Source organism: Dryobates pubescens, chromosome 4 (assembly GCF_014839835.1).
Source record: "Dryobates pubescens isolate bDryPub1 chromosome 4, bDryPub1.pri, whole genome shotgun sequence".
NCBI classification, from domain to species: domain Eukaryota; kingdom Metazoa; phylum Chordata; class Aves; order Piciformes; family Picidae; genus Dryobates; species Dryobates pubescens.
The window spans coordinates 34,149,513-34,271,408 of record NC_071615.1 but is presented as its reverse complement, the minus strand read 5'-3'; the positions used below and the strand labels follow the sequence as shown (position 1 = coordinate 34,271,408).

General features: G+C 43.2%; 3 protein-coding genes and 1 non-coding gene across 11 annotated transcripts; 2 read left to right on the top strand and 2 right to left on the bottom strand.

The window, feature by feature from the left end:
• Positions 1–1,109: 1,109 nt before the first annotated feature.
• SGCE (sarcoglycan epsilon) lies at positions 1,110–27,368 on the top strand. Of its 5 annotated transcripts, XM_054161092.1 has the most exons (13): positions 1,110–1,295; positions 8,222–8,326; positions 12,514–12,636; positions 13,590–13,747; positions 15,345–15,417; positions 16,894–17,092; positions 18,035–18,197; positions 20,627–20,838; positions 21,533–21,559; positions 22,238–22,426; positions 23,742–23,785; positions 25,042–25,076; positions 26,441–27,368. In XM_054161092.1, the coding sequence occupies exons 1-13, from the start codon at positions 1,175–1,177 to the stop codon at positions 26,489–26,491; spliced, it is 1,500 nt and encodes a 499-aa protein (XP_054017067.1). In that variant the 5' UTR covers positions 1,110–1,174; the 3' UTR covers positions 26,492–27,368. The 5 variants fall into 5 exon arrangements, with proteins under 5 accessions (XP_054017067.1, XP_054017069.1, XP_054017070.1 ...); XM_054161094.1 differs by lacking the exon at positions 25,042–25,076; XM_054161095.1 differs by lacking the exon at positions 8,222–8,326 and having other exon boundaries at positions 1,111–1,295.
• A 4,013-nt stretch (positions 27,369–31,381) lies between these two features.
• On the bottom strand, positions 31,382–59,367 carry CASD1 (CAS1 domain containing 1). Of its 4 annotated transcripts, XM_054161088.1 has the most exons (18): positions 59,052–59,367; positions 53,380–53,476; positions 52,600–52,720; positions 51,093–51,137; positions 48,759–48,821; positions 47,819–47,863; positions 45,956–46,079; positions 44,117–44,331; positions 41,888–42,313; positions 41,016–41,105; positions 40,335–40,454; positions 38,777–38,933; positions 38,154–38,233; positions 36,441–36,542; positions 34,750–34,890; positions 34,183–34,260; positions 32,965–33,057; positions 31,382–32,276 (listed from the first exon to the last, which is right to left on the bottom strand). In XM_054161088.1, the coding sequence occupies exons 1-18, from the start codon at positions 59,182–59,184 to the stop codon at positions 32,010–32,012; spliced, it is 2,397 nt and encodes a 798-aa protein (XP_054017063.1). In that variant the 5' UTR covers positions 59,185–59,367; the 3' UTR covers positions 31,382–32,009. The 4 variants fall into 4 exon arrangements, with proteins under 4 accessions (XP_054017063.1, XP_054017065.1, XP_054017064.1 ...); XM_054161090.1 differs by lacking the exon at positions 47,819–47,863; XM_054161089.1 differs by lacking the exon at positions 51,093–51,137.
• A 2,999-nt stretch (positions 59,368–62,366) lies between these two features.
• Positions 62,367–62,440, top strand: TRNAN-GUU (transfer RNA asparagine (anticodon GUU)). Its single transcript has one exon. It is a non-coding gene; the product is annotated as a tRNA-Asn (tRNA).
• A 3,097-nt stretch (positions 62,441–65,537) lies between these two features.
• Positions 65,538–106,120, bottom strand: COL1A2 (collagen type I alpha 2 chain). The gene is made up of 52 exons (XM_009907466.2): positions 105,907–106,120; positions 103,800–103,810; positions 103,160–103,177; positions 102,418–102,453; positions 100,760–100,843; positions 99,364–99,420; positions 97,203–97,247; positions 97,056–97,109; positions 96,721–96,774; positions 96,288–96,341; positions 95,750–95,803; positions 95,448–95,501; positions 93,711–93,755; positions 93,400–93,453; positions 93,252–93,296; positions 90,341–90,394; positions 89,260–89,358; positions 89,130–89,174; positions 88,920–89,018; positions 88,414–88,467; positions 88,210–88,317; positions 87,822–87,875; positions 87,617–87,715; positions 86,703–86,756; positions 86,243–86,341; positions 85,437–85,490; positions 84,721–84,774; positions 84,541–84,594; positions 84,387–84,440; positions 83,501–83,545; positions 81,822–81,920; positions 81,061–81,168; positions 79,797–79,850; positions 79,163–79,216; positions 78,533–78,586; positions 78,349–78,402; positions 78,139–78,246; positions 76,619–76,672; positions 76,471–76,524; positions 75,394–75,555; positions 73,850–73,957; positions 73,249–73,356; positions 71,703–71,756; positions 71,492–71,599; positions 71,113–71,166; positions 70,689–70,796; positions 69,996–70,049; positions 69,757–69,864; positions 68,729–68,975; positions 68,027–68,217; positions 67,350–67,592; positions 65,538–66,473 (listed from the first exon to the last, which is right to left on the bottom strand). Exons 1-52 carry the CDS (start codon positions 105,974–105,976, stop codon positions 66,327–66,329), a joined length of 4,092 nt encoding a protein of 1,363 aa, XP_009905768.1. The 5' UTR covers positions 105,977–106,120; the 3' UTR covers positions 65,538–66,326.
• Between the last annotated feature and the right edge of the window lie 15,776 nt (positions 106,121–121,896).

Genomic DNA, 121,896 nt, shown 5'->3' with positions numbered 1-121,896 from the left:
GAGAAAGAGCAGGGCTGCAAGAGTTGAGTACCAAGGTACCACAACTGCTGTCTTCCCTTTCCCATCCTGTACACCAACATTGCCTCGTACCACGACTTTGGTCCTGACATATTTGCAAGGCCTGAGGTAAGAGCAGACAGGCGTGTCACATGCTGTGCCCACATCTCTGCTAAGAGAGGGAAAGAGGAGAGAGGGGAGAGAGAAGGGAGAGGGCAGTTACCAAAAAATACTGGATTCAAACTCCCAAGATCAATTTGAATGTTGAGGGAGCAAAAAGGCATGGACGTGCAGACGGGTTTCCCTGCAGTCTGCACATGCAGAAGAGGTTCTAGTTACAGCATTTCAAACACACCCCAATACATATTCATCACTTTTCTGATACATCTTTAACATATTCATTAGTCTGAATTTCAGAGTTCATGCTAAGCTATGCAAATCTCTTCCACACAGTGCCAGCCTCTGGCAAATCTTGGGGGAGTTCATGAAAAATCCTCCCGATTTCCACCTCCTCTGATATTCCAATGGTCTTGAGTCTCCTCACTAGTTGGCCCAGAGATTCACACACGTTTAGAGGTGTGGACTTGTTAGTGAAAGTCTTAACTGTTTAGAAGACTCTATTCTATTCTTATCTTCAAGAGAAGTTCACACTTCATTACCTTTCCTTCCATGATTCATCATCTCCTTTTCTGAGGCCTACAAAGATGGTCTCTCCAGCTCTGTGTTCTCAACCAACCAGAAGTTAACAACTAATAATGAGGGTTTCTCTGCTGTACTTTAGTCGTTTCATTGACCTATTCTACTTCATATTTATTTGTATATAAATAAATCAAAAAGCCTGTACTTGTTTCATTGCCCTACGCTATTTCAATCTCTTACTTGGAGGAAAGGGAAGGCAAGGCAGCCCCCTGACTCGACCAGAGGACCACAAGCCAGCCTGCCCCTGCCTTCAGGGTCAGCGGGTCCTGCCGCCTCCCCAAGAACAACCGCACCGGCCACCCCAGCTACTCGGCGCTCATCTCCCTGCCCTCAACATGGCGGCCGCCAGCCGGGCGCGGGCGGTTCGTCCCGGCATGCCCCGCGGGGCTGCCTAGAGACAGCCGGCGGGGCGGGGCGGGGAGGATGCTGCCGCGGCCGCCGTGGGGCGAGGCAGCGGCGACACAGCACGGAAGGGAGGATGCGGCGACGGTGGTGGCGGCAACAGCAGCAGGCGGCGGAGGAACGGGGAACCATGCGGTGCTGCGCGGCAGGGCCCTGGCCGCACAGCGGGGGTGCCCTCACCACTCTGCTGCTGACAGGTCGGTCACGGCGGCGTTTCACGGCGGACAAGTGGGTGCGGGCCTCGTTGGCAACCCGCGGACTCCCTGTACCCTCCTGGCGGTACTGCAGCCGCCCCGCCTTTTGCCTCACTGCATGCCCCGCGTCGGTGCGTTATCCGAGCCGTCCCGGTACCTCCCCACCTTCCCCCAACCCGCCTTGGCTCCAGCGGCTTCTTGGCGCGGCGGCGGCGGCCACCCCGAATACGGTGCAGGGGCGGCGACCTGCCTACCCCTCGCCTTCTCCCCGCGGAGGGCACAGCCGCAGCCCGCCCCTCTCCGTGCCTCGGAGCTGAGGGAGCCCGGATGGGGCTGGGGCTGAGGCGGCTGGGCCGGTGGAACAGGCTTCGTGATGTGTCGGGGGGTTGCTGATGGGCCTGCCTGAGAGGCGCTAGCTAGCGGGGCAGCTTCGCTCCTGCGGCCGGCAACGGGCTGCGCGCTTCTCCTTCAACCTGGCAGCCTGTCTCCCAAGGCTGGACTATTTCGACTAAAGGAGTATCTTTGGTATCCTTCCCAGTTTGACTGCTTAATCCAACTGTGTCAGAACTGAGACTGCATTTCCTGCATTGGGAGCCTTAATCCTGCTCCCTAATGCATGTAAAGAATAGCTGTCAAGCAGCAGGCGGGTTTCACACCCGTAAGGTTCTGCACAGTGAAATACTTCAAACAGATAACGCTTCATATCGTACCAGCCACAGGACTGCTTTCATGAGACTGTTGCTAAGCCAAAAGCAAGTTAACAGCAAAAAATGAGAAATAAATCTGTTTCCTCAGGTTATTATTTTGTGATGTGAGAGGTCAGTGGTCTGTCACTGGAAGCTAACAATCTGCTCAATGTCTTCTTGAATAATATCTAGGTACATTTCTAATACTTCTTTATGGCCATTCTTGTCATAGAATATTGACAGCAGAGGTGATGGGACATATTGGATACATGTAAAGATACATTTAGCACCTGAGTTTTGAGTTGTATGTGAGGACAAAAATGTGCATTTGTGCAATGCGAGATGCTGCTCTTTCCTTGTGTGAAATTCTTCCTGCCTTTTCTGCCACCCTCTCCCAAGACCAGTTGTGGGATAGCAACCAAGAAGGAACTGGGACAATCTTAGGATAAGCTTTCAGTATGAACTAAGATATGAAGTTAAAGAAAGCTCAACTGAAACGAGCTTTTAGAAGCTGAATCCACAAGCCTCTCTCAGGCTACACAATAAGGGCAGAGAGCTTAAGGGGTTTTTTAAGTGTTAACTTTCCCACTCCAAATTCAGATATTCTTAAGCTTGATTCAGGTGGATTTCATTACTTAAAACAGCAGAACATACAGTTTAAAACTGATATAAAAAAAGGAAGCATGAACTTAAATTCAGTTAAGCTCTTTCAAGAGGTATCTATTTAAAATACATGCTTCATCAAGGTGGAGTTTTGTAGCATGTTCCTGGTTTGAGTTCAGGTACAACAATACAAGACTGCTTAGAGAAGCTGAATGATGCAAACTGTCCCAGGAGCTCGCCCAAGTTCCTTTCCATCCCCTTAAGCAAAAAAAAAACAACCACAAACCAAACAGAACAACCCACCCCCACCCCATTGTTTTCATTGTAGCATCCTCCTGCTTTCCCTGAGCTTGATATTCCAACTATGATCATGTACAAGGACTTCCAGCCTCATCTGCTGGCTTTGACATGAGCCACAGCCCTGCCTGAAAGTTCCTTCTTTTGAGTCTTGTTCTTAAGCAGACTTCTATGGTACTGAAGTATGACTTAACCTGGGAAAAAAACATCTTACAGACAAAGTAGAATATGAGAAGCAGCATAAAATCTGCAAACAGATTTCTTTGAGTTCTCCTCTGCTAATATTTTTTTTCCCATTTCTCTAGTAGCACTTGATCTACAGAAGAAACTTGACTTCTGCTTTTTGTGCTTCTTAAAGATGTGTGAAACATACTTGCAGGCTTTTTGGAGGAGGCTGGCTGCTGTCAGAAGTGTGGGTTGTCCTCCTCCCTATCCTTTCTGTTGCAAAACATGAACTCAAAATGTTTTAATTTTAAGAGATTGAAGAGTTAAAAGGATGTAAGAGTGATTTCAGAAGTCCTACCTTTGCTCCTGGAGGGCTGATAGGGTACTCAAATTGAAGGTACTGCCTCTCAAACACTAGCTGATGGTAATTTTCTTCACTACTAGAAAAAAATGAGATATTGTGAGAAGTGGTATTTTAGGGTTAAACATTTCTAATACAGACTAGGTAGTTCTTTAGCTTCATAGTAAGCAGACATGGGAGAATTTTGCTAGGTTAAACTAGTAGAGATATTTGCCAGTGAACTGTCCCCATATTCTGCTTGTACAGAGAGAGTGGTCATCAAAATGTTGTTGAGTGACTGTGGCCATTTTCTGGTTGTTGTCCTATATGGCTACCCTTAAAAGAATTCATTGTCAGTGTTGTCCCTGGAGTGCCTGTTTTATCCCAGGGAGTTGTAGAGCAATGGAATCGTATTACCTTCTCCCAATAAAGGGATCAAAATGGGGAAGGAACTCCCTTGCTCTCACTTTGGAAGCTGTAATTTGTCATAAGGCTGTACCACTGCCAGAGAATATTCTCCTGCTCTTCCACAACAAGGCACTTCTCTCTGCTTCCTTTTGTAGGTGCCGAGTAACTTGTACAGTGATACTGTGAGTGCCTGAAAACTAGACCACCCACAAACAAAAAATGTTACTGAAATCAATCTACTGACCAGGGTGGGATGGGATTGTTTACCCTGGTGTGTGCTAGGTGGCCAGGAATGTGCTGGGAACCCCTCTCTGCAGCAGGGCTACTTTAAAACAGCTGTGAAATTGCTAGGATGGGTGTTCAGGAGGCTGAACTTGATCCCTGCACTTAGAGAACCATAGATTCATGGAATTATTGTGGTTGGAAAAGACCTCTAAGATCATCAAGTCCAACTGTCAACTCAATACCACCATGGTCGTTAAACCATGTCCTGAAGTGCTATGTCCACACCTCCAGGGATGCTGATCCCACCACCTCCCAGGGCAGCCTGTTCCAGTGCCTGACAAAATCAGAAAGTAAACTCAGGCTGTCTGAAGACAATCATGACAGATGATCTTTGGCCTTTTCATTCTGTGGCACACCTGCCTCCTGTTCCCAGAAGAGCCACTCTGCTGCTCAGCACAGTCTGCAGAGGGAGGCAGAACATTTCAGGGGTGATGTTTTCCAACTCACACCACAGCATGCCTGCCCTTTTTTTTCAGTTGTAAGGGCAAACAGGTTTTCCTCATGCAGGGCTCCGAATCTCTGCCTTTAAAGATGTTACCTCTCAAGTTCTTGTACTAATCTGACACAGATCAATAAATAAAATCAATTTCCAAATAATAAATGAATAACCAATTACAGGAGGGAAGGTGGTGTAATAGGTAGTGTAGGTTACACAGAGACATCTTAGAGGTCCTGAAGCCAGACAGAAGTCAGTTACAACAGGATTTCATCTTCCAGATGTAACTTGATGTGTAAAGAGAGGATTTTTTTTTTCCCTTTTGCTCATTGATGTTTTTTTTTGCCTGAAGTTCATTAAAGTACTTCAGGAGTTACAGTCGCCAAAGCAAACCCCTTTCTTCCGAAGAGAGGTTGTTTGCAATCACTTTAAGAGGAAAGAATGCCAAGCCTAGACACATCCATTTTGGTACAGCTTTTGAGCTCTTCTTGAGTAGATACTGATACAGCAGTCACTAGCAGTGTAGAGTGCTGTCCTCTGGCAGAGCTCTAGAGGAAAGGAGGGAGTTGCTACTTTTGATTACTTAGGAATTTCAGCAGAGCAGGAAAAAAGAGCCAAGAAACCAAAGAACACACATTAGTTCCCTTCTGATCAGCTGAGCTGCTTTTCAAGCAAGTAACAGAATCAAGAAGTGCTCTAACTTGGGAAGGGTTTTGATGACTATCAGGAAGCGTTTTCAGTGTGGAACAGGGTGTTACTGACTGAGAGGTGAAGGTACAGATTTCAGTGGCTGAGAATTGCAGGGCTGCAGTTAGCATGGCCAGGTTATGCAGGTCCAAAGTATCCATTGTTTTGTTAACAGGGAAGTTATGGTGCTCACTAACTGCCTAGTTGGAAGCTCTGAGATGTGGACTAAGATGGGTTGCTTGGTGGGTCTTTTGCTGTACCTTGGTGCTATCAGTTCCTGGTTGTTTTGCTTGGTGGTTCTCAGCAGCCTATTTGAAATCTCTGCTGTATATTGACTTCTGCTTCCAGCTTAGTATGTGGGAAGGGCTCTGAGCTAGATGGGTTATGTGGTGGAAGACTGAAAGAGCATTTTTGGGGGGCAGAGCTGTGTGGTAAGAGAGTAAGGGGTAGTGAAAGCTGGCCCAAGGTTGTGGCATGAAGGTGATGAGCACCTGCTTAGGTCAGAGTCCCAGGCAGAGCTGTGGGAGGGAGGGGAGATGCTGACTTTAGAGAAGAGGAGCTGTGTGCTGCATTACAAGTGGGAGCGATGGGCTTGAGATCCTACTTCAAAGAAGCAATAAGGAGCATAGGTGGTACTGCAGGATGGTTTGTGGGTGTCAGACTGTAGTAAAGGAATGGGTAAGGGGATGCTGCTCCATGATACTTAGCCACAACACAATCCAAAAAGGACCCATCTTCTCTGTGAAATAGTCTGACATTAAATAGTAATATTAAAATGCTTTACATAAACCCTATGTGAAGCTATTTAAAGGGGAAATAAGTATAAAACAATATCAATATAATTTATATTTATAAACTAAAAAAAGCTTGATTTCATAGAATGGCTCAGGTTTGAAGGGACCTTAAGAGATCTACTCCAACCTCTCTCCCATGGGGAGGGAAATTTAAGGAAAATAAATGTTAATTGAAGAAAAGAGACTAGAAAGCACTGCAGATGTACTTCACCTTGGCATGTTGAGGTCCCAGGCACAGAGCTGTGAGTTACTCCTGCTACAAGACGCACTGCTGGGTGCTCCAGCAAGTGTGGTGGTGTGTAACCATCTGAAGAGCATGACACTATTAACATTTTTCTCAGTGTAAGTACAAGGCTGATTAAATGAATTCTAAAGTGTTTCTTTGATAAAATGCATAGTTTGAATCCCTGTGTTGTGTTGTATAAGGGCTCTCTTGTCATCCTTTAATCTTCCCTCAGCTTTCTTCATGTTGTCACTGTGCTTCTTGAAGGCTCTGTGTAAGTACTAGACACAGTGTTTGAACAGTCATCTGTGTCAAGGACAAAAATGAAATCTCCTTGCTCCTCCTTATCTTGCTATTTGCCCACCACAGAGTAATTTTGGTTGGAAAAGCCATTCTCTAACTCTACCAAGTCCAGGGCTAAACCATCAGCACCACATCTCTGCCTCTTTGAAACACCTCCAGGGATGGGGATTCAGCCAGCTCCCTGAGGAGCCTGTTCCAGTGCCTGACAACCCTCTCAGCATTGCTATAATTTGTTTGCCAGTGTTTGTTTCTTCCTGCAGGCTGATGTCTGTGAACCCAAGTGCTGCTGCCTCTTTGTTTCTAGTATTACTGTTTTTATAAGGAAGTGAAGATGCTAATCTGATAACATCTTTTAACCAGGGTTTGACACAAGTTCTCCCACGAAAACAATTGTAAAAGAAACATGACTTACTGTGACCACTTTGCCCTTCCTGACATCTGAGAGCAATTCCTTCCCTCCACACTTTCAGTTGGCATGTAACTGTACAAACAGCTGATGTGGCTGTTCTTCATCATAAAGGAATAGGAACAAAAGAGCCCAAACTGGGAGTTGAGGAGGAGCTTTCCCAGGGCATTCTGCTGCTGGCAAAATGGAGTTTGTCAGTTCCACAGCTGCCTTTTGTCTCCTGTAAACATTTGTTCCTCACCACATTTAAACCTCACACCTTCAGCTGCAATGATCCAGCTCTTTTCAGGCTGTGTTCTGGCTGCCTGGGATGGAGACAACAACTTTTATTTTCAGAACTGATTATTTGTTATGCCTGCAAGCTAGGAAATCAGTTCCATGTGTCTTTATCTAAGCAAAGCATCTCTATAGAAGCAAAGCCATGCTCTTGGTTGTGTTACTTTCCCTACTTGGCTCAAAATATACTGCACCAGTCAAAGTAACTTCAGCAATGGCTGTGCCCTGTGTATGAGGTTTTGCCAGCGCAAATATATTTACCAAAGAATGCTCTTCATCTTAGAATCACAGAATCAGAGAAATGTTTCAGTTGGAAAAGACTTCTGCTGCCCAGAGAGGTTGTGGAGTCTCCTTCTCTGGAGACATTCAAAACCCACTTGGATGTGTGAGCTATTCCAGGTGATCCTGCTCTGACAGAGGGGTTGGACTTGATGATCTTTCAAGGTCCCTTCCAACCCCTAACATTCTGTGATTGAGTCCAACCATCAACCCAATACCACCGTGGCCATTAAGCCATGATGCAAAGGGCTATGTCTACACATTTCTTGAACACCTCCAGGGATGGTGACTCCACCACCTCCCTGGGCAGCCTGTTCCAATGCCTGACTACTCTTGCAGGAAAAAAAATTCTTCCCAGTATCCAACCTTGGCCTCCCCTGGCACAGTTTTAGGCCATTCCCTCTCATTCTGTCACTTGATACTAGAGAGAATAGACCAAACCCCACCTCACTACATCCTCCTTTGAGGTAGCTTCATTGTGGCTGTTATTTTGTCAGCAGAAGTGTCTGCAAAGGTTCAAGCATTTAGTGTAATGCGTGTCAAAAAGCTAACTGTCAGAAAGGTTTTACGTATTCAAATCAAACACCACCGGTTTTTAAACCTGAGGTTCCTCAACCCCAAAACCTGGTGTAGAAGGCATCTGGTCCCATTTGTTACTTGGTTTCTGGGAGTCTGGTGATCTGACTAATTTCTTTTTTTGTTTGTGTTTTTGTTTTTTTTTGCATGTTTTATTCTCAAAAGCTATGTTGTTAAGCTCTGCTGATGGCAATAATGGAACAGTTAACTGGACGACTAAGCGAGCCCACAGTTATGTTATCAGCAGAATAAAGGCTGTTGAGAAGAATGGTGAGTTTAGGTTGTGAATTTAAATCCCACATTGGTTCAGTCAAGTCTGCTTTTAATATTCCTCTTGCTTTTCCAGCCATGTCCTTATTTTAGGGGTAAGATGCTATTTTCAGGTAAGTGAGCTGGGAAATTTTACATTTCTTCAGTCTTTTAAACATTCACAGACTTGCTTGTCCTTTGTGAGTCTTCCCCAACTGCTCCTGCCTCTGTAGCTTTGCTTGAAGTAATGGCTGTGTTACACCTAATACTGCACTTCTTACCATGGCTGGTGCTTGGAGACACCTCTGCAGTTTGCTTAATAAAATAAATTCTCTGCAGCAATCCAAGAAAGTCTTTTCACTGATGTACATAAAAAGGATTCTTTGGTGTCGTTTCTGTAAATGCACACAGCATATCCGAGCAAGTGTGCACTAGCTGAGAAAAGGCTTTGCTCTGACTGCCCAGCCAGGCAGGCAATCTGCATGGGCCCTCAATCAAGTGATTTCTGAAGTTGTGCTTCATCTTGCTCAAAATCAGTGGGGAGAGAAGCCACTGGAATTTCCCCTAGAAAAACCCTAGATGGATGTTTTTCTGAACATCATCAACATCCAGGCTTCAGCTAACATGGTAAATTGTCTGAAATCTCTGGAAATGGGAATCTTCTGGATCTGATGACAGTCTTGAGGCTGATAGAGTCTTAGCTAAATTCCTGGCAGTGCCCATGTTCAACACCTGCAAGAACAACAACTGGGACGGTTTTGGTATGTGTGTCAAAGAGAGTGATGGGTGTTTTCTAACCTTCAGTTCCTGATTACTTCTTTCCCAATCTCCAGAGCTTTTAACCTTTCCTAGAACCATTTTGGTTGGAAAAGACCTTTAAGGTCATCAAGTCCAAGCATCCTCTAACTCAGGCTAAACCATGTTCCTCAGCATCACACCTCTGCATCTGAAACCTCCAGGAATGAGGATTCAACCCCGTCACTGAGGAGCCAGCTCCAGGCTTTGGGAACCCTTTTGGTCAAGAAATTTTTTTCTAATATCCAACCTGAACCTCCCCTGGTGTAACTTGAGGCCATTTCCTGTCATCCTTTCTGCAGAAATTTATCCTGGGACCTACAGAAATTCCTCCAAAGGATCTGGAAACAAGAAAGAAGAAAACAATGCTGTTGAAGTAGCTGATATGCTGTCTTTTTTTTGCCCCTAGCAGGGATCTGTTGTGATCCTGTGTAGTGAAGATTTTTAATTCTGCATGATCAGTTTTGCAGAAACCTTTCACATTCCATAAGATTTTTATCTACCACAGGGAATCTGCCCAGGCAGTTCACAGTCTGGCAGTCTGGTGTTAGATTAGTAGTATCTGGAGGTTGGTTAAGTGTATTCAGTTTCATCCCTGGATCACCTAAGATAATTACACATTGATCTCCAGCCTCAGGTACTCTTAGCAGAGCAATGGTGGGGTTTAAGAGCTTCTGAAAAGAATAGCATTTCACTGGTTTAATTATTGAAACACAGTGATTGCTGTTGTGGGCTGAAAACTCATCATTTCCTTTCTGATTTGGAAGGAACTTCATACTGGGAGGAGAGGGCTTCTCTAACAAGGGTGGTGAGGACTTGCAGATTCTTCATCTCCATACTTGTGTCCTTTCAGTGTGTTTGTCATTATAAGATAAAATGGGTGGGTGGGTTGCTTTCCTGCTGAGAGGCATTTCTGGGTTTTCAACGAGGTCATTATTTTTTATCTGCATGCAGTCCTTTGTGGTGTGTTTACTTCGCAGAGAAATATCTCATTGCTAGCAGTGGGCAGACATTTAGTGATAGCCATGGATTACCTTAGACAGATGGGGTTGGGTTTTTTCAGTAACTGATGATCTTATCCTTCCTTTCTAAAACTGTTGCTTGTGGAGGAAATACACATTGAATTTCCACTCTTCTTGTTTGAAATGCATTCTCATTCTAGAGTCCAACGGCAGAATTGGAAAAAAGAACATTTCTAGGTATTTTGCACATTTTCAGCCAGCCACCATATTTTTGTCAGCTTCTCTGCTTTATTTAGATTACAAATTACTTTTCCTGCTTTTCTTAAAAATAGTTTAAAGGAAATGAATGAGTTTCCTTGCTCCATTAGCAACTCATTCACAGAAATGAGCACAAAGGCTTTTTGGCTCATCACTTTGCTAATTTTAATTACACAAATAGCAATGTTACTCTACTTAAGGCTACATAATTAAAATTAAAGTAGCTAGTTTATTAACCATACACAATTGTAATAAACTCTCTTAATTTTGGATCTATTTTAATTTTGGTTTCAAGGAAAAATGATTAGACACATACTCAGTTCAGATATTAAAAGCAGCTTCCAAAAGTGGGGATTTGACCAATAATATATCCAGAGCTTGTGACTATTAATTCTGCAATATCAGACTTGAAGAATGGGAAGCAGGTAACTAAATGTAGAGCTCTACATTGTAGCTGTCTGCATCTCCTCTCAGCTTGCCTCTGCAGTCAGTGGAGATCCAGTCTGCGTAGTTAGGAATCTAGGACATGATTCATCTCATTTACAGGAGAAATCAAATTAATCAAGGCCTAGAAGCGTCTGTTTCTTCTCCACTGACTATAAAAGGAGCCTGACTAACTCAGTGGTGGATGTTGTTTCTGTAGGCATCTAAAATTAGGTGAGATAGATTCCACCCAGAGTACGTGGTGCGAGGGATGGAATGTCTGTGATTAATGCCTAATTAGCAGTGGCTTTTTAAGCAGATCTCAAGTAAGAGGGTTGGTGTAATGAGAAGGCTGGAGAAATTACAGCAGGATTACAAAATTACATGAGCTTGATCCGTATTTCAGATGTATTTTGTTTACTGATTGAAGAGCTGAAATTAGCCCTTTTATCTTCTAGGAGGTGTGGGGCTCATTCCTTTGAATTTGTTATGACAACTGTAGTCTCTTTGAGTCACTTTTGTCTCTGACAGTAACCCCTTGCTGCATGGCCCACAGTCTTTGTTCAGAGATGTGATTCCCAGAAGTTTCTTTCAGCTTAGCAAGCAAGGCAGGTAGCTGTGGGGCTCTGTACCTGTGGCTTCTCTTTATTTACCACTCATGTAACCCTCATCTATTGACAATCATTCTCAGCAACGTGATTAATTCTTTCAGGGCACTGAGTTAAAGTTGAATAGTGATGTGGGATGGTAATATGACCTAGAGTGTGTCCTGTTAAGACACCATGAGAAAGACCTTTTATATCAGTATTCTCCATTTACACTTTAATTGTTTTTGCTTGTTGATAAAGTGGCTTCTTACCCATTTAGTGAGTCATAATGATTTTTGCATTAAAATGTATATATATTGTGTCACTGTATAGATAAAGATACACACACACATATAGTACCGTGTCAAATGTGTCATACCTAAAGAGGATTTACTTTAATCAACTAAATTTGTAGTTATGTTAAAAAAACCCAACATATTGCTTTTACATATGCTTGTGGTTCTAATTCAAGTTTCCTGTAGGTTTTTAATTCTGAGTACTGTAAAATACAGCTTCATTTAGTTTGTAGTCAGTGGCTGGCCTTTAATTGCCCTTAACCTTTTGTTTTCTTCTTCAATAATGAGCTCTCTAAGTAGATTTTTAGGTGTCTCTTGTCTCAACCTGCTGGCCCAAGAAAGTCCGGCTTTAAGAACTCAGAAATCCTCAGCTGAAGTGAATTTGCCTTGTCCTGTTCTGCACAGAGTGAAAACTCTGCCATTCCATTCTGTGAGCAATCAATACCGTTGGTTGGTGAAGTTCCTTCTTATTTCTCATCTTTCTTATTTTTATGTAAAATATCAAGAAACCACGATTGTATCCATCCACTGAATAAATTTTTGTTCATGTAATATTACAAATAAACAGCTATAAAATAACAGTAGCCTCCCTTGTTGGTTTTTGGTTTCTTTTACTGCAATAAAAACAGTTTGTGCAACTTCTGAGGTCCTATCAGAGCCAGTTTTACAGTGCTGGAAGGATCCTGTTGGGCAAAGAGAGGCTTTGCTCTGTGTTCTCATCTTAAATCCACTCAACCTTTAAAAACCTTATTAACAGGTCTCTAATACCCCTTGCTTTCCTGCTGCCAGATTGCCCACACTGCTATTGAAATGCATGCTGTTATTATCCAGAGCATGTCTCATTTTTGCCTTTTTCTGTCTCTTTTATCTTTCCTTCTGCTTTTCAGTGTACACAATTCTGTCCAAGGTGCACTCTGATCGGAATGTTTACCCTTCTGCTGGAGTTCTTTTTGTTCATGTTTTGGAGAGAGAGTACTTTAAGGGGGAATTTCCTCCTTACCCAAAGACTGGTATGGGATGCTAACATCTTCCATATTGTATAAAAATCTAACAAAATGTTGAAATGTCTGTCTGCTTTGCATACCTTAGAGTTCAGGATGTAACTTAAAAAGAACACTTTATAGTTTCTATTGAAATGCCTTCAAAAGATATAAAATACATGGTCCTACAAGGTGGAAGTGTTGTGGGTTGTGCAGAGATGCAAAATAATAGTGTGTTGGGAAGAATGAGAAGGCATGACTAACACATCAGAGAGCTGAGATTAGGGAGTACCTTTTCTTCGCTTTCACATCAAATATGAAATGAAGGAAGTTTAATTTTGTCTGTTAAAAATGCCAGTTACCTGATCACTGTTTCAGATGTAGCAGGTATCAGGCTATGTGATGGAGCACTTTGAAAGCAAGGAGTAAAACTGAGACAGCAAATATGAGACTATGTAATGATCATAGAATAATTTGGGTTGGAAGAGACCTTAAAGATCATCTAGTTCCAGTCCCCCTGCCATGGGCAGGGACACCTCCTATTTGACCAGCTTGCTGAAGGCCCCATCCAATCTGCCTTTCCATGATTCTAGGCTTGAAGCCTCCACAACTTCTCTGGGCAACCTATTCCCGAGCCTCACCACCCTCATGGGGAAGAAGTTCTTCCTGAGATGTAATCTCAATCTAGCTTTTTCTAGGTTTGAAATCGTTTATTTAAAACAAATGGATTGAGCATTCTTCCTGTGTTTAGGAACAGCTCAATGTTTAGTAAGGTAGTTTTCTAAGCATGTTTTTTTGGCAAACCTAAAGGATTGAAGACTTCCTGTATTTCTGATAGGGTGAAGGTTAGCAGCAGTGTTTCCTTTTGGACATGTTGAGAAGACCTAACAGGAAGACAGAACAGGATTTTCTACTAGGAATATGAAAATCGAGCTATGTAGTATTCTCTTGTAAATGGTCTAATAGAATGTTTTCTTATCTAGGTGAAATAAGTAATGATCCCATAACATTTAACACCAACCTGATGGGTTACCCAGACAGACCTGGCTGGCTACGCTACATCCAGAGGACACCATACAGTGATGGAGTGCTCTATGGCTCACCAACTGTAGAAAATGTGGGCAAGCCAACTGTCATTGAGGTATTTGCTTTGGAAGGCTCACAAAGATGTATTTTGGCTTAGAGTACAAGGTTCAGAATTGGCAAAAAGCATTGTCTCTTATTTTTTTTTAAACTTAATTACTGTTAAAAAAAGATTTTAGGCAGAGACAAGGACTTGTGACATGAAAATTTTCTCTTAGGTGCCACTGTGTCCTCTGAGAGAAAGGCAAGTCATGTGACATTTCATCTTATGCTTTAAGGTAGAACTAGGGAATAGCAATAACCATTTAAACTGAATGTGCCTTGCTGAAATATCTTTGGATTCCTGCCCTTCATCTTTCTAAGAGGTTTCCTTCCAGTAAATTATAAATACAGTAAATCTATAGAAATATATCAAATCTGTATAAATGATTACATTTACATTATCCATATATAAAAAAGTCGTTCCTCCTCAAGAATGACATCTCTACAGGTTCAGTTATACTGGAGATAATTTCACCCATGCTTCCTTCTGTATCCATGATGCAGTTTTGATGTCAGCAGAACTACTCCCATCTGTAAAATGGTTTATGTGCTGAAGTACTTGCAGACTCAGCTTTCTGAAGAGGAAACTTCTTACTTGAAATTGCCCTTTTTTAAGCTGGCATGTGCCTTCAGATGCTAGGATCTACATCAAGACCTCCATTTAAGTCTGATCCCAAGCCTGTATTTGAACTAAACCTTGCCTAGCATGTAAATTAATTGACTGCAGTCCCCTCTCATCTGTGGCTTTTAAATTAATTCTGTAGCATGTGAGGAGGGCAGATTGCATTTGATCCACTCCCTAGTGCCACCTGAGAGGAGTGATTGCATGTTCCTGCTTTCAGTATAACTTTCATTGTGTTGTTTTGGGGGTGATGACATGGTAAAGTCAATTAATTGGAGGAGAGCTCAGAATGAGAAGAGCCCTGCAGTAGAGCAGGTAATCTTCTTGAGCTCAAGTGCCTCTAAAAGCTGTGCAGAGATGGTTTGTGATGAATATTCAGTACAGAGACGGGTATGCCACTGTCACTTGGGTGGGTGCGCAGGCCGCACTGGCAGCTCTCACTGCTGGAGTGCAGCTGCAGAGTGGGTGCTGTTGTGTTCTGTACAGAGAGCTGGCTTTTCTAGGTATTAATGTTCAAACTACTGTTAAAACAATTCTGTGAAAAAATAACAGTATTGAGGAGTTAAAAATCTCCTCACTTTATTGTCTGTTAGTTTTATAGTGAAATTGTATCAGGGAAGCTTTTCTTTTGCACTGGAAGGAACCTGCAGAAGATACTCAGAGCATTTCTCCTTTTGATTCCAATCTGGACATGCAGCATCTCTGACTTTTCTTTGTTTAATAATCAGTGTCACTATGCTTTGTGGCTCTGTTTGCTGAGAAGCAGCATGGTTATGTACCTATTGCCATTCCTCTGCCCCTCCCTTGTCCCTGAAGTGAATGAACTGAAGTCGGAAATTAGGGAGAAATGTAATCTGTTTCAGATTGTTTCATGAAGGAGACAAGCATTCAAAAGGTGATAAACACTGCTAAATAATCAATTGAATTTCACTGATGTTTCTTTTTTGCATTGTTGCTTTGCAATCAGTTCTTTTGGTTGGTTTGTCTCTAGATCACAGCGTACAACAGGCGGACTTTTGAGACAGCGAGACATAATTTGATCATTAATATCATGTCAGCAGAAGGTATGTACAGAAAATCAGAGAAGCAGCTGCCTTGGAAAAACCCCTTTAAGATCACCATACCCATCCGTTCTCTAACTCTACCAAGGCCCTCAGCACCACCATCTGTGCCTCTTTGAAACACTTCCAGGGATGGGGAGTCAACCACCTCCCTAGGGAGCCTATTCAGGGTTTGAGAACCCTTCCAGTGAAGAAGTTTCTTATATCTAATCTAAACCTCCCCTGGTGCAACTTGAGGCCATTTCCTGTGGCCCTATCACTTGTTACCAGGGAGGAGACCAATATTCACCCAGCTTCAACCTCTTTTCAGGGAGCTGTGGAGAGCCAGGAGGTCTCTCCTCAGCCTCCTTTTCTCCAGAAAGAAAAATAGCTTGTTGTGCTTTGAACTGAATAGGAAAAACATTTTATGGGTTCTTACTGTTTTAAGATTAAAATGTAAACCAGTTGTCTGATGTTCAAGCCACATGCGGGAGCTCAAAGGGGATGTAATGGTTCTCCCTCTTGATTCAATTTCTTTTTAATCTAAATTGCTTATGTCAGCTAAGACTATTATTACTTTATATATATATAAGCTAGCTTACTTTTTCTAGAAATTTTTTTTCCTCTTCAGATGGACATTAGAGGAAAGATTTTACTCTCTTTCTGTGTGTTGTTTAGTTTGCTTAGTTCTGTATGTTCTTTATGCAGAGATCAATTCATAAATTGACAGAATAGTTTGGGTTGGAAGGCAGCAGCTCACAGGCAGGGAGACCTTCCAGTAGGCGTGTTTGCTCAAGGCCTCATCCAGCCTGGCCTTGAACACCTCCAGGGAAGGGGCATCCACAGCCTCCCTGGGCAACCTGTTCCAGTGTCTCACCACCTTCACTGTAAAGAATTTCTTCCTAATCTCCAGTCTAAATTTGCCCTCCTCCAGCTTCAATCCATTCCCTCTCCTCCTGTCACTACAAGCCCTTGTGAAAAGTCCCTCCCTAGCTTTCTTGTAGGCTTCCTTCAGGTACTAGCTGGTTAGTGTGAGGTCTCCCTGGAGCTTTCTCTTCTCCAGGCTGAATAATTGTACAGGCAGATTCAGAAAACAAGAGACGATGCCACACAGGGACATTTCAGCTGAAACCCCCTTGAATATTTTACATCCTCAGAATGAGTTTCTCCTATTTCTATATACACGTAGTCTGGAGTGTTGCAGGTTGCAACCCATTGTCAGTTTAGAGCCCCAAATTAGCACCAGTGTAATTTTATCTGTTTAATGACGGTTTCCAGCTGAGACACTTTTCCTGTAGTCCACTCCTCTATTTCCCAGCCAATGTTTTTCAGCTTTTTCAGTAGGACTGTTGAAACAAACATGAGCACATCAGATTCAAAAGGAGCTAGTTCACATGGAAGGCTTAGAGAGGTGTTTCAGCCTCAGTGGGGTATTGTGTTAGTGACTTCCAACTCTGTTATGGAATCTTTAAGGCAAAACTCCTTTTCCCTCCCAATTAGATTTCCCTTTGCCCTATCAAGCGGAGTTCTTCATCAGGAATATGAATGTAGAAGAAATGCTGGCAAGTGAAGTTCTTGGGGACTTCCTTGGAGCAGTGAAAAACGTGTGGCAGCCAGAGCGCCTGAATGCTATAAACATTACTTCCGCCTTGGACAGGGGAGGGAGAGTTCCACTTCCTATTAATGACATGAAGGAGGGGTAAGCACATCTCTGTCTTTACTCTCTTCTTTCCTTGCTGAAAAGCTTCCTGGTTTTTGGGTGTTCTGGACACTTTTGTATTTTGGAAAATCAGATTTCTGTTAGATCTGAAAAGTTTACTGATGGCCTGAGCCTGTTGTACCATGGGTCTGTCATGGTTGATACCATTTCAAAAGGCAGCACTTTATCTCTATTGATTTTACAATGAAAATTATGGAATGGTTTGGGTTGGAAGGGACCTTAAAGATCATCCGGTTCCAACTCCCTGCCATAGGCAGGGACACCTCCTACTAGACTAGCTTGTTCTAGGCCCCAGCCAACCTGTCTTTGAACACTGCCAGGCTTGCAGCCTCCCCAGCTTCTCTGGGCAAGGTCCCTTCTAAGCCAAACCATTGTCTGGGTTTCTGTCCTGTAATGCTAAATGAAGTGTTTACATTCAGCCTTCAGTATTCTGCCAATTTTGTAGGCAGTGGCATAGCTACAGTGTGGAACCTTTTAAGAGAAGCTGGGGTTTTGTCAGCTTGATGTTAGAATTAGGTCCTTGTGAATGTAGTTTGAAAATATGGGAAGAAAGTCTTTAAAAATTCTGTGCTGAGCAAGACTGAAGATTTCCTTAGGACAGAATTAGACTTTTTACAATTTCTACAAGTAGTCCCAAAAGTGAGCACTGCAAAAGTGAGGAACCAACACTTGGAGCTCTATGACTTCATGTGACAACTCTGATGGTAAGCAAACATGTACACTATGCAGAAAACAGAATACCTTGGAGTAGGGAGCTAGAAAACCAATTTTGATTTGATTCTGTTATTTATATTCTTAAAATACACTACCAAGAAAAAGGATTTTAATCTTTAAAGCAGAGCAGAATCTTACTGTGAGCAGTAAGGTTTGGTGGAGTACATCAGTGGAGAGCTGTCCTGACTGTCACTCATCTCTCCACAGTGTCTATGTTATGGTTGGGGCAGATGTTCCATTCTCTTCCTGCTTACGGGAAGTTGAAAACCCCCAGAACCAGCTGAGGTGCAGTCAAGAGATGGAGCCTGTCATAACCTGTGATAAAAAATTCCGTACTCAGTTCCATATTGACTGGTGCAAAATCTCTCTGGTGAGTTACTTTCTTCTTGCATTAAAATGATGTTTGTAGGAACTCAGTATTTTATGCCAGACATGATTTAGGCCCATTTAGAGTTAATAGTAAGAATTAAATTGTTTGCACTGGACTCCCTTAGGACTGCTCCAGCTGTGACCTTCCCACTCAGCTTGGTGTGCCAGGAGCTTGATCTCACTTCATCTTTGCTGCTGCAGTGCTAAGAAAAAAGTGTGAAATGAGAACCAAGGAAGCTCAGGCAGCTGTAACTGATGTGTCAGGTGCCTGCTGGGTTCACCATGAGCAGGTTTATGGGGAAGGACTTTTGCAGGAGAGAGGAGCCTCGCCTTGCTCCAGTGCTCACTTCTAGCTGTGAAATGTTTTCTGTTAGGGTCCAAGTTGGTCTTGCTTGCTTTTCCTGAATTTGACTTTAAGGTTAACAACTCCTAACTGCTGGCAGCCACATCAAATGCACAAAGATTTTTTTGTGCAGTGCTTTGGGTTTGAGATTCAGCACCCAGGTGAAACCTGGTGTACCTAACACCAAAATTACCATGGGAGTTAACGAGTGGAGAATACTTCAATTCTTTTTTGTCACACTGTCTTGCACTTAAATATATCAATCTGTATGTCTTTGAAGCTCAACAAAGCATTATTTCTAGTGTTCCATGAAAGCCTGTTCATCCATTGCAGAAGTTTTAATGCACCATTTTATGACTTAAAGTGTAAATTATCAAGAAATGACCATCAGCTGCCAGATTTCTCAGTGAACAGTGGCAGGCAAAAGGTCAAGAATGGAGGCAAATGTGATTTATTTTCATTAATGATCTGGAGAGAGTTTGAAAGCCAACACTGGTAAAATTAAAAAGTAATCTCTAACTGGAGATACCAAGGAAATGAAGGCAGGAAATTGAAAAGTCATGTTGGAAAAGCAATTAAATGCAATATCAAAGTCAGCAGCAAAAATAAAAGGTTGTGTTACTTGGAACATGAGATACAGACATTAAAAAATCAGATATAGAATTACTTGTGATCAGGAATGCAGCCTCTGGAGCTTAGTTGAGTGAGGACATAGAAAAAGCCTTCAAACTCAGGCTCTAATCAACTGAATGCACATCTCCAAGACTGGCAGTGTTCAAAGGCAGGTTGAATAGGACCTAGAGGAAGCTGGTTTAGCAGGAGGTGTCTGTGTCCATTGCAGGGGGTAGGAACTACATAATCCTGAAGGTTCCTTCCAACCCAAACTGTACTGTGATTCTATGCTCTCCTGATAGGGTGCAGCTTGCATTGGGTGAGTGGAGGAGGCAGCAGAACCGCTCAGTCCTGAGCAGGCTGGTTCATGCCTCTTGGATTTTATGAGCACTGGATGTGAAGCTCAGTAGGAAGGAGGAAGAAAATTGTAGCTACTTCACTCTCCACCTCTACTACCTCCATACAAGAGAAGGCAGTACTGTTGTTTAGGAAGACTAGTAAGAAATGGATTAATAAATCAAAAAGAAATCACATCAAAGAATGAGTTTGTAATTAAATGTTACTGAATGTTTAATCCAATGATATTGGTGTGAGAGATCCCTAAAATGAATCACAGAATGGTTTGGGTTGGAAAAGACCTTTAAGATCATCCAGTCCAACCATTCTCTATATCTGCTAAGGCTGGGGCTAAACCATGGCCCTCAGCACCACCTTTCTACATCTCTGAAACACTTCTAAGAGATGGGGATTCGGCCACCTCCCTGGGCAACCTGTGCCAGGCTTTGAGAACCCTTGCAGTGAAGACGTTTCTTGTTATCTCCTCTCCTGGTGCAACTCTAGTCCTGTCATTTGTTACTAGGGTCAAGAGACCACCCCCAATCTGGCTCTAGCATCCTTTCAGAGAGTTGTAGAAAGCCAGGAAGTGTCCCCTCAGCCTTCCTTTCTCCACATTAAACAGCCCCAGTTCCCTTGGCTGCTCCTCACCAGAACTGTTCTCCAGACCCTTCACCAGCTTCTTTGCCCTTGTCTGGACCCACTCCAGCACCTTACCTGTAGTGAGGGGCCCAAAACTGAACTCAGTACTCAAGGTGTGGCCTCCACAGGGAGACAAGCACATTCCTGGTCCTGCTGGACACACTATTGCTGATAGAGACCTGGATGCTTTAGCCTTCTTGTCACCTGGACACACACTGGCTCATCTTCAGCCATACATCAATCTGTAAAAGCAGAGTATCTCTGGCAGGCACAGAACAAAGATACTAGAATATCACTTATAGCATTGATCAGAAGTTTTCAATTAAATAGAAGGTTTCATTCTCTTAAACAGGGTTTGGATGAAACTTTAGAAGTTGTCAGATGTGTGCTATGGACTTTGTAGATGTTCCAGCTGGTTACACACTGCCTGCTCTCACATTCTGTTATTGTATTAATTGTCTTTATTTTTTCTTCTTTTTTTTTTTTCTTCTGGGTACCAGGTTGACAACACAAAACAAGTTTCCACCTTTCAGGAAGTGATCCGTGGAGAGGGGATACTACCTGATGGTGGAGAATACAAGCCACCATCTGACACCCTGAAAAGCAGAGACTATTACTCGGATTTCCTAATCACACTGGCAGTGCCCTCGGCAATAGCACTGGTGCTCTTTCTAATCCTTGCCTATATCATGTGCTGCCGACGGGAAGGAGTGTGAGTACCTTCACACACTGATACCTGCAGGGCTGTCTAAGGTGATGATGTTTGTTAGGATAATTCCATTCAGTTCATTAAAAACATTTAAAATGAACCAAAAGCTATCAGCTTCAAATAGTGACCTGTCCCTCATGGAAGCACACGTGGTAACTGCCAGGAGAAGGGATGTAGGGCCTTTAACTGTTGTAGCTGAAAGGGTTAAACACCTCAGCATACACACAAAATGCCCCAAACACTTAAAATGCTAATAAAGGATCGTGGATTCAGGGAAATAATAAGTAATTTCTAAAATGCTACCTTGTCTAAAATAAGCCTGGTTGAGGAAACGACCTGAATTTAGCCTTATTATAAACCACCTAAAAGCAAAGCAGCAAGTAACGCAACTCCTGCCATTTCTTACACCAACTACAGTTCCATTTTGTCACAGAATTTATTTGAGCCAGAAGCTTGCTCTTTAACCTGCATTTCCATCTCTGTGTGTGTGTCTGTGTGCGTGTGTCTCTCATCAGCACACCTTTACGTGCGTCCATCCAGGCCTCACCATAAAGCCAGCTGCAAATGCTGCCAAGTTGGCGTTTGGCAAGAACCTTGTCAGCATTTGTGCATCACCAACTATCCTCACCACCAGATAGATTTAATGTTCCAACTATCAATGCTATTATTTAATTCATAAATTTTGTTTTGTTTTTAGGGAAAAGAGAAACATGCAAACACCAGAGTAAGTGTCTTCTTTCCTGTTATTTTTCTTTTACCATTTAATTTTCATTCTCGGTAGCTTGTCATGCTTCATACATGTGTGTCATAATCTTCTCTCATTCTCTCTAATCCATGGTTTAATTCATCAATGTGAAAGCTGCTTTTAAATCAGTCTTGGCAAGGATAGAAGACCAGAATAAAAAGGGTTTGAAATTAATGACTCTCAATTCAAGATAAAATAGTGCTATTAGAATAAAGACATTAATATCTCATTTAAACTCCTGGTTATTGGACTTTCCAGCCTCTTATCTTAAAGGCAGTGGAGAGGAAAGGAAATATCCTAGAAGGTATCCAGTGCCTGTGCTATGGAGTGGTTTAAAATTAATCTCTGAGCTTTTATGGATCTCCCACAAGAATCAGGAGTTAACCAAACCTTTTAACTGCACCAAATAAATGCACAGGTTTGGGTCCTATGAAAAGTCCTTATCCAGACAGCAAATTCTTAATAGAATAATTACTGCCTTAAAATGAAATAAATCCAGTATTTATTAAATATTTATTAACTTAACTATGTAAAGTTACTGTAGAGTCTGTAGCATGCCTCAGGGTCCTTGTAATTTTTAAGATAAGTAGTACTTGTTCAAGGCTATCCATTCTGATGGACCACTTAAAACATGTATTTAATTTCTTCTTGCCACAGCATCCAGTTGGTCCACCACAGTGCTATACAGAAATCTACCAAAGAGCTCCGTGATATGTCTAAGAACAGAGAGATAGCCTGGCCTCTTTCAACACTCCCTGTGTTCCACCCAGTCACCGGTGAGATCGTGCCTCCCCTTCACACAGACAGCTATGACAACACCAGTATGCCACTGATGCAGACGCAGCAGTAAGTACTCAGATTTTCTCACTGGGTTGCACCACTCAATCCCAGTGCTTGTGTTTATCATGGTGGTGTCAGCAGTGGCTCTAGCTGAGGAGTGCTCTGAGGTCTGCAATTCAATCAGGAATGTAAATGTCAAAAGCAAATGAAATGGCTTGGCAAGGAGGTGACATTTCTGCATGCTTTGGAGCAAACCTGCTGCTGACAGAGGAACTGATTGAACTGCTCTATTTTACACACCCTGCCTCTAAAGCCATGCCTTTGGATTTCTGGTACAAAACTAGCAGTGGGGCTGGGGGTAGTTCCATAGAGAGAATCCAGTCTTTGTCAGTAGTTAGTGGTGTGCCTGTCACAGGTGGGTTATGTCTTGAATGGTGTCACTAAACAGGGACATGTCCAGTTACACAATGAGCCCTCCACCATTTCCACTGCTGCCAGCCTCTCACCAAGACAGAAACTAGAGAAATACTGATTCCTAGTCCCTGATTTATCAGTAACTTAATGACACCATCAGGATAGACTTTCCTGGTGCTTGGACATGGTCTTTGCAAGACGTTTGAGTCTCTGGAGTTGTGCACACCTAAGGCAGTGGTTGCAGAAGTGGCTGCCATTGTTCTTCAGTGCTGTGCTCCAACACAAGCTCCAGCTGGGAGCTCTTCAGCTGGCAGGCCTGCATGGCCCCAGCACTACCCTGGCCCTAATTTACACATGCTTGCCCTGAGCTTTATTCATAATGTAGGTACCTGCTAGAGGAGTATTTTCTTCTCCCTGTCCCAAAGCTGTTCTCCAGAAGGTAGAATTCTGCCTTGTGCAGCCACTGCAGAGTGCTCTGCCCTCTCTTTTACAGTTCCCTCTCCATCCAGAATAGCATTTTCATATGCCTGGGGTAGTAAAAGCTTTCCCCTCACTAGCTAGGGGCTACTGAAACACACTTCAACAGGACACAAAAATGTAACTTTGCCTTGGTGAGTGTACTGGTCCTGTGTGCAAAATAAGCTGGCCTTTCATCATTCCACAGTCAATAATGAAGCTGCAAATACTGTCACCTTTTCTGTGTTCACCACTTATGGAAACCAAACTTTGCATAACATCAAAAACCTGCCATGACTCCTCTGGTCTCTCCCCAAGTGAGCTTTGATCGTAGCTGAGAACTGAAATAACAGGAGCTACCCCTTAGCAGTAATTTCCTTTCACTAACCTGGCTAACCTTTGGACAACTGTCTTTGAATGATGGAAATGGATTATTGCTTCAAAAGAAAAAAAGAAGAGTTACTTGGTATTCAGACTCTTCTAATTCAAGATATTAAATTGTTCTTTGTAGGAACCTGCCACATCAGACCCAGATTCCACAGCAGCAGAGTGCAGGTCAGTACGGAGAAAACATTGTAGCTGTGAAGTGACCAGTGTGGAGCAATCAGTAGTGAAAACACACACAGGCTGTGGGCAGTAGAAACCAATTACCAGTGTAGTGAAGTCTTACGGCATCATCACTTCAGATTTTTGTACATCAGTGGACATTTGGGGCTCAGATTGATTGAACCAGTAGGATAAATGCTGCATTAGGACTCAGCATAAGGCACTGGATTCTAAGCTAAGTTAGAAACAGCCTCCTAGAAAGAATTGTCTGACAACAAGAAGCTACAGGCAGATTCCCCACTGTGGTTGAACTCTTCAGAGTTTCCAAAACTTGCCCACTTCCAGCAATGCTAGCTAAGCTCTGAAGAAGGAGCTCTCTACTGCTGTTACTAAGCATGAAGAGTTGATATTGGGGAACCTGGGGCGAGGCACATCCCCATGCTGCAGGTTTTCCATGCCTTAGTCATCACTTTTAGCTCATTTTCCCTAATCCTGTTGCGGTGACTGAAGCCATGAATGATCCCATCAGAGTATGGGCTAGGACTGATTGTTCCCCATCATAAGAAAGACATAGAAATGTTGGAGTGAGTCCAGAGCAGGGCCACAAAGATCCAAGGGCTGGAGCACCTCTGAGGCAGCTGGAGTTGCTCAGCCTGGAGAAAAGACGACTATGTGGGGACCTTATAGCTGCCTTCCAATGCCTGAAGGGGTCCTGCAGGAAGGTTGAAGGACTTTTCATAAGGGTGTCCAGCAATAGGACAAGGGGGGAATGGTTTTAACCTGAGGGAGAGTAGGTTTAGACTGGACCTTAGAAAGAAGTTCTTCAGTACAAGACTGGTGAGAATCTGGATTGCCCAGAGAGATTGTGGATGCCCCCTCCCTGGAGGTGTTCAAGGCCAGGTTGGATGAGGCCTTGAGCAACCAAGTCTACTTGAGAGGTGTCACTGCCCACAGCAGGGGCGTTGGAGTAGATGATCTCTAAGGTCTGTTCCAACCTAAGCTATTCTGTGATTCTCTCTAGTTAAGTGTCAGGTGTGAGAAAAAGCTGCAGCCACAGCCAAGTGAGAAGGCAAATGCAGAGGCCAAAGTATAATTTGAGTATCCAAAGAGGTGTTGATGCAAAACTAGCCACAGATAGAGACACACAGTGAACATACTATGAGGAACACAGCTCCAGCAGGAAGGCTTGTTTAAGTCAGGGGTTACAGAAGCAACTCTTTTCATTCCAAATCCTTCTTCTTCATTACTGCTTTCGGGGATTAAAGGAGAATTTCGCATGACAACATTTCAAAGATTTGAGGCAAGTATATGATAGATGCTTCTGCCCATGTGTTTTTATGTTGTTATCTGGAAATTCAAAACATTTCTAAACCCCCCAAACCGACTGCAGTTCTGCTGGCTTTGCTGTTGGTGTGCTCTATTGGACCTCTGCTGGAAATGCCAATCAAAGCCTCCAGCACTGGTTTGGGTTGACATTTAGCACAGCTCTTCACGCTCAAAACATCACCCAGTTCTGTTCTTCTGTTATGGCTGTTCTGTTACAAGGATTCCAGTCTGTCTTACGGTAAAAAAAGTGCAAAATCACTAGGTAGCACTGTGAGAAATCTTTAAAGAGGGATGAAGTAGAAGCTAGCATGAATTTGTAGGTTCCAGGTCACACTGAAGAGCTGCCATAAACCCAGATTTTAAAAGTCCTCCTGTGGCCCCTGATTTTGATAGAATACACTTGGCTCTTTGATACCCATCACAGAAAAAAACCTATTTGGCAGAAAACATTCTTTCCTCTTCTCTTAGTTTGCAGTGACACCTTCCTTCATAGCTCAGAAGAGCAGATGACACTGCAAGAGCTTTCATGATGACATGATGGGGGGGTGCCTCTTGCAGTTTATCTTCTAAAGGATATCTACGACTCATGTTGTCAGAAGGTTAGAATTTTAGGAAGTTTTGATTTAACCCCAAATTTAGGTGCTCCTAAGATTATTTTTTTTTTGTCATTATTACCTTTCTTTAGCAACAAAACCACAAACTCAGCAATCAATTTTATCGATCTGGTCACCTAAGCAATGTATAGAACTAACATGCTGAAGGCCAAATAAATTTCTAGAACTAGACATCCATGGTTTGATTTTTTTGCTTTCCTGCAGAGGATTCCAAATAACATAATCAGGATCATTAACTTTCTACCAGTCACCACCATGATAATAAGCTTCTGTAGACCACAGTTAGTAATCTGAAGAGCAGAACACTCTTATGGGGAAGAATTGCTTCCTTAGGTCTCATCGCAATCCAGTTTGCAGAGACACCCTCCACTAGATCAGGTTGCCCAGAGCCACATCCAGTCTGTCCTTAAGAACTTCCAGGGATGGGGCTTCCACCACCTCCCTGGGCAACCTGTAACCTGTCTCCCTTGAAAGTCTGTTAGATCCCAAAGAGAAAGGTAAATTTCTGGCTAAAGCCTTGCTTCTGCCTTCCCAGAAGCCAGCAAGCAAAACGTTCCCATGTGTATTGTTATCTTTTGGTGCCAGCTGTACTTGTGTGTCCCCTGTGTGGCTGTGGTAAAGGACTAATAAAACTGTTCTTGTGCTGTGCTACCCATCAGCAGTTCAACAGTGTCAGGTCATCATTTACCACTGCTGGATGATACCAAATTCTCTCTACTTGCAGGTAAATGGTATTCCTGAGGAGAGAAAGCTAACAGAAGCAATGAATTTGTAATCAGAGAAGGCAGCAAATTGTCTTATTTTCTCATTTGTTGGTTGGTGCATGAATTTTTATTGGTGTCTGTTCTGCATGCCCACAGTATTGAGATGATTTCAGTGCCAGAGAGTGCAATCACTTCATGGAGCTGCTGTACTTTTGTACTTGGGACATTTTGGACAATTTATAAACACTGATAACTTTTTATACTTGGTACATTCAGAAAATAATCTTTCATATACATGTATTAATAAACAGCAAAGTTTATTCTGGTCTGTGGTCTCTCCTGGAGGTTTTAAACAGAGAAATCAACACTTCAAAAAGAAGAAACAGGGTCAAAGGATTTTAACCCTGGAAGTGGTCAAAGGCAGGTTGGCTGGGACCTTGAGCAAGCTGGTCTAGTAGGAGGTGTCCCTGCCAATGGCAGGGGTTTGGAACTAGATGATCTTTAAGGTCCTTTCCAACCCAAACCATTCCATGATTATATTTCAGACTGTTCAATGGGATGATAGAATTGCCTTGTATTTGCTGATGAAAGGCAGCAATGTATAAGCATGAAAACTTGTGCAATATGGTGAGGCTCAGCAATAGCATTCCAGATGCAGTAAGCATTTATTTTGTAGAGATTATCAAAATGAAATGAGCTAAGTTAGCTTTGGGAAAAAGACACAAAGCAAGAAGCAAAATTCTAAACCTATTCCTGCTGAAAATTAGATTTCTGTTCCTCTACCAGATCCTTCACCAACTTGTAAGCAATAAACATTTAAAATCTGTCCATTCTTTCCTCTGATTGTGTTGGAAGAAACTGTTCCAAACCACACTGCAGGCAGAAATTGTCGGCAAGTAAACAAGGGTAGATTGTATTTCTGTGTACATGGCCAACTATTAACTCTTTTTTTGTGATAATCCTGATGTACTTTATTTTTTAAATCCTCCACATTAATTGTCCTATTAGGAGCAAAAGGAGTAGGGGGAGAACTAGCTATCAAAAACCCATGGGTTTGTTTTTTTTTTGCATCTTAAAAAGGAGTTGATTAAATATGTCTTGAGAGGTGGCTGCTTTGAGAGACATTCGGGCAGCTGACAGCTTGATAATAGGAACTTTGTTAGAAGGAACTGAATTTATTTCCTTATTATTTCCTTATTTTTTCAGTAAAGGGTGGTAATGTATTTCCTGATGTGGTTTGGCTAACTTTAAATTACTGTTTCTGATGTTTCTCCAAATCCTCCAGTAGTTCAGTCTATGCTGTAACAGCTCACCCTAACAGAACTTAAGTTTTAAGTAAGATCAGTAAGAACTGGGGTTTTACCTTGAAGCACTCTGCTGTGTGAAGCTGACACTTGTGCTTTAGCTCTGTTCTGCAGTATTTTCTCTTTCAGAAGCTGCATGTTGTTCTTCAGGACATTGCTTTGGAAAGCTGTGCTTTAACATTGCTAAATGCTGCCTGCGTTTCCTTAGCTGAGCTTTCTGAGGTCTCTGCTAAGAGAAATTTGGATAATTTAGGACTTTGAGGCTAAAAAGAAACTGTAAAGTAATAGTAGTAGAGTTTGTAAAAAGACCAAAGTAGTCACTGGCTTTTCTTTCCCTCCCCTCCTCCCCCACTTCCGTCAAAATATCAAATTTGGTTTATGTTAAAGGGCTTTTCCCCAAAGGTATGGAGTGTGTCAGGCTGAGGGGTGATGGCTTCAAACGGGAAGAAGCTGGATTGAGAGGGGACATTAGGAGGAAATTCTCCCCTGTGAGGGTGGTGAGGCACTGGAATAGGTTGCCCAGAGAAGTTGTGGAGGCTTCCAAGCAAGGCAGCTTTCAGAGGCAGGCTGGATGGGGCCTTCAGCAAGCTGGTCTAGTAGGAGGTGTCCCTACCCATGGGACGGCTGGAAGTAGATGACCTTTGAGGTCACTTCCAACCCAAACCATTCCATAATTCTGTAATCTAGTTATGGGAATCATACCAGTGGTTACTTATACTATGAGAAGTAGCTCAAGCTAAATTGAAATGTCTGAGACAGCTGGAATAAAGAACCATTCCTACTCCCTTTTAAAGCAGCACTCTTAACACCTACCTCATCCAAATGGTACCAGGCAAGAGCTTTCAGCACTCAGCCAGCCTCCTGTGAGACCTCTACTTCTGTCCAGCAGCTTGGGTGGTAATCAGAGTACAATCTCCATTTGCTTTCTCCTAATTTTTCTTAGTTTCTCCTTCTGTTTTCAGCTGTATGAGCTGTCAGTGTGCTTTGGAACAGAAATGAATGGAATGGATTTTAAATTACTGATTTCTGCTGCAGCTTAAGACTGGCCTTTGTAAATAGCATTTGGTTTGGATCCTAAGAGGTTCTGACGTGACAATCAACTACCAGTGGAGCTGCTCTCATCTTAATCTGTGTTAATGTTCAAAAGTGCCAACAGATTTAAGGAGATTCCTTAAAGTGTTCTTTACATACAGAAAAAAAATCAGTTTGTACCAGCAGCTGCTCCACTTAACCTTGAAAAGAAGCTGAGGAAGTAGGTGACTTGGGTATTAAGCATACCCAAAGTGTTTTATGGTTGAAAGTTTCATCTACTTGAGGTACGTTTAGTAACAGATGATTTATTTTTACTTATTAAAACCATTATTCTGAAAGCATAGGTTTATAAAGCTGGCTAAAGACACTTAATGGCTACAGATTTATTACTAAAGTGCTGATAGTTAAACCCAGTAAATTCACAACCCCTTTTAATGGCAGTGTGAACTGATGTATTCTGAGACACTTGCAACCAAGTGAACTCAAAAGCACTCCAGCTGACTTTGTAAATACCTGAAATGTAACATCTAATAAACAGCAACACATGAAGTGGTGATGTCACTGCCTGGTTATTTCACTTGATGCCTGAACCTTTTGTTAGAGCTGTTAATGTTTATGGATGGTGATACTGGAGGGTGAGTCCACAAACTCAATGTCGCCAAGAACTGAAGTGGAACAGAGTGTACAGGGTTGGTCTGACTGGGTGAGATGCCCTTGGATGGAGTATTTGAAGTATTTGTACCACATTATGTGTTGCCTTCTCTGTTATCCAAGTAGCTCTGGGCACAGCAACTGTCACTCAGAATCCTTTGTTTAATGAACCTCTTCTATTTAGTGTGGGACTTAAGTGGCTCAATTAAAAGCTAAATCAACCCACACAAATCTCAAAGATGGGTTTCTTGCTGCTCCAGACTGAAGAAAAGCAAAGTTAGTTCCTCTGCTTTCACACAGAGCCCTGCTGCAGTCTTTACAGCTTGTAACCCAGGGAGGGGAAGTATTTGAGCCCTTGGTGTGGGGTTCTACTGAAGTCCCCCGAGCTCCAGGGGTGACTCTGGCTACTGCAGCTGTAATTTCAGACCTGGGACAGTGCATCTACTGCAGAAGAATCTCCTTCTGCATTGCATCTGAAATAATTTGTGATACAAGTGGCTATTTGCCCTTTATTTGAAGTAATAGTATTCAGAATTATCTACCTTGGAAAAGATGCAGTTACTGATCTGTCACTGAAGGAAGGCACAACAGTGAACTGTAGCCCAGCTGGAGTCAAGCAGTGAGTTTTTACTTACTCCCATTACAAAAATAAGCATCCACAGCACGTTTATTTAATGTTTAAATTACTTCATCTTTTCACACAACCTGAAAAGAAAATATATTTATCCCACATACAGTAATAGTAACAAGTGCATTATTTCAACCATGAAAAATAAAATCTTTTAACCAAGTCTGTACAACAGATAAATAAAATTATATCTACAATACTTAAAATTGTGAAGAACAACAGAAAAAAAAATTACCCCTCAAGACTCACAGTTCCCCATTGCTCCTAATACTGGCATAGATGAAGGTTTTGCATCCTGTCCTCCACCACAGTGGTCACCTACACCATTTCCTTTCAGTCATTCCAGAGGTTGGAAGCAACGCATCTAAAGAGCAAACAGCTGAGTGAGTATCTTTCCAACAGCTCCAAAAGCCCTGGCAGACCTAATCATTCACTGCTGAATTTGGGGGAAGGAAAGGGTTTCTTTCTTTCTTTTGTGACATGAAAGACTGGCCATTCTTCTCACATTTGTTCTTGCACTCATTGGTGGCTGCAAGTTTGAATGCAACTTTTTAGCTGGGCTAAGATCAAAACCATGTACATGACAGTACACAGGCTACAAATTAAGATTCCTATTGTTTGTAATCACAGGTAATTGCAAATATGCTTGGAAAACAACACTGTGCTCATGGGTTTTGGCTGCTAACAGGTAATCATGAGAAGAATAGAATGGAAATAAAACTTGAGGTCAAACCCACCTGAAGCACAAACAGCAAAGAAACGACCATAACTTTACTAAGTAAATTAGAGCTTCTCCTTGCCAGCCTGAAGGGCTATTTCTTTACTTTTTGTGCTAAAAGGAAGAGTTAAGAAGATTGAGACTGATTAATAATAATAAAAAAAAAAGTCCCCTCCCAAGCAGTCCAATCTCATTTCTTTGATAGTTCTGAGACCCAGCCATCTGTGCGCAACAGGATGACCACTGAGTCCCTCTTCCTGGTTTCAACAGCTTGACTTGCAGCCTTTCAAATGAAAATATGATTACAGCAGAGAGATTGGCACCAGTTCCTTAATGAGACCTAGTTCAAAGTCACCTACAAACTCAGAGAGAGGTTTGAAGATCACCCTTTCCCCTGTTCTCCCATCTCCTTAAGATCTGATGGAGCTGGAGAGGATGGGATTTCATCTGCCTGGGAAAGGTTGGAGGTCTTCCAGAAATTCTCCATCTCAAAATGAGTCTCTGGAAAGCATTCATCTATTTGTTCTGTATGCAGAGAACTACACCTAGTTACATGAATTAGTGGAAGATTTAGGAAAAGCAAGGAGTTTTTAGGGGGAAAAAAAAAATATATATAAAAAAAAATCACCTCAGAATTCACCATATAATAGCTTAAGTGTCTTAAAAAAAACCCCAAATATTATGTAAACTTGTATGTAATCTTCAATCACTGAACCTGGTGATGACTCTTTGTTTCCAGGTATAAAGGGTTTCAGATAACACTTACTATCTCCACCCAATAGAATCATTTCTAACCACAAACCCCCCAAAATCACCATTTTGTTCAGAAGAATGCCCTGGTTTCCCAGTAAATTCGTGTTTCACATCAGCTGAAGGCGACCACTAAGAAAGGATCACAAGTTTGCTCTGCTTTGTTCCTTGCTGAGCATGATTCCTTTTAGTAACATCCATTCTTCAGGTGGCTGAGCCCAGGTGAAGCTGGCTCCACGGTGTCACTGAACCTGTTCACCGCCTCATGCCATGTAAACAGAAACATCTATCCAGTAGAAAAGACTCATCTCCACATGCAGCTCTGTACAGTGCATTCTTCTTTCTCAGACTACTTGAGAAGGCTATTTCTGCACAAAGGATGTCCGTGTGCACTATATACATTTTCCACACCCTTAATTTAAATGTCTCTTTGCACCTCTGGTGCAGAACTTTTGTTCAGGCAGATGCAATGTAAACCTGAAGAAAGTTGCCAAGAACTTTCCAAGTCAATGCCTTGACTGATCTTGCATTGCTGAGAAGAGAAGCAGTCCAGAAAAAAATCCAGCTATGCACAGCAACCTTTTCAGCAGAGTGGAATTATCCTTAGGAACCAGGATCTGTGCTAGGTCATTCGTGATCTGAGAGATTTCATGTGCCACACACACAAAGATGAAAGTGCTGACGAGAACATTGAACATTGGATATCCAGGAATGAGCACCAAGATCCCCTTTGTGTCTGCTGCCAGCCAAATGTGATATTGGCAAATGAAAAGCTACAAGAAGAAAAATAAAGTGTGTCTTTAATAATAGTCAGATATAAAGCTTTTTACTTACATAAAAGCCTGCCATTCAGGGCAACAAAGCTGATGAAGAATCTGGAGAACAGGCCTGGTGAGGAAATTGGGGTAGTTTAGTGTGGAGAGAAGCTCTGCTCTGGTGAGACCTCACCTGCAATACTGCACCCAGCTCTGGAGGCCTCAACACAGGTAGAACAGAGACCAAATGGAGCAGGTCCAGAGGAGGCCCATGAAAATGATCAGGGGGCTGAAGCACCTCTGCTACAAGGACCGACTGAGGGAGCTGGGGTTGTTCAGGAGAAGAGAAGGCTCTGGGGACACCTAAGAGCAGCCTGCCTGAAGGGGCTACAGGAAGGCTGCAGGGAGACTGTTTGCAAAGACCTGCAGTGACAGGATGAGGGGCAATGGTTTGAAATGAGAGCAGAGGAGATTTAGGCTGGATGTGAGGAACAAGTTCCGCATCATGAGGGCGCTGGAACACTGCAACAGGTTGCCAACAGAGGTAGTTGAGACCCCATCCCTGGAGACACTCAAGGTCAGGCTGATAAGGCTCTGAGCAAGCTGCTCTAGTGGATGATGTCCCTTCTGACTGCAGGGTGGACTAGATGACCTTTGGAGGGCCCTTCCAGCCCAAACTATTTAATGATTCTATGACTCTACTTACCTCTAAAGAGATTTTGCCAAACCAGGCAAAGAAGGAGCTGTAGACAGACCGGACATAGCCAGGAATGTTCCTGATGAGGACAAAAGCTAAAATCTTTTGTAAAAGAACAAAAATACAAAGTGTGACTGTCACTGTCTTCATTGAAGCTCATCATGCATTAAGATTTTCATTAAAATCTAATAAATACCACACAAGAAATGAAAAGTCTAATAAAAGCCAAAACAAAAATCCATCAGTGTATGCTCAAGAGAGCTGGACAAACTTTTGACCAAGAACACAGAAAAGGGAAGAGAATCAGACACCTGGGGTATAGCGAGGCTGGAGACAGAGAGAACATCTAAATTTAAGAAAACTACACACATGCTCCTGTGGCCTACTTCTCCTCTGCCCAAAAGTGCCTACAAGGTCCCACACGTTGCTTCCTTCACTAACACAAACTGAAAGACTACATGTCCTACAAACTGGCAGAAGCTAGATTGAGATTAGGACACCATCACAGAAGGTATTTCTATTTTAAAGCTTCTATAGACCATAGGTACTAATTTGAAGAGCAGACCACCCTCACAGAGAAGAATTGCTTCCTAAGGCTCGAAGCAATTCTTCCCCTTTAGGGTGGTGAGGCACTGGAACAGGTTGCCCAGAGAAACTGTGGAGGCTCCAAGCCTGACAGTGTTCAAAGGCAGGTTGGCTGAGGTCCTTGAGCAAGCTGGACTAGCAGGAGGAGGGTTGGAACTAGTATCTTTAAGGTCCCTTCCAGCCTAAACTATTCACTGGTCTACTTGAGGAACTATCTGAAACTCCAGCAAGAAACATTTCCTTTTTATTTTACCTTACATGCCCCCCATAGCAGGGGTGGTTGGAACAAGATGGTCTTGAGGGCCCCTTGCAACCCAAGCCATTCTATTCCACCTCCAAAAGACTCATGCTTCCTTACAGCTTTTTGTTTTTTGCACTGCTATGCAATTAACCAAAATGTGGACATAAAACAGTGCAAGTAAAACCTGCACTAAGGACACGATGGTTCACCAAAAGCATAACCCCAGTGTGCAATTCCAGTGCCTAAAGACAGTGCACGAGTGGGTAAACCCTCTTTCACTGTCAAGCAGGAGTAATAACTGACCACCCATACATCAAAGCAAAAATAGACATAAAGAAGTTTTATTAAAAGCCCAAACCAGATTCTGTCACTGTAAGGAAAAGGACTCTAATCATAATTACCTGAACCACAGAAACAGAAGGATGTAGTTCATTGCACTCTGTCTTGTTTTTACAGCTACTAGCCCAAATAGAGTAGGTCTGAAAGACAGGAAAATCAGTCTATGTAGCAATTTGATGTACCACTTGATAACAAAACATGAGGTGAGCTATTCTGAAGTGCTTCAGCACTAGCTGGTCCACGAAAAAAACACTGTGCTTAGTTTTGGGTTTCTCTGAAATTCTTCTATACCACTGGTAGCATATTTACTCACACCCTCAGATACAGACGTACTGCTGACCATTTTTTCATCACAAATAGGCAATCAAAGAGTGGAGAAAAGAGCTGCATTATCCAGCATATTGTTTTTATGACCCAATCTTCTTGTGCCATCTAAAATGGACCTACATGAAAGACGGTTTCACCTCCAGTTGACTGAAAAGAGTAGAGAGATTTGGCTGTGCACCAAACCACAGCTGAAATATCTCCAGATCAAGAGTTCATTTTTAAAACTGACATATTTTTGGGACAAGAACTTCAGAAAACTTATTCTTTAGAGATTTACAAACCTGGTTATACAAAGTACTTACCAGAAAGGATACAACTGAAATAAATAATAAAATATTTGAAACTCTGTTGGAGAAAAGAGGATCTCCCTTCCCTTCTGATATCATCTGACGTTTCTGCAATGCCAGATAAATAAAAGCAAACAGCATCCCATAAAAAACCACCTGCAAAAGACAAACAAAAGGCAATGAATGTTTCAGAGCTCATGCACTTAATAGAAATGAAACAGGAGAAACTATTTGTCATACCAAAGCTTCAGTGTCAAAAGGTCCTTTCCCAGATTTACTGAAGCACCCAGAACTAGCTCTCTATACCACGCTGTCATAAACTGCTGTGTTTAGTTTATTTGTACTTCTAAAGTTGAATTCTCTTACTAATACTTCATAGAGCATTATAGACACAACAATGACATTTCAAGAAGCTTTCAAGTATCTCCTATCCCTTCTGCAATCTATGGCAGCATTGAAAAGGGCTTTCTCTGGGGGGGGAAACCCAACAAACAAAGAAAACCACCACATGAGTTCTCTGACCTTCCCCCAAGTTGGCAGGTGAAAACATTCAAGAAGCACTACAAGTGCTTCCCTCTCTCACAGACAGTTCTTTAGTGGAGTGTTCTGTGATCTTCTGCCAACTTCTCATTAGCTAGCAACACCATGCTGCTTCAGGCCCACGTGGTGCTTGTCTTCTGCATTTATTTTGGGACTTCCTCTCTATCAGCATCACAGATTACACAGTCCCACAGCGTGTAGGAGCAGCCCAGGATGTGTCAGCTGTGTGCTCTGCAAATCTCAGCTGAGGGAGAAGTATGCAAGTCACCCTCTTAAGGATAAGGTTAGCAGATAAATGCTCCCACCCTAGAAACTCCACTTATCTTACCAAAACAATAAGAAAATAAATACTGGTCTCTCCCTGTTCTCTTTCCCCACAGTGTAAGAACCTTTCTCACTGGGAAACCATTTAAAAACATATGCAACAGAAGCCTGGTCAGGGCATCAGGCCTCTGTTTTTAGGAGTGTTTTAAAGACTATCTTAAAAGAAATAAAGGCTTCATTGATAGAAATTTCAAAATCTATTATTAAGAAAACCATCACAGTGCTTTGCTTTGTATTTCAATAGCCTGAAGTGCTACAGGTGTTAAAATCTGGTGCTCAAGTTTTTGAGAAAAGATAAAATCTAGGTCATAGAATCATAGAATGCCTTAGGTTGGAAGGGACCTCAGAGATCATCTACTCCAACCTCTCTGCCATGGGCAGGGAAGCCTCTCAACTAGACTTGTTACTCAAGGTCTCATCCAACCTGGCCTTCAACACCCACAAGGAGATGACAGCCATAACCTCTCTGGGCAGCCTATTCCAGAGTCTCACCACTCTCATACTGAAGAACTTCTTCCTAAGATCCAGTCTAAACCTACTCTCCCTCAGCTTCCAACCTGCCCCCCTTGTCCTATTGCTAGACACCCTCATGGAAGGTCCTCCAGCATTCCTCTAGCAGCAAACTAAGGAGAAGTCAACAACAAATAAATCAGCGTCCACCTTTCAAGCAATGCTTTGGCCGACATTTGCAGAAGTAAGGTGGATGCAGCTTTGTTTTCTATGAAACAATCCAGTGGGACAAACCCCTACTTTGTCAGGAAGGAAGAAAAACAACTCTCCCTCCCCCTGCATTAAAAAAATCCCCTTAAAAGCCCAGTATAAATGGATGCAATGGTACATACATAGCGATCCAACTTCCACCTGAACCACCACTCATAGACATTCCCATTCAGCTCAAAACACTTGGACAGTGGCCAAAAAGAAAATATCTTCTCAAACACACCCTGTAAAAAAAGAAACACAGCAAAAACCTTCACATTGACATCATCCACATATACTAAATTTAAATCAATATGCTGTCTTTTTAACATTATCACATGGCCACCAGCATTACCAAAACAAGAGGCCTCCTCAGATGGCACTCCAACTCACAAAAGCTAAATACCCACCAAAAAGACTTCAGATGGGAGTGGGTTTTGGGTTTTTTCCCCCCACACACTTTCCATTTGGCACTGCAAGCTTCAAGGGAGAGATCCTCCAATGTCTATAACAAATGCACATGCCACAGAAGGCTACAGTTCAATGGACTTGAAACCAGTGAAGGCTTAAAACTCCTCCCTGCACAGCCCTACTCTACCCTTACTTCTGCCAGCTAGATTTACAGCATGTAGTAAGGCACTAATTTATCAGGAGAACCAGTCTTCTGACAGGGCATCAAGGCCAACACCAAGTCTCTAGGAGACAGATCTTCAGATGTATCACCTTATGTTATCACCAGATGCTGTTTAAAATCATAGACTCACAGAATGCAATGAGCTGGAAGGGACCTTTGAAGATCATCTAGTCCAATCACCCTGCAGTAACCAGGGACATCCCTAACTAGATCAGGTTGCTCAAAGCCCCATCATGCCAGACCTTGAATGTCTCCATTGCAATGCAGCCTTTGCTGGGCAACCTGCTCTAGTGCCTCACCACTCTCATGGGGAGGACATTTCTCCTAATGGTTCATCTCAGTCTGTCTCATCAGTTCAAGCAATTTAATGGCTTGAAGCTATTACCTCTTGTGCTGTCACTCCATGCCTTTGTCAAAAGTCCCTCTCCAGCTCTACTGGATACCCCCTTCAAATACCGGAAGGCTGCTCTAATGTCTCCCTGGAGCCTTCTCCAGTCTGAACAACCCCAACTCTCTCAGCCTGTCCCCATAGCAAAGGTTCTCCAGCCCCTCTGATCATTTTTATGGCCTCCTCAGTTCCATGTCCTTTTTGTGTTGGGGGTTCCACAGCTGGACACAGGACTCCAAGGAGGCTCTCAGCAGAGCAGAGGGGCAGAATACCCTCCCTGCCCCTGCTGCCCATGATGCTTTGGATGCATCCCAACACAGGGTTGGTTTCTGAGCTGCAAGCACATGTTGCCAGCTCTTGTTGAGCTTCTCCTCACCTGACACCCCCAAGTCCTCATCCTCAGCACTGCTCTCTATCCATTCTCTGCCCAGCCTGGATTTGTGCTTGCAATTGTCCTGACCCTGGTGCAGGACCTAGCACTTGGCTTTGTTGAGCTTGACGAGGTTTGCATTGGCCTTTAAGCACACAACAAAAAACCCTCATCCCAAACCAAAGCACAGACCTTTGTATTCATTACATTTGTAGTAAAATGCAGAAAACACCTAAAAGTGCTAGAAAAAGCCAAGAGTAAGACACAAAATGATGGTGGTTTGTTGGTTTTTTTCCCCAGCATCCACATCAATTTAAATATGCAAAGTTAAAGGTTCCATTTTCCAGGTTTTTTTCTGTATTTACAATGCAGGAGCAAATGTAAAAGTTATCAGCACATTAAAAAGTAGAGACAGGTAACACCATCCTAGGGCATTAAGGACAAAATAGTCAAAATGTACAAACCTGAGAGTATGACAGAAAATATATACACGTCAGCAAGCAAATCAGCTTCAGCAGTAACCCAAAGTGCCACAGGCAGTTCCCTGAGGTAGAAATAAATTAATCAGCATTCAGTCATCAATTTTTCAATAGCAAACCCCAGGACACATGAAATAATAATTGCCAATTATTTAGTGCAGCTATGCTTTGTAACAGATACACTCATAAATACATGGTCAAATATCACCAGCTCTATTTTATTACCACCTACATTGACGGAACCAGTTTTGCTTTAAGCAATTAAATTAAACACAACAATTAACAGCCTATGAATCCGAAATTAAGATTCAAGTGAGAAGGAAAAGAGTGTGGGTGTTTAAGCAGCAAGATGATTTTAAAGACTCTGCTTTCCCAAACACTCTGCACAGAAACATTCTAACAGGGTTGTGCTCAGGCCAGAGTTTAATTATTAGCTGTTACTTTTTCCACCTGACCCAGAATTTACCCATGACAAGCTGCATTTCTGTCCACAGCTGTGTGACATCATTGTGACTGTGTCACAAAGACACTGAAATGTACTAAAGCCACCATTTCCAATGACATGGAAATGGTTTAGAGCAGAAAAGAAAAAATTAAATCAGTCTTACCATTTGCTTTCTTCTGGACTATCTGAGGCCATATAGCTAAGGTGGCATAAATGATCATAAACCAGACAGTGACCAATGGCACAAAGTAGTAGAACTGGTAAGGTCGGTCCATCACGATGCACAGAACCACAACCAAGAAATTGAGGCGAAACAGAACCTGAAGGGCGTGGAGAGAAGACAGAGGGGAGGCAAAGCTGAGAGACATGGGTGATGTGTTTCTATTTTATGCGGCACATGCTCATTACATTCCAGTTGAAACACTGCTAAGTACCTTGGGGGAAAATCAACAAGGCAAGGTATGACTGCAGGCTGCTTGTGTAGTACTGGGCCTGTCTTGGGTAGAGGTAGCCATGAAAACAGTCAAACAGAGCTGACCATTATTCCCCAGGCTGGGCCAAGTAGTCCAGTTGCTGGATGCTGTTAATGCCTCTCTCTGGTTAACTCCCATATCTACCTGGGCTGGCTCAGGTAAAGCTAAGGTCATAAATGTATCACAAGTGCTGCAGTTAGGCTGCACACACAGAATCACAGAATGGTTTGGGTTGGAAGCAATCTTGGAGATCATCAAGTTCCAAGCCCCCTGCCATGGGCAGGGACACCTTCTAAACATCTTAGACCAGGTTGCTCAGGGCTTTGTCCGACACAGTCTTGAACATCTCTAGGGAGAGGACATCCAGACTCTCCCTGGGCAACTTATTCCAGGGTCTCACCACCCTCACTGGGAAGAATTTTTTACCTGGGTAACAATTTTTTCACTGAGCACGAAGTCCTGAGTGACCTGACAATACAGCACTTAAAAGCAATAAAAGACATTTTCTCAACTGCTACATCACACATTGCAAAGCCTGGGAGGGAACCCATAAAAACAGTTATGTTCTTTAGTGTGAAAATTCCTTTTCTGCATTAACAAATGTAGGCACCAACACACTGTCTTTGGAGACTTGCTTGGATCTTTACTTAATTACTGCTATATAGTGGAAATTGCTACTGCAATGAAAATCCCAATACTATACATTGTGAAATCACAGAATGGCAGATGTTGGAAGGGACCTCTAGAGATCATCACCTAGGGCAGGCCGCATGGGGAATGCATACAGGTGGGTTCTGAAAGTCTCCAGAGAAGACAACTCCACAACCTCTTTGGGCAGCCTGCTCCAGTCCTCCATCATCCTCACCATGAGCACCCTCACCTAATCTGTAGTGGTGTATGAAGTTACTCCTCCCCAGATGCAGGACTCTTCACTTGTCCTTATTGAACTTCATATTTGATATGAACTACTCCTATTTGAAATCTTTCATATTTCAGGTATTTGCCTTGCTAAGCCTAGACAGTGACATTTTTGCCACTGCAAGGAACATTTATACGCTGTATGTTTGTATTAGATACACACCACCAACTAAGCAGGTATCACAGTCAAACACCAGCCATCTTGCACTGCAAACCTTGGCTAAGCCATCTGGTATCACACTGCTGAGGCAGTAGGGATCTATTAGAGAGGGATTTTTTTATCTGATAAAAAAACATGTCTTTGTTAAAACAGTAAGTAGATATTCTTACCTGACACACTCTGTACACACCAAAGTCTCCTTTGAGCCAAAAATAAGAGAAGTGCCCATAACCTGTTTGGAACAGATATGCAGCAACCAGAACTCGAATGTGCATGTAGACAGGCAAAAACTGTTGAGAAAAATAAAGTACTTTTTATAAATTGCCATGGAAATGCTTTTGACTTTATTTCCCCACCCCCTCCCCATTTTATGGCTTTTTTCTGCACCACAGTAATTCAAGTTTAACTTAGTAAGGAAACATTATGCTACATTTCCCTCTTTCTTACTAAGCTCTTTTGGTGCCCTAATATCTCTGATGTTAAAATTAATTTGTTCTATTTATTGCTCTACACTTTCCATATTCTATTAGCACCTAAGAAGGGCTCTTTGAAAGTTTATGTTCAGCAGTTTCAAGCTCAGAACATAAAAAAGAAAGGTTGCTAGCAATTAAAAATAAATTCACCTAATATTCTACATGGAGGCAAGAAGTCTATTTTCTCACAGGTTAAGTAAGGCAGAAACTGCTCTTAGCAATGAAATCTACACTTGGAAAGAAAAATGCATCCTGCTAATATAATTTTTAAACTACAGAAACAGCAGTTATTAACTCTCTTCAATCCTAATACACATTTGCACCCTCTTTCATTGGAGTGCATTCCCACTTAAAATAGAATACAATATAATGACTTACAGTGCTTGCTCCAGAGATATGATAAATCAAAATAACAAGCTGCATCCAGCCCTTCCATTCATCAGTCTGTTCTCTATTTAACACTTTAGTCTAATGCAAAACAAAACAAAGAGTTTTGGTATTCCAAAAAGTACAAGACATGTCTACAAAATGAGGAGAGAGTTCAAAGCAGTAAACAACTTTATAGGTAAATAGGTCTCAATTGTAAAAGCCTGTTTAGGAGGCACAGGTCTGCCAGGTTTTTAATGTGTTCTAAGCTCTCTTGCACCCAAGTTACGCTCATGTCCAACTTGACTGAGTGACAATGGCTGAAAGTGCTCAATATTCACATGCTTTCAAAAAAAGCATCTAATTCCATGCAAACACTGAGTGCCTTTTTTGCAGGTTAGATACACTGATTTAAAAAAATAAAATCTAAATTTCTATAGCAATTAGTTATTTGCACTCAAACTTCTGAGGAGCACTGAGGGAAGTTGGGTAGTTTAGTAGGCTGAGGGCAGACCTCCTTGCTCTTTACAGCTCCCTGAAAGGAAGTTGGAGACAGGTGGGGTTGGTCTCTTCTCCCTAGTAACAAGTGACAGGACAAGAAGAAATGGCCTTAAGTTGCACCAGGGGAAGTTTGGAGGAAATTTCTGCACTGAAAGGGTTTTCAAAGCCTGGAACAGGCTGCCCAGGGAGGTAGATGGTTGAATGCCCATCCCTGGAGGTGTTTCAAAGAGGCAGAGATATGCTGCTGGTTTAGCACGAGACTTGGTAGAGTTAGAGGTAGGTAGACTTAGGGACCTGAAAGGTCTTTTCCAACCTAAACAACACTATGTTTCTAAACTAGGAGATAACATTATAAGCCAGATGCCAACAGGATCATTAATTACCTCTTTGGTATTTTCGGTATAGAATACCCCCAGAACCAAGATATAGACGATGGGTATGAAGAAAGAGGAATGCGTATAAAATTTATTTTCCTTCATGAAAAGATTTGCTCTGTCACATAGATAAAAATAGGTCATGATTAGACCAAGTTTGCAGAAGGAGTGCAAGAGCATCTCTAAAGTAGAAACATTAGGAGTGTTGACAGCAGGTTTCTTCTCCTCTCCGCTTTCCAAATCAGTGCAGGATTTGTTCTTCCGATAATTATTCCGATGAACTAAGCTGATGATTAAATATCCAATAATGGACAAAGTGAAGAAACAGAAAGCCAACTTCTGTATCAGAGTGAGAGGAGGCTGAGGCTGGCAGCAGGAGCCATCGATAGGCTTCATGATCTTATTGCAGTAGACGTTCATGAGGATCATTGCATTCTGTCAAAGAAACAAGCGGCTTGGTCAGATAATCTCTAGTTACCAAGTCAACATTGTATGACGTTGCCTCCTAGACTGCATTGCCATCAAACACATGTCATTCTCCCTTCACATTACAGACAGAAAATGTCACACTACAGTCAAAACATTGCTTCCTGAGATATCTAAAAGACACAACCCTGACCCTTACAAAAGAAGAGTTCTCTCTATTGGCTTTTAAAGGAGCTATAAAAGAGCCAAATGGACTAGAAACAAAAAGCACCTCCCAAACTTCGGTCCTAAAGGAGCAGTGAAAGCCTCTAAAACATGGCAAGGAGACTGAAACCTGTGGAAAGGGGATATTTACTTCATCTGGTACTTGAAATCTATTTGAGGGTAGATTTATACTGGAGATTAGGAAAAAATTATTTCCAGTGTGGGTGGTGAGACAGTGGAACAGGTTGCCCAGGGAAGTTGTGGATGCCCCCTCCCTGGAGATGTTCAGGGGCAGGCTGAATGAGGCCTTGAGCAAGCAGGGCTAGTGACAGGTGCCCCTGTCCATGGCAGGAGGGTTGGAACTAGATCATCTTTAAGGTCCCTTCCAACCTAAACCATTCTATAAGTCTATGAAAGCAGCTGGAACCTTCAAAACAGCAGAACCGAAAATAATGTAGTGGGAAAACTCCGTCAGAAGAAGGGCAGATCGACAAAGCTCAGAGGGAATCACTGCAGGCATAGGTTAAGTATAAATGAAGAAATCAAGTCAGGAGCACCCCGTGCAGCCAGGAAGGTAAATACTGTGTTCTTTCTTACTCTTTGCTTACTCCTTACTAAACCAAATTATATGGGCAAATAGAAGACCTTATTACCACACACCAGTATATAAAGGGTGGCTACCAGGGGGATGGAGGGTCCCGTTTTACAAGGAGTCCCAGGGAAAGACAAGGGATTATGAGAACAAGTTACTGCTGGGGAGATTCCCATTGGACTCCAGAAGAAAATGTTTCTCCATGAGAAGAGTTGGACATTGGAATCATCTCCCAAGGAAGCAGTGGATTCCCCTACATTGGTCAGTTTTCAGACTCAGCTTGACAGGGTGCTGGGCCAGCTCATTTCAACTATACTATCATTTAGAAAGGTTAGTCCACTTAAATCTTGGTTACTATCATTACTTTTTCATGTTGATCAGAGTGCTGGGTTACACCCATCCTAGGGGAGGGCTGCGAGAGCCCTGCTTCCCCAGGGGACAAAAGAAACCTGATCCAGGTGAAACAAGAGGGACTTGGTTTCCCCCTCCCAGAAGGAGGGGTCCCCCTGGTCAAAGGTGGTCTATTCCACTCCCCCTTCCTGTCCAGGAAGACACTGAGGCCAATTGCTCTTTTTGCTCCTGCCTCGCTGCTAGCCTCCTGGCCACATGGTTGGGCCTGGTCCCCTCCCTGCCGCATCCATGTTTCTCTAAAGGACTGAAATCCACATACATAGAAGCAGATGTAAGGCCATCCAAATTTGGTTTTGTTTATTTTCCTATTCATCCTTATTCCCTACCCTTGTAAATCCTCCCTGTTACTGCTATATATATATATGTATACAGTTAAAAAATTTACTTCTACTTCCAAACCGACTCCAGATGATATTATGGTAGATTTACCTCCTTCTCTTTTCCCCTCCCCCTTTTATCCCCCCCCCCCCCCTTTCTTTCTCTCCTTTTTCCTTATCAGGGAAAAGGGGTGGGGTGCAGGGGAGGAATTCTCGGTTTGCTATCATCTGAGCCCTTAAACTCCAGTTAAGGCTCAAACCACTACAACCAGTGACAAAAGCACTTACTGTATCTCTGCTTGATTCAGGGAGATGCAGACCATCTGCAGACTTCATGATAGTTTCTTGTGCTATTAATTTTGACACACTGAACACTTTCACTTTAGCTTTGGAATTCCGAGAGCTGCTGTTCAGAATCCGAACGGCTGCTTCATTATAAGCATCTATTTTCTCATTAGTGATCATCTTCCTGCTTTCACTCAGCAGATCTTCATAAACAGGATCTGCATTTGAAAGGACAAAGAAGGAGGATGTTGATCTTCTACCTGGCAAACACATCTGCAAGCTCAAGTTGCACAAGCTCTTTTCCTTTAGGTAGTCACAGTTGTTTAATGGCACACAAAAAATGTACAGCTAGGAGTAAGTGACTGTTACAGAAATGGGTTGTTTGTAATGGAATGTTCTTACCACCGTTCCCTACTCATGCATATATATGCTTAGATTAGAAAGCTTTGGCCACACATGAATGCCTGTTTAATGTCCCCTAAGCCACAGAGAGTGGGTAATGCTGGAGTGCAAGCTGCTTATGCCTTCTCTCAGAAATGGAATCCCCCAAGGAAAGACTCCAAAGCCAAGAGGACAGAAGATAGGCAGCAGAATAGACATGTGGGGGAAAATAAAATAAATAAATCTCTCAAACCCTCTAGTTACTGCAGAAGAAACCAGCTTCTCATTTCTCTAAGTCATAGTCCATAAGCATATTCCACTTGCTCCTGTTGAGTCCAGTTTAAGTGATGGCAGAATCTCAGTTTTTCAGAAGAATGGAACATCACTTAATTGCCTGCAGGCTTCAGAAATGATGTACAGCTTAACACAAAGCTCTACGGGGTTCTAGGTCAGCTGTAAATCAGCAAGCTGCTACGAAAAGCTGCTGCTAACTCTGGTAAAACATGCTGCAAGTTCTAAGTTGATTTACTTTAGCTACCTGCTGCTTACTCTTGGACAACTCTGTGTGCACAGACTGCTTCTATTATTTTTCCCATTAAAGAACTCAGGGATGACTTAATTTAACTGGATCTTTAGCAACAGAATGGGGAGATACTGTCTGACAGCTAAGTGCTTCTGGTACAGATAAATACGGGTTTGAATTGTTGATTCAGGTTAACCTCTAGAACCAACTTTGACAGGAAATTAGATGTGATTGTAAATGTACAGCTGGGTATACTCCTATCAGGGCTCAAAATCTGCTCTGGGTTCTAAGAGAGGTAATGATCATCTAAAATACTGTTCTAAAACCCACAGAACCATACATGTGAGCTCCCTGTCCAGCATCAGGGACATACCTCCATTTTACTCAGGAAAGGCAAAAGAATGTAAGCTGGTGCCATAATGAGAACCTCTCAGAATCATTGTGAGCCATGGATCTTAACTCAGCAGAGCTCAGAGTACACAAGCAAGTTTTGCTGTAGAAACTTACATTCTCCGTATTCTCTGGAGTATGTCTACTCATTCTAGACACACAGAGACTCTATTTGTTGAACCTCTCCTCTGAAAATGTAATAGAACACAACTGCAGGAATACAGCTGGTTTATACACTTGTGTTCTTCACTCCCAGGAGGCACACATGGAGCACAGCACAGGGAGAACAGACCTGGCATACTGAGCCTGACAGTAAGCTAACAAAAACTTCAGGATTCAGAAAGCAAAAGATTTTCCTGAAAGAGCTCTAAATTCTCCATCTCTAGTAACAGCCAGTAACACTGGCTAGTTAAGACTGCAAGAAAGGCCAGGCTGGAATTCAGCCAACACCCTTCTTACTCTACAGTTAAGCAGTACAGCCTAAGCTCTCCATCGTGATTCAGCAGCCAGTGACAGCACAAATTGGTACCCACTGTTCATTACTTTACCTTGTAAGACCCAGTAAACATCGCTACTTTTGGCTAACTTTTCCAGAAGAGGTGCAATTGCAGTGATATTGATTTTATATTGTGTGAGGGCTTCATTGCTGCCATTGTGAATCTTGATAGACCACTGGAGAAATAAAGAGAGAGAGATGTCTGAGGATCCTTAATTAACTGATTCCATTGCTCTGCTAGTAGCTATTTTTAATTATTTTGATAAAGCCAGATTATTTCTTTACTCTTCACTTTTAAAGTGCTAAAAAATGTCCCTTGGACCAAGCAGCTGTCTAGACAGAGTGTTACACTCAAACAAACCACTCAAATGCAGAATATACAATATCCAGCTTCACACAGATTATCTTTCCATACATTAAATGCTGCAAGATGTTTTAATTAAAAGCCTCTTGACTTTCAGCAATCATGGAATCGTTAAGGTTGAAAAGGACCTTTAACATCATTGAGTCCAGCTGAGCATATTGTGGGTTTCTATCTCCAGCTGTCTACAAAGAACAAGCAGCTATGGCTAATGTCCATGTGAGTAAAAAGAATTATTTAGCTAACAGTCCTGTAGTTTTACACCCTGACCTGCATGTAAGACCACTCTTCATATATAATGGCATTTTCTGTGTGAAATCTGAAGACTGATGCCACCAAGACAGGCATCAGACTGTGAAGAGTTAATTTAATCTTATTAAGATTCCTAAAGCTTAAATATTTATGTGGATCCTACAGAGGAAGGGAATTTAGGGGGTTCATCTATAAGGAAACAGAGAATTTCTGATCCCTCAGGAAGTATGTGGAAGTTTGCATACAAATATGACATTGCCCTAAAACTGGGGGGATTCACCCCAGATTGGCATGCCTAGGAGCTTCTACATTGGTAGAGTGCCTGAACTCCCTTGAAATGAAAGGAATCTGTTTAAAATGGAACACATTTTTCCCCTCTGCATTTGAGCTGATATGAAATTATAACAGCTCATTCCTTTCAAATTCCAGTTCCAAAATATTTGGAAGGGACATCAAATGTGGAACTAATGAGATGAGCAGCTGCTTGGCTCAGGGGGTTGGACCAGATGATCTTTTAAGGTCCCTTCCAACCCCTAACGTTCTGTGATTCTGTGACTCCCAGTACCAGCCAAATACTGGCACAGACTCTTTAGGGGAGGCTGTTGACAACCATCCCTAGAAGTTTTTAGGAATTGGCTGACTCTTATCAAGTGCAACACAGGTATGACTGGTCCTGTTCTGTGGCAAACTGATGGGTCAGGGGACATCTTCAGGTCCCTGTTAGACCTGTTTTCTGTGAGGTTCCAACCTATAGCAGCGGTGGAAGCGTCCAGTGAAACAAGATTTAGGAAGTCCACTCTCTTTGGTTGAATTATTCATGTGAAAATCATGAGTTTACCCATGTAAGTCTAAAAGCAATATGTACACTCAAGAGGAATTCCAGCTTGGGCCATGCACTAAAGTATGTTTTCATGACTGAAAAGAAGATTATTTGAAATGCATCTCAGTCAGAATGCAGGTACTTTTATTTAATTCTTTTAATAAATTATCTGCTTTTAACAAACCTGTTTCATCTGCTAAGTTCAAGCTAATTATAGAATCACAGATCCATAGAATTATTTGGGTTGGAAAAGACCTCTGAGATCATCCAGAATTGCTGCCAAAAAGCAAGAACTGTACATCCCACAGCTATAACAAAAGATAATTGATACTATAGAACTACTTGTTGGAGCAGCAAATCCACTGAGAATGTATTTTTTATTATACATTGAATATAACAACTTCATCATGCAACCAATTTGAAAGCAGATAAGTTATCCTACTAGAACTTTCTTCTTTACTGAGATGCCCCAGATAGCTTACCGTGGCAGCTCCTGCTACAATTATATGAGGTTTTGCCACAGAATCCTAAGACACAAGTAAAAAGGAATCAGTTTTTTAATATTTACATTATAATTATTTACTCAGTAGGTTAAGACTCATATCTATATTATTATTTAGTAGGCTAATTCAGACTCATATCTCAGTTAATTGTGACTCAATCCATCAGCTGATGATGACAAAAGAATTGATTGTGGATACATTGAAGTGAACATCAACCCAGAATTTTCACATCACAGGATGTGCAAAGTATCAACAAGCACTGCAAATTACTATCAATTTAGCAGAAATTCTCTTCAAAAAGCTGTGCAAACTTATTATTTATTATCAGAATTACTTTGTTTTATGCTGAATAACATGACAACCTGTACCAGAACTGAAACATCTAAAATAATTAGGATGCAACTTGAGGGAAATATTGGAAAAAAAATAATCATGGCATTCTAAACCTTCCAAAGTGCTGTTTTCCTTCAGTTTAGAACCCCTGAAATAAATCACAGAACACCTCAGGTCAGAGAGGACCCATAGGAATCAAAATTATTTGGTCACATATAAGCAGAGCAATCACAGACAGAGGAAGCAAAACAGCAAAGCAGAGGGAAATTCTTGCAGCTCTTAAGAGCAGCAATCAACCTGCTCCTAGGAAGTAAAGGTTTTTTGGTTTGGTTGAGTTTTTTTAGCCCAAATGAAGCCTTTCTTAGGAGACCAGGAGGTGCCCAGAAACACAGACACCAGTAAACATCCCCCTTTCACTATCTTGATGTCAAATTTCAGATCTCTGGCACATAACTGACTGGAGTTATGTGATAGGCTGCAGCTGCTGGACTCTTAACAATTATAGTTGTGTGAGTGGAAAAAAAGAAAGGTAACAGTCCTCTGACACTTGATGTATTTTCCTAAAATAAAGGTTTTTAAGACAAACCTCAGTCCAAGATTTGATACGTTGCCTCATAGAGCCATTAACTTCTGGATACCACAGGAAATCCTGTAAAATAAATGCAGATTTCCTCTGTAAGCTTCAAGATAAGCAGTAAACACCTCAAATTAATTGCTATCAATTCAACTGTGAGGTAAAACACTCTACCCAAAGTAAGATTTCTTTTATGATTCCACCACTTCCCTGGGCAGGCTGTTCCATGGCTTGACAAGCCTTTCAGGGAAGAAATGTTCCATATCTATCTTCCACTTGCACAGAACTTAAGGCACTGTCAGTTCATCAATTGCCAGGAATTTGTGAGCAATCACCTAGCACTCTGCAGTGGCTGCAGGACAGAATAGCCAGTCTGATGACTAGAATGGGCAAAATTAAACTCTCCATTTGTTCCTAGTGCTTCTCTGGACCGTTGTGCATAGTTAGATTATTGGGTCACAGCCATTCTGAGTGTGAAAATTAAGCTGCCATGCCAATAATGGCAACAGCAATCAAAACAAGGAAGCAGCTGACTAGTGATGTATTCCTGCCTACCCAGACATCTCCCAAGAGCCCAAACCCGCCATCACAAATCTTGGTGGTTAGACACCTACGAAGGCTTAAGGAGTTGTGAAGATGTAGTAGGTGTAGTTCTTTGTCAGGCTACTATAACATAAGCCACATTACACTGGTCCTCTCGTCCTGCCTTACGTTCTGCCCCTCCTTTTCCAGCACTCAGGTGACTATATGATGAGCTACATCACACCTGACCAAAAACGAGTCCTACAAGCTAAGTTTTTGGCTGAACTGACTCCTAAACCAGTCCACTACACAGCTGTACCAGGGTTAGTTACAGCACAAAACCAGGAAGATGCTGTGAAGCGCAAGAGTAGGACAGCACAGGCTCAAGTTGCCATGGGTTCACCTCCTAAAATGTTATTCTGTACCCCAAATATTAACCATATACACAAACAGGTACTGAAACCTCACTGGCAGACAGCTCAGCAAATACACTGCCTCTTTGGTCCTCCTGAACAGAGCACGATCTGTCTCCAGGGCATAAACAAACACACAACTAGCAGAATCCCAGCGCTGCTGACAGCTGCCATGAGAAGAAAAGCAAGCTATTGAGGACACCATTTCCATTGCCAGGGCAGAGGAGAACAGGGCCCTTCACAAAACCTCCCCTCAAGTACTTTCTTTTTTTTCCTTTTAAAAATATCCACATTCTCATTAACATCGTGGTTATTTCTCCATGCAAAAGCAGGCAAAGGAATACTTATTGGGATAGCAGAGAGAGCTCAGTGGCAATTATGACAATTGCCACTTCAAGTGAGTTAACCCCAGATACATATTCTCACAGCAGCGGGAGAGTAAACTTCTCAGCAAAACCTGCTCCTGGGAAGGCCAAATTATGAGATCTGACCAAAAAAAAGTAAACACTCCAGAGATTATACTCAAAGCTAAAGCAGAATACAAGTACTCAAAGCCAAAAAATCTTACTCAAAATGTACTATCACAGAATGGCTCAGGTTGGAAGGGACCTCAGAGATCATCTACTCCAACTCCACTGCCATGAGCAGGGAAGCCTCTCAACTAGACTTGATTGCTCAAGGCCTCACCCAACCTGGCCTTGAACACTCCCAGGGAGGAGGCAGCCACAACCTCCCTGGGCAATCGAGAGTCTCACCACCCTCATACTGAAGAACTTCTTCCTAAGATCCAGTCTAACCCTACTCTCCCTCAGCTTCAAACCATTCCCCTTGTCCTGTCTCTACACACTGTCATGAAAAGTCTCTCCCCAGCCCTCCTGTAGGATCCCTTCAGGTATTGGAAGGCAGCTCTAAGGTCCCCCCCAGAGTCTTCTCTTCTCCAGCTGCCTTAGCCTGTCCTCAAGCACAGGTGTTCCAGCCTTTGGATCATCTTTGTGGCACTCCTCTGGATTCACTCCAACAACTCTGTGTCCTTCTCATGCCTGGGACACCAGAACTGGAAGCAGTGTTTGAAGTGGGGTCTCAGCAGAGCAGAGTCAAGGGGCAAAATCCCCTCTCTCGCCCTGCTGGCCACACGCCTCTGGATGCAGCCCAGCACACAGCTGCCGTCTGGGCTGTATGAGGGCAGTGATGGCTCATGGGGAGCTACCCATCAATATGTTAAGATACAGTGTGATGTATTTTGTGGAAATCTATAAAGAACATGGATAGTCTCAAGATTATTTTTTTCTCTTTTGAATTTTACAGCACTTGTGGCAACCTGACAAATGCAGCTCTGACTGCAATTTGGGTTTCATTGTATGAAATAACAGCGTGATTCTGGCTTACAATTTAAAGCTAGATAAAAACTTACCACTCTAATTGAAGCAGATTTATCTTCAAACAGGATATTTCCATGCTGTCAAAAAACCCAAAACAATAAAATCAAAGAAAGACAAAATATTTACTTTCATATGCTAATTTGCTTTCACCCCAAGATTTATCTGCAGCAGAAAGGATTTTTCTTGTATACACTTGTCAGCTTACTCATGTTTATGTTACTTTGTCAGTAAAACAAGCTGCTTCCATAAAAGGTTATTTTTACTGGAAGAAATCTATCCAACAAAGTTTGAAATGCGTTCTGCTCACTCCCTTACAAAGGTACAAAATGTTTTCCTAAATTTACCCTTCCAAAAAAAACCTAAAACCTTTGACTTTTTGATTCCTCTTTCTTCTTTTATGCTTCCTGTCCCTCAGCCTTCCTTTTCATCTGCCCATCTTCTTTGCGCAGAAGAACTGACACAGTTTTAATTAAAGAATAAAAGAAAATCAACTCAGGCAGAAACAAAGTCTGGAATGCATTATTAAATGTGCAGAGTGAGACTGTAAGAAATCAGAATGCAAGCACTCAAATGCCGCAGAAACAATCCTCCTTTAAAGTATCACTGAAGAGAGTGTTAGTTTCAGTTCTCGTCCAAAAACACAAGCGTATTTCTCCTCCACAAAATGAGATCTTGATGTCATAAACACCTGACAAAAGATACCTCTTGACTCAGAATCGTCAATTATAGCACTCTGTCGGTGCATCATCAATTCTGAACAGCAACCGTGACCTAACAGACCAGGGAAAGCAAAATCACCGAAGCAATCAAACACCTTGGTTTGAGCAGCACTGTCTGCTGGACAGGCAGCAAGCTGGCATTTCTAATGACAGAATTACTAAGCAATTGACAAATCTGATATACAGTTGAAAGTGAAATGTCTTTCCCCTCACATATGTGTATATACCCATGAAGGGACACACCTAAGAAGCAGGATATAGCAAAAGAAATGAACATTCTGCTCAACAAATGATGCTGCTAAATCCTTTCTTGCTGCTTCCACCCGACAAACTGCAGTTTACATTCTTCACTCAGCTCTTCAAAATGAAGGTGAGACCAGGAGCTATTTTTACTTTCAGCTTCCAGTTAGATCTGGAAATCTGTCATTGCCCCAAGGATTTTAATGAACAGATTAGATCAGCAATTTAACTGACATTTAAAATGACAAATTATAAGCCATGAATTACTCCTCTTTAAAAACACACAAAGGAGCAATCATTTTCTCATCAAGAAACTAAATATGAAGTAGAAGTTGCTCTGGGACAATTCAGCTTCATTAATTTATTCCCAGACTGCCAAGAGCTTTCTCTTAGGCTTTCCAGTTCATATCTCAGATTCCCAATTGTCTCATCTGTACCAAATTATCTGTGCTTCTCCTTCCAAATGGACAGGCCAGCAAATGGTACCATTTCTTGCCTTGTTTTTTTGAAGCCCGGAGAAGAGTTATCAGGTAAATTAGGAAGAAAGAAACAAAACCATGATTGAAATAAACAATCCTACCTTATTTCCTTCTTCTTTGACTTGAGGATTTAGGAGTTTTATAAAAGAATAGAACAGCTGTCGAATTCTAGAATCTCCTATAAAGGCAACATGTCTGTCTAGGAGGCAGTTTTTTGCTTCACTGCAAAACAAAACAGAAACATTCATGTTCCAGGGAGTTTGTATTTTAGGAAAAAGCCTTTTAAAGATCTACAGAGCAATACAGGTAATTCCAAGCATTCTAACCAGCTCTAAGGAGTGGTAAATCCTTTTTTAAACATGCCAAATGAATCAAAAGTTTACTTCATAGAAATGAAAATGAACTCTCCTGCTATGAGATGAGGCAACCAACCAAGAAAGCTTTCCTACGCTGTGGTGTCACAAACACAGCACTGCCAAAATGGTAAGATCCAGGTAAATTCCTAAAACTGAAGTTCTCTTCACAGTAGGTGAAAAAAAATGATTGGTAGTTTCATTGGGCAATTTTTCACTTGTGATTCCACACCTAAGGTCAGCATTTTCCCTTTCAGCACTCTGACAGTGACTTAGGAAGCTCTGCAGCCTCTTGCAGTTCTACTGTCAGCAGCATTTATGCGTTTTTAGCTAGAAATACAACTATGGTTAAACACTGAGGACACACAGATAAAGTACAAGGAACAGACTGTCTTCTGATAAACATTGCATGGTTTTGAAAGCCTGGAGAATCAGCTCTGGAGTGAGAAAGAGATGACAGTGTAATTACAACAACTGCAGTCAACCAACCACTTTTCTTTCCAGGCAGATGAATGGGAGTTTTCTTACCTGTTTTTATACTTATGCATCATACAACTGTGGGGTTGCCATACTTTTTCTCCAAGGAATCTCCCACTGGACAGAAGATATTCACATGTATCACCACCTTTAAAATGTTAAATATCAAGATTAGAATTCAGACACAGAAATTAAAACACAGAATCATGATTCTAGGGGGAAGTTGGGGAAAATGTTATAAAAAGCATTAAAAACAACATGCTTAAACTATAGTTGACAATCAAAACTCTCAGTTCCCTCTTCAAAAACTCAAGCTCCGTCCTGCTTAGGATGCACAAAGAACATTTTAAGTATAGTACAGAGAGTGCAGCTCCTGTGTTGCTTCTTGAAAAAGAATGCAACATTATGGAGGAAGGAAGAAGTAGCAGCTAAAGAATCACAGAATTGTCAGGATTGGAAGGGACCCCAAAGATCAGCTAGTTCCAACCTCCCTGCCATGGGCAGGGACACCCTCCACTAGATCAGGTTGCCCAGAGCCACATGCAGCCTGGTGTTAAACACATCCAGGGATGGGGCTTCCACCACCTCCCAGGGCAACCTGTTCCAATGAGGGTGGTGAGACTTAAATCCCTTCCTTCTCCCCTGGAACTCTTCCCACTCATTTTCATGAAAATCAGGAAAAACTGTAGACCAGGCTCTATTAGAACTGTCACTCCTTGGCTCTTTTATCCAACCAAATCCAGCACTAGCAACACAAACAAGTACTACTATTTACCATGATCCAAAGCTCTTCATTGCCTCATTGCAACATAAAACTCTAACAACCAAATTTATTTCTCTCCTGGAACTTCAATTAGTTGCCACTGCTACTGTATCATGACTACCGAAAAACTGGAATAAGATGAAGAATATAAACAGTCTGAAAAAGGTCTGGATTAACATCTGAATCGCATCTCTAAGTCTGGGTTAGTTCTCTGTAAGCAACCCACAGGACATACTCCAAAGAGGCAAGGTAAACTGCCTTTATGGAAGCAGTCACGCTTTACTCCCTATCACTGTTTTGGAAGCCCTTGGTCAGGCAGACTTTAGAATCACAGAATGGTTTTGACTGGAAAAGACTTTTCAGATAACCATTCTCCAACTATACCAAGTCTTGCGTTAAAACCATGTCTCTCAGCACCACATCTCTGCCTCTTTCAAACACCTCCAGGGATGAGGGTTCAACCACCTCCCTGGGGAGCCTGTTCCAGGTTTTAAGAACCATTTCAGTGAAGATGTTTCTTCTTATCTCGAAGCTAAACCTCCTCTGGTGCAACTTGAGGCTGTTTTCTCTTCCCCTGTCCCGGTTGGTTTCTTCTCCCAGGCAACCAGCACCAGTACAAGAGGACACAGTCTCAAGCTTCGTGAGGGGAGGTTTAGGCTGGATGTGAGGAAGAAGTTCTTCACAGAAAGCGTGATTGGCCATTGGAATGTGTTGCTCAGGGAGGTGCTGGAGTCACCATCAGTGGAAGTGTTTAAGAAGAGACTGGATGAGGCACTTAGTGCGATGGTTTAGTAGATTAGATGGTGTTTGGTGATAGACTGGTCTATTCTATTCTATTCTTTCCAAGGAGAAGAGACCAACCCCCATGTCACTCCAACCTCCTTTCAGGGAGGGGCAGAGAGCAATGAGGTCTTCCCCCAGCCTCCTTTTTGCCAGGCTAAACAACCCCAGTTCTCTCAGCTGCTCCTCGTAAGACCTGATCTCCAGACCCAACAAATGCGTGTATTTTGACAGACACAGCCAAAATGCATTAAAAATGTAAATAAAATACATACATAGGTGATAAGCATCTATTTTAATCCTCAGTAAGAGTCTATTAATCACCTCAAGACAGTTGAGGAATTCCCTGAAATTGACCAGTAGCCTCTCAAACAAATCCCTGAGATTCCACAAATGAAATGGACACTTCGTTCCTTATCTGAGGGCACTTGCACTATCCATGTCAAGCTGATTAATTACTGCACAGCAGCAATGGGATGTGGCAAATGGCCAGATGCAGAGGGCCACATGCTTCTGAACATTTAAGGAGCTCTCATGAAAGTATGCCAAGACCGTAGATACAGGCTGCACTCAGGAGATTCCAGAAAGATAGTCTCTGCAACTCTGTTTTTCAACCAGTACAGGTTACTCCAGGTCAGCAACATCATCTTTTATTTTCCACTTTGTGCCTGTTTCATTATTCAGTACAGTTCCACTTTTGAACAGATTAAAGAGAAGATCTTCCAGGAGCAGTTTATCAATGCCTTTCTGCTCCTCTTTCAACCATCACTCCTTGGAAGATAGCTGATCCTGCTGCCAAAATGTCTGCACATGAGATGGAAAGCAGAATTTTCACCTGCTTTTTAACTGTGTTGGCAAAGCTGCGGTGTGTGCTGGACAGACATGTGTCTATAGGAAGTATAAATCTGAAATTACCATTGTTTCACTTGTAGTAATTTCAAATAAATTAATTTCTATACTTTGGCTTTCAAGTAATATGATTTCCTTGATTCTCAAGCATACTCACTTCTGAAAAAATAGCATTTGGAGCAAGTTGCTTAAAAATGGACCAGCCAGAAATACTAAAAAACCTTTTCACACTCATGTGGTTTGTGATGGAATGATGAGAATAGGTGACGCATGGCTGCAAAAGCTACTACTACAAAGTCCTCCACGTTACACATTATGAAAATTAGAAGATCATAGAATCACAGCATGGTAGGGGCAGAATCACCCAGGGCAGGTCACACAGGAACACATCCAAATGGGTCTTGAAAGTCTCCAGAGAAGGAGACTCCACAACCTCCCTAGGCAGCCTGCTCCGGGGCTTCAGCACCCTCATGGTAAGGAAGTTCCTCCTTGTGTTGAGATGGAACTTCCTGTGTTCCAGCTTGTACCCATTTTAACTTGTCCTGTTACTGAGTAACACCAAAAAGGAGCCTGGCACCTTGATCTTGACACCCACCCCTCAGATATGGTAAGATTCCCCTCTCAGCTTCCTCATCTCAAGACTAAACAGACCCAGGTCCCTCAGTCTTTCTTCATAGGAGAGATGTTCAAGTTCCTTCATAGTTCTTCACAGGAAAGATGTTGGAGTGATACAAGTGAAATATGTAGAAGAATGGCCACCACTAATTGGACTCCTTCTGAAATCTATTAACTTGCTGATGAAGATGCCCAAGAAAGTAAGGACAGTTCTCTGTAGTCAATCTACCTTGGTATTCTGCCTTCAGCTGGGGCATCACCAGATACTTAGGGATAAGTAAGAGGACAGGCAAACATTCTGTTCCTGCCTAACATCCTTCCTTCCATCTTCAGTCCAGGGACTGCCTGAGCTGGATGATGTTTCTACCCATTGCTGCCCAGGGATGGGATGGAGTCAGTCCCTGAAGGTGTTCAAGCAATGTGTAGGCATGGCACTTCAGGAGGTGGTGTTCTTAGCTGACAGTTGGGACTCCATGATCTTTAAGGTCTTCTCCAACCAAAACAATTCTAGGACTCCATGCCTTGATTTCATGACCCAAGCTTGGTAGATCTGCACTCCATGACACTGTCACGAGAATTACTCACAAATAAAACAACCCTCCATCCTGCAAAAGGTTTACTAGAATGAACACCTGAGCTGCCAGCCCAGCATGTTTGCAGCCCCACCTCAGCTACCCTCTGTCAATCAGGATAATCCTTTGGGGGGCATTTTTGGTATAAAATCTTATCAATGTTTCAAAATGGCCTGGTGGGGGGAAAGTGCTTTCTTTTGATTTCTGCTAATTTCATTTTTCAGCTGGTACTTTTTGTGTAATGACACAATCGCAGTGAATTTACCTTCCCCCAGCAATTCATAATATTGGAGACCAAGTTAGTAGTTTTCTGTCCAGGGTACAGGTTTTTTTAAATTTATTTCAGACAGCTGTTTCATTCCCCTGTCATTTGTGTTGCTCTCTTGCCACACATTTTTCCAAGCTCTATCCTATCACTACTAAGAAGGGTTGACCAGTACCATTGACAGTAAAACAAGGTGCCCATTAGCTCTAGTTGTGCAACCACAGTGAAATCATATGGGGTTTGACTGACTGCCCAAAATATCCTGACATTTGCTGTATTTCAGATGTTTAAGATCACCTAAGGGTTGCAGAATGATCTCAAGCACCTCTGCTTTCCATTATCCTGAAAACTTTTGTCTACTACAAATGCTCCACCTGCCTTTTCTAAACCCTTCGCATTCTGAATCCTATTTGTTTAAAGGACCTCAGCCTGGTAACTATTCACCCAACGTCTAGCTTTTAAACAGTTAGGGGAAAAGCTTCAAGCTTGCCCTATAATAACTTTAAGAAATGTAAAGTCTTAGGGAAAGGAACCTGTGAAAAGCTTTGTGAAAATCTATACAGACCATATAAACTTACATAAAGGCCTGCAGATTTACAACTTGTGACTCACCTCCCTCATTAACTCTCCTGCAATATATCGTATTTATGCATACTCCAGCTTGCTTGTAATCAGCTTGATATGGCAGTCCCTATTTTTTTGGGCTCATTGTGCAATCCCTCTGTTAAAAAGCATTACGTTCACCACCTTCCTGCGAATTTTCATGACTGATTTGCCTTAAGAAACACAGTACAACAGGGAAGTCAATTACTTAGCGTTTGAGCTCCTCTAGAATTCAGTAAACACTTCTGTGTCTTGCAATTTGGTACTAGTCAGTTTATCAGACTTACTGACGGGCCAGCCAGGGGCTGAATGCAGGGAACTGTATCCACGAAGATCCCCTACCCACTTTCCCATTTCCATAATAAACTGCCTCAGCCTTGTCTTCCAAGGACGCTGACAGCAAGTGTTAGAAAACAGTGACACCAGTTCTCCTACAATAAACAGAGCCGTGGTGATAGCTCTCTCTGGATCAACTTTTTTATTTACCCACAAAAAAACCCACACAATTTTTACCCTGGAAACAAGAATATCTTTCCTTTAACATTAGCATTTACAGATCATGCCAAGATTTACAGCTTGAGGGCCAAAACAACCTGAAAGAGTACTCAACAAATCTCCCAACACCTTGGTAACAGACAGGTTCACCAGCTCGTCTCCAGGTCCTGGCTTGTTCACAGCCACTAACGACACATGAAACCAAACACGTCTTTATTTTGCTTCATCCACCAGAGCCTGGATTTTATGTTTGAGGTAATGGTTCAGTTTTATACAACAGCCCTATACTAAGTCTTGCAATAATTAAGACTTCAACCACAAATTGCCAGGTAAAGATCGTTAATCATCCTGTATAGGGTATAGGGAAGAAGCCACGCTCTAGCCCTGCAACTTCACCTGCAGCCGTACTGCTGCCACACACCACGCAGGCGAGGCCCTGAGAGTCTGCCTGTGCTTGGGGTGAAACCGTCCCCTCGCCACAGCCCCCGAGGGGCCTCACCAGGGCGGCGGGAAAACCTGCGGCGACCCCGGGGCCGGGCCCTGCAGGACCCGCGGGCCAGGGCCCGCGATGGGGCCGCCGAGCGTCCGCTCTGCCCTGCTCCCTCCCGCAGCGGCCAGCACCGCCTCAGCCTGCCGAGGCAGGTGAACGCCTGTCGCCCCCAGAGCTGCTTCGGGCGAGGGGTACCGTCGCCCTCCCTGCACGGCCGCGGTCCCCGGGGCTCCGCCTCCCGCTGCCCGCCAGCCGCGGCCCCCCGTGCAGCACCCGCGGCCGCCCCCTCACCTCGATAGCGGCGGGAGGCGGCGTGGCAGGCGGTGAGGAGCAGTACGGCGCCCAGCGCCAGCACCTTGGCGCTCCTCACGCTGAAGTAGTAGTTGATCTCCCGCTTGCCCGCGGTGTAGGCCAGCGCCGCCATCTTGGCTCCTCCATGACAACAACGTGCGATGGAGCGGGCGGGCGCAGCGGGGCAGCACTGGGTCCCCGCTGACGGCAAAGGCAGCCCCCGCCGCTGCCGTCCCCACCGGAGCGGCGGAGAGCAGCCCGACACGCCGCTGCCGAGGCGGAGCCGCTACCACCTCCCTCTTCTCAGCGCCGCGACTTCCCCTGGGCCGCCAGTGGGCGGCCCCCGCGCTCAGCTCCCCGCCCCGCTGCGCGCCGCGGGGTGCGGCGGAGGCCCCCGGGCTGGCTCCGCGGCTCGCCCCTGAGCGTGTTCCCTAAAGGAGTTGCTGGGCAGGGTGCTGTCCTTGACCCGGTACGCGGCTGCTGGCACTGGGCTGTGTGAGCTTTTCCCCAGGTAATGCGATTTTTAAACACTTGTCGCTCTTAAGGAGGATGGAGACAGACTCTTCGCGGTGGTGTCCACTGACAGGACGAGAGGCAAAGGGCACAAATTGGAACACAGGATGTTCCACGTAAACATAAGGGACAAATTCACTTTGGAGGTGGCAGAGCGCTGGAGCAGGCTGCCCAGAGAGGTTGTGGAGTCTCCCTCTGTGGAGGCATTAAAACCTGGACGCGTTCTTGTGTGATTTACTCCGGGTGACCCTTCTCTGGCAGAGGGGCTGGGCTCTGGCCCCATAGGAGAGGTGGCCCATCCCTCTGATCATCTTGGTGACCCTCCTCTGAACGCTCTGCATCAGATCCTTGGTCTCTCTTGTGCTGGGGGCTCCAGGGCTGGACACAACACTCCAAGTGAGGTCTCACCAGAGCAGAGGGGCACAATCATCTCTCTCGACCTGCTGGTCACACTGCATTTGATGCAGCCCAGAATGATGCAAGTGCACACTGTTGGCTCATGTCCAGGTTCTCAAGTTCTGAGTATTCTTCTGATGTGTGCTGTTACTAGCTATTCAATGATTGTCCAGTTTCCACTCAACCAGTATCTTTACTACTGTCACCATATAAGCTTTATTAAATTCAGTCCCTTAAATCATTTACTTTATCAGTTTTTAAATAATAATAACTCTCTACTATTTTAATGTGTTCAGATTTATTCTCTCAAGAAGAGAGGAAAACAAAGGTAGCAGGTAAACTCCAAAGTGTACAGATTTGGAGTTACTGAAGATGGTTATTTGTTTGCTAGTGCTCCTTGGATAGGTTTCCCTCTTCTTTCTGCTCTAGGATGGCCAGTGGCATCCTGGGATGCATCAAAAGCAGCATGACTGGCAGATCAAACTGCCACTCTGCTCTGGTGAGACCTCACCTGGAGTACTGTGGAGTACTCTGGGGCCCTCAACACAAGAAGGACATGGACCAGATGGAGGGTGTACAGAGAAGGCCATCAAAATGATCAGACCTCTGCCATGAATACAGGCTGAGAGAGTTGGGTCTGTTCAACCTGAAGAAGACTCCAGGGACTGCTTTAGAGCAGTCTTCCGGTACCTGAAGGGGGCTACAGGAAAGCTGGGGAGGGACTGTTTACAAAGGTGTGGAGTACCTGGATCAGGAGCCATGATTTTAAACTAGAACAGGGTAGATTTAGATTAGACATTAAGAAGTTCTTTACTTCTTAATGGAATGGTGGAACACTGTCACCGGTTGCTCAGAGAGGTGGTGGGGGCCCCATCTCTCAAGGCATTCAAGGTCAGACTTGATGGGACTGTGAGAAGTGTGATTTTGATGGGGCTGTCCCTGCTTACTTCAGGGGGGGTAGACTTAGAAGGCTTTTAAACCTCTTCCAACCCAATGCATTCTATCATTCCATGAACCTTTTAGGTCTGGGTTTCCACAAGGCACCTGCACTTACAGCTTCGTTCATGGCTCAGGCTTATTGATACTGTTCAGTTCTCAAAGCCTGGAGCCTGTAATGTGGTTAGTGTTACGGGGTGCTCCAAACTCCCCTTCTCCCACCTCCATCAGTGGAGGTTTGATGGGGGAAGACAAAGGAGCAAAATTGTCTTCCCCTCCCCCTGGGGGACACTCATCGCACCGGGAGCTGAAGCCCCTCACAGGTATTCACCTGTGGGGGGAAGCCCGTGCTGGGATTTGGAGCTGTGATTCTTCACACCCAGGCACTGGATACATCGTCGAGGGAAATCTTAAATAGAGTGACCAGAAAGCGCTCTGGGCCCTCTCATTTGGCGCTTTCATTTTGGCTGTCATTGTTTTTTTTAGCAGTTTTGGTGCTCATTTTGGACTCACTCTGCTCTCGCTCTGGATTCGCGGCAAAATTGGACAGATGAGCACTCAGACCTGGCTTCTCCCTGGACCTGCCTACCCTGGGGTCCTGCTCCCTGCCTGCTGCTGGAGTGACCCTGCCTGCCGTAACGCTGCGGCTGTCGGCCGGCACAGGCCGGCAGTGTGGCTTCCCTTGCACTGCTCAGACAGTGCTGCTGCACGAGTCTGGCCTCGTGGCAGCTGTGTCCAAGGACACTTTGATTTTGGTGGGTCCCTTTCCCTTTGGATCTGTGCCACGTGAGCCACACACTGGATTATAAACTCGCGGCTCTGGAGCCTGCCAGCGAAGAGAGCCCTGGGGACCATCTCCAAATTCCTGCTCCGCCCTGGTGAGTACAGCCGGCGTTCTCCTTGGCTTTCCCTAAGGTCCTGGCTTGTGGGGTGAAGCTATTCTGTGGCTTAGCCTTTTCCATTTTCTGAATTCTCTAAACTGTACTAAAGTTGCCCATAAGCATGATTGTAGAATTCATGACCAAACAGAACCTGTAAATAAAATCCAACCAGTTTGCACATAATTTTGGGGTGGAGGTTTCAGGAAAAAAAAAAGACAACTATAGTTTTACAATTCCCGCCTCGTTAATTTAATCCCAATCAAAACAGTTAGCAGTCAGCAACCGAGCAAAACTCAGCAAGGAGAAGAGCAAAGGACAGCAGACAAAACCGAGGAAAGCACATGATGAAGAGGCTCAGATAATGCCCGAAGTTGGATTTCCTTGCCAGGAAACTAAACCATGTGATCCTTGAGACTGGACAGACATAGAGTTTGATGTCACAAAAGGCATTTGGCTGAATAGGCGGCCAAACGACGGGTGAATGAGGAGCGATGGAAAATAATTTTCCTTAGAAGACAGCTACCAGCAGGAGTCTCTGTGGCACAATCGGTGAGCGCGTTCAGGTGTTAACGAAAAGCGGCCAGCAGGAGTCTCTGTGGCGCAATCGGTTAGCGCGTTCGGCTGTTAACCGAAAGGTTGGTGGTTCGAGCCCACCCAGGGACGACTAATGCTCCTTTCCTCTTCCGACGGTAGAGGGATGGTAGCCTTGATAGACCTTTAATTTAAGGTCCCTTCCACGCCAAACCCTTCTCGGATCCAGCCCCAACAAAAGAAGGAGGTGGAACTGTTAGATTGATTGGAGCAGGTCTGGAAGCGTGCCACCATGATATGATGATGAGCAGAGAGGCTTTTGGAGTACCTCAGCTATGGGGACAAGCTGGGAGAGTTGGGGTGGTTAGGTTTCAAAGAGGAGGCCACTTTCAGGTAGATTTTGCAGCATTGGAAGGGGGCTGCCAGGACAGCTGGAGAGAAACTTTTGACAGGCATGGAGTGAAGGGCAAGGGGGAATGGTATCATTCTAGAAGCAGTTTTATTGAGTTGAGACATTAGGAAGAATTCTTCCCCATGAGGGTGGTGAGGCACTGGAGCAAGTTGCCCAGAGAAGCTATGGAGGCTCCAAGCAGTATTCACAGGCAGGTTGGATGAGGCCTTGAGCGAGATGTTCTAGTGTCCTTGCCCATGGCCAGGGGGTTGGAACTAGATATCTTGAAGGTCCCTTCCAACTTAAACCATTCTATGATCTTATGATTGCATGAAACTTTGGACACCAAATTTTTTTATTAGCCTGAGGCTCATTAAAACACTAATTTGCTGAAGTGTCAACAGCAGATTAATAGACTAAAATATTTACATGGTGGAATTACAGAGAATTACTTTAATTTAAGCAGCACACTTCCTAGGGTACACATTGTTCTGTCACACCTGTTTGTGCTCTTGTGGGTGGCTGTGAGCTCCACTGTGCCTACGATGTTCCAACAGCATTTATGACATTGAAGTGTAAACAAAATATCAGCACGGGCCACTGTGCACCTCAGGCTTAGCAAGGATTTGTCATTTAGGAGTGAGCTGAGAGCTGAGCAGTTGTCCTGCTTCCAGACATCCTGTGTAAAAGCCTGGTGAGTTGGAAGCTGCAGGCCAGCTGTTGGTTGCTGTTGCCAGCTTTAAAACCCCTGGGCACACTTTGGTAACAGCTAAAGCTTAAAACCAGGACCAATCCACATGCAGTGAAACCATGAAGCCTGTGTCCTTCAGCAGCTCTCTCATCATGTCATGAATCATCCCCTCTCTCACAGGGAAAACTGTTAGTGCCCTCTCTCCACTGCCCACCTGCCTGTTTTCATGGTATAAGCAAGAATTTAACCCTTGTGAGAGGTCTTCCTTTCTATACTGCTGGAGCATAAGGGTCTGAACACCAGGAAGGAGGCAATCAAAGTGCTGGTACCAATCCGATCAACCTGAGAGCAGGAAGCAGACAATAAGCTGGTAAAAAGGTCAGCTGGCCTTGGTCTAAGTGCAAAAGACCAGCTAATAAACTCAGAAGAGACCTTTGAAGATCCCTTCCAATCCAAACCAAACCAAATCATTCTATGATTCTATGATTCTATGGAGGGAAAATGTTCTTCACTCGTACTGTGAACGTTTCAGGAACCTGAAGCAGAGGTTCATATCAAGCACCCAACAAATGCTACAGCTGATGTGTTGTCATGGTAAGAGCCTTGAACAGTGACATTTCTGAAAGAAACCTGATTGCTGTCTTCTGCTGTGGCAATTTGTGCTCTCCATCAGTGATGAGAGGTGATCCACTTTGCCTCCTGTGTCCATATAACATTAGCAATATTGTAGGTCTGGCCAAACAGAAGGAATCCAGCTCTGTAGTTCCTCTGCAAAGTGACTTCTTTCTGCCCTGACTTACTGCAGATCACTACCAAATGCCCTGTACACCTAAAATGATCATTTAACAGCAGTACCTTTGCTGGGAGGTGGTGGCAGGAGACTGCTAGCTGAGTCACAAGCAGCATGTTAACAACCATTTGCTTCACTGGGGAGATATTCATCAGGTACATTTGCATCTGCTGTTTCAGAAAACCTGACAACTAAAAGGCTAAATTATTGTTGTCTTGAGTCTTGTCTATCCAGAGTAGACCACAGTTTGCTGCTAAGAGCTTTTCTGGTTTAGATGGATGTTCTTCTAGTAAGTTAATCTACCTTTAGGTTGAATTGTGATGTTGATATTTTGCAGAAATAGCCCTTAGGATATTCTTGGCCATGGGCAACTCAGAAGATTTTGATAGTAACCATAGGAGTGAATACAAGTTTAAAAAAAAGAAGGAAAAACACATTTCAGGTGCTGGTAATTGGTATCTAAGTCAACAGATGGTGCACTATGCACATGGAGGAGAAGCTGCTTTTGCTCTTTCACTAAAGGCCTGGAGAATGAGCAGCTGAGAACACTTGTTTCATTTCACCCAAAGAACCAATTTCAGTGCTTGAAAGCAGTTAGAAATAGATATACTTTTATAAGATGGTGCTTCAATGTGGTATTCCAGTAATTACTGAATTACTAGAATAAATTATATTTATTTAAATGCTTGTGTTCTGAGCACCTTCCCAATTCCAAACTCAAGGCTGTTGGACTTGCAGTCTCTGAAAAGGCCTCAGATAAGAACAGTCTTTGCTTCTCCTGGTGCTTTTTGTGATAGTAAAGTATTAAGATTAGCAACAGCAGACAGTTTTGTCATCTCCTACAGAACTGAATGAGTAAGGGCCTAACAAACCCTGACCTTCCTGAGCAGAGAACCGAATTTAGAGATTCCTTGCATGGACTTTTGCACATCATTTCCAAGGCATGCAGGCACAATTCTACTAATTACAGCACAGCATCAGCCAGCACAACTCTCTCAACACCAAGGAACTTTCTTGATGTGCAAGACAGAAATTTAATTTCCCTTCTACCTTCAAGTAGGAAGGTGATCCCTCTTCCAGTCATTAATCCAAGCTTAGCAATTACAAAAAGGAATTATTTCTGCTTCTGAACTATGAGCCATGGAGTTGCTGAGTTTCTTGTGGGCTTTTCAGAAGGTGCTGTTGAAATGAAGAGCCAAGTAGGCAATCACACCCTCAGGACAGTTGTAAGCAATATCTGAATGCTCTAAGCCAATGCCTTACAGCAGTGGGCTAAGATAGCTGCAGTAATGCCAACATCTTGTAAATTCTGAGTATCTAACCAAGTAACTTAACTCACTGAGTAGCTTCTTTTGGAACACTGGACATGCTTTATTTCATTAATTTTTTTTTCCACAATTTATTTAAAAATCTCACATATACAAAATACATTTTCTTTCTTTCTTTCTTTTTTGAGAAATGGTAATTGTTTGGGTTTTTAGCCATTGTTTAAGGTGGAAATGAGATTTGAGAGGAGAAGCACCTGATTTTGGAGGAAGAAGACAAAAGATGAGGAACAATCCACATGCTTAAGCCGGGGTGAGACAGGACATTCTAAGTTTTGAGACAGACTTCAAAGAAACAGAGAAGTGACACTTTAAATGCTGTTAGCACCATCAAAGTTCAAGTACTGGAAAGAGACTTGGTTATAGTAATGTAATTCACACCACTGCATTTGGAGTGGAACTCAAGGTACTTCAGAAGTACCTACGAAAGATGTGGATCACACGACTGAGTGTAGGAGGTAGTTTAAACCTTTGGGAGTTGTGGTTTTAAACTTCCTCTGTGGAAGATACTCAAAGGCCACAAGTGGTGCAAACTTTCATAATTTTTTTTATTTTGGTTTTTTTTTTTTTTTTTTTTTACTTTCTCTTTACAAAGGTTGACATTTCCCAAAGTAAGGTGTTAAATCTTGAGAGACTTCCAAGTCCTTTTGGGGCTGGTATTAAATTTCATTGCACAATGCTCCAATCAATTCTTCTCCTTCTCTTTCGCCCAGAGTTTAAGCAAGTAGATGAACAGAAGAAATGGAAGGAGTCAGCTTTCATTACAAAAAGAAATGACAAGAGAATAATTTGGGAGAGGCTTTAAGTTAATTTTAGTTCATTCATTTGAAACAGACTGGGCCAATGTCCAAACCGAATTCTTGGTCAGCGCCGCCAATATCCAAAGGTGCAATGTCAAGGATGGGCAAGCGAGATGGTTTATTTGTTCTGTATTCAATGATTGTTTTGCCCCATTCGTTGTTCTTCCTCTGCAAGAGAAGAGTAATTACAATTGTTACTGCCTTGTTCATATGATTGCAAATTGGCTCACCTGAATGGATCATCTCTGAAAGAATTTCCTGTTAATCTTGCTGCCATTGTTCGCAGATCAGAAACCCACAGCAAGCTACTGACATCTCTGATACCGAAAGTACTTACTCTTCTGAAGTCACATTTGTAGTGCTCTACATAAACTACCACTTTATTCACACTGATGTTAAATCCTCAGGGAACCCTGACCAGCTTTTTCAGGCTTTAAAGATCACAGAATGACCTAGGCTGGAAGAGACCTCAGAGAGCATAGAATCCAACCTCCCTCCCATGGGCAGGGATGCAGGTTATTCAAGGCCACATCCAACCTGGCCTTGAACATCTCCAGGGAGGGGGCATCCACAACCTCTCCAGACAATCCATTCCAGAATCTTGCCACCCTCATAAAGAAGATCCTGCTTTTCCTGGAGCTTGCACACTATTTTCTCCTCAGTCTTCAACAAATTAAGGTTTGGTCCCTCTTTTTCTTCTGTTTGCCCCACTGCTCAGTGCAAAGTAGGATTTGTTTGTAGCCCAGGCCTTGGTATGGCTGGGTTGCATAGAATCACAGAATGGTGAGGGTTGGAAGGGACCTCTGGAGATCATCTAGTCCACCCCCACTGCTAAAGCAGGTTCACTTAGAACAGGTTACACAGGAATGTGTCCAGGCAGGTTTTGGAAGTCTCCAGGAGGATTTGTAGGCTGCTCATCCTCACTGGGTAAAACTTTTCTGGGCTGATTGGTAACCTGGTTCCGAGTGAAAGCACAACTCTGTCCCCCTAATCACGTGCTTAAGCAGGAGCAACCATGGTGCCTGTGGTTTCTGCATTACTTACAGAGCAGCCATCCTCAAGGACACTGAAAGTGAATCTGCTGTTGCCTTCAGCTCGCAGTTCGACATCATTGGATCCCTGCAGTATAACAGCCTTCTTCAGGTTGCCAGTTGCCTCATCCATGTAGGCAATGCTGTTCTTGCAGTGGTAGGTGATGTTCTGGGAGGCATGGTTGGCCAATAGACGCATGAAGGCAAGTTGGGTGGCCATATCCTTTGAGGTCACTCCTTCATGATTGTATTCAAACTGAAAAGCAGAAAAAGACCTGGTCATTTGTGCTGCTGAGGAAAGATGGGTGCCTGTAATGGAACTGTGTGACATTTGCTCTAGGAAGGTTAGGAAAATAACCACATAGGTCTGCAGTCACTTGTCTGTTGCAACTCCAGAGCTAAAGAGCATCCAGTGAAACTAGTAGGAGGTAGGTTGAAAACCAGACATGAGATAATATAGGTAAAAGGCAGAACTCTTCCACGATAGGGTGGAAGAGGAGGGGGAAGGAGAAATCCTTCCAGCAAATCCAAAACAGAATTGGAGCTCTGTCCCCTTTAACTAAAAGGTAATTCCCTTTTTCACATTCCTCCCCCAACAGTGTTGAATTTGTGTGTTTGCTTGCTGAGAGTCAGTGAGTTGGGAATTCTTCAGCTCTGTAGGAAACAATCTTCCTCCCATACATCACTTACCTGGCTGCCACCATTGATGGTTTCACCAAACCAGACGTGCTTCCTGTCCTTGGGATTCTTGTTGACATACCAGTTCTTAGCAGGAATATTGGCAGGGTTGGCATGGATGCAAGTCTCACCAGTAGCAAAGTCACAGTAGGCTCTGATGGCATCAGCAGAGCAGCCTTGGTTAGGATCAATCCAGTAGAAGCCTGCCATTGAGGAAAGAAATCAAATAGTTCACTTGGCCAAACATTTGCATTCACCTTCTTGATAAAAGAGCTCAGAAAGGATCAGAAAATGGTTTGGGTTAGAAGAGACCTTAAAGATCATGTAGTTCCAACCCCCCTGCCACGGTAGGGACACCTTCCACTAGACCAGCTTGCTTAAGGAGAGAAGCCAGAAATAAATCACCTAGGTACAATATTAAGATGGCAACCGAGATAAATACGTATTTTAGGTTCTTAATGTATAAGAAACTACATTTGATAGACTTAAATATGTTTGTGTTTAAAAATAAGTAATATTGTACTAATCACACAGCAATAGCTACAAAGAACTTTCAAGAATGTCCTCATATCTGTTTTCAGTGGAGACATGGAAAACTTATTCAACGGCCATTTAGTATTTTCACTGGGCGGCCAAGGAAACCTTTCATGAAAGAAAGCAGAAGAACTGGAAGTATTCCCTGAGCCAGAAAGGGCAAGTCTGCCACCACCATACCGCTGCTCCATTCAGGGTGGCTCAGTCTCAGGTCACGGCAGGTACGAGCTGGGTTCTTTTTGGAGCCTTCTGGGGTCAGCAGGGTCTCAATTTGGTTGTTCAGTGTTTTCAGAGTGGCATCAACTTCATAATCCTTGGGTCTGAGAGAAGGCTGATCAGCCCGGTAGTATTCTGCATCAAAGCCAACTTCATAGCCACCACCACTGGGGCCAGGGGGACCAGGGGGGCCAGGAGGACCAGGAGGACCCTAAAGTTTTTCAGAAGCAAAAGATAAAAAGCATTCCATTACACATGTTTCTTCCAATTAAGTACTTCCACACATGCATAGCTCTGCTTAACTCCTGGTACCCTGAGCTCTAATCTGAGGCAGCAGATCTGAGGCTAGACTCCATGATCTTAAAGATCTTTTCCAACCAAACTGATTCTGTGATTCCATATGGACGTGCCCTGTGGTGACTACCATGGGCTCAAGCAGTAGATTTACAGTGCAGTACTGCTACGTCTTTTTGTACTTTCTGCCTATCCATCAGACTGGTAGGGGTTAGAAGGGACTCCTGAAGATCATCTAGTCTAATCCCCCTGCTAGAGCAGGATCACCTAGAGTAGGTGTCACAGAAACATTTCCAGGCAGGTTCTGAATGCCTCCAGAGAAGCAGACTCCACAACCTCTGGGCAGCCACCCTCACAGTGAAGAATTTTTTCCTTATGTTTGAAGTGGAACCTTTTGTTCCAGTTTGTGCCCACTGCCCCTTGTGTTGTCACTGGACACCACTGAGAAGACTCTGGCTCCATCCTCCTGTCACTCACCCTTTAGCTGTTATAAGGCATGAACAAGGACTTCAGGTTAGGCCTCTCAGGGAAATATTTAATATTCAGTAATAGACATTTGGAAGTTTTAGTCTTGGTTTGGTTTCTTTAACTAAACAAACCCACATCTTTTCCTAAACTCTGAGGCTTTTGAAGTAATTTTCTTGTCATGGTGACTCAAATGTATTAAATCAACTGGAACTGGAGGAGGTTATACTCACAGCAGGGCCTTGGCTACCGTGAGAGCCACGAACACCAGCGGGGCCAATAGGTCCAGGGAGACCGTTGCGACCATCTTTACCAGGAGGACCAGAAGGACCAGGTGGACCCTAAAAGGAAACTCAGTTTAATTAGAGTAGAAAACACTACGACCAGAGACTGCTATAAATGGGAGTGCACATCTTTATGTTGCACAAAAGGAGTGGGAGAGTTGTTTGAACATGCTCTTAAATCCACATACCCTTGGGCCAGCAGGACCAGTGTTACCAGGAGGACCTTGGTCACCATGTTGGCCCTGTTGGAAGAGATGCAGTAAAAAAAAAAATGCAGCAGCACAGGCTTGTATTGGCATGATTCAGGAGGGAGCTACAGTCAGGATGTGTATTTGGGCTCAGAGGATGGGAATCTAGGACTAATGGCATTTATTAGTGGAGTTGGGGTATAAAATGCCCATTTTGGGGAGGAAGGAGAGAAAGTGTGAACAAGTACTTAAGGGGATAACCTCTAAAAGTATCTATATTGTTTCTTCAGAGTTTCAGAGAGGGGTTTAAAATACAAGTTCCTAAGGGGATATAAAGAAAAGAAAACCTACAAATTAAACCTGCTTCTTTGTGATATAAAGGCTTTACAATTTCTGGCCATCAAAAAACCCCAGAAATAGTATTAAAAGGCAGAGCTCTTTGAATTCTGTGCTATCCAAATGCAGGGTAGCTAATGGCAATCCCAGCTCTAAAACCAACTATCAATGGCAGTGTCAAAAGTTGTTGTTTTCTGGAAGAGGACTGAGTGCTTGTGGCCTCTAAAAGAAGGCACAGAGTGCAGTCAGTGGCATGAACATGCTGGGTTGTGCATATAGAATTCCACACTAGGGTGACCTTATTTGCTTTTAAAATTTTGCTCTTCATATTCAAAATCCTGAAAATCATTTACTTACAGCAAGACCAGGAAGACCCTGCAATCCATTGTGTCCCTTCAAGCCAGGCAGACCTCTGTGCCCCTTATCACCAGGTTCACCTTTCTCACCACGTGGACCTTGTGGGCCCTAGAAGGGATACAGGTGTCAAGTATATACCAGTGTCAAAGCAAGAATTAAGCATGAGCTATATTATGTCATAGGTTTCCCCAATATATTTATGTACACTCCCTTAACCCACCCAGGAGGAATGTCAGCTCCAAAAGCTTCAAGACTGGTCTCCTCAGAGAGAACCCTCATTGAGATCCTAGGTCTAGAAATATTTACAGCTCCCTAAGCACTAATTTTTGGGCCCATATCTTGAGCAGAGTCATGAGTTTTTATTAATAAAGCATATTTTCTCTCCTTGCATCAGTGCAATGATGTATTTAGAAATCAGACTTACAGCAAGACCTCTTGGACCAAAAGCACCAGCAGGACCAACAGCACCAGCAGGACCCTGAAAGAGGCACAGAAGAATGTCAGTGCTGTATATTGTACCTAGAGAAGGTTCTATGCTCAATACATCTCTGCAGATAGCAATTGTCACAGAATCACAGAATGGTAGGGGTTGAAAGGGACCTGGAAAGATCATCCAGTCCAACCCCACTGCCAGAGCAGGATCACCTAGAGCAGGTCACACAGGAATGCATCCAGGTGGGTTTTGAATGCCTGCAGTGAAGGAGACTCCACATACTATAGAGGTTTGATGTCTAATGTGTATATATATATGATGGGTGTTAGTCCTGTGTCAATCAAAAAAAATGAAGGTCTCATCAACTTACAGGATCACCACGGTTTCCAGGCTTTCCAGAAGGACCAACTTGGCCATGAGGACCGGGAGCACCCAGAGCACCACTGGGACCAGGGTTACCAGGAGCACCACGCTCACCCTGGGAACAGAGGAATGCAAAAGGAGAGAGTGTGTTACTGCTGACTTACACACATTGGAGTATTTCTTCCATGATTATGAAATGTAAGGAAAAAAGAAGTTACCTTGAAGCCAGGAGCACCATCACGGCCTGGAGGACCATCATTCCCAGGATTTCCCTGAAAATATATTAAATTCCATCAACCTTCATCTTGCACAGAACTATTTCTCAGTGCAATTGCTGAGAATAAGAAGATATTGAGATGAGATAGCATAAATCTTGAGGATTACAAACCCTTCCTCAGGTAAATATGATGGATTTAAAATCTTGCAGGTTTTACAAGTTCAGTGTAGAGGCAAATTGCAGTATTTAAATGAAAAGGTCAAGACAATGGTGGTCTTCATCTAGCTTGCACTCCTGTAAAATTGAGACCTTCTTTTTGGATGGAAAATGGCAGTGGTGAAAAAAGGATTTAAGCAGTAGTGACAGCTAAATTACTTTGTTGTTCTCAAATGGCTTCCTTGGTGAATGTTAATTTCAGGTCAGCTGTTCCACTGTGCACACCAGCAAACCTTAAGTTTATTTCTTTGTAACTACAATTCACTGATCTCTTTGAAATCCTGTTAGTCTCAGGACTACACTTCAGATTATCAAATGGGTTTCCCTGACAAGAGAAAGCTTCATATGGTTATCCTAAAGAGATAAAAGGCAAGACAATGTATTAACACATTCTTTAAACTGTTCTTAAAGCATGAGTCCTGTATGGCCACTGGATGGATACCCTTCTTCAAGGTAAATTTGCTGCTCTATGAAGATCTGGGAGCAGGGCCCTTTCTTCCAAATAATCAAGAGGGAGCATTTGTCCAACTACAGTTTCCCCACATTCCTCCTCCTGCACAGGACTCAGGTCCTACACTTCACCTTCACTGATCTCTGTAGTCCAGCAGTGCCTGTCACACCCAGTTCTGTCAAACCTGTTACAACCTATCTTATAAACCTGCTTTACACTTTCTGGTGAGGGAATGCACAGCAGGAAACATTCTGTTGTTGAGCCACAATGCTGACGTGTATCTGTTTGGTTGGGACTCCAGTAACTCAATATCAACATTTTGTGTGATGTTCTTCATGTGCCTTCTGAGTCAGCCTTAAGTTAAAAATCACTTTGTCTTTAATATCACCAACCACCAGATCCCTCCACTAAAACTGATTTTTATGCTTTTCTAAAATATATTTTTTAATACTTTTATAAAGTATGGTTTTATACTTCCCTAAAGGTGTGTATGTACACTGCATCTAATGTGACATTTAAGATTCGCTGGTAATGAGCTTTCCTAACCTATTCTTCTCCCTAGCCAAAACCTCATCCTCTGGAATCTCCAACTCAGAAAAAACCTTTCCCCCAACTCTGTATTCCTTGGCAATTAAGTGACTAGTCAAAAGATCCTGACAGTGACTCGAGACACAACTTGTGCCTTGAAGAATGTGTCATCTAGTTGAGGATGGGAATCCATGTCTATTAGAATCCCGCTACAGTTTTCCCTGCAGACACCAGAAGACACAAGTTTGCAGGCTGAATAGCCTCCAGGTGCCTTCCAGGATTTCTGTGTTATTTGTCTTTGGCTCAGAATAAAAGAAAAGCAATCCTGGAGAGGAAATAAGACATAGCTTACATCACGACCAGCTTCACCAGGAGCACCATTTGGACCAGGAGAACCCACAGGACCGGAGGGACCACGAGCACCAGGAGGACCAGAAACACCCAAGGGACCTGGTTCACCCTAATACAGGAACAGTGGTAACAAAATGTGACATTATAATACAACACAAATCAGTCTTAAGAAAATGCGACATTACAGTACAACACACACGAATCTTACAGACCCTTTGGGCTATATCTAAGAGAAACATTCCTCTGCAATCCATCCTGGAAGTGAAAAAGCAGCAGGACACAAGAAACAGACCTAACTATGCCAAATACTAGCTTCTTTCTAAGTTTTCTACTTTTTCTATCAGAAGCCTCTAAGACCACTCAAAACCATGCCCACCTGCAGACACAAGTCTGCTTTGTCTGCAGCAAGCAACAACTTTTGCCACTGCTCTAAGGCTGTTAGGTCTATAGCCTCTGTTAGCAGCAGCAATGGCAACAGCAGAATCTACATCTCCTTTACCCTAGCTTCCCATAAAAAGAGACTTCAGCCTTCTTCTTTACACATTTCTTTTTAATCTATTAACTGGTCATAAATTAAAGTTATTAACTACTCTTATACTCACTGTTGCTCCAGAGATGCCTGGAAGACCACGTTCTCCCCGAGAGCCAGGCAGACCAAGGATACCAGGAGCACCAAGAATACCCTGAGGACCAGGGGTACCAGGGGGACCCTATGGCAAAAAAAAAATTAATTATTTATATTGAGAAAGAAAACAGTTTTTATGGCCCTCTCACTTGTTCAGCTCTGTAAGAACTGCTTTCCAAAGCTCTCAGTGTGTGTCAGTGCATGCAAGAAGCTGCAACCAAGCTGTAACACTTGAAACTCCAGAGCTAAAGGTCTGTGAAATAATGATGCTGGTTGTACTCCCCTCACAACTGTTTTCCAGTGAAAATGCTGTCTGAACAACACTAGACACATGTTCTTAACCTTTCCCATTCAACACCACTGGGTAATGCATTAAACCCAGAATATTTAATAATTCTTACTGTAACTCTCCAGTGAATGCTGGAGTATTCAGTGAGAGAAGATGACATTGTGAGAGGATTCTCTAGCAAAGAGACAGGTCACCTGAGAGGTCATGAAACAGCCTTAGAAGATATCTAGGTGATACCTTGACATCTCCAGACAACCCTTACTGACCATTTGAAAAGTCAAGTTTAATTCGATGACTTCTTCATTTCCTTGAAATTTGAGCATATGTGATGCTACACCAGGCCCAACAGATTACCCTAAATTATTATCCTAATTTACAGTCAAGCCTACAAGTTCAATTGCTTTTCATAATGGAAGTTAAATTAGCACATAAAAAAGTTGGAAAGTGTCTTGCTTTATACTGGACAGAAAAAGGCAAGTTTTCAGCTGTCACCTACAACATTTTAATGTCCATGCCTGACAATGACACAAGATTTCATTCTTAGCAGCAGCTTCTGCAGATCACAGGAGAATCATAGAATGGTATAGGTTGGAAGGGACCCTCTTGTCTTGTTCCATCCCTCTGCCAAGATATGTCTATAACTTTTAATTGAGAAGCAATAGAGTGGTAATTCACATCAGTGCACACTTCCATGAGACAGAAATGCGTCTGGCTGTAAAAACCCCATCAACTCTAGATTAAAGACACTCAGAGTTAATTAATTTACATAACTCTAAGCCAACCTGGGCACAGAAAAGTTTGTGTGATCCTCACACATGCGAGTTTGTGATGCAGAAATGAGTTAGTTCTGAATCTATGTTCACATGCTCTGCTTTTTTCCATCCACAGAGCTAAGTTTCTGAGCAGGAGGCTCTGATTCCCTTTCTCAGCCCAAGGAGCAACTTCTTGGCCTTGTTGCTTTCGTTTGGGCTACTTGCAGAGAAAAGATGCAAATCACCACAAGAAAAAAAGTAAAAGAGAGAAAACCCTGACTCAGAGATCAGGTTCACTTTGTCACAGCATGTTTGTCAAATGTGTCTATAAGCAATTTCCTGATTCTCAGTGGAGCTTCTACTTAGAAACTTTGCTAAAATGTGTGGGTACCAGGAGAAAAAAGCCCTCCACAAATAGTAACATATCTCAGAAGTCAGGACATTTGCAGGAAGAGAAACATTAAGGAGATATGAACTTACAGCAGCACCAGCCTCTCCAGATGGACCTTTCTCACCAGCAAAACCAGGTGGGCCGGCAATACCTTGTTCACCAGTACGGCCAACTGGACCAACATCACCACGCAGACCTCTAGGACCATCTTTGCCAGCTGGGCCAGGAGGACCAGGGGGACCAGTGATGCCCTAGGATTGAGTATCAATATGATATCATTGCAATATAGACTCATTAACTGGGGGAACATCATTTGATGTCCCTGTACAGAAGTTGTGCTTTGCAACACACAGGTTTTTGGATGTTCTGAAGAGGCAGCTTCTGCTGCTCCTTTTGTTAGCAGCTGAAATCAGTGGAATTGTTGAACTGAGAGATTTAACCTTTACTTTTTTTTAGTTAGTGCAGGTAAAAGGGACAAAAATTTGGTGGGAAAATATTGACTTGGCTCTGGAGACTCAAAAATGTAGAAGACAAAACCTCTTCTAATTCAACAGGATTTTACTTTGGATAGTGGGATTCAGACTACATTTAAATGTAGGGTATCTAAGCAAGGAAATGCCTTTTTGAAAAGGTTGGAGACAGCTTTGAAAAGGAAAATGACAAATGTCAAGTTGAAATGAGACTTTTTGGCTGAAAAATAAAGAAGCAAGGATTCACATTTTTCAACACAATGAGAGGTTGCCCTGCTTGTGACAGGGGCTGCAACTGCAGAGGCTTTAGAAAAATGTGGGCACAATAGAGTTTTTTTTCTTTTTTTCAGATAGGATATGACCTTCTTATGCCATTCAAAATCAGTGGCTATGCAGTCACTTGGGGTGAACAGGAAGTCAATCCCCCCCTGCTCCTGTTTTCCACCTTTTTGCTCTTTTCTTTCTGCAGAGGGATGCTGGGGGGGGAGGGTTGTAAAATAAACCACAAATTAAATGTGTAACTTTCACTCTGGGATTTTAAGTAGAAAAGAGCCTTTCTTATCATCTCCAGTCCTGTAAGGATCTGAGGTGACTCCAGTGGAGATGGAATTTGTGACAATGTAACAAAAATGAGGATTGTCCCTGACCAGTGCAACTTCTGACTTGTTTCCCTTAAGAACTTCATTAGTTACTTACAGCAGGGCCAGGAGGACCAACTCTTCCAGCAGCTCCAGGGAAACCAGTCATGCCCTAGAAACAAAAAGTAAAAAGGAAGATTTGATTTAAAGGCAACAAAGACTTCCTGAAAAACAACAACGGCAGGGCCAAAAGCCTGAAGACTTACAGGAGGACCAGCATCACCACGAGGGCCAGCAGGACCAGCTGCACCGGCAGGACCCTATGTATGAGGGATTGAAGAAGAAAATTAATCAAGGCAAAGATTGTTCATATTCCCTATCTAGCATAAAGGCTCATCTTACCCTTGGGTAAGTTTATAGAATCACAGATTAATTTTGATTGGAAAACAGTTTTAAGATGATCAAGTCCAACCATTCTCTAATATCACTGAGGCTGGGCTAACCCATCTCCCTCAGCACCGTATCTCTGAGTCTTTGACATATCTCCAGGGGTGATTCAGCCACCTCCCTGGGGAACCTGTGCCAGTTCTTTCAGTCAAGAAGTTTCTCTTTATGTCCAACCTAAACCTCCCCTAGTGCAACTCGAGGCCATTTCCTCTCCTCCTATCACTTGTTACTAGGGAGAAGAGACCAACCCCCACCTGGCTCCAACCCCTTTTCAGGTAGTTGTAGAGAGCAATGAGGTCTCCCCTCAGCCTCGTCTTCTCCACACTAAACAACCCCAGTTCCCTCAGCTGCTCCTCACCAGAGCTGTTCTCCAGATCCTTCACCAGCTTTGTTGCTTTTTTCTGGACCTGCCCAAGGACCTCAGTGTCTTTCTTGGAGTGAATGGCTCAAATTGAACCCAGGACTCAAGGTGTGTCCCCACCAGTGCTGAGTCCAGGGGGAAACTGAGATACTGCTTTTTACTTTAGCAGGAGGACTGGACCCAAACCCCACTTTTTGTCCTGATGCTAGGGTAGTAAATTCTCACAGACATTTTAAATCAGTATTGTTGAGAAGAGTTGCACAAGGCATTTATGATTCAAATGAATTTTCCTTGTAAATGTTAAGTGCATCTAAGAAAATCTGGAAATCAAAATGTGAAGGACATAGGAAGGCAAAGAACAGCAGGTCCTCTCCTTGCACTGTATGACTAATGCAGCCACATAGCTCCAGGGCCTGGCATTGCTCTGTTGGAATTGAACAGTAAGAACACCAACCCATGTTATCCTGCAGCACTTTATCTGAAATACCAGGGCTTGACTCTCTGCAGCATTTCAACCAGCTCCCCAGCAAGGAGCTGTGTGTATGTGCTACAAAGCACATTTAGGCTGTAAAGGTGTTAGCACATGAAAAGCCTGTGTGCTAGTGGGTGCACAGAGAAATCTGCGCATAGGCTTCTATATGACTGGGTCTGAAAACCAGACTGTGATAGCGTGTCTGCCTTTGAGAGGTAGCTATCAACATCCTCATCTCAGAACTTGCACAACTGCCCCCTGAATGGTCCAAGACACACTAATTTTGCTGATCTTCAGAGCAAGCTGAAAATTCTTATCTTCCTCTTCATTTCTGTCGCAGACACTCAACCAGAGCTCACTGAAGGAGTTTCTATCACGTATAAAAATCAGTCTAGTTTGAAGTATTGTTTCCTTAACTACCCTTTCCAAACTCGAGGCCTTCAGGCTAGTGTACTTGCATAGCACAGTTGAAGACTATTCATTTTACAAAGACACAATTCACTTACTGGTGGTCCAGAAGCACCAATCGGGCCAATAGCACCTGTTGGTCCACTTTCACCCTTGGGGCCTTTAGGTCCACGCTCACCTTTAGCACCAGGTTGACCAGCTGCACCCTATGGGCAGAAAAATATCCAGACTGAGGGGCTGGACAAGCATGGAAAGGAAAGAGAAGAATGGCATGGTAGCAGGAGGAGGAAAGCACAAACAATACTCACAGGAGGTCCAGCAAATCCATTAGGACCTACGGGACCAGGCTCACCACGTTCACCCTAAAGAGAGGACAAAAAAGAGAGGACTGGTTAGAATGGGCTTTAAAAGGGCATTTTTCCCTTTTTCAAAGCACATTTTTCTGAACATCATGTCTTTGACACAGGAAAAACTGCAGGAATTGCTACTTACAGGGATCCCACGTGCACCAGCAGGACCAGCAGGACCAGCAGGACCTCCTTCACCCTAAAACAGATGGCAGAAAACATGATGACATAATGACAGATAGCAGAAAACATGAAAACGTGGGGGAAGGCCTCACTGCAGTCAAAACAGGGATGATCTTGTGGTACAGATGCATATAGGGAGTCTCCTTTCTCAAATGGAGAGGGTGTTCCTGAACATGCTTCTCCTTTAACCTCTCCTGTCTTAATTACTTCTACCAATGCTCAGACAGGCTAAAGAATTGTGCTGAGCTAATGTGTTCATCACATCAAAAACCTCTTCTCAGTGTGAGGAGGACTGTGGAGATAAGCCTCACCTGGGAAGATTTCAGATAAAGCCTAAATCAGAACCCTCTCCCCCACTGCCACCTAGATGTACATCCCTTCTCTGCTCATTTGGGGAGATGTTTGGGGTTGGGGTTTTTTGACTCCTGACAAACTGAATGGTTCTACAGTCCCAATAACCCTTGCCTCCTAAATCTGAAAAACTTGCAAAACCCCTCCATGCTAAAAAGATGGGACTGATTTTTATGGTTTTCCTGCATGGGTAAACTGTAAGAACAAACAGGACAGCTTCTCATTCAAAGACTTGACTTACCCGATCACCAGCACCACCAGCAGGGCCGGGAGCACCAATAGCACCAGGGAGACCCTGTAGGTCAAGAGACAGGACACCATTTCTAACAAACTCTAAGCAGGAATGACTGCTTCTAATACTTTTTGCTCTTTCCTCCTGGTGACTGGTGTATGACTTTCTGTTTTGGATACAGAGGACAATATCTAAAGCTGTTTTCAAGATAAAGGACACATTATTTTATAAACCCAAATCTATTCTGTTATTTCCCTTCCAAAGTATGAATTTTAGGACAGGCAGCTGAAAATTAAGGATCACTTAGTGTGACTTTTCAGGCTGCCTTTAGAATTAGCTCTCTGGGCTTAGCCCATGAAGCTAAAGTGGACAAATGTCACAGTGAGTAATTGTCTATGAAATACAAGGTTCTTGGTGATGTAATTTCTCTGCTTGTGTGCATGAGATGATCATTTCTCTCTCTCCCCTCAAATTCAAGCACCCCCGGACAAGTGACACCAAAATCATATTGATTTGTACAAAAAGTGAGCACATATGAGCAGAAGTGCAGCACAGTAGGATAAGTAAGTCCTGACCATTGTTTTTAGTCACTAAGTTCTGAGGTGTAAGAAGGTAAATTGAAATACAATCAAAAGGTACTTACACGAGCACCATCTCTTCCTGTGGCACCAGTATCACCTCTCAGACCTGGGGCACCCTAGAATACACATAGGGGGAAAAAAAGACCACGTTAGTAGCAAACATCATGGAATGTTTTGGGTGGCAAGCGACCTTTAAAGGTCATCTGGGGACAACTTCCACTAGACCAGCTTGCTCAAGGCTTCATTCAACCTGGCCTTGAACACCTCCAGGGAGGGGGCATCCTGCTATCCTATTCTACTTTCAATCTGAAGCAGGAAAACAACTGTTAAAACCAATGATGTTGGATGAGTGGTCTCAAAAAGCACCATACGTTTCCTATAGCAAAAGATTAGATCCAGGCTGTCCCTAGTGTTAAGAAATCAGCTCAAATCAGACCAGCACTATGCTCTATCCTCTGTTTTTAAGACATCCTTCTCTTCCGCATTAATCTGTAAGTCAGTGCACTATGGTTTATAAAATGTTGTAAGCAGTTTTCATCTTAATTTCCTTACAACTCCACTTATGCTAAATGATTATGGAATTTTTTTTAGTCAGTTCTATAAATCCCAGTTAAAAAATTTAAATAGTGAAGAGTGGAGAATATGGGAGGAGATGTTTGTAACAAAGTAACTACCAGGTTTGTAGCTAATGATATGGATAAACAGAACTAGTGACAGGCCTTTCAACCAGACTTCACAGCTTTATGTTAGAGCTTACCCAGGCTAAAATGCTTTCTGATTTTATAGAAAACCGATATAATCACAACACTTCTGTAACTGATGTACTTGTGTCATGTTCACTGCACCTGGAGCAGCCTAGGATTTAATCAGAGACTCAGTCCTTTGTGATCAGTAAGCCCATTCTTGCTATAAAGTCTGTACTCACAGACAGCTTTTAGTTTTTACAGAATCAGAAAATTGTATTGGTTGGAAAATACTGGCTGGGGCTGAACCAAGTCCCTCAGCACCACATCTCTGCCTCTTTGAAACACCTCCAGGGACAGTGAGTCAACCACCTCCCTGGGAAACCAACCACAGCCTCTTCAGCAAAGATAAGCTCATTATTAACCAATCCTGTGAAGAATTTACTGCAAAGATCAAAACACAACCTTAGACAAGACTGTTGGTCCGTTAGACCAAAAATACCCTTCAACTTACTGACTACTAAGTGATAGAGTTTCACTGTAAAAAGTCAGGCTGGGGCAACCTGCAGGATTTTTAAGTCAATGAAACTCAAGCATCTCCCGAGGCTGTGCTTGCAGGAACAAAGCAGGTTGTCCATCTTACCTTTTCACCTTTGCCTCCTGGAACACCAGCAACTCCTCTCTCTCCTGGGATTCCACCAGGGCCAGCAGGACCAGGACTACCAGCAGCACCAACATTGCCAGGCTCACCCTAGCAGCAACAGCATAAGACAGAGTCAAATCACTCACCCAGCTTGAAACTAAACTCTGTCCTTGCTCCTTTGCTCATAGTTATGCTTGCTTGCAAACAGTATGAGAAGTATTTTCTCTTAAGTCATTATACTTATTTTACTTTTCCAGCTAGTGAAGATGCTAGACATGAACCCTCTCTCTGATTTTGTGGGCTTCTGAGATTTTGGAGTGTCCCATATTCCAGACTACCCATGAAAATCTTGAAAACTAAGAGTCATATTCAGTTAGCATCAAGCTAACATTATTTTGGTAGTCAGCTGCTCATTGTTGTGCTAATGTTTGGGGGGGAAATATTCCTTACTAGACAGTAACATTGTGTAGAGGTGGGTAGAAATAGAACTTAGTATGACTTTTGCCCAAAATCTCAGACCCTATCACACCCTCTATTCCAACTGAGTCCAAAGTGGGGTTGCCCTCCCATCATCTATAGTGCTAAACACAAACCCCTTTAATATTAGTGTGGACAAGCTGGGACAGAACTTCACCACTGGAAGAAATGACCCAGGGGCTATGATGTGTAGGTAACCACCTCTTACCAGTTATCTCTTAAGCTCTTAGGAAAGAAGGTTTTGGAATTCAACAGTAAAGCAATGGCAGCTGGCAAAGGCATACCTTGTTACCATCAGGGCCTGGTGGGCCAGCTGGACCACGGCTGCCAATGGGACCAGCAGGACCAACAGCACCACTTTCACCAGGAGGACCACGTTCACCCTGCAGGAGAAAAGGTGATTTGAGTTTTCCCTTCAGTTATTCCCTAGCTTAGAGGTTTCATTGGAGTTTTTCCTTCAATTATTCCATAGCTTAGTGGTTTCAAAGCACCAACCAGCAGTAATACAGGTTTATATGAACAAGCCACCCAGAACTGCATTAGAATTGTGCAGAGTATCAGCTCAAGTGGTCATAAAATAAAGTAGACACATATTCAGCATAGTGAATTAGTGAAGTCTTGCATCATGGTAACAGCTGGCAAAGTACAAGCCATGTTTCTTGAACGTGGATTTTGGCTACTGTGCCAATAGGCAGCTATCAGAAAGGTAGAAGCTGTTGTGGACAGGAAGAAGGGTTGGCAAGGGAAGAAGTGAATAACATGCTAGAAGTGGGACAAAAGTAAGAATGTAAAGCACCAGGCCATTTATTTAGGCACCAAAAATGAGGATTTGTGCTGTAAATAGTAATTTCCGCTCATGAAAATGACAGAAAGGGAAAGGTGACAGCAAATAGCTGACAATATGATACAGATGTCATCTGGTACAAGCAGCAAGGCATCTTTAAGAAGTGTTAATTTTGTTGTACAAAGCGTAAGAAAGACCTAATTTGGAATACAGAATGAAATATGCTCTGGGTGAGCATGAGATGCTTAAGGCAAGCTAGAGCACAGGCAAATAATTGCTACTACAATGATAAAGGGGGCCTGGTTTGGATAGATTAGCCAAGTGCAAGTTTAAAGAGGACATGATTACTAACACAGCCTCAGGGAGGAAAAGTGCTGTTTAAACTGATTGCTGTAAGTGGTAAGAGTGAATGGGATTATTTGTCATGAATACATTTAATCTGGAAGTCAGAAGGAAAGAGGAAGCAACGAAAGTCATTTAAGTATCAACCTCATTATAGGGTAGATTTGGAGAATAAATAATCGATGAAACATTTTAGAAACTACTCATTGCTCTGCATAAATGAGACCTTCCTGCATGGCCTCCACAAAGAGCTCTTCGCAGTGCAGGAATAAGAGGAAGCAGGAGGCAATGTCCTCTAATGACTATTCCAGGCTCTGGATCCAACCCCACCATTTGTTCACAAAGGCATTAGGTAGGAGCTGGCTAGCAAGATATAATATAACTGAAATGGTCAGGCTGAGAGGGTGACAGGCACTGGAGGTGAAAATTCTCACATTGCAAAGGTCAGGCTAGGAAGGTGACAAAAGCACTGGAGATTAAAATTCTCATGTGCAGCAGGCCTCAGTATAAGACTGTAGGATCAGTCTTTTGTCACCCACATTCTCATTGTGAAGGTTCATTACTACAGGATATCATCTGGGTTAGATTCACACTGCTTATCAGGAAGTTTACTAACACTTGCAACTATATAGATTCTGTGTCAAACAATTATACAGCTTGACTCATGCAAAGAGCAGAGAACTTTCTCCCTCTTGCCTGGGAGTTTGTTGTAATACACTGGTTTCTGTAGCTGAAGAGTGCTGTTTGTCTTGAGAATCTTGGAAATCTATGCAGCTACTCACATTATTGAACACATTGTTAAGACAATCTGGAGTAGATTTCCAATAAGTTACTCACTCTTGGGCCAGCAGGACCAGGAACACCAAATTCACCGTGAAGACCCTAGAAGAACACAGACATATTTGTAAACCTTCTTTCTAAATCAAATTTACCAACTGAAATGGTGCTTTGTTTCTTAGCAGTAAATAGAAATGCTTCTCAAATTGCAGCAGCACATTGAAAACCTGAATCTTTTAGATAGAAATAAATCATTTTCATAGAGCTGCACAATATCTCAAAGCAGAAATAGGGTAATCATAGAATGGTTTGGGTTGGAAGGGACCTCTGAAGGTCATCTAGTGCAAGCCCCTCATCTTAAGAAAGAGCTAGCTTTTAAATGCCAAGGTCCTTTTTCAGGTACCTGCAATGTCACCTCTTTCACAGGGATATAACTATGACCATTAAATGTGGTTCTGACACATAGGATGCACAATTCTCAGGTTGCAGATGCTTTGACAGAGCAGAACCTAGAGCCTGAATTACCACTCAACCACCTCAGTTGCACGTCATCATAAATGCACTGAAATCAACTGAGGTGCAAAAGCAAACAATTGGGAATACTACAGGTTAGACTGAACCTTGAAGATTTCAAAGGAAATCTGAAGTACAAAATATTTTCCATGTCCTGACTTGTCTTTTGGAGGAGGGGACAATATTGTTGCTGTTTAAGGCCTGAACAGCAAAGGATTGGCTTTGCTAAGTCTCATAGCAAAAGTGTAAAAAGTGATGTTGCAAATTCCAACATCATTTGTGGCCAGCTTTAACAAAAGGGACTGTTAAAGTCTGCATGTAACATGGGTTGCTTTGCTCTGGCAAATTGATCCAACAAGCCCTTGTGTGCAATTGTAAACATAATGGTTGTGCAATGCCAGCCCCTGCCTGTGGAGTGCTGTCTGCCACTCACCCTTTCTCCTGGTTTACCAGCTTCACCAGCCGGACCTGAGGGACCTGGTAGACCCTAAGAGAGAAAAAAACATGAATACAAACAAAGTGAAGATTGAAGCACTTCCTGCTTCATAAACCATAGGTAAGTTGGAGTAAAGCACATAGTAATTTACCTGGAAGCCAGGAGGGCCAGCGGGACCTGTTTCACCTTTCCCACCTTGGTTGCCCTGGATGGAATGAAAACCAAGTGATTAACTTGGAAAGAGAAATACAGGAACACAGGTTTTAAAATGGGAAGTCCCAGTCATGAAAGGTAAATCACAGACTGGATCTATGTGGAAGCTGTTACTTACAGTGACTCCAGGAGGACCTTGAGCACCATTGTTTCCCTCTGGACCAGGAGCACCCTAAATGTGTTCAAGCAGGAAGCTGTTATCAAAGTCTTGATTTGTGAATAATACCTACTACAGTGATTCTGTGCCCAAAACAAAGATGTCTGGTTGCATATTTTGAACTTCACCATTTACTTGTAAGAGCTTCTCTCTCAAAGGGAACTAAAGACCCCTTCCATTTTAAATCACAGAATTGTTTTGGTTGGAGAAGACTGCCAAGATCATCAAGTCCAACCATCATATTCTGGTGATTGTTTTGGTTATTGCAGCACATTAATCCTTAAGGAAACTTCTTTGGGATTTACAGATTATAGGAACCTGGCTGACAGCATTTTTCCCACAATAGGCCAATTGTTTGGTCCCTTAAATGAAAGAATTAAGTTGGAAATTTGCAGGATAAATTAAAAACAATTTGTATGGGGACTGCTGTTTTGTCCTCTTCATAGTTATCTAATATTCCATTATTAATTACCCAATGCATACTCCAGAAGGGCAGTTTTCATTTAGCCTTTAAGCAATGCTCCTCACTGTCATGAGGCTAGATAAATGCATTCCCCAGTGCTTTTCTATTTCATCATCTATTCATGTTTGCACAAGACCATGATATCTTATTACAGAGGCTTTAAAAAGGTACCTTTTGCTTTCAGGAGGTTGATAAAGCAAATATATCCACTTACCCGTGGGCCAGCAAGACCAACATTGCCTTTTTCACCAGGTTTGCCAGGTTCACCCTGAAGTTGAAAGAAGAAGATATAAAAGTTAACCAACACTTCACGTTAGATTCCATTTAAACTACTAAACTGATACCCTGCTTGCCAGAAAATGTAGTCTAGTAATTTCTTTAACCCTAATTCAAACACTCCCAAACTCCATTTACCCTGCTGAATCACTTAGGCAGAATAGTTCAAAATAGATGTCTAGTCAAAACTCCAATTCCTGTATTTTTTGACATCATCATTCATGACTCTCTGAACAGCATCCTCTGCAGACACTGCATGGATATGTATGTTTAGCAACACCACAAATCCAGGAGATGATTATTGTTATCTGTGGCCTCCATGTGACGTGTCAAGAGCCCCACTGAAATCACTAAGAGCTTTTCTTCTAAATGGAGTGAGCTTTGGATTGTGCTTCATAAAGAACAAGAGTCTGGAACTGAAACTCAGGCTTGGCCACCAATCTTTACAGAACTGTTACAGAAATGCTAAGATGGGCATGCAGGAATGATAATTTAGACATCTATTATTGTAATCACTTCAATGTCCAAATATTCCTGATCTAATGGCATTCATTCTCCTTTGCTTAATCATATTTTAGATAAATAGAAACTAATTTAAACCAGAACACTTGAACATAGGTAGATGCCATCCAATAAGCAGTACAGGAGGACATGAGAAGGTGTATTTGATTGGTACTAGTTGAGGAGCTACAGATTGGTCTGGAATTATTTTAAGTTAATAGGAAGTTTCTGTGCTGTACTTACAGTGGGACCTTTTGGTCCAGGGAATCCAATGTTGCCAGGCTCACCTCTGTTACCAGCTGGGCCAATTGGTCCAACCCTACCATCTGCTCCAGGGAAACCCTAGAAAAAAAATCAAACTACTAAAGATTTCAGTCTTAGGAGCAACATGTAGTGACAGGAAGCAAATGCCACTGAACTTTTAAACATTGCTTCTACATTGCATGCTCATGCATTCCTCCATTTTTCTCCTTTTTGTAGAACTGAGTATTCCTTCTTCCCCTTCCAGGACACAGGCCTGATCTGAGACCCACAGAGATGAATAGGAGGTTTCTCACTATCTCTGAGCTATAGGGCAGTAAATCATGCCATTTTTACATAGAGTTACGTTAGAGCTCAGTGCTGAAATCTTTGCTTGTTAAAATCTGTTTATGTCTATGTTTCACAGGCAATGGGGAAAGAGAATGAAAAGCAAAGTACTTACAACAGGACCTTCCTTGCCAGCAGGGCCTGGGCTTCCAGGCTGACCTGGGAGACCCTGAGAAAGCAAAGGTTTTGTGTTTTCAAAAGGAAACCAACTCACCCAACAATTAACCAACAGATTTTGTCTACATGCACACATACACACACACAGAGGTGCCAAGTCATCAACATACACTGTGGAAGCAGTTTTAAGTTTAAATCTAAATCACTGAAGTTTAAATTGGTGGTGTGTGCTCTCTTGCCAGTTGACAATTAGTGTAAGTAGGCACCTGTTTTGCTCAGATCAACTCATTTAAGCTCTGCTTTAGCACAGCATGTGCTTAAATGTCTGCAGATGCCTAACAGTTCATGTGTGCGTTAAAGACTCTTATTCTTCCTACCCCATGAAGTCTGAGTAGATTAAAAAGGACAAAAGACAATGACATGGACATCATCTGGCTGTTCTCAGTGAAATTGTTTGCAAAAATCAAATGGAAATAATTGAGATCAGCCATCTCCCACCATTTTAGTAGGGGCTGCTGCTCTTTAACTAAAAGAGGATACACACACTTCAGCTATGACCTTAATCATCGCATTCTGTAACTCATCACAAGCAGAACCCCCTCTCAGAAGTCAATGCAGTATCCAGTACAAGGGGACACTGCTCCGTGACAAGGCAATCAAGTGCTACCACTGACAAAAGAAAAGGGCAATCAAATGCTACCAGTGACAAAACAAAGTAATTCCAATAAATATTTTGATGCTTCTTAATTATTTCCTCATGGATGCTATTTTTCAGTAGAACAGTGGAAGTGCCCACACCATGGGTAGCACAGGCTGAGTTTTTGCACTTGGATTTCTGAGTAGTGTTGTCCCTGAACTAAGTAGTTTTCTTTTTTTGCCCAGTTCAAACTTAACACCAGAGTTCAAACTTACTCTTGGACCCATAAGACCAGGCTCACCAGGACGGCCACCATCACCATTAGGACCCTTAACACCAACAGGACCACTAGCACCACGGTTACCAGCAGGTCCCTACCAAAATAAATACATACAATCAGGCAAAAGTAGCAAAAAGCATCACTCATCTGTATATATAATAGAAAAGTGACAAGCAATGATGACCCAGACAAAGTCTTACCATGACACCAGCTCTGCCATCAGCTCCAGGGAGACCACGAGATCCAGGCACACCCTGCAAGTGAACACAAAACAAATCAGGAGAAGGAAAGGAAGAAATCTGCTCCTGTAAGGTATGGAGTGCTTGCTAAATTTCAGCTTTCCAAACAGGTCTGCTGAATTTGAGGTAAGTGCAGCTCTATGCACACTCATCTCTGTGTAAATGTGTATTGAGAGAGAAACCTCTCACACTTCCTTTAGATTTTAAGTTCTAATCTGCTTGCATCACAGCATTCTCATGTTCATTGTAACTTAACAGTGGCTCTAGCCAGCAACTAGGATCCCACAACCTGGCCCACACTGTGTCACCTTCACTGTTTCTACTTCTGGAACATGAAAAGCAAACCTACTCTTAGACCAGCAGGGCCTGGGGGACCAGCAGAGCCGGGTTCACCATTGCTGCCTCTCTTGCCTTCCTCACCACTAGGACCAGGAGGGCCAGGGGGTCCAGCAGCACCCTAGTTGAGGCAATAGAGAAGAAGAAATCAGATGCAGTGCTGCAGATACTGTCAGGCTTTTTGATTGAAAAACCCTTCACATGTTGCCATACTTACAGGCTCACCCTTGTTACCACTTTCTCCCTTGGCACCAGCAGGGCCTGGTTCACCCTAGAGTCCAAAACAAAAAAGATCATACATTAAGTACTATTCCAAAATCTCTTTTCTACCTAAACAGCCTTTTTCATGTATGAAACCCTTTTTTAATCATGCAATTTGGGTTAGTAGGCACAGAAACATGTTAAACATGCTTATAAATGACAGTAACTGAACTATGACACATTCAGGGTTGGTTCCTCTACTGAGGACTCCCATTAAGGGCCTAGCTGTGAGGCTGCTGCCACATCTCTCTTGATACTATCAAGATGAATAGAGACAAAAGAGAGTGCAAAGTGAGCCTCTTCAGCATCTGAAGCAAGCAGTGAGACACAGAAATGAACCACAATGTTTAATTATAGTGGAGCAAGAAATAAATATCTGCATTAAACACAAAAATATACCCAGAGAAATCTGTAGACACTATGTCCAAGTTTCAATTGAAGATATGCAGTCTAATAACTTACAACAAGTCCTCTAGCACCACTAGGACCAGCAGGGCCAGGAGGACCAGGAATACCACGGGGACCAGGCAGACCAGGAGCACCAGCAACACCAGGAAGACCCTGTCCAACAGAGGGGGAAAAAAGTATGATGAGCCCATTACCTTTTCTGTTGCATTAATTGAATTGGGTGGGTTTTAGAGCAAAAAAAAATGTAAACATGGTTGTACTTACAGCTGCACCCTTAGCTCCAGGGAGACCATTAGCACCAGGGTTGCCCTATCAAGAAAGAGAACAATAGCAGTTAATTCAGAGTCTCAGGTGCACCCATCCAACAACAGAGAAAATCTGGCAAGTTACTCACTGGAGGGCCAACAGGACCACTAGACCCAGGAAGTCCAATCTCTCCTCTTGGACCAGCAGGACCACTAGGACCAACATTACCAGCAGGTCCAATTTCACCCTGTTTGGGAGAAGGACAGAGCCCTCAATCAGTGTACACAGCGCCAGGGCAATCCCAAATAGTAATAGCTCACCCTGGACACGTAGACAGTCTGCTCTTGAAACTACATGCTGAGAACACACTCACATCTGCATCAGAAAAGACTTCATGGCTTCAAGAAGTCTTGCATTTTGACAAGAATAGCCAGGATGGGAATCTCAATTTTTGCTTATCTTCCCTCAGTTAACAGTAAGAGGTCTAGCGAGCAATACTTAGATTCTCTTCTAAAGGGGGATCAAGGTAAGAGTTTTGTCTGTTGTGACATGGAGTTTGTGTACTTCTGTTAAAGGTGAAACACCATCACACTACACCTCTGTATGCATCTCTCAGCTGTGAAATCTGTAAATGCAGTGCATGGGCCCCAAATGCTCTGTCCTTCTATAATGAGACCCTGCCCTAGATAGTAATGCTGAGATCTGAACAATAAACTGAATCAGCCAAGTTATACTCTGCAAGAACTAAATGGCACTGCCCTAAACATGGAATGTTTAAATGCAATTTTCTCCATAATTACAATGGAGACATTACATCAAGAAAATCTTGAAATTACATCAAGAACTTGGCTTGGAAGGAGCCAGATACTTAAATGCAGCTCCTTGGTCCTCCACTACTTCTGTAAATTGATGTAACCTGCTTATTTGTCATGATCTGTGTCTCCCATCGAAGGGGTACACAACTGCCCCACATAGGAAGCAGCAAGAAGAAAATAGAGGTTGTGTGTCTTCCTGAACCTGCACAGCATCAGCCTTCATTTGTGCAATATCTGCTGTTATTTTAAATTAGCTTATCTAACATCCTCCAAATACTGTAGGAATTCATCCTCATCCTGACTGCTAAAAAAGCATTTCTCTTTCAGAGAGGGCTTTCTTCTTCTGCCTAGCAATACTTGTTACTATATGTTGTCTTCATTATCAAATGTACCAGCAGAAACAGATGGCCATACCTTTGCACCAGGAGCACCTGGGAAGCCTGGAGGACCAGCAGCACCAATAGGGCCCTAGGAAATGAAAGAGAAGCAGTTGTGTAAGGGCACTCGGAGATGACATAAAAATTTTGCTTGCTGAAGTAAAGAGATTTAAAACAATGCACATTTACTTAGACACTCTTGCACATGGCCATCTCACATGACCAGCTGCCTTTTAGAACTCTGAACTGACAGATCTGCCTCACTATAAAGAGTTAAGAGTGAGGACAGCACTGAGAAACATTTGCAGTGCAGATGAAGTGTGAATTAAGCAACAATTTTGTAAAACCTTGCCTTGAGGCCAAACACCTGAGAAAGAATCAACAGAGGATAGACAGAGGCAGACATCTGCAATGCAGGATGTCCGGCTGTGAAGTCCCACAATGAATTAATGGAGCTGTGCATCCTGCACATGCAGCTCTCAGGTGGCTGCTTCCAACACCTCTACTGTGCAGAGGTAACTGTGCAAGCTTTCACACCAGTGGTCCTTCTGTACAACTGGTCACACAACAGCCCTGTGTTGATGACAGCATTTTTCCTTCATCAGACAAGGGAAGAGGGCTGGTAAGATCTCTCATGTTTTACAAGCCAGTACTTGGCACAACTTACATTAAAGTCAGTAAGAATGCACCAAAAATTGGATTATGTTTAAGAGCAGCTGAGGGCAGGAGTTGATTCCAACATGTGAATGCATTCCTAATCTTGATTCATATTCAGAATGTGCCTTCTGAGGCAGTGAATACGTGCAGCCCCAGGGACTTCTCATTCGTTGGGTAGTTTTTATGTCACTGGCAATGGCATGGCAGCTTAAGAAGCCATTCTACTGGTTCTACTATATCTGTGAGATTTGTAATGACAATGGGTTTATGAAGCTTGCTGAGGTACAGTACCCAGACACCACAAGAGAAGATGGACTGATGGATTCATAGCCTTTGTTACTCTTTAATGAAATAGCCAATTTATTCCTAGCTGTTGGGGGTTGATACCTGATTTTTTTCTGTGAGCTAACATCTTTCAATTATAAATATTTGTTATAAGACTGCCTCACAAATCCAAGGGAATAAAAATGGGCCATCTGGCAAAGAGGAATTGGATGCCAACATTCTATAACCTCCTGTTATAAACAGAGTACCTGAAATTCTCACTGATTTTGCATTAAGTAAAGCAAAAAAACTAACCACCCTTTAAAATATGAATGAAAAGGTAAACTTCCAGACTGCCTATAGCAATGACCTTTTTGTTTTGAATTGCCAGTGGCAAGAATAAAACATCTGCTTTAGTTTTGAAAACAAGAGTGTTGATGAGTGCTGTGCAGATGTTTGCAGCATCATTACCTAAGTATGTGTAAAATAACTTTAGCCTGCCACAGACACTGGAACCCATGTTTTGCTACAGTCCTTCAGAGTAACACCTTTACAATCAGCAGCTCCAGGATAGTTTTCATATAGCAGAATCATAGTATGGTTTGGGTTGGAAGGGACCTCAATGATCACTGAGAAACACCTCCTACTAGCCCAACTTGCTCAAAGCCCCAGCCAGCCTGCCTTCGAACACTGTCAGGCTTGGAACCTCCACAATTGCTCTGGGCAACCTGTTTCAGTACCTCACCAACCTCATGGGGCAGAATTTCTTCCCAATGTCTCATCTCAAGAAGCTTCCTTCAGCTTGAAGCCATAACCCCTTGTGCTATCCCTACACAACTTCATAAAAAGCCCCTCTCCAGCTATAGGGTTGCTGAAATGTTTTGGTTCTACTACAAAGTCCAAAATCAGTTCTTAGCTGTCAGGTCTCTAATTGCCTACAATTCAAATGTCTGACCAGATGTATTTTTCACTACCCCATATAGCAGAACTGCAGCAAAATTCCCACCTAAGCAAACATCCTATTCTGTTCAAGCATGACAGATGTTTCCAGTGACAAGGAGTATTAAAATGAACTTTAGCATATTTAATATAACCAGGTATGGCTTCATCACTGACTATAGTTTTGGAGGGAGGAAGGGAAAACTGTCCTGTGCTATGCCTGAATTTTTTTTTACAGCTTTTAAACTGAAACAAATGAGGTTTGATGAAATCAGTATGTGCTATGGCAACACTAACTCCTTTCAAAGGGACAAATCTACACTGGATCAGCATGTAGCAGAATAGCTTTTACCAGTCAGATCAGGACAAGAGGACACAGTCTCAAGCTGTGCCAGGGGAAGTTTAGACTCAAGGTGAAGAGAAAGTTCTTCACAGAGAGTTGTTAGCCATTGGAATAGGCTGCCCAGGGAGGTGGTGGAGTCACCATCCCTGGAGGTGCTCAAGAGGGGATTGGATGTGGCACTTGGTGCCATGGTTTAGTCATGAGGTCTGTGGTGACAGGTTGGATTTGATCTTTGAGGTCTCTTCCAACCTTGGTGATTCTGTGATCTTGCTGACCTTTCCCACTAGCTCACATAACTCAGGTATTAATAGTGAATGAAAAAGGTTGGTTCCTGTTAGACAGGACAATGTTGCAGGTGCAAAGCTGTGTCCTGAAGATTATATAATAGTTTGAGATGCCTATAATTAGTCACCTGCAACAGGTGCATGGTAGGTATCTGTTAAAAGATGTAAATATTCTTTGGTATGGGGATGAGAACAGTTCTGTCAGAAATGTGAATTCATCAAGTGTTTCCCTATGAACTCACCAGAGCAAATGAGAATCTTTGGCTCCTTTGATATAGCTCTGTTACATATAAATCCTGAGGCTCTCAGGATATTGCCTGAGATCTTTTTGTGATGGTCAGATAATCAACAGTTGCACTAAAAATGTAACTCCTCAGTAGCCCAAAAAATCCTTTATTAACAGAAAGAGGGACACAAGCCTTATGGGTTCCATATTGTCAAAGATAAAGACTGAAACTTACAGCAGGTCCGGTGGGGCCAGCGCTGCCATCGCTTCCACGAGCTCCCTGTGAAGAGAGAACATAACAGAGTTTGAAAAGAGGGTCAAAGATCAGAGAAAGCCACAGTAGGTGGCTGGTCATGATGACAGAGAGATGGGAAGCCACTTACAGCTGGTCCAGGGGCACCTACTCTTCCTCTCTCACCAGGGAGACCACGAGCACCCTGAAAGAAAAATTAATGTAACTCATTTCTATCTAGGCACTGAACAAAGATACATACATATTGGTTTTTCTCTTTTACTAAGTCTCTATAGGAAGTGTTTTGCAGTCAGGCAATTCTGCTTTAAATGTTCACCTACTATTACATCAGAGTATCTTGTTAGCTGGGGTATCACTGATGACAAAAAAAAAGGTCACCAAAATGGTGGCTGAATCATATCTATCAGATCAACATTTTCTACAGCAGCAACAAGTACTTACAGGTTGTCCTGGGGTACCATTCTCACCAGGGGCTCCTGGTTCTCCCTGTGAAAAAGAAAGATTGCAGGCTGCAGCTACTTAAAGGATGCTTTGGACAGACAGTACATCATCATCGAGAGGCAGTTGAATAACTGCTGGATTTTACCATCTGTCCTCTGTAGCACTTGCACCACAGTACACAAGACCAGGAACATCAAGTCCTAAGGTCTCTGCATATACTGGAACACAGCCAGTGGGAATCCTCTTAGAGGAGGAGGGCCACAGCTTTCTTTGCCCATCTCAGCTTTCTTTATCCCCTTTCTTTATTCTGATGTTTACTCTGTAGCACACACCTAACAGCTAAGTTCTGGGTAGTCAACTACCAATTCATATCAGTCATAGAATTATAGAATGGTTTGGGTTGTAAGGGACCTTAAAGATTCTCTAGTTCCAACCCCCTGCCATGAAAAAACATCAGTAGCTGGTTTTTAAGCTAGAACAGAAGAATAATGCTTTCTCTTGCCTTAAGTTAAGGTGACAAAGTTCCAGTCAGCTGGCTGGAAAGAAGGATTTTCCTCAGGTATTTAACTTGAGACCAATAATACTGAGATATGAGCCATTAAAACATGACCCCTTGCCCTTTAAGAGTAATTTTTCTACAGCAGTTGGTCTATACTGGTCTACAGCAATGAGTCCTTGTCCTAGAGCACCTGTATCTGGAACATATTTGAATGCACCTTGTTTTAAATGTTGCACACAGCACAATTTTTTGCCTTTGTTATTACTTTTACAGCTATATTGGAAAACAAGCATCAAGGTCAGTCATAGTCAGATCAGTACTCTTACTAATAACTCTTCTTTCCTTTACTGAATTGCTTTATCTGCTTTTAAACTGCAGTGACTGGACAGTTTGCTACCTCTAACTTTTTCTGAAACTTAACAACTTGCAGTGATACTGGAGAATGCCATGTTACAGTTAGTAACTCCATAAGCAAAGAGTGTTAAGCTCTGAGAAACAAGCAAGAGGAAGAATTAGTGTTTGAGCTTTCGTTGTTACATTAGAAGTTCTTAAATACAAATCTCCTGTGAATAAGCCACCAAGCAGTACATTTCCTAAAAGCCAGTAGTGCAGGAGAGTTAAGAACACTGCTATTAGGCACTGAGGTGCAATGGGAGAAGAAACAACTGAAGAAGAGTTTGCTAGAGGTGTTTCTAGACCATATTTTAAAGGATTTGTTAAGGATAGTGTTCAAATGTCAACTAATCTGAAGAGAATAAAAAGAGAAAAGACTACAAATACCAAATAACCTTAAGGCAGAAGATCTCTCCATCTATCCAGTTGTTTAGCAGAAGCCTTACATTGGAGCATGTGTCTCATGCAGCACAGTTTTGTACCAAAAGGAAGTGTTTTCATTTTAGTGTGGTTTAAAAAAACCAACAAAATGCCACACACAAACCATAGAAAAGCAGAGGTAGCAAAATAAGCCTTAAGCGCTGCTGGATCAACCATCAGGAGCCCAGTTCTGCAGCTCTTACTCATGGAAAGTACTAATGTGACTGAGGGCTGAAGAATATGGCCCCTGCAATGATTTCTTATGTTAAGGTGTAGGCATGTCCTACATGGATCCACTGACTTCTAGATTACTGCAGCTGAGCAATGTTTAAGGACAACATGGAAGATTGATTGGAGGGGCGTTCATGTGTCTTTTGCTAGGAAGAGCTACAAAAGCTTCCTAAATGTTCAGATTTCATCTTTACCTTGGTGCCAGGAGTACCAGGTTGTCCTTTTTGACCATCCAGACCATTGTGTCCCTATATTGAGTAGAAAAGGAAATATTAATGGCTATACACAAACCCTTAGTCTTGCAAGGTAAAGCTTTTGTTGCATACTAAATGATTTCCTAATACAATCTTAAGATTTAAAAAAAAAATAAATAAAAGAATCAAAATACCAAAAACATGAAAGAGGTTCATGGACTCCAAACTTTAAGGGGATTTCCAGAGGTTTTCAGTATGCTGAAGTAACTGTTCAAGGAAAAAAACAGTAGGTATAGACTCACCCTAATTCCCTTAAAGCCAGGCAGACCAGGAGTTCCAGGGAAACCACGAGCACCCTAAAAACACAGAATGCATGAATGATTGTTCCTCATGCTACACTGCAGTTAAAAAGAAAACTAGTTAAGTCTTTCAATAAAATTAATTAGTAGATTTGGGCTGTGACCATTCAAGTGAGGAACACAGTTCCTTCCCTAACCTCCAAGGACCAGACTTGTTCGAAGCCTAAGAGTAATCCATCTGCTTTTCCAGTTGTGAAGTTCAGAAATGTCATGCATTAACGTGTGATAGCACAGCTGGCTTGGCTTCCTGTGCTAGAGGTATCTATCCCTGTGTAACTCTTCACTCTATCACTTCTGTTCCTAATTACCCTGTCTTTACTGGGGGCAGGGGAACACACAAAAAAAACCCCAAAACTATAATGATATCCCTGAATTGACTTTGCATTAATCTTACAGGGAATATTACCAGAGTGTTAATGTTGTGCAATGCAAAAATGTTAGGTTTCACTGCTAAGAGAATTGGTTTGTATTATCTACATACCTGAGGGCCAGCAACACCCCTCTCACCAGGTCTTCCAGGTTTGCCAGGGTGACCCTAAAAAATGCAGTACAAATGTACTGAGAAGAAAGCTCATTTGATAAAACATAAAGGATCAAAAAAGGTAAAGACATTGGCAAAGTTTATCTTTTTCAACAAATAGAGAGAGCTGGTTAGCTTTCAAGTGCCCTTCTCCCTGTACTCAGAAAGCTAAACAGTGAATTTGGAGAGGTTTTGAAGTGACCCATTTTTCTGTACATTTCCAATACACAGCATCTCCTCTACTGTAAAATTATTATTTCAGATGTTTATTCTACCCCATATTACAAAGCAATGAAAAAAGGATGGCAAATAGAATGCTTAGCTTAACAGTAACCTACTGTTAGAATTGAATCACAGCCCCAAAAGATATGAGAGACATTTAATATCCACTTACATCTTCACCAGCCTTTCCAGGAGGACCAGGGGGACCACGAGGACCCTGAGGACCCTGTTAAAAACAGATTGAGGATTAGTTGAAGTATCAATCTTCAGGTAAGTCTTCTGACTTGAGTTGGGGCAGGGCTGGAGTCCAATTGACTTTGCACATTGTGATTCCAATCCAAAGGAGTCAATCTGAGTGGTCAGCTCTGATTCTGTAACAGAATCAAGCAGGAATATCCAATTCAAATATTCCAGGATGTGCATATGGACAGGAGAAACAGACCTAAGCACTACCTTGGTGTCCTGTGTCTAATGCTAATAGTGTCTGTATGTGAAGCCTCTACTTACTGTTTGACCAGGTTCACCAGGCTCACCAGGAAGACCTTGAAAACCAGGAGGACCCTAGAAAAGGGAGATTTTTGTTAAGAGTGTGAACAAGCCATTTTGGGCTTGCCAATGTTAATTAGTCAGCAGGAGAGATGAGACTGTACTTACAGGGGGTCCAGATGCTCCAGGTGGGCCTCTGGGTCCCATTAAACCCTAGGGGAGCAAAATCACAGAAATCACCATGATATAAAGGCCATCTATAACATCAATTACTGGCATGACTAAAATTTTGGTAAGCATTATGGTTTCCAGTGTACAATGTCCAAATCAAGTTAGGCTAATTGAAGAGATCTGCAGTCATGGGCAGTCTGAGTGCAAACCAGACCTTCTAATGATAAAGAACCAGCACAGAATCCATTGATATGATTATGGTTGGGAGCCATGGGATTAGGCTTCTTAATCTACTCTTGTTAGCAAGTGTGTTGTTTTATTTTTCTACCTGCCCTCTCCCTTCCTGTGCATGGACTTCCAGGATTTAAGGACAAAGGTGACAACAACACATTAAGAAAGGTTGTATTTTTGGGACCTCTCAATTTCATCATGATTTTCAAGAGATGATGGGGAAAAAATAGCAGCAGAGAGGTAAAAAGGAAAACAAAGGTATAGAAACAATAATATCAGCACGAACTGAGAGACATATAGTTGTGGAAAGCAAGCAAGCATATTGCATATTAATCTATTTCAAATAATGATCAACTTCTATTTAAGTCTCTCATTGTTTTCAATTTTTTTATTAAGTTCCCTTCATTTCACCTCCAAAGTCATTAATATGTTCTCCTTAACTGCATTAGGAATTTACCCACGTCTTGAGGACAAAAGGTGAAAAATCACTTTTAAAGAGGAAATTTCCACAGATCATTGTATTTTATTAACAGATGTCTTAATCTTAGAATGGTTTGGGTTGGAAGGAACCTTAAAGATCATCTAGTCCAAACTCCCCTACCACAGGCAGGGACACCTTCCACTAGACCAGCTTGCTCGGGGTCTTAAGGCTGACTAAGCAATCAAACAATTGGAAAATGAAATTTAATTGATTCTTCTAGTGTCCAAATGAATGTTTTAAGAGATATTTCAAGAGAAATGATGATGTAATTGGTTTTAAAACCTTCTTGTGAACTCTTGCAGATTCTCATTACAAGATTTAAAATCATGTGCCAGCTTTTCAATGGCTTTCCCCTAGGATCAAATACCTTTTATTAAAGGGAATAAATGCATATTAAATACAGGCATTTACTTATGGAAGCTAAAGCAATCCTGTGGCTGTAAAATATGCAGTAATTCTAGAAACAGTAACTGCTTCTGGCCAGTCTGAATCATACATGCTGCATAAGCCCTGTGAATATCTTCACAAATTATATTCCATAATTGGTTTTCCCTCCTTTTCTGTCTTCCCTCTCTCTCACATTTTCTTCATGAAACTTGGAATTTCCTCATAGGAGGTAGATTTTACTGCTTTGGCTGACAGATGAACCCTCAATGACTCAAGAATTGGAATCTAGAAATAACGACACCCTAGATAAATCCTCATTTATATTTTCTCATTTGTTGTCAGATACTACGGGCAGAGTTTGATTAAGATATGCATGTTTTCCCACATTTAGTATCTAAAGGGATGCCAAAAATATTTTCAAGACTTCATTTAACATACACTCTTTTCAAGAAAGGAAACAAGCACTTGACCCAGAATCGTCCTGCGCAGCCTTCATCCTGCTGCTCACTCATCAGATGCATTGCCTGTGACGTCATTCTGTGCAGTGAATTTAACTCATGCTCTGCTATGTACAATGAAAGTATCTGCTAGCATCAGGAGAAGTTAGAATTTCATATGGAGAGGCACTGCCTCATAATGGTCCTTAATGGTTACTTAGAGGTTCCTTAAAGGTCCATTTGGACACAGTATACAGTAACTAATAACTCCTCCTCAGAACAGGCTTGTAGGAGCAAGCACTAAGGGTTAATTGTTGAGAACCAAATGTGGTGGTGAATGTCCTGTAAGATCTGTGCAGTTCCAGGAAATCCATAGGAGAAAAATGGTTACTAACTGGAGCTGAGATACTGAGTTACTTTCTAGACCTAGGTCTGCTTTAGAAGGCAGCTTTACAACCAAACTTTACAACACTTCACATTGTCCTACATCAAAGGAGCAGCTGACAATGAAAACACTAATTTTAGCTCTGTGCTTGGTGTTGATACAAATGGATTAGACTCAAAGGAAAAGTACTAAACACTTGATCTAGGCAAGTTATCAAGTGCTAAATCATATACCTACCATAGGTCCTGGGCCTATATCAGCTGCTTTAGATGGATCATACTGAGCAGCGAAGTTCTGTAAGTGAAAAGAAGTTTGAAATTAAAGGAAGCCTGAAACTAAAACACTACAAATTTTACTTTAAAAATTATTGATAATTAGCATTCTGCAGATGTCATCTGACTTGCTGCATACCTAAAACTCAGTAAATATGGCCCTGTTACCTACACATTTCTATTCACTTGTTTGCAGAAGGATTTGATTTTACTAGGCAGCCCCTAGTAAAATCAACAACACACAACAGCCTCAAATATCTACACAGTAGCAAAAGGGAGACATTGCAATAGTGTGAATTGGAAATTAAGAATGTAAAGTAAATGCTCATTTAAAATTGAAAACTTTCTTTAAACCTTTAAGTCATTCTGCCTCATTTCCAGTGAGGGAAGCTATGTATATTTTTTGACTCAATTACTTAAGTACAATTCATCTACCAGCCCTTACTGACTCTCAGTTGGGTTGGGCCCTTCAGCTTCAAAAAGATGAGGAGCATGCAAGCCCCAGAAACACTGCACTGGATTTTTGATCTTTTATCAGTAGATCCAGTTTCATAGAGTACATTTTCCATCTTCACTAAAATGGAAAAAAAGTTCTATACAACACAACTGAAACTCCTTTTCTTGCTTGTTTTATTAGCACATTGAAAAAAAAAGACTCTAATGAAAGCAGTTTGGGATTTGCTAATGGGAAAATAGTATTTTGCTGTTGATATGGAAAGAAAAAGAGAGTCCTTCCATGCAGGAGGATTTACTAAACTTGATCAGTAAGACACTGTCTATGTATTCAGGCTCTCTGTGCAAGCTAATGTCAAGCAAAGAGTTAAAGGCAGCATTCTGCACAGAAGACTGATGGATACTTCTGCAGAGACTGTTCACTTAGTTCTGTAGTTTGAATACAGATATAAATGAAAAGTTCTAAAGAAAGACATTCCAAAGTTCCAAAAGACTTTGAAGTACAGACTTTCATCTTAAGAGTAGTCTTCTTCAGCTTATTCCAGCTCAGCTGGTGTCTCTTGAACCCAACTGCAAAAGTGCCTTTTCCCTATCAGTTAACAGCACAGGTTTCATTGAGCTGATTCCTAATCCAGACAGATTACAGATGTATAAATTTAATGCAAATTAGCAGGGCTTATTTGCTTCTGTGCATAAGTCTCAGAGTAAAGAATGCAAATTTGCCATGGAAAATATACATCCCAAGGAGAGTTTCATTTGAACTAGAACGATCAGTTTCTTGTGTATCACAAGAGAGTATTTCCTCTGCTCTCCAGGGCAACATCAGGCTTTCCCAGCAGCTATACATTTAGGCTTAGTCACAAAGCTCAGATCATCAGTTTCAGTAACAGAAAGTTTGGATGCCTTACTCCACCAAGACCTGGAGGACCAGGGGGGCCTGGAGGACCCGGTGGACCATCTTCACCATCTCTGCCTGGTGGACCTGGTGGACCCTAGGGTCAAAAAGAGGAATATAAAGTGAACATTAGAAGTGGCTAAAGAAATCTCTGAAGTGGTACATCCAGGCACCTACAGCACACACTACAGCAGGGTCGTATGTGCAGGTTCAGTATATGGTTAACTTAGAAAAGCAGCACAGCCTGAGTTGACATTGCCTTGGCAAACATCACATCAGGGATTTACTCCAGTTTCATATTTGAGAAGATATATGGAGGCAATAATGGATCTATGCTGCCTAAGCATCACCTCCAAACAGAGAATATTCATTTTAAGTGACTAAATTTTGGATCCATGGCCCTCAAGTGACCCACACAGCCTGTCAGATTCTGTTAGTGAGAGGCTCAGTTTGACTAGCTGAGGATCTGTGGAGATCAGTATGAACTAACATAGATCCAGAGTAAGTGGGAGGCCAGTTATTAATCAGTCTAGATTATTTAATAGTCAGTGACAATAAAACAGTGCTTTTCTACAGATTTTTGATACTGTCTCTGTCAGAACCTTTTACAATAGCTTGAAATGACATGAGTTCAGACCAGCAACATTGATCCCTATATTCTTTCATCCTTAATGCACAAAGCTGGTCAAATTTTGCCATTGTGCAGTTGAGATGAGGTATTTCATTTGGTCTGTATTTTGGAGCCAGGTCAGATTAGATGAAATCCATAATAGAAGTTTTATGGATTTTTAAAGCAGCAGGGTTAGTCTTGCTGCCTTCAGGAAAAATCACGTATCTCATTAAACACATTTAGTTAGTGGCAGCCTAAAACAAATTGACCAGATACAATCTTCTTAATAGTTTCCATTATGTTTGTCAGTATATTATGATCCAAGAAATCTTTAAGAGCTGCCTATGAATACTATGGCATTTTGATTTTCCTAAGATACACAAAAGACTCATGGTAACTACACACTGCCAGGTAAGGAGGTGAATTTCAGAAAGCTTTACAAAAAGCAGCAAGGATGTTTGAAGCAAATCAGAAACCCAGATCCAGGCAATATGAATGAACAGGACAATGAAATTATTCAACTATCCTTATTTATGGCTGCATTTGGAGTAGTCTTTACAGACCTTCTACTAGTCATCTACTTTGACTAGTAGAAAGTAGATGGCAAATGCCTAGATGCCAAGAGGACAAGCCACCTTTGAAGGCACAGATAAAGAACAACCCTCAAAGCTAGCTTTGTCTATTTGGGTTTGATACAGAGAGCTTATCCATATACCATATTTAAAGACTGCATCTTTATATGCCAGCTTTCCCTTCTCCATTTTCATGCACTACTTCCACCCTGGACAACCAGAAAAAGGTTTTTCAAGCCTTCACTTGGAGTTCCAGGTTGCTGTCTCAACTCAACCACATCAGCTCAGGCACAATGGCCACAATCAGAATGTGGGACTGCTGAGGCAGAATGTAGGTAACTTGTTTCTTTTTAATTAAATTGTACATGCAAACTTCTCCAGATGCATTTATTTAATCTCACATCAATGCCTCAATTTTGTTTTTTCCCTACTGGTTTTCCAACTACGTTCAAAGATTGCAAACACATGAATGTCAATCTAATTCCTTACCCTTTCTCCCTGTGGCCCTTTGTCTCCTCTAGGGCCCTGTTGGAAGGAAACAAAATTTAATGAGCTGCCATGGAAACTTTCCAGGACAAGACAGGGAAACACATGTGTTAAATATAATTAATGCATATGAAAAAGGGAAAGAGGACTGCACATACAGGTCCAATAGCTGTATTTTCCACAGACAGCATATCCTTTTCCCCCACTAAACTACTGGAAATAGTCACTGTGATTACCAGGTCAGTTAAAAGTATCACTGCACAGTCCATAGAAGTACTTGCAATGTTTGGTTTAGTTTCTACCGAATAACTGGCTCTAATTTAACAGTAAATTTGGGAATAAAATTTAACAGTAATTTGGGAAACAAATAGAATCTCTGTAGCCTTTTAGACCTCTTACAGATACTGCTGTACTCTTCCATTCACGCCAATCTTTCCAAAGTATCTCTGGTTGAACCAGAATGCTACTTTGATGCAGTTTAGTTCCTGGTAGGCTTAGTTCTGCTCTTGGGAAAAGCAGCTTAAATCCAATATTGGAATCTACCCTGGTGTTAAGATGTTGCACCCATTGTCCCCTCATTTTTTAATGTCCTGCTCATCTCTGTGCTACTGCTTCTCCTCAGGGAGCACTGGAAATCGTGAACGTAGTCAGTTTTTCTTTCATGCAACATTCAGCAAAATACTCATCTGCCTAAGAATATCTGACATCATCTCTATTCCCATGCAAGAAAAATTCAAATGCTTACCTTACGCCCTGCAGGTGCCTGGGGAAAAAAAAATAATTCAAGAAGAAAATTAAAACATAGATACAGTTTCTCCCAATACTTTAAATCACCTACAAACTTAGACTTGTCTTCTTGCATAACTTTTCTCAGTACAGAGTATTTAAGTATGCCCTATGGTTTGAAATTACTCTAAAGGATAGGAGTTTATTAAACAGCAAAGATACTGCATTAAAACCTTCTGTTGAAGACCAGCAATCCTCTACCTCTTCCAGCCTACAAAAATGGCATTTAAAAAAGGTCACACCTGAGTTCTTTCATAATCCTTCTGTGCAATGAAATTCAGACTGGAAGGCTGGCTTTAAAGTAGAGTCATCTCCAGTCCAAACTGGTAGGTATAGGATCCAAACAGCACTGCTCTGTTATTTTCTCCTCAAGGTCTTTACACCTATGAAGGCAGTCTCTTAAAAAGGCCGTCCCACTTGAGAAATTGGGGTGGGGACCTTCCCAGGCAGTCCCTTCAGGATTTAGTGGGTATCTTTTCCATGACCAGCTTGGGATTTAATGTTAGTAAATAATACTGCTATGTAAAAGAAATCTAGTCTGTCATCTGAAGCTGAGTGTTACATGTTAAACAAAAAACCCCAAATATAATTATACTGACCTGACTCACATCTGGAAAGAGAAGGGAAAGAAAGGAACAAAAAAAGGGAGATAATTAGTGTGTGGATTTGGTTACTTTACAAGCTTTACAATTCAGTGATTTTAAACCAAAATGCAACTCTATCAATTTTATTACTGCAAGACAAATTTTCCTAGTGTAATTTCTAATGTTTAAGGTGATCATCTCACACTGTAGAGTGGGACTGCTGTGCATTTCAAATTCAAAACCAACTTGCTAATGAAAGAAATAATATGCTTGACACAGTAAAAACACAGATCTATTGGCTGCTCTAAATATGCTTAAACCCATGGGGAAAAAACTGCACATACAGATTTTCACATATGCATGCACGCAACAGCTGTATTTGAATATAAAATGGCTACATCTCAGTTTCTATGGGGAACAGTTCTAACCAAACATCCCTATTCCCACAATTTCCTGTAAAATATAGTGTATGACAGAGCACTTTGAAACTATTAAATGCCAAATAGCAAATAATTTTACGTAGCTTGTACACAGTACACGCTCTTGCTGATCAGTTGAGGACACTAATCTTCAAGAATCTGAGTTTCAAGCAATTACAAAGTATTTCAGCTGAAACTTACCCTAGTAAAAAGTCCCACATCACATTTAAAGCCAGCAGTCTGACATGGCCTCCAACAGGTTGTTGTGTGGGTTTCCACAGTGTCACTTTGTCACTGTGTGATCATACTGAGTTCAGATGGTTCATGCAGTCCAGCAAAAAGGTAACGACACCCAAAGTGCTGAAGACGGCAAGCCACCGGAACACCAGTTGCCTGTGCTAACTCAGCATCAAATTCAAAACTTCACTGCCCCCAGGTGATGGTGACACTGGTGAGGGCTTATTTCGGGAAAACTTCGGATCCCACAGGAACCGCGCCATCTCCTCAACCCGGTACCGGGCTGGAATGTGCCCAGGGGCGCAGCTGCGGTGCGCAGGGGCAGGCCTCCGCCAGGCCGTCCCGACGCAACGCCCCCCCTAGGGCCACCTCCGGGCCACCGCCGCGGTTCCCTCACTGCACCCCCGCCGCTGCCAGGGGGGAGGCGGGGTACGAGGGGCACTTTCTCGGGGGCTCCGAGCGCCATGAGCGGGCAGCGTACGGCTGCTCCCCGCTCCGCCGCCTAGGACCGCGGTCAAGCCCCAGGTCCACACCGGTCCTGAAGAGGAACGGTGGCGAGGCGTTAAAGGGTGACTTGAAAGGATGCTGTCTAACTGTGAGGCAAGGGGAAGGCTCCCACCACAGTGTGTGGGGTAGCTGCGCTTCTCTGGAAGTGAGGGGGAGACGAAATCTTCTTCCGGGCGAGAGAGCCGCGCTGCATCCTCAGGGGCCCCCGGGTCCTTTTCGCACTAGAGCTAAGGAAGGTTCCTACCCTGCCTCCCTCCTCCTGTCCTGCACGGACTGTCCCTCCCCGGAGGCACCTGGGAGGGCGGGCTCAGGGAGCGGGGATCCACCCGGGGGGCGGATGGGTCTGAAGGAACCCAGCAGCTGGTGTGCGTCGGCGGCCCGGCTCTGCCTGCAGGTGGCGGCGGAGGGCTGCGGGGAGCCTGCGGGACCCGCACCGAGCCGCCCGCTGCCCGCACGCCCCGCGGAGGGAGGGGGTGAGCCGCCGCTATCGCTTCCTCCCGGCTCCCCCGCTTCGGAAAGCACGGCTGAAGTCTCCCGAAAGTGCAACTCTGGGTGCAGCCCGGCTTGTTCGGATAGCTGCAAAGACTCTTCTAGCCTTTAAGCGTCTGCACTTCAATTAGGGCTTTGCGTTCTCCTGAGCATCCGAGGTTTTCTTTCCTTTGGTTGTTTTCAGAGGGTTTTTTTGTTGGGTTTCGTTTTGGTTTGTTTTTTTTTTTTTTGGGGGGGGGGGGGGGGGGAGGGTGTCTCGCTGGCCTTTTGCCATCCTTTTCTACTTCTGAGGGGAAAAAAAAGGCAGCTAGGTTCAGATCTGGGACAGAGGTGGCATTTTATGAGATGATCTCTGTAGCTGCAGCTCCCCGCATATTACGATCCGTGGGGAAGACGTCTGGATCGAGCGCCGATAAGTCGGCCAGCCACCCCGACACCACCCATGCCACAAACAAGCTGAAAGCACTTACGTTGGCCTGTCGCTAGGGATGAAGTTACTGCAAGCAGCAACAAAATCCGCGTATCCACAAAGCTGAGCATGTCTAGTTGCAAGACATGCAGACTCCTTGTGGTGCCGAAGTCCCTGGTCGGTGGTTTAGCTTATTACCTATGGGACGCAGGCATACAGGCTTGAGGAGTTAACTCCAAACTTAGCAGAAACCTCCTGCCCCGGGGATGCTAAATTAATGAAGCCCCGCTCCGCCGTATTTATACCACAGGAGGGTCCCGGCGCCGCCAGTCACCGGCGGCGGTGCAGCCAATGGGAGCGCGGCGGCGGCGGGGCCCGCGCGGCTCCCAGGCTGTCACGTGCCCCCTCTTGTCTCCGGCCCCGCGGCGGCAGCTTTGGCAGCGGCGGAGCCGGGGCTGGGCTCGGCTTGTGGGGGGGCGAGGCGAGGGAGGAGGCAGCGTTAAATTGGTTCCATGCTTTGAGGACGTGGACACTTTGAGGCTTTCGGAAGGAAAATCTGACTCGTTGTCTGCTTTGCCTCTCCACCCCACCCCCCCCCCTTTTTTTTTTTTCCGGTTTCAGACGTCCCCCCGCCCCCTCGCTCTGCATTTCTGGGGCTTGCGCGGCCCTGAGCTTTCGCCGGGCGGCCGGTTGGCAGCAGCCCGGAGGGTGCTTTCAGGGCTTTCAAAGCGGGAGCTGTCCAGGGCCTGCGGAGCATCCCGCCTCGCTGGGATGACGGCGGGGAAGTGGCCCTGGCAGCCGGGAGCAGGCTGGATCCTCAAAGTCGCCTCGTCGTCCCACCGCCACTGAGGGCAAAAGGCGATGCTCCCCCCGCACCAGAGGTGCGGAGGTGCCTGACCCCTCAGGCACAGGGTGCGGGCAACTTGTCACCCTGGTCCTTCGCCCTTCGCTTTCCCCGGGTGCTCATCTCCCCGCAGCGAGCAGGGACTGCAGCAGCGACAGCCCCAGCACACTTCTCGCAGCCGACCGCAGGCAGAGCCCTTTCGGGGTTTGCTATCCCCAGGGAGATCTCTCCAGCCAGGCGCGGGCAGAAAGCCTCTAAGTTTCTTCTCCCGGCTTCTTGGGCACTCGGGCAATGTGTGAGGGTGTGGTGGTCACAGAGGGGGAAGCCTGGAGTAACGCGGCGCCTGGCCGTCCTGAGCACTCTGAACACACCCCACGGTCGCTCTCCGGCGCGGTACAGGTGCTCGCGGTAGCTCCCCTTCCCGCCGGCCACCTGCGTGCTCAGCTTGAGGAGAAAGCTGGCGGGGTGGCTTGCCACGTCTGTCCGGCAGCTGGCTTCTTCTCGGGAGGAGGAGGGGAGAAGGGGGCGCCGACCGCCTCACAGAGCGCAGGCAGGCGAGAGGAGTGAGAGGAGCTGACCGCGCCCTGCTTCTGAGAGTTGGCAGGGCCAAGCCGCCCCTCACGGTACGCAGCGACACCCAATCTTCCCGGGCCCAGGGACCGGGGTCGGGGAGCTGTAGTCACTTGAGATCGCCCATTTTGGCCCCGCAGCGGCTAAGGGGAGCTAACGTGGTCCCACCGACCGGGCCAAAATCCGGCCGCAGCCAGCCCGTCTCCCCGCCCAGGGGCTCCTCCGAGGGAGGCAGCCAGCCCCCTCCTGGGCCCCCTCTGTTCCATGAAGGGAGTCCCGGGAAGGCGTGATGGCGAAGGCAAGTGGGAGGTACGCCTCAGAGCGGGTCCCCGCTTCTCTGGGCCGGAAGGGATGATGAGGGCTCGGCGGGACGCGGTGCTCGCTCCCGTTCCCTCGCCCAGCCCCTGGGCGTGGGTCACCGAGCAGGCGCATCCCGCTCAGACACATCAGCGAGCCGCGATCGGCTGCCACTGTGTCAGGGCAGCCGCGGCGAGGGAAGCGGGAGGCTCCCGGCAGCGCGGCCGCACCGCCTCTCTCGGGGAGGTGAGAGGCTGGGTATCCAGCCCTGAGTTGTCAGCCGCCTCCGGAAAGACGTGTACGGAAAGCACGGGAAAGGAACCTGGGTGTCTGAGGGGGAATCCCACAGAGATGGTGTGCAAGGGGTGCAGCTAGCACCAGACCCCGCTGAAAGCAGCATCTCCGTGGCAAACACTTCCATATGTCTATCAATGATCTGCACGAGTTGATTAAGAAACCCTCCGTAAGTTTTCAGCTGGCACTTGCTGGGAGAGAGTGTTGATCTCTTGGGGGTAAGAAGGCTCTAGCAAGGAACCTGTACAGGCTGGCTCAATGGGATGAGGCCAGTGGTATGAGATTCAACAAAGCTGAGTGCCAGGAGCTGCACTTGGGTCACAACAAACCCATGAACGCTTCAGGCTAGGGGAAGAGTGGCTGGCAAGCTGCCCAGTAGAAAAGAACTGGGGGTGCTGGTTGACATGAGTCAGTGGGTGCCCAAGTGGCCAAGAACACCACCAGCATCCTGGCCTGGATCAGCAATAGTGTGGCCATCAGGACCAGGGCAGGGATTTTACCCCTGGACTGAACACTGGTGAGGCCATACCTCGTGTACTGGGATCAGTTTTGGGGCCCTCACTTCATGAAAGACATTGAGGTGCTGAAGGAGGTCCAGAGAAGGGCAAGAAAGCTGGTGAAAGCTCTGGAGAACAGGGTGAGGAGCAGCTGAGGGAACTGATGTTGTTTAGTGTGGAGAAAAGGAGGCTGAGGGGAGACCTTCTGGCTCTCTACAACTCCCTGAAAGGAGGTTGGAACCAGGTGGGGGTTGGTCTCTTCTCCCATGTAGCAAGTAACATAACAAAAGGAAATAGCCCCAAGTTGCACCAGTGAAGGTTTAGGCTGGATATTAGAGGAAATTACTTGATGAAAGGGTTCTTAAACATTGGAGCAGGTAGGTAGGTGGTCAAATCCCCATCCCTGTAGGTGTTTCAAAGAAGCAGACATGCGGTGCTGAGGGACATGGTTTAGCCCCAGACTTGGTAGTTACACAATGGTTGGACTCAATGATCTGAAAGGTCTTCTCCAACCAAAACTGTTCTATGATTCAAGGAAAGGCAGCCATACCCAAGCTGAACAGCCAGCTTGAAGCCTCCTTCATGTACGCTCTCAAGAGTGCTGATGAAATGGATAACATGCATGACAGGTAGCACACAGAATTAAACTGCAGCTGGCATAAAGCCCACAGTTTGGATAAAATAACCATGAGCATTAGGAAATGATAGTCCAACAAAATATGGATCTAGGAGCATGCAACAGGTTCACTTAATGTAAATGAAATTCTCACGAGAGTCATGACTTGGCTGGGCATGGATCATCATTTAGAGGGAGTCTTTAGAGTGCCAGTAAATGGTATGGAAGGCAGAACATTGTTCTTTGTGAAAACAGCTCATAGCCATTGACTCCTAATACTTCTTAGATATTTTAAAGCAGTTCTTTCAGAATCATTTAAAGGGTCTTTTGAGAAATAGTTTAGCAAACAGACTTTTCATGAGAAACAAATGGGTTCTGCGTGAAGAGCTATGACAGCTGCCTCCTTTAGGTTTTGTTGCCCAGTGGCTGTGCACACTCAAAATACATCATCACTGATTATTCTCAGGAGGAGTAATGGCCATGAATTCTCAAAAAACCCCAACCAATAGGCAGAGAGCAGCCTTGCAGGGAGTGGTGTTGATGGGGTCAGTAGATAAATGTAGTGGAAAATTTCCCCTGATTATACTTAAGACAAAAAAGAAAAGAAAAAAAAAAGAAAGAAAACAAGACAGCTCAAGCCTGCTTCACTGAAGTTGAGATGTCTGGTTATCCTTCTCAAAAGTGGCAAACTTTAAAGTGTATACTGGTTTTCCTTCTTTTCTTTTCCTTGTTTTGTTCCTTGAGGTGTTCAAGAGGGGACGTGGCACTTGGTGCCATGGTTTAGTAATCATGAGTTCTTGGGTGACAGGTTGGACTTGATGATCTTTGAGGTCTTTTCCAACCCTATTGAGTCTGTGATTCTATGAAGGTTACATGTTTAGGACTTGAGGAAGTCAAAACAAAGGTTTAGTCCACCTTTAGATAGCAGACTCAGTTGATTGTAGCTGGGACCAAACCAATTTATCAAGATTAAATACATTCAGGACACACAGGCTACTTTTCAGATCATTATCAGTTCAGCCTATCATTCTTTGACACTGAAAACAATCCAATAAAATAATGCAATCATTAATATGCTATCTTATTTTACACCTAAAAGATAATTTTAAACCTAAATTTTTAAGACCATTTGGACTTCACCTGCAGTCCAATTAACAAAGCTATAAGCCTGCAAGCTGTTATAAACAGCCTTCTACTCTGCCTCTGATTCCGTTATCAATAGGAGAATAAAATAGAATCTCACACTGAGTTCAGCAACAGCAGAGGCAACTATTCACTAGAGTTGTATACCTCACAAGTATTTAAGACATATCAGAGAATTTTTTTACTTTGTTTTTCAGCTTTAACCACCTAATTGAATTATTTGGGTCATTATACCTGCCAACTTTAGAATGCTGACTTAAAGCATAGAAGATTATCCACAAAAACAAAAGGCATGACAAAAATAAAGCAAGTGATCCTCTTAAAATTATCACCAATCAGAGTACCATAGAATCACAAGAGTGGTTTGTGTCAGAAGGGACCTTAAATATTACCCACTTCCAACCCCCCTGCCATGGGCAGGAACACTTCCTACTAGATCATCTTGCTCAAGGCCCCATCCAACCTGCCTTTGAACAATTCCAGGCTTGGAGCCTCCAGATGGAAGCTAACTACTGAAAAATTTCGCTGCACAGTTAGAATTTCAAAACAACAAAACCAAACCCCCCAAAGAGCCCACAGCTGGAACTGTTCATAACAGGTGGGCAGTCTTTTGAATTTTCAGTGAGTGTAATAATAAATGACAGTTTTGCATATCACGAGATCATTTCCAGCTACAAAGAGTACAGAAATGATGATTTAATGGAAAGAAATCTATCTCAGTGGAGAAGCACCTTCAGCCTGATCCTGCACTAAAAAGAAGGTGACTTGGTATGCATGCTGACAGTGAAAAATAAGCAGTGCAAGTAATGGCTTGCTTCAGACAGTGCACTTCACTGAAGTTAGCTTCTGAAGCAGCTACCTTCCCACAGGCAGTGGCTGTAGTTTTCAAATGCATTTTGATGCTAATTTGAAAAATGAGGCAGCTTGCAGATAGAAGAAAGATTCAGAAACAGCATTGCTCTGTCAGTCCAGACTTTTCCATGACTTCAAAACTTTTCATCCCTTGTCATCCTGTAGAGAAAGAAACTCTTCAGCAGAGGCCTGAAGTGCTTTCATCTCCTGCTGCAGCTACGGACAGATGTCTGTTCTGCTTCATGTGTATTTACAACCCCTCGTTCTGGAAGGAGGATGCAGAGGAAATCATCTGAGTGCTGATTACTTTTGGGTGTCCTACCCACAGCTTTCTGCTTCCCATTCACTGAAAGGACAAACAAGATCTCCTGCTGCAGACTAGGAAAAGATCTTAGAGCATGTGAGTACAAGGGTTCATGGCAATGCTCATGTCACACATTGGCAAATGTGAAATCCCTGCAGATGCAGTCACTCATGTAAGGCTTGGCTAAGTGCAGTATCTTGCTGTGTCCCAGAATTACTTGTATACCACAATGTTCCCATTTTGAAGCAGTAGAATTAACAAATGTGTGTGGGTGTTTTTCCCTACAAGCATTTTTAGGGCTGGTTGTGCTTTGTCAAAACATGTAACACAGTTTAATAGGTCATTGTTCATTGCTACAGCTTATGGCACTGGAGAAAAAAAAAAACAACAAAAACTCAGGTGATTCCACGAGTGGTGCAACCAAAAAGACCTTATCAAGAGATATGGCACGCTTTTTAAGCACTTCAGCTCATACCTTCTTCTAGATTACTCTTCCACATCTCTCTCTAGGCTCAGCTCCCTCTGTCCAGCTATCAGCAGGGCAAAACAGCCTGATCTGGGGCTAACCCCAAGCATGCCAAGTATATTTGTGCTGATTAGCCTGCTGGTAAGCCAGACTGGACAGGCTCTAACTCACACTGCAGCCTTTCTTTCTTGGAGTTGCTGGTTTTAGTCTTTTCCCTCTGCCTGCCAGTTTCACGAAACCTGCAGAATCTTACTATTTTTCTAGGTTTTTCCATCAGTTCCGCTGAAGCAGACTACAAGGTTAGAATGCAGTGCAGGAAAACAGAGAGAATGCCAGTGTCCTCTTACTAAGGTCTATTGTGCCTTCAGACCCAAAATGTGTATTGCTGAATATTGTTGATATTCTTCAGCACAAAACACCTTCTTAAATATTAACTTTCCTTGTTAGGAAACACCACTAATGCATGAAGAGCGGTAGCTTTTCGTTCTCTCTCCTACAACGTTTTCCACTCTTTGATAATAGTTGCTTAATCTTGCCCTGCTATATTTCTACATAGACTTCTGAGATGCTAAGCACCCTGGTTGCAATTGTTTACTTCACTTTTTTCACAGGATGGTATTTTCACATAGCAAATTTTAATAAGATAGTGAGATATTGAGCAATAAATCAGTGGAATCCTTGAAAAATTGCCAGGTGAGAATTGAGGGTTGTGGTTGCTGCACCATAAGAAGCTAAAGGCAGTGAGAAGAACTATCTTTCAGTTATCACCTGTACATTTCTGTTAGCCTGCTTACCACTGTTGTGTGCTCTTTGAATATTTATACTTCTGCTAAGAATGTCAGGACTTAGTTATTACTGGGTTGGTGTAATGGTATGTATGGTTGGGAAATATCAGGGAGTCATAGATGGTTTTGGGTTAGAAGGGATCTTAAAGATCATCTGGTTCTAACTCCCTGCCATAGCCAGGTCCACCTGAATGCAGTTTCTCGCCACCTGAATTCAATAGTGGTTATAATTCAGCTTTTCAGTCTTCTTCTGTGCTAGGAAGGTGTCTAAAGAAGTTATTGGCCATTAAGGTGCCACTTGGAGGATGCTGTCTTGATATCCAGCTCTGTCAGTCAGTTCTAAAGAAATTTTGGAGGGAAATTGATCATGGCTCTGAGGGCCTGAGGCGTTAGCTTTGAACCACAGCAAGGTGGCTGTGTTCTAGCTATTGTTTTTATTTGTTACACCCATTTCTTAACGAGTTTGTCAGAAATTGATTATGTTGTCACTTGCAGAGACTTCACTCCTCAAGTAAGGCTGTAAAAGAACCAGAGCAAACAGTAAGCCCTTGTCTTCAAGCCCTAATTTGAACAATATGTGTGTTTACAGAGAGCCTGCTAACAGCTATTTCACTGTATGATTGTGCTGGAGTCTCTTGGGTAGGCAGAATGTAAACACATCTTGCATTTCACTGTAGGAATAGAAGACAAAGTGCAGGAAAAGATGTAGAGAGGGGCCTGGCCAAGGTCAGGAGATGACTTAAGGCAACCTTTGCCTTCCAAGTATGACTATGTGTGTATATGTGATACAAGCTCTTCTTAAGGTTCAGGCCTACTTACATTGCCACCTTTCAAAGAAAGCAGCACTTTAGAAATGTCCACAGTTCCTGGACTTGTTCCATAAAGAATGTTCCAGGACTTGTCCCATAATTAGCTGAGCTGGGTTCTTGTGTGCTTTCTACCTGGCATGCGAGTGTAGAGTCAGCTGGGTGCTGTGTGATGAGTAAAGCAGCTAGGCTCACTCAGGTAGCATAGGAAAGAGACAGAGGGAAGGTGAGGAGCTTTGTAAAATGGCTGCTCCTCATCTGGTACCAAACATCTGCTTCTCTCCTGGTGGGCCAGGAGCTGCAGCTGTGTGCCAGCTGTGAGGGAGTAGGAACTGTGTGGGAAAGGCTGCGACAAGGCGTAAGAGGAGCTGCATTAGCAGCTAGAGCTGGCTTTGCAGGGAGTGGGTGCAAGCACTGGAGGGAAATGGGCATCATTTTCTGCTTGATTTCTGGGTTGTTCTTTAGGAGCTGGGACTAAAGAGCTAATAATGGAGAGACGCAGGTCCTGGAGCTTGGTCGACTTGCTCCAGCCCACCAGAAGATTCTTCACTTTCTTTTCTGCAAGAACTTCTGTGAGATTTTGGAGTAATTTCTTTGCCATACCGTGTGCCCTTTGATGACAGGTGAAGCATCCACCATTCCTTGGAATAAAATACTCTGTAGTCAAGCTAACTGGCAGAAGAAACACAAAGCCTTTCCACAGGTCTTTGTGTACAGTGTAAGCACAAAGGTGTGAACTACTGCTTACAGGTGCTTTAACAAATGATTTGGCAGCAACTGAACTGTGATCAGTGAGTGTCTCTGAGCATCATGATGAAATGTGTGACAGACATGAGAAGATGAGATGACTTTCTCTCAGTTCCCTTAAGGGATATGGTTAATCACATTAGCTTGTAGTTTACATTAATTGTGTCTGTGCACATAGACAGCAGCACAAACTGTTGGTATATAAATATATCTTAAACCACTAATAGATGGATTCTGCACCTTTTTCACATCTAAAACTGTGTAACTGTGGAAGATTGTTGTACTCTTAATGAGAGGGAGGACCTAAACTTCATGGAACTTCTTGATAAGTTAATTTTAATGAAATCATGGCTTTGCTCTGGTATCAATACCAGGTCTGGAGCTCTCACTACAGGAAGGATATGGACCTGATGGAGCTGGTCCAGAGGAGAGCCATGAAAATGAGCAGGGGATTGGAACACCTCTGCTACAAGGACAGATTGAGGGAGCTGGGGTTGTTCATCATGGAGAAGAGGTGGCTTCATGCAGACTTAGTAATGGCCTGCCAGGTGAAGTGGGCTACAAGAGAGCTGGAGAAGGACTTTTTGCAAAGGCCTGCAGTGATAGGATGAGGGGCAACAGCTTCAAACTAGAGAATAGGAGATTTAGATTGGATGTTAGGAAGAAATTCTGCACCATGAAGGTTCTGGAACACTGAAACCAGTTGCCTGAGGAGGTGATTGGGACCCCATCCCTTGAGATATTCAAGATGAGGCTCAACAGGGCTCTGGGTAACCTGATCTAGTTGAGGATGTCCCTGCTTACTGCAGAGGGGGGTTGGACAGATGACCTTTGGACGTCCCTTCCAACCTAGACCATTCTATGATTCTATGAAAACCCTCCCTATTATACCATAAGTTTTCTCTTGGTGTTTATAGGGAGTGGTCAGCCTTTCTTTTTTACTGAATTGGTTGAGGGATTCTGTCTGATGGGTTGGTCCCAAAAGCTGCTTAAAAAAAAATAATAAAATGAAAGGCTAAAAAAAGCTGGACTACAAAAGCAGGAGTTCTTCATAGCCAGTACTGCATCAGCCCATGTCCCTCTGAGAGTACCATGAGGATATCTAGGAAAGAGCTCACATTTCCTTTCTACATGTCATGCACTGACCATCACTCAAAATGGTGACTTTATTTGGGCTGAGCTCCCTGCTCTCAAGGAACTGAGGAGCTGCCTGTTTTTCCCCCCCAGTAGATTAGGTAGAGTGAAACTTTTGACGAATTGCCTGGTGTTTCAAGGATTCTAAAGCAGCAGAGAAATCCTGAGTCAGAATACGCCCAAGGAATGTTTTCCAAGGCAATGAGTTTATTTAAGTAAAGTGCAGTCTGAGGAGTGGGGGCAGGGCGGGAGACAGGGCTTCAGCTCAGACATTCTTATGATTGCAGCTGAAGGTTTTTAGGTCCGGGGGAGGAGTTATCATTCTTAACCCTCTCATTAGAAGTTCAGTATCAGGATAGTGACAGCAATGCTACAGACAATCAATGCATCTTTTATTTTACTACATCAACAAGGTCTGTATTTTCATGGAGAGTCAGAGGATGAGAATAAAGACACAACCAGAATAGTTGACATTGGTTCTCTGAAGGGGAACAGAGATGCTTCCCTCCGTTATACTAGCTTTAATCTGATGTAGCTAGTAAATTGCATGACATTGCTTCCGAGTACCACTAGTTTGAGAATCAAAATTATCTGTATCTCTAGCTATTCCTTTACATTTCCTGCTGTCTTTATGAGTAGATCAATATTCTAATTGACTACTGCATTCCACTTTAAAAACTCATCACTTAAATCACAGCAAATGGGTAACGTCTGATGTCGTTTACTACTGCCAGCTACCCTTATATCTACAGCAATGTATGCACCATGGTATATTGCTATATTGGCACAGGGCTGGGTTTTTTTTCTTGCTTTCTGTCCCTATCTTCCTCTTATCTTCCACCATTTAAAAACAAGCCAGTCCAAAACAGCCTTGTCTGGCTTTTGTTTCCATTGTGTTCCAGGGAGCTGCTGCAAAACTATTTTGTGGTTTGCCCTGATGCAGTGCAGCTGTTGGGAAGTACAGTATCTCTCCAGCGCTCTGAATGCTCTTCAGAGCTGCAGCCATTTCCCCCTCCTTCCTCTTACTAAAACTGCTTGCAACTCCTTGATTTCAGGATTCAGACAGACAAAGTTAATTCTGAGGATTCTCCTTTTTCTGAATTGTAGTAAGAGAGGAGAGGGAGTGCAGAGGCACTGTTAGAAGCAGACTGTCGTCACTGCAAGCAGTTTTATTTAAACCATTGTTCTTTCATGCAGCCCCTCAGAAGCACGGAAGGGCTGTTAGTCTCCAAGGTTTACCTGAAAAGTAGGGGGCTTAAAACAACACAGATTAGTTACCTGCTATGTTAGAATCCACTTTTGACAGCAAAACTTTTCTGTTTTCCTGCTTCTCTAATTCTCAGCAGTGCCCTGCAGGCAGTTTGCTCCCAGCATATAAACACAGACCCCAAAGTCAGAAGAGGGCACACCCTTTGGTCAGCATAATAACCATTTACCTTTCAGCAAAATCCACATGACTCATAGTTTTTTAACCAGACAGAACTAAATATATCTGTTAATCTAAGATATGTATGAAAAGCAGCTGGGTTCAGCTGCAGTCACTATGTGGCTGTGGCATCTAGCAGTCTTCTCTTATTTAAACACAATGTCCAATAAAACTCTCATTTTAGCCAGCAGTGGCAATTTATTTAGAATAATTACATCCTGTGCACTGCACATCTTGGATATATAATCACCTGACTCCAGGACCTGCAACTAAAGGAAAAAAAACCCAAAGCAAAATTGTTTTTAAAATTAGGATTAAATAATGAAATTGTGAAGTGTGTTGGTGTATGTTCATTGACAGCAGTCAGTCTGAATGACTGGCACTTCATGTTACTTTGATTCCTATAGCCTGGGGTAGATTCACTCCTAGAGAGCTTGCACTTAAATACTTTAACCCTTTTGACTTCCCTGCCTTTCTGTTCCTGGAAAGATCTAACCTTTGTTTGCCAGTCAGGCAGAGCCTAAATGACCTTGGTTCTTAAAAAAGGTATAGATCTCATCTTTTATCACCTCAATCATCTTGTGTGGGGAAAAAAAATCCCCCAAACCAAACCAATAAAACCCAGACACCAAATCAAATCATCTCATATATTTTATACAGAAATATATCAGAAATAGTTCATCCTCCAGAAAATTTGGTTCAGCACTGTACCTGAAGGGGGCCTACAAGAAAGCTGGGGAGGGACTTTTTACAAGGGCTTGTAGGATAGGATGAGGGGAATGCATAGGAGATGGAAGAGAGGAGATTTAGACTGGAGATTAGGAAGAAATTCTTTACAGTGAGGGTGGTGAGACACTGGAACAGGTTGCCCAGGGAGGTTGTGGATGTCCCTCTGTAGAGGTGTTCAAGGCCAGGTTGGATAAGGCCTTGAGCAAGCTGAGCTGGTGGGAGGTGTCCCTGTTCATGGCAGGGGGTTGGAACTAGATAATCTTTAAGGTCCCTTGCAACCCAAACCATTCTGTGATATGCTTCTATGGTAATGTTGGACACAGCTTTATTTCATGAATACTGACTTTTGATAGAACTGAAGGTTTGTAGCTGAGATACAGATTGTAGGATATTGTGTGGGTAAAGTGCTAGAATGGGCCTTCTCTTTTAATTGCATTGCATATCCTTGCATACATTTTTAACTCCTGGTTAGTCTGGCATAAATAACAGACTGCAACTGCCACCAAATTTGCTGAGAGTGCTCCAGCTTCTGAAAAGAACATGGTCAGAAACACCTCTCTGTGGCCCATGGATCTGCTGGTACAGATGCTGAAGAGAAATAAGCCTTGTAAAGATTGTTCTGATTCCTATCAGCAGGCTCTCAGTGTGCTTTGGCAGGCAACTCAGAAGAGGGACTTGGAAGTATAAAGATGGGGGAGTAAAAGAGACAAGAAGATACTTTCAAAGGAAACCTACTAATCCTGAAAGGACTGTGGCAAAGTCTCTTTGAAATTCCTCCACTGGAGAACTGGAGCCCTGGTTTGGAGATCTTGCTGCTGAGCCACGTTTGCTTGTCTCTGAAGGAGAGGGCTGGAGAGGACTGGTGGGATTTCTTCCAGCTAGTTAGCTATGTGGCACTGCTGCTCTTGCGGCAATGGCATTCCTTCATCATGACGTTTCTTCTCTTGGGCTCCACGGCCAGTTTAGCTCTCAGAATCTACTCTTACAATTAAAATGTCTCAGAAGAAAAAAAGAAAAAAGAAAAGCCTCCTTCTGCCCTCCCCCTTGTAGTCTGAACATGAAATATTTGCAGTAGCCAGGTAGTGCCCATTGAGCACGCAGGAGACTGTTGCATTAAATTAGGCACACAGCAGTCTCTGCCTGTCCTGCAGTGGACTGTAAGCACTGTGATCCTCTGCATGCAATACCTACAAGGCACACAGCCAGCTCTGGGAGTGTGTTTGACCTGGGAAGGGAAGTTTTCTCAGGGTCTGGGGAGAGCTGGGTTCTGGGAAAGATTCACAGTTCACAACATGATGAGTGCAGGTGGGAAAGCTGGAGGTCACAACATGAGTGAAGGGGAAAAGCTTGCCTGATTTTTTTTGTTTTTAATCTCCCTTGTGGTAGGAGGATTCACAGACTGAAATCACATCCTTGTCTTAAACTCCTATGGCTCTCCCCTTGAGACTTGAGCAGTTGACTTGTCCTTTGCTCATGTGGGAGTTGCTGATGGATGTGCAGAGTGATCTTGGCCTTTCTTGCTTATTCCTGGGGCAGTGGGGATACCTGAGAAGGGCAAACCTGCATTTTATCATATATCATATATGCATAAAAGTAGGGTCACCTGAGCAAGATTTTTCTGTGTCTTTAGGGTATGAGTCCCTCCAAAGAAAAAAAAGTTTAAAAATTAAAAATTGCATAGTTTGAATGAAATTATGGGAAATGGAGGCAATGTAGCACTAAACTCCAAGGAATGGGGGTAACACACTTCCATACTGTGAGATAAAATAAGAAGAGATGATTTTTTCCAATTTTCAGCTTATTCATGCTATAGCATGAGAAGTTACCGATTTAACAGGGACAGTCTGGTTTGTTCTGGTACAGTAAATTGTTTGCTCTTGAGTTATTTTTATCTGAATGCTGTCTCACATACATATTACACATATATATGTGTGGAAACACAGACACATGCTTATCATGTGGTGTCCTCAGATTATCTACTAATAAATGTATGAATAATTCTCTTAAATGCCAAAATTAAAGCAATCTGATAGGAGCATGAATGGTTTCATAACCCCTGGTGAGGGGTTTGGAGCACAAGCCCTATGAGAAGAGGCTGAGGGAGAGCTGGGGTTGCTTAGCCTGGAGAAGAGAAGGCTCAAGGGAGATCTTATTGCTGTCTACAACTACCTGAAGAGAGGTTGTAGCCAGGTGGGGGTTGGTCTCTTTTCCCAGGCAGCCTCTGACAGAACAAGAGGACACAGTCTCAAGCTGTGCCAGGGGAGGTCTAGGCTGGATGTTAGGAAGAAATTCTTCACAGGAAGAGTGATTGGCCATTGGAATGTGCTGCCCAGGGAGGTGGTGGAGTCACCATCACTGGAAGTGTTTAAGAAGAGACTGGATGAGGCACTTAGTGTCACGGTTTAGTTGATTAGATGGTGTTGGGTGATAGGTTGGACTTGGTGATCTCAAAGGTCTTTTCCAATCTGGTTAATTCTGTATTATATAATATAATACAATATAATATAATGCAATATTTCTTGTAGCAATAGGATGAGGGGAAATGTTTTTAAACTGGAGCAGCATAGATTTAGGTTGGACATCAGGAGAAAGTTCTGCACAATGAGAGTGGTAAAATACTGGAACCTGTTGCCCAGGGATGTGGTTGAGGCCCCATCCCTGGAGACATTCAAGATCAGACTCATTGTGGCCCTGGGCAGCCTGATCTATTTGGAGTTGTCCAAGGATTGGACAAGATGACCTTTGAAGGTCCTTTCCAACCCAGTGCAATCTGTGAATAATAAAGTTTAAGCTCTCTTTTTGTTTGGCATTACAAAGGAGTTCACATACCATAACAGGACCGAAGCCTTTCCTGGGTATGGACTCTGCTCTTCCTATGCAAAAGAGCTGGTCAGATACAGAGGTGGAAGGGAGGAAAACTCTAGCAATAGGTGTCTCTAGAAATGCAGCACCATATTATTAGCTGATATAGCTGTAGTTCTCTTAGTGGAGCTGCATCCGTTTCCCCCAGTCAAGTCCCAGACTCAGTCTCACTTCCACTGCTGCTCTTTGACTCCTTGCCAGAGTGAGGTACAACTTAAACCAGAAACAGATGTGGATGACTGTAACTGAGCTGTGGAATATATATGGGCTCCATACATGTTAATTTTCCATGCATTTGCAACAGGGATGCTGAAATCAGTTTAAAATCCTGTAGCTAACAGCCCCTGAATGGTGAGAAGGGCTTCTCCTTTGTTTGTTGCAAATGATACTTCGTTTCTGCCATCCCTCTTTAGATTGCACTACATTTATATTGAATTGTTTTCAGCCTCCTCTGCTAAGCATGATGGGAGCCTGTGCTTAAGTGATTGCAAATGTTTCTGTGGTAATCATTTCCATCCGACACGCCAGCTGGATGGTCCCCTCTTAACTAGCTGAAACTCCTGCCCTTTGCTTTTTACAAAGGAACAGCACAATGGGATGAGTCTTTCTCATGTGTATCCATACAACCCTGAAAACGTGGGGTGCAGGTATTATATAGGAATGCATAAAGTGAGCACTCCTTGAAGCAGAGACACACCATAGTAAAAAACCCATTTTTTTTCAGTGCACTGTGCTTTTGGAAGGCAGACTGAAAGAAAAGGAGAGATTTCCAGAAAAAACAGAGTCCTGCGCCAAGCTAAGCAAAATACTCCAAGTGAGCAAAGCAAAGCAAGAGTCCGTTAACAGTTTGTAGCAAGAAGCTGTATTTGCTTTTCCAACCTCCCACCCCAGGAACTGTGTCTTAACATCAAACAAAACCCAGCAGGAATAAACAGGTTGTTGGGGATGCAAAAAAAAAAACCCCAAAAAAGGGCTACTCCAAAGCTAAAATGATGGCCACATTTGGATAGGGCTTAATTCTGTTGTATGAAAGACTCACTCCTGTTGTTCACTTGCAAATCAAGGCTGGATCACTGCACATTGCCTTGCCTTCATGCTGCAAGGGGTTGGACTTGCTGATCTTTCAAGGACCCTTCTGACCCCTAACATTCTGTGATCCTGACTAGGTGTTTAGCCTTGCTTATTAAAGTCAAACAGATTTCCTGCAAGTCTTCAAACTCCCCTTTTTTTAATAAGAAGGGATGCAGCTGCATTTACTCCTTGGATCACAGGAGTGAGAAGAATGCTTAGGAAGATTCAGAGGTCTCTTTTTTTTTTTCCCCCCTTCCCTTTGCTGTTTGTGCAGTCTGAAATGGAGGTGGAGAAAGCTGGTCCAGTTTTCCCACTGCAAGAATTTCCATGGCTGCATTTCCTGCTGACTAAGTGCTCACAGGCCACAGTGGCTTCTGCCGCTTCAATACTAAAATCCTGAGGAGAAAAATCTATCAGCTTGTTCATTATACTATTTCTGCTCACCAGTACAGCACAGTTCTGCAGGGGATGTCAAATGGACTAAGCTGTCCAGCCTCTGAAATTACTGGCTGATCTTTTAAGTTGAAACTTACTTCTTGGGCAGGGCCATCTTGCCACGTATGTCTCATCTTTGTGTAGATCCTAGGAATGTGAAGAAGTTGTGTTGG

Bases quoted from the DNA above. Each gene is read 5' to 3' on its own strand.
- SGCE (XM_054161092.1), top strand. From the start codon at position 1,175: ATGCGGCGACGGTGGTGGCGGCAACAGCAGCAGGCGGCGGAGGAACGG. The intron at 1,296-8,221 runs GTCGGTCACGGC...TATTCTCAAAAG, and splicing joins CACCACTCTGCTGCTGACAG to CTATGTTGTTAAGCTCTGCT. The intron at 8,327-12,513 runs GTGAGTTTAGGT...TCTGCTTTTCAG, and splicing joins AAAGGCTGTTGAGAAGAATG to TGTACACAATTCTGTCCAAG.
- CASD1 (XM_054161088.1), bottom strand. From the start codon at position 59,184: ATGGCGGCGCTGGCCTACACCGCGGGCAAGCGGGAGATCAACTACTAC. The intron at 53,477-59,051 runs GTGAGGGGGCGG...AACATTTTAAAG, and splicing joins CGCCTCCCGCCGCTATCGAG to GTGGTGATACATGTGAATAT. The intron at 47,864-48,758 runs GTTTGTCTTAAA...CTTGTGTCTTAG, and splicing joins GTATCAAATCTTGGACTGAG to GATTCTGTGGCAAAACCTCA.
- COL1A2 (XM_009907466.2), bottom strand. From the start codon at position 105,976: ATGCTCAGCTTTGTGGATACGCGGATTTTGTTGCTGCTTGCAGTAACT. The intron at 90,395-93,251 runs GTAAGTTTCAGT...TTCATTTCCTAG, and splicing joins CTGGCCCCACCGGACCTGCT to GGCCCTATTGGTGCTGCTGG. The intron at 78,403-78,532 runs GTAAGTAGCAAT...TCCTCTCTTTAG, and splicing joins CTGGTGCACGTGGGATCCCT to GGTGAACGTGGTGAGCCTGG.